At 42.5% G+C, this 144179-nt stretch overlaps 1 protein-coding gene across 1 annotated transcript; it reads left to right on the forward strand.

Moving 5' to 3' along the window:
- The first annotated feature begins 65134 nt into the window (after window positions 1-65134).
- Window positions 65135-118215, forward strand: NDNF (neuron derived neurotrophic factor). Its single transcript, XM_066573806.1, has 4 exons — window positions 65135-65474; window positions 111936-112124; window positions 112493-112617; window positions 114675-118215. The coding sequence occupies exons 2-4, from the start codon at window positions 111937-111939 to the stop codon at window positions 116072-116074; spliced, it is 1713 nt and encodes a 570-aa protein (XP_066429903.1). The 5' UTR covers window positions 65135-65474; window position 111936; the 3' UTR covers window positions 116075-118215.
- Window positions 118216-144179: the final 25964 nt, after the last annotated feature.

A 144179-nucleotide genomic window follows, 5' to 3' on the forward strand; every position in this document is an offset into this window, starting at 1 on the left:
CTTTTGCGGTTTATTAGGTTATAGAGAGATGGGGATTTCTACGATGCTGTCTAGAGATAGCTAAGATTACAAAATTAAATCTGAAATGAATACTTCCTTTCATACAATGTGAGACTCTTCCATTCTGTTTTAAATTATGTAACATTAAAAAAAGCATATAGATATCATCTAAAATAAAAAATGAAATCATCAATTTAAGTAAGCCCTTAAAGGGATCGTTCGTTATTTAATTGTTATGAAAATGGGCTCCCCATATGTCCTGAATCTCGGCTAGCTTAAGACCGGCTGCACACGACCGGGTCAGATTCTGAATGCGGGTGACCGCAGCAGAATCCGACAATGTGCCCAGCTGACATCCAAGCATACCTGCTTTCTTCTTTCACCGGCTGTACTGAGGATAGTCTGCACAGCGAGCCGTCAGATATGCGCAATACAGTTGTTATTATTATTATTATTTTTTTAAAATCCTGGCTTTTCTGAAAGGAAAATATTTTTGCGGAAGGGCCGCAGATCGGACGGCTTCCATTGACTTCAATGGAAGTTGTCCGTGCGAAATCCACACAGAAATAGAGCATGCTGCCATTTTCCCTCTGCGAGCGGAAAATCGCAATTGATTTCCGTTCATGTAGAGGAAAACTCATTTTGCCATAGCGTGCTATGGGCGGTACTTGCTGCGGCGCCTGCTCTGGATTCTGCAATGCAAATCTGCCCGTGTGCAGGCGGCCTTACTATTATGCAAGAACTGCACTGTCCTGACTTCGGTTTTGTATCACAACCACATTCCTGCCTGGTACCACGCTACAGTTCTCCTGACTACTCTGCATCAGCTGCCACAGCATCAAGACTACTCTTACGGTAATGGACTGGGGGTCCTTGCAGTGAAGACCAGATCCAAGTTTGTGGAGTTATAGGGTAAAAAGCAGGGGATCCCAGGTGCTCAGGAGTAGCCACTAACCAAATCAGGCTGTGGCACGGTGGATCCACAGCTGATAGTCTGACATTTATTATGTGGAAACCTCTTACGCAATGGATATTACTGCATGGGGACGGTTTACTGAAGGACCAGGTAAATATTTTTAATTGTCCTTAAAATGTTTTATTTAAGCCATCAAATGAAGAATTTAATCTGGAATTACTGAGCATAAAAGAAGAAAACTCTATACTGAAAAAGCAAAATCACGTTCTCAGGAACAGAGGTGACTGCCATGAAAGTGAAATAAAGCGACTTAACAAGGTAAATGACTTTTTCTTGATAATGACTTGTAATGACAGAATAATGCTGGATCTTTATTATATCATTTTTCTATATGTTCAAATGTATATACAATGAAAATGTATATCTTAGGCTGCTTTTACATCTGCAGTGGGGTTTCCATTTTCCTTCTCTGGTCAGGGAGCAGGAAAGGGGAATCCCCTGGCCGAATTGTTCCGTCTTATGATGGAACTGAACAGTGCCGAACGGACCCCATTGACTATAATGGGGTCTGTTCAGTTTCTGCTCATCTTCCCAACATTTTACCAGAAGAAAAAGCGCTACAACAGAGGTTAACTCAGATGTGAATGCGGTGTAAAGAAACCTAAAATTATCCACAGTGGATATATATATATATATATATATATATATATATATATATATATATATATATATATATTGTAGTAGTGCAGTACACAGAAGGGCCAGTAGAGGGCTGCAGACAGGACTTCTGCTGCTAGGGTTAACACCAAAGGGTGGAGCAGGAACCAGATAAAAGCCAGTTCCTGCCAAAAGCAAGGGGGAGAGGACCAGCGCAGCAGAGCTGAGGTGCTGCAGGCTGGTGGCCTAGCAAAGACCAGAGTCCGACAGGGACGATAACCCTGGACTCACACCCAAGTTGAGAGAGACGTTGGCTGAGAGAGAGACAGATTCATGGAGCTGAAAGGGCTGCTAGCCGAGGGTCTAGTGCAGACCCGGCGTTTGACAGGGAAGATGACCCTAAACTCTACACACAGGTGGGGTGCTTATATGAACTGTGTTTGTGATTGCGGTGATGATGAATAAACTCTGGCGGGTGCCAGATAAAGAAATCCATGTCTCTGAAGTTTCTACATGTGTGGTGCGCCATTTTCATGTGCAACAGTTCAGTGATCTGCTGGCAACTGTACCCCAACTTGCCACTATATATATATATATATATATATATATATATATATATATAATTTTTTTTTTTTAGGAAAGTAGGCTCTCTCTTTTTTCACATAATGATTTTCCATCAAATAATCGTTGAATAGTACGAAAATGTATGATAATTGTTGAGTATAAACATGGCCAGTAATTAACCGATCAACGATAATTCATTTGCTTAGCGTTTGTCATTCATTTTACGCTTTCATGTCATTTGCCAGTCGTTTTGGATAAAGGGCAGTTGTTTTTCGCAGACATTTCCCAACTCCCCTGACAGACGAACAATGGACTGAGCGAACTATAATGAAAAAATGTAACCAATTATCTGCACGTGTAAATGGACATCGTTTGCAAGCAAATGACTCAGTCACTGTTTGCTTGGTCCAACAATTAATTGCTCCATGTAAAAGGACTGTAAGGGCCCTTTCACATTATCTTGTTTGCACGGGTATTTTCGTGCGCAAAACCTGCTCATGAAATATGCAAAGAATAGAAACCATTGATTTCAATGGGTTCATCCTCGTTACTCCTTTTCTTGCTCTATTTTTTTGCACATTTGCACACCAAAGGTCCTATAAAGATCTATGGGAGGTGTGCAAATGTGCACTCAATATTTGCTGTACAATTCTGCAACTCTTTTGGCTAAATAACCTTTAAACTCCCCTGGGGGTCTGTCCCACACCCATATGAAATGGCCCTGCGAGTGCAAAAAGTACAGTAAAAAATGTGAAAGCGCATCGTTCATGGCGCAAATGAGCTTCACTTATGCTAACGTTTTTATGTATACGCTTGTGTGTAGGGAACCTAACTCTCTTTCTCTGCAGGATATCTGCTAGACTTATCAGTCTTGATCTGTCTATGATTTTTCAGTCCTCTAATGGTGCATTTAGACACAAGGATGATCTCTCAAAAGATGGCTTTTGAGCGATCATTTTGCATAAACTACTAATTGGTCCTAATACCTATTAGTACCAATTAGTAGAGTGGGAGCCGCTGGGAGCTGAATATATTCAGAGGACCGCTTTTCGCTGAATAAATTCCCTTTGTTCTGCCGCGGTGATTACAGCTGAGAGAATGTAATCAGCTGTTATCACCGTACCCCGGGCAGAACACAGCATGCGGCCGTCTTATCAGCTGTTCTTCTGAAGGACAGATTTCAAGCCGAACTGAAATTCATCATTCGGCAGAAAAGTGAAAGATGGGCATAGTTACATGCAACAATTATCACTCAAAAGGTGGCTTTTGAGCAAATTTTGAGTGATAATCGTTGTGTCTAAATGGGTCTTAAAACCTTCCAGCCCTGCAGCTTTAATTAAGAGTTTAACTAAAATATTGCATTAACTATTTAGGAATTACAGACACTGCTTACATAATTCCTCCATTTTCAGAGGCCAATGATAAGATTTACATAAAAGCATACATGCACAAATTTAATTTTTAAACACATATAATACAAGTACCTGGGTAAGGCCTCCTGCACACGGGCGGATGAGACGCCGCATGCGGGATTCCAGCAGCAGAGTTCCACTCAGTGCCCAGCCGGTGACCCCTGCGTACCTGTTTGGGGTCTTTCGTAAGCACTACGGATGTGCTGGCTGGCACTCCATCGCGCATGAGCCGCGCTAGGTAATGATGCTAATCCCGCGATACGTACGGCTTCCATTGACTTGTAGCCCACACAGAATTGCAGCACGCTGCAATTTCTTCTCCAAGAGTGGAAAATCGCAATCGATTTCCACTCGTGGAGATGAAATTGTGATTTGCCATAGTATGCTATGCAGCGGTACTCGCTGCAGAATCCACAGGCAGATGCCCACTGCGGACTCCGCAATGCAAATCCACCTGTGTGCAGGCAGCCGAACCAGTAAAGCATCCCTATTAATAAGCATGCATCACTATTAATGCATGCTCAAGGTTGAGTGTGTAGCATCAGGGAGGTCAAAAAATGTCATGGTTCCTATAAACCAGTGTGTAATATGTTCATATCACATCTGACCTTGTGTTGTATAAAATAATTGAGTTACAGAGAGCAAACTATTACCTACATGAAAGCATATCGAAATTGTAAAGAAACTAGAAACGGTATTGTAGTAGGAGGTACCAGCCGAAATGTATTGGTAAACCACAAAGACTTCCTCAGGAAACATAGTATACTCGATTGAAAGAGCAATCTGTACGCAGCCTTTGGATGGCGTACAGTCACAAGCACGGCAGGACTTTACTACTTTCCTCTTGAGCTTATTCTGAATTCAAGAGACAGAAATAAATATAAAACAAAGGAAATCTATATATACATGAATTCCAATGTTAATAAAACTGTTAATTCCGTTTTACAAATGTGTTTTTTAACTAATCCAAATGGAAAGCATTAAACCCTTAAAGGGAATGTATTATCAGAAAATAACCTATTATGTGAATCACATTTTTGTGTTAAACATATTTTTAAGAATTTTTGGTGAAGTTGTTTTTTAAACTTTCAGTCACGATCTGTACTAAAGATCCTAAAATCCTGCATTTTTCACACTGACCTCGGAGCCTAATAATAGGCTAAAACTTCCTGATCTGTAGAGAAAGCTTTGCAGCAGTCGTCTCACTAACATCACAGGGGGACTAAGCTGAAAAGTAATATATACCTACTATTGGTTATAAGCTGTGACTATCTACTCCCCTCCCCGCACAATGACCTCTGCACTGGTCATAGAACATGCCTAGAGCAATCTCCCATACAAGTGAATGGGTCCCTCCTGTGCATTGTGTGAATGGCCCATGAGGCTGCTGTAAAGCAGCTCTCTAAATGCCATAATATAGCTTAGGCAAGATGGCTGCCCCTGTAATCATATGTATATACAACAAATTCGAAAAATTAAATATGTTTCTCTATCTGGTTTTAAGTCTTAAAATAATTTTTGGTGATATAGTTCCCTAAACCCCTTAAGGCCACAGGGTGTTACTTTACACCCTGTCTGTGGGTTACTTAATGCAACAGGACGTACTCAGAAGAGATCCCGCACCATCCCGCAGCGGGAGCCAGCTGTCTCCGATAGCTGGCCTACCGCTGCAACAATAGGGGTGTATCAGGACAGCGACCCGCACTGTTAACCTCTTACATGCCTCTGTGATGTCATCGGACCCCTGCGATGTAATTGGTTGTCAGCATCAGTGTTTCAGATGAGCTTGGTTTCCATAAGGGATATTGTTAGGGATACTCAGGGACAGGGGTGTTTGGTGCTAGGGTTTGCATAAGAGATAGAGGAGGATCTAAGGATAACTAAAGTAAAGGCCAATTTCGACGGGATGAATGTTGGGCAAATGATGCCCGACACTCATCCCCGCACATACTCCCTCTCATGCTGTTGCACAGGAGCTAGTATCGCTGGCTCACAGCGGGGAGGCTGGAAGAGAGTTCTCTTCTCAAGCTACCCCGCCCCTCTCCATTCACTTACTTTAGCGGCCGTTCAGTACTGAACAGCTCCTATTTACACTGAGCAATCAGCTATGTGCTCATCGTCCAGGATGTTATGCAGCATAAATGATGGGCGAAGAGTTGATCGCTCAGTGTAAATAGTGGCCGTTCAGTATTGAACGGCCGCTACGTTAAGTCAGTAAAGAGGGGTGGGGGAGCGCGAGGAGTGAAATCTCCTGCAGCCTCCCCGCCCCCTGTTGGCCTCTCTGTGAGAGAGCCAATGATACTAACTCCCGTGCAGTAGCACGGGAGCGAGGACACACAGGGACGAGTGTCAGGCATCATTTGCCCTACATTTGTCCCGTGTAAATGGGCCTTTAGTGTCATTTATTATCAGCTTATTGTTATCTGTTCACTATCATCTGTCTGCTCCATTATTGACTACATCTGATTATCATTCTGTTCATGTCATCTACTATATTAATGAGTTCTTATTCTTGCATTTTGTTAACTATCAGTGTTGAAAAGTTCTTCCTATTATTCATATTATTGCTCATTAAACTGTCTGGTTGTTACATAATTCTTTCCTTCTCTAGATCCTGGGGGTTTCTGAATAATGAGAGATATCATTAATATTCAAGATAGATGACTGCTATAGGTGAAGATTCTCTCCTCTTGTGTCCAGAATAAATTGAAAATGGGGGTTACCATTTCCTTTACAACTAGGGTATGCACTCGCAAAGTCTGACTGTCAACTTTGATCAGACAGTGGCATATTTGTAGAGACAGGATGTACTGCCAAGGAAAATGCTAACACCGAATTGTCAATTTATTCATATATTTCCAGGAGGAATAGTAGAGTGAAAACACAACACAGAGTTCTAAAGAAAAGGTTTCCAACTTTGCAGTGCACTTACAGCTTAAATACAAAGTCTAACTTACATAAATGCGTTATATTGTATGAGGGATATGGATACTGTGTTTCTAAGGAGAAAGGTTTGAGAAGCAACAAGACATACAGTAATGTTCCCAGAATTATGGTGGAGTAGGATAAAAGAAACCAAAAAGCTTAAAAAAGAACAGAATGACATTGAGGGGCAATTAGATAACAGTACAATTACTATTTATCTATGCTTACTTCATTTGCTAGATAGGAATGCAGCAAAAAAGAAAAACAAAACAGTATCTCAGTGAGCACCTATATAGAACCTCTTGCAGACAGTATAGCAAGATATCTTACTATATATGGTCTGCAAATCATGTCCTATGAGGAACGGTTAAAGGATCTAAGAATATTTAGCTTGCAAAAAAGAAGGCTGAGAGGAGATAAATAGCTGTCTACAAATATCTGAAGGGCTGTCACAGTGCAGAGGGATCAGCCCTATTCTCATTTGTACAAGGAATGACCAGAAGCAATGGGATGAAACTGAAAGGGAAGAGACACAAATGAGATATTAGAAAAAACTTTCTGGCAGTGAGGGTGATCAATGAGTGGAACAGGTTACCACGGGAGGTGGTGACTTCTCCTTCAATGGAAGTCTTCAAACAAAGGCTGGACAAATATCTGTCTGGGATGATTTAGTAAATCCTGCACTGAGCAGGGGGTTGGACCCGATGACGCTGGAGGTCCCTTCCAACCCTACCGTTCTAGGATTCTATGATCTTACATAGAAATTATGGTGGACTTGAAATGTTATTTTCGATTGAGTAATACAATTGACAATGACCAGACTTCATGTCATTAAACTTCCTCATAATCTTCATTGTTATGTATATAATACAGGGTGATTCAAAAAGAATGGTGCGAAGGTGTCAACAGCCAGAATGTCATGAAAAAATGTCTTTAAGCTTTTAATGCACCCTACAGATATTCGATGTGGGTGCTCTCCCGTACTTTGCTTGCCATGTCTCACTTCTCAGCTCTGTTCTTCATTCACACACCTGCTGGGCAGACCTTTACAAGGACCCACTGTCTTTGGGCCCCTAGAGAGCCTGTTATTCTCTTACCCCACTGTCCCCTGACATGGGGTTTAAGCTGCACATGCGGTTGATGCCGCTATCTGAATCTTGCGGATGGCTGTGTTAATGAGAGAGAATAGAAGAAAAAGAAAATTGGCAGAATACTGAGAATTAACTTCTTATACAGCAATAAAGAGGGTCTTCCCTTCAACCCAGTATACAAAGTGCATCCTGAGGATGGAAGTAGAGCTTTGAAAATACTGTACAGAAATATGCTGAGGCCTGGCAAGTTTCAACCAGAACCAGCATATGATTTAGATCAGAGAGGGAAGCTGGTTAGAGATGAAACCGCAGACATAGACGGCAGGGTGGTGCCTGAACCCACAACAGGGACTGGGATGAAAATCTTGAAATTTCTCCAGAGGAAATAAATGGCCCTATTGTAACAGATAGCGGGTAAGGCACCCAGGTTCTTTTAGGATATGATATGGAATAAGGACACATGGGAACAAAAATAAAAAAAATTGCTCAAGGATAGATAGGATGGAACAGTTCACACCAGTGAAATAAACAAATAGTACTAGTAATTGTAACTCCCTACCATCTACTAGTTACTGATACTTCTGTCTAACTCCAAACTCAGCAATAACTTCCCATCAATATTGGGTACTGTTGTATTTACAAGCAGATATGACACATCAAAGTGTTATCATACAAATCACTATCAACTTTTAAACTGTTGAAAAAGTCCAGAACTTTGTAGCCACAAATGACACTGTCCACAAGGTATGCTAGTGACAGTCCTTTAGTACCGTGTTATCCTGATAATAAGCCCTCCCCGAAAATAAGCCCTAGCTACACTACCTTAAAAAAAACTCGCAGGCGGCGTTCGAGTCCCATGCTGGGCTGCAGCAGTCTTCCGTGAAGTCCTTGGCGCTGAGAAGGCAATCTTTTCCTGGTAACATGTGTTGAATACCCCGTCTCCAGCAAGAGATTGCTGTGATTGGCTCAGGACCCTGGTGTTAGCCAATCACAGCTGGCACTTGATGAGCCAATCACAGCCATTCAATGATGTCATTCATTGAATGGCTGTGATTGGCTCATCAAGTGCCAGCTGTGATTGGCTAACACCAGGGCCCTGAGCCAATCACAGCATGAATGAGAGAAAGCCGCGACCAAGTCATGGCTAAATCTCCTGTTTCCTCTCCCATTCAGACACCCATATATATGCTCCAGAATTCCATCAGCTGGGGGTAGAGACTTTAGCATTGCTAAAGTCTCACGCTCTCACTACTTCTTCCTTTGCTGGCTGATCGCAGCAGTAGAAGCTCCAATAAAAGCCTATGGGAGCTGCCAGCAAAGGGTAGGGGAGGGTCTTTAGCAGTGCTTGCCCTGCTAATTTCCCTCCCTCTCCCTCTCCAGCCTATGGGAGCTGCTGGCAAGGGAGGGGGGGGGGGAGGCTTTAGTATTGGAATCCAATTCTTTAGATGGTCACGATTTTCTGCCAGTGTTTTATCGCGGCATAATAGCTGCGATAAAATTATTGGGTGAAAGAGGCCTTAGTCTGGTATAAATTATGGATTTATACCCTCCTGGTTCTTTTTAAAAATAATTTGATAATAAACATTATCTTGTTACTTTGTAATGATTGGCTGGGCTGTGATTCTTGTTTACGTGTTGTATGTCTTTTGTTCCATAGCTGTTTTCTGTTGGTCTAATTATAGGTGTTATATCTCTGAAGATCTAATCCACCTAATGTGGGTGTTCCACCAGAATTCTTTGCAGCCAATGAGTTCATTTGGAATGAATGTAATTTGTAATTTGTAGAGACTATAAATGTAATGTGCAACGGAAAATGTAACGACGGTTAATGCTCTGATATGGGATCCACTATTTATAATGATATATGTTACTTACAAGGAGAGGCTGTGTGTCAAAGGCAACAGTTACAATTAACATTTACTGCATACCAACAAGCTGTAACTTCCCACAGTTTGACATCACTGATCATTGATTTAAAACTTCCTTAAAAAAAAAATTTAACAAAAAAGAACAACCAGTGCCTGGAATGAAGTACACAATTTGATGGCTTAACCACTTGAGCAAGGAGACTCGGTAAGGAGCATGCATGATATCTGGGTGATGCCAATGGAGGTGAAACGAGAAAGAGATAGTGGGGAATGGTGACCACAAAAAGAGACAAAAAAGCTGCTGAGGAAGAACCATTGTCATGTATTTCAAAGTAACCAGATAAGGCAAAGCCTGCAGAGACAGGATATCAATCTTCCTTGACAGATAAAGCCAACCGACCACGAAATTCAAGTTAAACTCTAAAATCTGCCTCATCTTTGGCAGCCACCAAACTGGAAGAAGACTGAGTAAAATATCATCAGCCGGGCCCTGGTATAATCCTGTAGGCCAAATATTACTTCAGACCTTCATATTCCTTACACTATTATCTTACTGTTAATGCTGCAGAAGAATGTCACTCATAAAACAAAAAGAGTAGATTATTCAACCCAGTCCAAAAGACTATACTGGTTTATCGTGAAAATACAATTGGAGACTAATTTCATTACTGGCCTGCAGTTTACTTAGTATTATCAATTAATTGCAGTTAACCTACAAAACGGTCAACTGAATAGCTTATACTGGACCTCTTCAATGAAAAACAAGATTGATAAAAGGACAACAAGTCAGTGCAAAATTATGGGTCTACAGTGCAGAAGTATTCTGTGAATGAGAAAGCTAAACGTTACTAAAGGCCCATTTACACCAGCAGCTGATCGCTAAAAGATCGTTCAAACGACAGTTTGAGTGACATCTTTGAGAGATAATTTTGTATAAACTATTGAGTAGCTATGCAACTACTTAATAGCAATTAAGTGTGCAAATGAAGCCTTAGCTGAATGCAGTTAATAGACCGAGGGCTCTTATCACTGCTCATATCTTTTGTTCTCCAGGCGGAAACAATCCTATCAGCACTTTCAGTGGAGAACTACTGATAAGAGTCAATGAGGATTTTTAGGTTGGACTGAATTTAACGATCAGCTAGCAGTGCCCGAAAAGTCCACAATGGGTGCACACTTACACGCACCAATTATCGCTAAAACTATTGCCGATTAGCGTTTTTTTTTGCGATCATCGGCTGGTGTAAATTGGCCTTAAAGGCCCATTTAGACACAACGATTATCGCTCAAAAGATGTCGCTCAAGTGACTTTTGAACGATGATCGTTGTGTCATTTGCTCTGCCAGCGTAGGATGCAGAAGACAAGTGGAGTGACCCCCGCTTGTCTTCTGCATCCAGCTGTTCCCCGCTCCGATCGCCCGGCTGTTATACAGCCGAGCGCTCAGAGCGGAGGATGCAGAAGACAAGAGGGAATGTCCCACGCTTGCCTTCTGCATCCAGCTGTTTTCTGCATGGAGCACCCGTCTGTTATACAGCCAAGCACTGTGAGCGGAGGATGCAGAAGACAAGCGGGGTGTCCCACAGCCCAGCGCTCCGTGCCGGGTATGGAGAACAGAGCTGGACCACTCTTTTCTTCATACCCAGCTGTCATCAGGGAGTGGGATACAGCTGAAACAATAGTATCAGCTGTATACCACGGTGAATCCCTGATAAGACTCATCGTTGTCTTTCAGGGCGCTGAAACACAATGATAAGCGATGGCTTAACGAAAACTGCACGATGTAAGTACAGTTACACACAACGATTATCACTCAAAAGATGGCCTTTGAGCGAATTTTGAGCGATAATCGCTGTGTCTAAATGGGCCTTTAGTCTCATTGTTAGTAAAGTTTATTAAATAGGTCTCTGGACGCATCTTACTAACTTCTAGTTTTAACAGAAAGAGAAAACATTGCGTTATCTGCTTAAAGGGTTAATGTTGAGTTTTAATATAGGTAGTGATACCTCCTTCAAATCAAATTACTCTATATGTTCCAATTGATCTGTGTTACTGTAACTTTGTTCTGAGAAATAGCCTATAGAATTTATATTGTGATTTGAGTATGTTTGTAAACAAAACTTCACTTTGTAACATTCCACTGCAAAAGTTATCAATGCTTCTTGGCGTTTCCACTGAGAAAAATAATACTTGTCATTAAAATATAAAACTAGAAGTCTTAGTTTCACCATCTCTCTGTCATATTCTTCATTCTGCTAGTACCCAGCTACCATGCTACAAATGCTTTAATTTCCCAACATCAGATCATTTTTTACATTCAACTGATGCTAGCAAAGTTTAAAGGAATATTCCCATCTTGGCTTTTAATAAACACGATGGGAAACCATTGCTATAATTACCAGTCTCCCGGCTGGAGCCTATGGAGATAGAAAAGTGCTTCAGCCCAGAGCTGCTTCCCTAGCTCTCGTTGGAGTGAATAAGAGCCACAGAAACAGTGTAGCACAGCACTTGGCTGAAATACTCGGCTGTTTAGAATACATGGTCGGAAACAGAGGGTCGGATTTTCCCATGTCATCTAAGAACCGAGAATGAAATAACCCTTTATGGAAGAGAGATATGACTCTTCTCACTATGATTGACTTTCTAGAGTAGCTGAAGAAGGGTATCAGGGAACCCCCTAGTGACAGGATGACACAGAAATGGGTCCCAAGAGTGCTAATTTGACTGACAATAGTAGCAGTCACAAATTCAGGAAGCATAATAAGATAAGGTTACCATAAGAAGACTGTATAGAGCTTTATCAGCCTCATCAGTTGTAGATTCAACTAATAGGCTGCAGAAGCATCCTAAAACAACTAATGTAGTTAACGCTATTGGTACTAAAGCAGCTGCCAGTGAATACCACAGTGTTGATCTACAATGAATGTAACGCAGACGGTACGAATTATACATTTGAAACTAGATCTCAAAAGGTCTACAAATTTAAAAACTTCCAAACAAAAACTATGATATTTATATTCAATGCGGAAAACCACACATTTATGTAAAAAAATATCATTGCAGCAAAGAAAGTTCATCCAGTTTTCCTGAAAGATTTAGTAAAGCATGTGATTAGTATACTTGTTCTAGTGCTTCTGATCCAACAAATAGAAATGAGCAAATAACCTATTTTGGGCAAATTTGCCATTCTGAAGCCATAGGTAAGACCGAAATGGGGATCTGTAGTATAGTACTGTACTGACTTATAGGCAGGAAATATAGTACAACGGCAAAGTAGAAAAAAAGTTCTAAAAAAGTCTGCTCATCTCTAACCACTGATTAACAAGCGAAAGGACTGGAGGACTGAACCTTTGAATTATATAATTAGGCCTCGGTCACACAAGTGCTCTTTTTCGTGCACGAATAGGCACTCAAAAAGATCGCCCCTCGCGTGTATAAAAAAATCGCATGAACAGGTGAGTCCCAGCTATTTGAAGTAGCCTGTTCATACAATTGGAGGTGCGTGTTTTCCAGCTCCCTTAGGAGTCTATGGAAAACACGCTCCAAAGATAGGACAGGGCCTATCTTTGTGCGCACCACGGTCCTTAGATGCGAGTTGCACTTGCATGGCCTATCTTTGGCAGGTGCAAATATTTTGCGTGACTAAAAATCATTCATGTGAACACTTTTTCATAGGAAAGCATTGGTTCTTTTAGAAGCACTCTTTTCACGTGCCTATTAGTGCGTGAAAACATGCTCAGGCCCTAACGTGACAACTGCAAAATTTCATAATTGTTTCTAAATATGGATAATGTAGAAAATATACCACTAAATGTTTAAAATATGTTAAACATGAAAACCTTAAACTGATGTGTGGTAAACATATTTACGTATGGTAGTCATTTATGAGAAAGTACATTATTGTATATTCATATCTGTGTTGGAGGCTTGCAGATTCTGTCAGCATTGAAGTCAATGGAGTTCGTAAAATGCTAGAGCTATCTGTCAGATGATGATTATGAATGGAAACCCCAACACATAATTTATGCTTAACCCCTTAGTGATCGCCCATATGCCTTTTTACGTCCTGGCTTTCTGGGCTTTAATCCCCAGGGCCTTAAAAACACGCTTGCCCTGGGGATTAAAGCCCCTGGGTCTGTGGATGTGATAGCATGGAGCTGACAAGTTTCATCTCCCCTCACAGATCATATTCATGAGGGAAGATGAAATTACGTACCTAAGGCCCCAAGATTTATCTGCCCACCTTATCCCGTCTTCTGCACCCATCGATAAAATGGTGGACGCATGCACAAAAGCCGCAAATTGCTGGGGAAATTTAAAATCTCCCTGCTCCTTGGTGCTAAATGTAGCAGAGCGCCTGGAGATTTCACAGGAGGTCGCAATATGCGGTCCCTGGTCATGTGATCGAAGTTATCCAATGGATAATGGTGATCATGTAAAAGTTAAAAAAATAGATGAAGTTTAATCTCACCTCACCAATGCCATCAGCGAGGGAGATGAAACTTCTTACTGGAGGCCTCCACATTTGAACCCCAACTCGATCATCCTCCATGGACCTCCTCCGGCTTCTGCGCATGCACCCACCGGCAAAATGCTGGACACATGCGCAGGAGCCGGGAAGGACCTTGGAAATTTAAAATCTCCTTGCTCCCGGCTACCAAAGGTCGCTGAGACCCTGGAGCAGTCACGGGTGGCCTCGATGAGTGGTCCTTGGTCACATGAAAAAAGGTAGTGATCTACCTTAGGGCAGTCTCACTCGACCGGAGAGAAATTGCAGATTCCGCATTAGTTTGATTCACGGTAATATGCGGATCAATCAAATGCATTGGATTACACAATTCCGCTCACATTAGTGGGTCGGAATTACGTAATCCACTTGCAGAAAACAGAACGCAGCATGTTCTATTTTATGATGGGAAATCTAAACTAAAAAAAGGTGTACTGCGCATGACCGCCTGTGAGGGAGCAGTTATGCACAATACATTACGCAGGGCCACGGCCGGGTTCACAGCTGGGATCCGCTGCGGGATCCATGTTAGCTCGGCATTATTCAGACCGCTACCTGTAATACATAATTTACAAGGAGCCCCGGGAACACTTGCCTTCCTGCAGTTCCAGGAGCAGCTAGTTGAGCGCCTTCTGTGTGAGACCACCGCACCTCAGCAAGATTACGAAGCCTCGCAGAGTGCCACTTTTCACACCCCATACCTGCTGCTGAGGTCAAGAAATTCCCCCCAAAAAAGTGTTGGGTTTGCAGCAAGCATGGGAACAGAAGGGAAGAGAAGGGATTTTATTGCCCATGTGCCCATCCCAACCAGGCCTCCTGTTTTCAGACATACCAAACAGTTTACATTATTACTTTTATCTAAGATTTAGGAAATGCCAAAAAGGAAGGGGAAATTATTTTTAGAGAGTCAGTTTTTTTCTGCATAAATGAGCAATTGGTGCTGGAATTTATTCAGTTGTGCCTGGAAATCAAATGGGCGTTCCCTCCATTAGAGGTCTAGCCATGTTTCCTGTAAGTAGATTGGGGCTACAATGTGTACGTTTCTGAACATAGGACAATCGGGGTAGATCCATTTTGGGGTGAAAGTCTTCATTCATGTGTGTGCTGTACAAAAAAAACCTGTTTTTAAAATGGCATAATTGCCAATAAAATGAAAATCGTAATTTTTTCCTTGCACTTTGCTTAGATTCATTACAAAACTGTGGGGTCAAAATACACAGTACATCCCGGGGTCTGAAACACCTTTCAGTTTGGGCCCTGTTATGCATACAGACATAATATTAGTGCCACAATGGGTATGCTTCTGAACACAGGACAAACAGGGGGATCCATTTTGGGGTTGCAAATCCTCATTTTCATGTGCGCATTGGAAAAAAATCCTGTCTTTAAAATGACATATTTGCAAAAATATAAAATGTCATTTTTTTCTCCTCTAAATTGCATTAATTCTTGAAAAAAAAAACTGTGGGGTCAAAATCCCCCCCCCCCCCCCCCCCCTGAAATTTAGCTCTGTCACTAAGTTGGAAACAGGCTTAGTCACTAAGGCGGGGTTAATTTATTTCCTGTGTTTCTTTCTCAGATCCTTTTACAAGTGTCAACGACATACAGAGTCGATTCCATAGATACAAGATTACATCCATCTTTACAGGCTACAACTTATGAAGATCTGAAGACAAACAATGAAGTTCTTATACAGCAGGTAACGTGAAAGGAAAATGTGAATATTGTGGCATATTTCCACCACTAGGGGGTCTAAGTTTAGACATTTCAGGGAGTCTATGTGGCAGAGAAGTTTTTTGATTCTGGAGCTGGCGAATGAAGTTAAATAGGACTCTTTAAAGAAGGTGTGATCCTCTTAGAAATGGCTCGTAGTCTTGGGCAGGACAGGTAATGCCAGAGGGGTAACATTTAATTCCATTTAATTTCTTTTTCTCTGCTCCAAAAATGATACAAAGAAACGGAAATTCCTAATGGGAGTAAACGCTGATGTGAACGAGCCCTTATCGAGTGTAGTGTCCGAGGAACAGTCCATGACAGAGCGTTCAAAGGACTCCTCAGAAAGAATCCTTGTATCATTTACATGATATTTTAGAGTCAATATACTAAAAAAATGAATGTCAGTTCCTGGAGATATTTAGGAAGTTCAGTGTACAGTAGAAGAGTAATAAGTGTTCTGATTTTTCTACTTAGGTGATATTTCGGATACTTTCACACCTGCGTTAGGGTCAGTTCAGGGTTTCCATCTCTCTGCTCCGTTTTCAGAGGAGAGAAACTCATATAAAGCAGAAAAAACTGATCCGTTTTTTTCACAATTGATTTTAATGGGGTTTCAAAAAAATGGAAGGCAAATGGAAAAGCTTCAGTTTGCTTCCATTCTTTTTTTTTTTTAAGGAAAAGTAATGCTGCAGACTGCACTATTTTCCCATCCCAAAAACCCGAAAACCTAACAGAATGAAAGCAAACAGAAGCCTCTATGTTTGCCTTCTGTTCTTTTGAAACCCCAGTGAAATCAATTGGCAAAAAATTATCCTTTTTTCTATTTTATTTCAGTTTCTCTCCTCCAAAAATGGAACAGAGAGACGGAGACCCTGAACTGACCCTAAGGCTGGTGTAAACCCAACCCTAATACCCATAGAAAGGCCTTACTTGTTTAGATTACTATGCAATGTTTGCTTGCTATTTCTCAGAATTGACAAAACGGAAAGCTCAAAAAGGGAGAAATAAGACCTAGCCATAAATTTGCCATATCTAAATACAGTACATTGCTTTTCCTTGATCATTAGATGGGGCCAGGTTAACATAACAAGACACATCTGGCATGGCTTTATAGTTATGTTGCTAGCATATGTAGGAGACACACGCTTGTAGGTTGCCACCTGTTACAAGTGCATTTAGTACACTAGTATAGTTAATGCTCTCTAACACTTGTGAATTAGCACCATTACAATATGGTACTTGTACTGTCATAGGTAGAGATGAGCGAGCATACTCACTAAGGACAATTACTCGAGCGAGCATTGTCCTTAGCGAGTACGTGCCCGCTCGGAAGGGAGCGGCGGGGGAGAGCGGGGAGGAACGGAGGGGAGATCTCCCTCTCCCCCCCCACCCCCCCCGCTCCCCCCTGCTCAGTGCCGCAACTCAACGCTCACCCGCGCCGGCACCCGAATCTTTTCTTCCGAGCGGGCAGGTACTCGCTAAGGACAATGCTCGCTCAAGTAATGGTCCTTAGCGAGTATGCTCGCTCATCTCTAGTCATAGGGCAACTTCAGCTTGCTGCCTCTTTATACCTCGGAAGGCCTGTCAACAACGATTGCAGTATTTAATTGCTAATAGAAGGATAAATGGATCCTCTTTCCTACAACAGTGAAACATATTAAGACATATAAATAATATTAAGTGAAAGGAAAACAAAAAACATCACGCTTCTACATAGTGGTCACTCATTTTGCCTTTAAACGTAACTAATAGAGATGAGCGAGCGTACTCGGATAAGCACTACTCGCTCGAGTAATTGGCTTTATCCGAGTATCGCTGTGCTCGGGTCTAAAGATTCGGGTGCCGCTGCGGCTGACAGGTGAGTCGCAGCGGGGAGCAGGGGAGAGCGGGCGGGAGAGAGGGAGAGAAAGATCTCCCCTCCGTTCCTCCCCGCTCTCCCCTGCAGCTCCCCGCTCCGTGCCGGCACCCAAATCTTTAGCCCCGAGCACAGCGGTACTCGGATAAAGCCAATTACTCGAGCGAGTAGTGCTTATCCCAGTACGCTCGCTCATCTCTAGTAACTAACAATGGTGTTCTGGAAAATTAGTTTCCAATGGTTCCAGTTCATTAATCGTAAATTATCCATGCTGCGTAATGTAGCGGTGCCTAAATAAGCAAAGTTTTATTACTGCATCTTTAGAACACGCTGTTCGTAACTTTCTTTTCATTTGGATCAGTTGGTTTGCTAGGTCATTGGCGATTGCTATGTAGTCTGTATATTAAAAGCTTAAAGGAAGTGTTAGTGACTATGGATATAACAAGCTGTATGAAAGCGAGCGATAGTCACAGGGGGATATTTACAAATTAGAACGGAACTATGCGCAGGTCTAAAACAGTTACAGACTTTCTGCTTCACTGCTATAGAGAGCCAGACCTAACGTTTGTACAGCCAAAGAGGACATTTCTTTTCTGGCAGGAACATGCAACGGGAACTCTAGATTTAGGAAATTCTGATATAATGACATCATTAACGGTTAGTTTTCATGTTCTGCTCTATCCGATAATTGGGCAACGTAATACTAAAGCTGGAAAATTATGTGCTATTTTACACAAGGTGATTATCTGCAATGTGATAGCTTCAGAAACTTCATAATCTTTGGAAAGCCAGGGGATTTAATAGTAATTTTCATTTATATAATATAACATATTCTGACACCTTGAAATTGTCACTTACAAAATGACCATATACCGTATATATGCTATTAAGTATATAGCTTAAAGGGTTTTTTAGGCTCATTTTTGAATACAGTTTTAGGCCCTCGTGCCTAAAACTATATAGAATCAATATACTCACTGTGGTGCCGGACTACCATTTTGGCGATCTGGTGCCATGGCATCTGACAGGTGATGTCACAGGACAGAAAACCTGGTGATGTCACATGGACGTCTACTGTACAGGATCAGGGCCTGGATTGGGGGGAGCCCGTGTTAGAGGGAGAAATGGCTCAGAAGGTAACCTCAGCTGAGAACATCTCACAGGATTTCTTGGGACCACAGGTGGATGATACCAGAGGCTGTGTCACTGCTTTGGGAGGGCTGCATGGAGAGCCCCATTTCCAGCCATCTTGGCCATGCCTATGGAAGTAATCACAGGTACAGACTGCAAGGCTAGGCCTTCATAATACCAAACGATGATCTCTTCCATACTCCACCTATTTGCAGCAGAAGGTAACTTTAACGCCTGTTTCACACGAGTTACAAAATCGCTTTTATGTGAAGCCATGGTTTCCAATGGGTTATTTCAGGCTACAAAGCATCTCTCATGTGAAAGAACCCATTGAAAACCATGGGCTTCACATACATGCATGCTGTAGCGATGATTGTAGCAAGATTTTGTAGCCCGTGTGAGAGAGGCCCAATTGATTCAGAGTTCGAATCCATCAAATCACAATTCAGATTAGCCAAATCACAGATCGTACACTCACTGTGGGCCACGGTTTGTGTAGGTGGCTTGTGGGAGATTCAGACGGTACACTGAAATGTTTTTCTCTACCCCCTTCACTGTGTTTAGATCTTCTGTTTGTAATTGTGGCCAATGGCAGTAGCAACCAATGTTTTCCATTGCCTTCTTCCCTGTGGTCTCGAGTCGAATGCAACACATCGGCTTATCACACTGCTTTCCCCCCTAATGCACCAAATTAAGATGTCCCCGATCTCTCTCTCTACATCTGCTTCCACCAAGACACCTACATTCACCTGACCTCGCCAGTTCACCAACATCATGAGGTTGTGCTGGGAATCTATTGTAGACAGCTGCCTTAAGATGACCTGGGCTGGGGAAATAAAAGACAGAATCTGATTGATTGTAATGTGGAGCTCCTCTCCTTTTTCTGATCCTTTAGTTGAATATGTTATTTTATTTAATTAATTGCATTTTTGAATTGCCACCAATGAATAAATGCATAATTATGCTAATTCATCTTAAATTGATTCCCTTCAGTTATTTTAGCGTTGGAACAAGCAGCTTCACACACACATGCCCTCGTGCAATGCTGGAAAGATCACTTTTGCCCCTGGATAGGCCATCCTGTATACTTTGCATCTGACCAATATTTTCAAGATCTCTACTTGCAGTGTGTTTTCCTTGCCAGATCTCTTCTTGATATGAGATCAATCTGTGCTTTATGGTTAGTAAACATCTGCAATTATGTTTCCAATACATACCATGTAATCATTCTTAGGTCAAGATATACGAGGAAGACTTCATTAAAGAGAGAGCCGAGAAAGAGAAGATAAGAAAAGAAAAATTGGAACTGCAAAAAATTATCCAGAAACTAAAGCTTCAACTACAGATGAACAACAAGGTGAGGATTTGAAAGGATATTGGGGGAGATTTATTAAGACTGGATTTTCATACACTAGCTGTAGACTGAAGTTCATTGGAGTGAAATGTACCAACATTGTTTTTTAAATAAACATTAAAATTTAGGACAGAAAATGAAATCTATTCCTGATGTGGCCAGGAGTAAATTCGTACTATAAGTGGCAGAATTTTCTGTCTCATAGGCCTCCTGCAGACGAGTGTGGTGTTTTAACGCTCATTTCCTCTCGCGAGCGGATCCATGCTCCTTACTGTACTTTTTTCTTCTATTGCCCGACCCATTTACATAGGTGCGAGACACACCCGTGTCATGTTTGTACAGGCGGGGCAGCCTACTTAGTAGGCTGGCCAACCTACCTAGTCCCAGATGTAATCAATCTTCCCAGTGTAATTTCGCCATTCTTGGAGATGGATAACCAAAAACAAAATGCTGGCATTGCATATTTTGTTTTTGATAGTGTCTACTGTGCAGGATAAATAATGAGACATTTTAGTAAATTGGACTTTTACGAAAGTGGTGATACCAACTTTTTATTTTTTTTATTTTTTTTGGGGGGGGGGGCGTGTGTTCTAACTTTTAATACTTTTTAAGCAAAAATTGATACAATGACACCCAAAATCCATCATACATCTATAGCAAATGTTGTGAAGGAGTCAAAGCCACTATTTATTTTATATATTAGAATATCTAATTCGCAAGAACGTTGGCGGAAGCGAGCCCAGACACTATTTTTGACAGGAACCCTCAGTTGTCTGTGTTTGTCTTTCATAAGACATACATCATATTCATGAAGAATGAGTTGCACAGCTCTTTTCACATGATTGTGCACTATTTTAGAACATACACAAAGAAAAAGACTTGTATAGAAGAAAAATATCTGATATGGAATCAAGCAGTTGTGAAGCAACGTTATAATCGAGACAGGATTTCAGCCTTTTGAATTACACATGAATATATGATAAGAGTCTGACTGCTAGGAACCCCTACCGATTACAAAAATTGGTGTCCGATGTTGCCCGTTTGAAAGGAGTGCTGGCCGATCATGCACACTTCTGCTCCAGTAAAAGTCTATGGGACTGGTGGTCAGCTATTTCCTAAATCTCATGGAGATACAATGGAGCAGCAGAGCATATACTCAGCCACCACTCCATTCCACCAGGGGTCATGGTACCTTCCATACTAGTGATTGGTAGGGGACCCAGCTGTCACACCCCTACTATTTAAACACTTATGACCTATCTTGATGCTAGGTGATAATTTGCCCTTCTTCGAATAACCCTTTCAGCGTATTCTTAAAACTGTACACAGAAGGCCTAGCATCATTCACATTTTGAATAATCAAAGGAGAACAGAATTTTTCTATATACTCTCATCCCTACTTAAAAGAAATATCATACATTTATTTCACTTCCATGACCTGTGTTACAAAACGATCTGCCAACGTTACGCCTAAAGTTTTATTTTTCACATTTGTATGGTGTTTTTTATCATTACGTTTTAATCCATAGTGAATATTCAGATAGAGACAAAAGTTTTTTTCCTCTTTCCTGTGTTGAGGTCTGCAGCCATAGCCCGATTCTCACTGTTCCTTTGTCTTTGTGTGTTAATTAATTGTTCCAATATGTGATTTGCGGATAGCATCTTGTGGTATATATAAAATGTTTATGGCGGGTACAGACAGCCAAAGTACATCTCATGGGAAAACAGAAAACAACCCAATGAGCTACAGCAGCGGTTGTGTTGAGCCAAGAAGGATTGATCTAAATTACTTCTGTACGACAAACAAAAAGTCCTTTACTGTGTTTATATTTTAAGCTTGCTGCTGAGTTTTTGTTTGAAGTATTCATGAAGTCCATATTGTTGTAATAAGGTTTTATTATTCTGTGTAGCCAGATTACCAGTGGTATGTTCCAGGCCGGCTTCCTCCAGATGTGAAGCAGAAAGACACTGGTAAGAAAGCAGCTGTGTGAAATAGACTGTTCAACTTAATGTTGTTTGATAAAGCTGCTTAGGAGTCTTATATACAGAGGTAGGATCTCCAAGAAACTCAGGAAGTTTACATCTCGTATGTTGCAGTATGGTTCATCTTCAATACAATATTTCATTAGGTTGCAGCATTGCAAAAGTAGGTTCCCTTATGGTAAAGATAAATAAGCCATAGACATATGCTCTGTTCACACTATTCTGATGACTTTCATCATTCCAGTGATCAATAGACCCTATTGTCTTATGTTTAAGTCTATAGGAGTTCCACCAAGGTTTCCATTGCTTTAGCAGTAACAATAGTTGCTGAAGGCTGCGCAACTCCTGATGCCAAAAGTGGCAGAAACCCCCAATGGAACCATAAAAACTCTTAATGGTCATGTGAACAGAGGCTTTAAATACACTGTTTTACTAAAATCAAGATGGTTCTTGTAACGGAGACATGATTAACTTATCCTAATTTTTGGATGATGGACACAACATGACATTGAAAATGTGACATTGCTTCTTGTTCTGAAGTTGCAGAGGGAAAGAGTCAAAAAACGCAGAAAAAATTGAAAATTGTATTATTTTTTGGATCTAAACTACTTTTCTCCATATTTATTTAGTGGGAATGCAGCAGGGCTACGCAAAATTCTGTTATCTCTATAAATTCGAGAGTCATGGCAGATTAAAGATGGGAAGGACTGCCCTCATTAATCATCACTTACACTAAAGGCCCATTTAGACACAAGGATTATCGCTTAAAATTCACTTAAAAGCCGTCTTTTGTGCAATAATCGTTGCGTGTATCTGCATCGACATCGTGCAGTTTTTGTTAACAAATCGCTGATTGTCTTTTAGCATGCTGAAAGAGAACAATCAGCCTTATCAGGAATTCACAGCCGGATACGGCTGATACTATTGCTTCAGCTGTATCCTGCTCAGTGAACACAGCTGGGGTATGAAGAACACAGCGGTCCTGTGTAACAGCTGAGCGATCTGAGAAGAGAACAGCTGGATATAGAAGACAAGCGGCCCCGCTAGTCTTCTGCATATCCCACTCAGAGCGCAAGGTGATTGCTCAAAACTATCAATCAAACTGCCATTTCAGCAATCCCCTTGCCCTCTAAATGCACACAACAATGTATGTAGTGTATCAGCCACTTGTCACTCCGGATAAAGTCATTCTTCCACCTCTACATATTAAACTCGGACTCATAAAACAGTTTAAAAAGGAACAGTGATGCATTTACCTATTTGTGTTAGCTATACCCAAAGATCACCACAGAAGAAAACAAGGAGGGAATATTTATTAGTCCCCAGAGAAGACAACTTCAAAAGGATGAGAAATTGGAGAGTCGGTTGAAGGACAGCAAAAGAGAAGCATGGAAAGTAGAGATGAGCGAGCGTACTCGTCCAAGCTTGATGCTCGTTCGAGTATTAGGGTACTCTAGATGCTCGTTACTCGAGACGAGCACCACGCGGTGTTCGAGTCACTTCCATTTTCTTCCCAGAAAAGTTTGCGCCGTTTTCTGGCCAATAGAAACACAGGGAAGTCATTACAACTTCCTCCTGTGAAGTTCCAGCCCTATCCCACCCCCCTGCAGTGAATGGCTGGGGAGATCAGGTGACACCCGAGTATATAAACTGGGGCCGGCCGCGGCTCGCCACAGATGCACGCTGAGAGACATTAGGGAAAGTGCCGTCCTGCTGTAGCTGCTATAGGGAGAGTGTTAGGCTGTTATCTTCGTCTTCAAGAACCCCAACGGTCCTTCTTAGGGCCACATCTGACTGTGTGCAGTACTGTTGAGGCTGCTTTTAGCAGTTTTGCACATATTTTTTTTTTTATATCGGGCGTGCAGACTATAGCGTCCTCAGTCTGCAGTCATTTTACTGAGTATAGGGGCAGTACTGGTGAGGCAGGGACAGTGGTACAGGGAAAGAGATATACTGGCTATATAGGCAGTGGGCTTTTTCAAAAAAATTGGAAAAAAAAATCATTGGGCTGCCTGTGACCGTGTTCAGTTTACTGCGTGTCTGCTGGGGGTAGTAGTCGCTCATTAATACCCAGCTAGGTGTTACTGCAGACTTGCGCATAATTTTTTCTGGCTGCACTGTGTTTTCAATAACCACAGTCATCCTCCAACAGGGAAAGCCATATACAGGCTATATAGGCAGTGGGCTTTTTCAAAAAAATTGGAAAAAAAAATCATTGGGCTGCCTGTGACCGTTTTCAGTTTATTGCGTGTGTGCTGGGGGTAGTAGTCGCTCATTATTACCCAGCTAAGCCTGTGAACGTCTACAGTTTACTGCGTGACTGCTGGGGGTAGTAGTCGCTCATTAATACCCTAGACTGCTACTACTACTGAAATGGAACTAATACTGTGCTCTCCCTATACTGCTGCTTTGGAATTGTTACTGGGGCCTGTCTTGACTGCTACTATTACTGAAATGGGCGGTTGGGCAGCATGTTACCCAGGAGAAGTGTCAGCGGAGTGTCATGCAGGCAGTGATTGTGCTTTGTTGGAGGTAGTGTGGTGCTTAGCTAAGGTATGCCTTGCTAATGAGGGCTTTTCAGAAGTAAAAGTTGTTGGGAGGGGGGGGGGGGACTCTTGCCGCTATTGTGGCTTAATAGTGGGACCTGGGAACTTGAGATGCAGCCCAACATGTAGCCCCTCGCCTGCCCTATCCGTTTCTGTGTCGTTCCCATCACTTTCTTGAATTTCCCAGATTTTCACAAATGAAAACATTAGCGGAGCATAGGTCCCATACAAAAATGCTCGGGTCGCCCATTGACTTCAATGGGGTTCGTTACTCGAAACGAACCCTCGAGCATCGCGGGAAGTTCGACTCGAGTAACGAGCACCAGAGCATTTTGGTGCTCGCTCATCTCTAATGGAAAGCTTTCAAAATTGTAGTAGTGAAGTAGTAGAAGTAGTTTGTGAAGACTAGAGATGAGCGAGTATACTCGCTAAGGCACATTACTTGAGCGAGTAGTGCCTTAGGCCGCCTGCACACGGGCGGAAATCCCGCGGCGGTATTTCCCGCGGGATTTCCGCCACTGAAAGTCTGCATAGGAGTGCATTACAATATGCACTCCTATGCAGACGGCCGCGGTTTGGTCGCGCGAAATCTCGAGCGGCAAACAAACCGCGGCATGTCCTATTTTTGTGCGGGGCTCGCACTCACCCGGCCACCGGCTCCGGTCTGCGCATGCGCTGGCTGCGCGGCAGCCGGCACATGAAAGAGCCGGGGCCGCCAGGCGCAGGTGAGTACGCGCTTGTCACTGCAGGCTCTCGGGTCGGGTCCCGCGGCGAGAATTCTCGCCGCCGGATCCGACCCACTCGTCTGCAGGCGGCCTTAGCCGAGTATCTCCCTGCTCGTCTCTAAAGATTCGGGTGCAGGCAGGGGCGGGGAGCGGCGGGGGAGAGCGGGGAGGAACGAAGGGGAGATCTCTCTCTCCCTCTCTCCCCCCCTGGCACCCAAATCTTTAGAGACGAGCGGGGAGATACTCGGCTAAGGCACTACTCGCTCGAGTAATGTGCCTTAGCGAGTATACTCGCTAATCTCTAGTTAAGACATGTCAGAGCCAAAAGTTTCCATCAGCTTGTGGATGAACTTCTAATGGCATATAAGAAAATCGGTTGCAGATTGTCCCTGAAACTAAATATCCTCTATTCCTATTTAGATGTTCTCCACACTAATTGCAGGGCAGTTAGCAACAAGCATGGGGGGTTCATCAGAATATCGCAGTCATCTAATAGCATTACAAAAGGCAAATGATGTCCCACAAATTGGCAGATTACTGCTGGATGATCAGAAGAGACACTCTAGAAACAGAATACAAGAGACAGACAAAGATGTATCTGAAGCATGTTCCAACAAAAAATCTAATTTAACTCAATATTCACTCGTTTTTCCCTCTAACATTCAAATAAGGAGCAATCTCACATTTTCAAGAATTTAGCAGTGGCCAAATCTGAGGATTGGGCTGCGTTTTCACTTGTGGAATAGCTGCGAAACTTAATCATTATATTTCAATGTTTGAATTTTGCAGTGCGATTCCACAGCATCAATAGACATGCTGCAGATTCAGAATTATCGTAGAAAATATCCGCACCATGCGAAGGAGATTTTATTAAATTCCCTCCACGTGGCTTGTAATGTAAATCCTGCGGAACTTCCGCTGCAGCAGATCTAGCATGTGTGAAGGCAGCATTAGACTCTAGCAGATGGAATAAAACTGGGACACTTGAGTAGTGCTTGACATAAACAATTATGATACTTTCCAGTTCTGTGGTAGGCCTGTTTATGTGAAGAATTCGTGCACACGGTCATTCTCCTGGGTTGTGTAATAGAGAAGCAACATCTTTGTTGTTTAGCTTCTTTAATTTTTTTTCCAGTTAGTCAGCACAATACAACAGAATGAGTCAAAATATAGTCTAAACTACCCTGTACAGTGTACAATACAGTAGAATATTGCATTTGTACTATATTAGAATGTGGATATTATGTGCTAATGTATTAATGTGTCAAGCATTTTGATTGTGTTTTATCCAATAAAGTAGCTATTACAAATGTACTGGTGGTGGAACTGTCTAAAATATGATGTTATGTAATTTACTAATCCATCAATTTTCATTTGGCTCCAATTTCTCTACTGAAAATATGTAACCTCTTGCGTGTTGCAGACCTTAAAAGGGTTCTAAGCTTTTGATGGCCTATATGTAGCATATAACATTCAGCTCATTTGTCAAAAAGACCTCAGTGGTTGGACAAGTCACCCTGCTTAGTAGAGTTTTTAGGGATCCTCGTCTTCTCCATTGCTCCTCTCACAGGGCGTTGGATTTGGTTATGTCCAGAAACCAACCAGCAACTACTGAGCATGCCAGAGAAAATCCAGAAAACAAGCGAAGGGGCAATGCAAAGAAGACAGAGGATTATGTCAGAGCCAAAGGATAATCTGGAATCAGAATCTGGTATGGAACAGAGTCAAAACCAGGAGAACTAAAAGGCACAGTATAGCAAGTAGAACCTAAGTCAAGCAGTCCAGGGTCAGAATCCAAAGCACAGTAAGGGAAATCCAAAGTCAGAACCAATGACAAGCTGGTTTAGAAATTCTTGACGACTATCATCATAAATAGCACCAGAGGACACTGACAGGGATCAAAATGAACTGGCACCGAAGTACTGGAGGAACTGAGCTGTATAGCCAGATTATATGGTAAAGGTCAACAGTAGTAGAAATAGGAGAGCTGAATAGGTCATGAGAAAAGGATGTGCAATCATCCGTGCTGACCAGACTGTTGATTGCTGGTGGAAGTGTAGGTCATGGCATTATCCTCAAGATGGGCCATCAGTAGCAGATCAGCAAGGGTCTATTGCCTGTGACCCCTGACAATCATCTATTTGCCAGGCCACTACACTCAGGCATGGAGCTAATTTCTGATGAAAGTAGACAGTTAAGTTTCCACCATAGTGACCTGGCTTCGTATAGCAGTCCAAGTTCCCATTAATTTCAATGACAGACCAAGTTGGGCCACTGCAGTGGGAATGGAGCTGTGTGCTTCCTGCAGAAATCAGCTCAGTGTCTGAATGCAGCAGCCCAGCAAACAGATAATCGGTTGGGATCTCAAGTGGTAGACCCCTGCCAATCTGCTACTAAACATCTATTCTGAAGATAGGCCATCAATAGCTTATAGCTGCATAACCCTTTCAACATGCAGCCATATCATGGGCAGGTGAAACACAACATTCTTGCAAAATTGCTACATGGAATATCTACTCTGCTTAGCTTGTTGTTGTTACTTTATTCTGACATCTCTATATTTAATAATATTTTTTCTATTGTTATTTTCAGGCCCTTCATTAAAATAACGCCACAAGCCAAACTAGTTCAAGACTGCTTCCTGCACTGCTGTCCTTCCAAGTCATATGCGTGAAGGGAAGTGCTGGGGAGCCTTCTTTATGCTACATTTGTTTTTAAGTCCTTAGTTAACTGTATTGGAAATCAGAAACAGACATAACCAAAGATGTCAAAGTGAATAAACTGCAATACGGCCAATGCCATGATTATCCGATCCCACTTCATGATGCTGCTGACAATAATTAGTGCGGGCAGAAATAGAAATGACATGTGCTATACATCAATTTAGCTGCATGCCCAGGATGTGAAAAAGGCTTTGTCTTCTAAGTGTAAAGTGAAAATGTGCCTATTTCATGTGAGGAGTAGAGAAATTTCATTGCACAAGATGTGGTTTGGAGCCGTTTGGAATATTGTTGTAAGAGAAGGGAATAGCATTCTAAGAAATCTCATGGTAAAATGTTGTTATTCTAATCACTTCCTTTATAGACCAGCCACAAAGATAATAAGGATGCAGAAGTGTGGGGAAATTAAACTCCTAATCACAGTCAAGCAGGCACAGTAAGCAGGATACAAGGTCTATTAACGTTTCCCCTGAGGTCCTATATACAGTACATGCATGTCCATACAGCAAAGACTATGGAGTTTATATAATATGCACAACAAGTCCAGAGTCTTTGCTGCATAGATAGAAGCTTCCCAGATATAACTGCATTAAAACAGAATATCATTTATAAACTTTCATTATTGATAATGCATAATTAATTCAATTGTTCCATAATAGCCAAACAAAGTAATCAAGAGCAGGAGATAAGGCCCATTTACATGAAGCGATCGTTTGAGCGATCATCGTTGTGTCTAAATGTGCGCCCATCGTGCACTGCTAGCTGATCGCTAAATTTAGGCCAAACAAAAAATCGGCGTTCAGCCTTATCAGCAGTTCTCTATGGGTAGTGCTGAAAGCTTTGTTTCCCGTTGGAGAACAAAGGAGCTAAAAGCAGATAGGAGCCTTCGGGCTATTAACTGCATTCAGCTAAGGCTTAATTTTCACAATAATAAGCTATTAGGTAGCTGAGTAATTACTTAAAGGGGTTCTGACACGAATAAGGGTTGTATGTTTTAGCATCCATTCTTCCCTGGTCTGCCTAATGGACACAAGGAACCCACGATTTTTGGCTTGCTTTTGCTTAAAAACCCAATGTTTACCTTTGTTACCAGCATGTGCTGTTGTTGTTGTGCAGCTGGGGGTCATCTCCCAGCAGGCTTTGAGCTTGAACACAGCTTCCTCCTTCCAGGGTTGCCATGGAGAGAACAGACAACCTGCCTGCCCACAGTTACTCATGTGATGCTTGTGGGCGGCAGCTAACAATGTGAAGCTGGGAACAGTCCTATTGCTGTTAGCAGACAGTGTAACTGCAGAAATCTCTATATCTTTGTAATCTCTCTTTCTCTCTGTCTCTCTAATCTCTATCTCTCTCATCTCAATCTCTTTATATATCTGTATCTCTCCCAATCTCTCTAATCCCAATCTCTCTAATCTCAACAGATATATATATCTTTGCAATATCTCTCTTTCTCTCTATGGCCGCCTGCACACGGGCGGAAATCCCGTGGTGGGATTTCCGCCACTGAAAGCCTGCATAGGAGTGCATTACAGTACGCACTCCTATGCAGACGGCCGCGGTTTGGCCACGCGAAATGTCGCGCGACAAACAAACCGCGGCATGCCCTATTTCTGTGCGGGGCTCGCAAAGCCTCGCACAGAAACGTCACTCACCCAGCCGCCGGCTCCAGTGGGCGCATGCACCGGCTGCCTGTCAGCGGTCACATGAAAGAGCCGAGGCCGCCGAGCGCGGGTGAGTACGCGCTCCTCCACGCAGGCGCTCGGGTCGGGTCCCGTGGCGAGAATTCTCGCCGCCGGATCCGACCCGCCCGTCTGCAGGCGGCCTAAATCTCTAATATGTATCTCTCTCATCTCAATATATATGTGTGTATATATATATATATATATATATATATATATATATATATATATATATATATATATATATATATATATATATATCTGTATCTCTCTCTAATCTCAATCCCTATCTCTCCAATCCCAATTGATATATATATATATCTTTGTAATCTCTCCCTCTTTCTCTATCTCTCCTCTCTATCTCTAATTTTCAAAGACGGAGATTGGAGACGGAGATTGGCGATATTCTCCATCTCTAATCTCAATCTCTAACGCGGACCAGAACTATTGTCGATCTGCCTCCCTGTGACTTTACAATGGAGCGGGCATCACTGGTGCGACTTGTCAGGCAGCGGCGTCCAACAGGTCGTCCTGTGAAAAAGCAACATAAGCCCCTAAAAAAATTCTTTAGAAACCCCCTGCAATGCACAAGGAATGCCATATTGATGACAACAGCAACGATAAGGTTGGGTTCACAATGGGCGGATTTACCGCGAAAATTTCGTCCTGAATTTTGCTGCGGCAAATCCGCTTGCGGCCGCTAATCCCGGGATTAGCCAGCCATGCGGGACGGCGAATACGCCGTGGCAAAGCCGCTAGAGGCTTGGATTCGCCGGCTGCAGCATGTGAATTTTTAGTTTTCTTCCGCTGCGGCCGCGCTCTCCTCTATGGGAGCGCTGGCCGCAGCGGAAGAGCGTGCGGCCAGGCTGCTTCAAAACCCGAGGCTAGTGCTGCGGGTTTTGAAGCAGCGGATTCCAGGTGTAAATCTTGCGGTTTTTCGCTGCAGCCAAACCGCGAGATCTCCGCCCTGAATGCGACCAGTGTGAACCCAGCCTAATAATCACTTGTGTGTATCTATGAATATAACTATAATTTGACCTTGTGAAATATTAAATCCGTGGCCCTCTGCTGGGTTTTGAGAACTGTTTTTGGGAAACATAAATTGAGTGCCTGCCGCAGTAAGAAGGGAGACCTCTGACGACAGTCAGGACGGGCCGTCCTCTCCTTCGTGATTGCGCGCAGCCGCAGAGGAAAGGAGCCCTCTGACGTCAGTCAGGACGGGGCGCTGTCCCCTCCGGAATCGCAGGCAAGCGCAGAGGAAAGGAGCCCTCTGACGTCAGTCAGGACGGGCCGCCCTCCCCTCCAGGATCGCAGGCAGGCGCTGAGGAAAGGAGCCCTCTAACGTCAGTCAGGACGGGCCGCCCTCCCCTCCGGGATCGCACGCAGGCGCTGAGGAAAGGAGCCCTCTGATGTCAGTCAGGACGGGCCGCCCTCCCCTCCGGGATCGCGCGCAGCCGCAGAGGAAAGGAGCCCCCTGACGTCAGTCAGGACGGGCCGCTGTCCCCTCCGGAATCGCAGGCAAGCGCAGAGGAAAGGAGCCCTCTGACGTCAGTCAGGACGGGCCGCCCTCCTCTCCGGGATCGCACGCAGGCGCTGAGGAAAGGAGCCCTCTAACGTCAGTCAGGACGGGCCGCCCTCCCCTCCGGGATCGCACGCAGGCGCTGAGGAAAGGAGCCCCCTGACGTCAATCAGGACGGGCCGCCCTCCCCCCCGGGATCGCGCGCATGCGCCGAAGAAAGAAGACCCCTTGACACTGAGCCATACGGACGGGCCGCCCACAGCAAGCACTGCTTGTGACGTGGGGCCCGTCTGCTGACCTAGGAAGTGGCTCATGGACGGAGCAGAGACGGAAGCGGTCATTTTGACCGCTCCAGCTCTGCTTTAAGAAGCTGCAAAAGAAGCTAAAAGGTGAAGGGGATATCACGGATGATCGGCCCTGCCAGGTAAGGTGAGTAAATTTTTTTTCTTGTTCATGTCAGAACCCCTTTAATAGTTTATGCAAAATGATCGCTCAAAGCTGTCACTCAAACTGTCGTTTGAGCGATCTTGTAAACGGGTCATTACTCTTTCCAGCAGCTATGACTAATAGAGGGTCCCTCTCTAATGTCATGTACTGTGATAGGACATTTGGACTAGGGTTGTCCTCATGATTCCACCCATTTTGCTAAGTGCTGTTAATAAATATTTATCAGGCAGCTTCTGTAAACTCATTTATTTGCTGTCTACCAGCCATTGGAGTTTACAACTGAACTCTACATGTCATGCTGCTAAAATGTACTTTGAATATTCGGTGTTGAGAAGCACATCCTATTGCAGTCCTATGCATTCTGCATTGTGGAAGACTATTTCTTCTATAAATAAAAAAAATCATAGGTTTGTATAGATTCTTGACGGATCCTCATCTGTCAAGTTGTTAAAAATAATATTCAGTTATTTTCTAGTTATAACTGTTTTGGCAGAGCTGTGGGACAAACAATGGGACCACCATTAGAGCTCCCATAAGGCTACTCTCACACGGCCCGCTTTTTACCATGATTAACGCCACGCTAACCGTGTTACAATGCTCCCATTGGGTTCAATGGGGCTTTGCAGACGCATGCACGAGTGCGGTATTTCTAATGCACACTGTTTGCTTTATTTTTGCCTGTTTTAGCGCTTTTAACGCACCTCATCACCCATCAGAATGATGGAGTGTGTTAAAAATTGTGTCAAATGCTGTAGTATGCGTTCAAAAATGCAGCATCAAATCATACAGTACATTATACAGTACATTAAATGGTACCGTGTTTCCCTGAAAATAAGACAGTGTCTTATATTCATTTTTGTTCAAAAAGGTTTTACTTTTTTACATGTATAGCTGCCTGGACACTATTTAAATTGACTTTTTAGATTAACTGTTAGCAGGGCTTAATTTTGGAGTAGGGCTTATATTTCAAGCATCCTCAGAAAGCCACAAAAATCATTTTGCATCCTGAAGAATTCTGGAAAATCATGCTATGTCTTATTTCCAGGGTATGTCTTATTTTCAGGGAAATAGGGTACTATTAAAAAATATAACCCTCATATGGCTATGTTGACAGAGAAATAAAAATGTTATGGTTCTTAAAAGGCAAATATGAGAAAAAGAAAACAGAAGCCCCAAAAAATGGCTGGCAGTTAAAGTGTTAAAGCGGTTTTCTTACCAGGATCATTAGAATAGCTGATAAATGATTGGTCGCTGGGAGAATGACTGCTGGGACCCTCAGGAATCAGGGAAGGAGTCCCCCTTAGTGAATGGAGCGCCAGTGCACATCCGTTGCCACCACTTCATTTACATGCGCACCACTACTTGTTCTGTGCTGTCCTCGGGATCCCTGTGGGTCCCTGTGGTCAGACCTCCAACTACCCATCCTTTATGACCTATCCTATGGATAGGTAATACACTAGTCTGATGGGGCAATCCCTTTAAATGGAGCTACAAGCTTATTTTTAAAACTAACACATTTCTTTCTATTAGTCTAGTGCTTTGATTCCTCATTGTTTTCAAAATCCTGGCTTATATATGCCTTCACTCTCAATGATAATACATTGTGTATTATGCAGTGTGTACTCTGCATGTGTAATATGTCATGTACGTGAATAACTTGTAAGAAGACATACATAAAATTTATTTTTTAGCATTTACGTATTTATGCATTTTATGTCTTGTAGATGAGAAGAAATAAGATTAGTTAGTTTTATATGTTATGCTAAGCCAATAAACAGCATTACGGGCAGGGACTCTAATTCCTCCACGTTTGCCAATAGGAATGTCAGAATCCTATGAAAACCCAATAGTGTAGGGAATGCATCATCCTTTATGGAGTTTTGCCAAAGCTTCTTATGAGATCAGTTGGTTCAGAGAAAATCCCACTTGGATGACTGCATATTTCCTGTTTGCAAAACGTATTTGCAAACCACCAAATCATCTGAAAAGTAAAAAAAAACTATTAAATTATTGTTGCATTAAGAAACCCAAGTTATCAGCATATTAACCAATTCACGTCTCCGATCAGCTTCATAATCATAGTGTACTGAGTCTGTGCTGGGAATATAAAGTTCTTTGACTTTCAATTAGCAATTGACATGGCATATCATTGCTGTATTAATAGAGTGCTGTATTAATAGAGTGCCACTGGCCAACTGCACAATGAGATTCCCTAAACTGAGCTAGATTATAACGAAGCACTTTTATAATGCTGTCTGCTACTGTAAGGACTGTGGATGTGGAACCACTGTGTCAACCTACCGGTAGGTGATGATCCGATCCAGCATGGCTAACAGCCAACCCCAGCATGGGAGGTAAGATACTGGATAAACAGCCCCGTATATAGATGGAAACCAGGGAAGGTATCTTGCCCTGAACTGATAAACAGAAGAGGGAGACCCCTGCCTACAAGCAGCGCACTCGTCCCGATAAGGACGACCCCACGGTCTTCTTCTAGTCACTGACTTACCCTGGCGGGTTAGAACACCTATAAGACAAAGATAGAACAACACCGGGGAGTCAAGAAACAAAGGAGGAAGAAGCGGACAAGGATAAACAGAGAAGCGGACAACGGAAACAACAGACTACAGAGTACACGAACAAAGAACACAGAGCACAAGCAGAACGCAAGGTAGCAAGGTAACTGCCGAAGCAGCGGCTAGATATGAAGTGAAGGTAGAAACTCTCATCAAGACTGTAGCAAGGTCTGAAAGGCCGAGGGCAGCTATAAAGAGCAGTGATTGGAAAAGGTGCATCAGCTGAACAGGAGGCCTTAAGCTAACCCTAGGAGTGCTGGAAGAGAGCGAACACAAGCTCAGGGAACAGACAGAATGGGACGACACCCATGTTTGCCAGACACAGAAGCAGAAGACCATGTCTGAACAGTGCACCTAACAGCTACATTTGCATATGAGTTAGTCATGTATTGAAACTACTCTATAATTTCCACCCACTACAGATCAGTATGTCATTAGAATATAACCAGCATTGCGTTAATATTACCGATGACCAGTAATACTGATGGGTCATCTTCTAGGCAGGAAATTGAACTACATAAGACAGCCATTTTGAAAAATGGATGCAATACAGATAAAATACTGATCAATACATATCAAATATGGCCTATATACGGATGCATACATATTTTAGTCACTCTCCATTGACTTCAAAAAGCATTTTACATCTGCAAAAACAGCAAAATACATTACTACTTGTATAGCAGGAACATAGATACTTTTTAAAGGCATTATATATATAATATATATTTTCTCTTTCGGACACAATGAAGAAATGAGTCTGGGTTGACATCCTGTTTTATTGCCCAGACCATCATTTGCAATGGGCTTACAAGCTTCTTCTTATATTACTTACAAAAAGGGCCCTCATGTATAAAGATCGATGTGACACATTTTTGGTGAAAATAATGGCCTATATTCTGTGTGTTTGATTTTTTAAGAACTTGCATCCAAAAAGAATAGCTGCTTGTGTGGCATGCACCACTTTGTGATTCATGTTAGCCAAGTGGATGCGCATACCACCGAAAATACACAAATGACATGCTACTTTAGATCAGACCCTTTTGGGACCTCTATTTTTCTGGATAGGTGGAGATTCCAGAGGTTAGCAGTATAAATCACCCATATAAATAGTGACACAGGGGCTAACTAGAAAATGCTGGGCCCCATAGAAAACTTTTGTAAGGCCATGTAAAAACTACAACCTCTATACAATAGTAAGGGAGTCAGAAGAACTGGCCTGAGAAGGGCCCTCTAAGGCCCCAAGGAGGTGGTGGCCCCAGGACATGTGCTCCTTGTGGTCTCCTTATTATCATGTCTTAAAGGCAGTAATGGTACATGAAGGCCATTGCCTCAAGTTGTAAAGTTGATTTGAAAGCATGATAATTGCTAACACCCTTTAGAATTTCTCTATCTTCTGTTACTCATATTAGATCGGTTAAATTACATATATGTTATAAGATTATAGGACAGTGCTATTTTTTAGAAACAATTCCACTCTTGTTCACAAGAATGGGAATGAGCTGTAACACCATTTGTCAGGCAGGCGGATATGGATCCACCTTGCCTCGCACTGGTTAGACTTTGGGTTGTCTGGGGGGGTAGCACCTGGGATACCCCAGTTTGCACCACATTTTTTGCTCCATGTCATTCCAGCACATCCCCACTCTATTCATTACCTTACCCTATCTTGTTGCCCCATTTAACTGTGCGAACCTGCTGTTATCGATACATTATCTCCCACAGATGGCTCCCTATACCTCTCTGTCAGACTGCTCCCCAATCCCCCATCTCTCACATAAACCGCTCCTCATGGTCCTCCCTACTCATGCCGAAACAACACAGACTTCTCTTCATGTTGCGTCCTTCAGGCCAAAATGGGCCGTGCCATTCGGGGGTTCATATATAATAGATATTTCTCCTGTATTTTGTACTCTACAGCAACTGTAAATATCAAGGAAATTCTCCAGTAAAATATGTTGAGAAATGGTACATATGTTTAATACATACAATGAAACCTCCTTGTATGTAGGAAGCTGTGAATGAGTGATTACAGCTAGGCAAAAAAGAGAAGCTTTCCTTCAGTTAAGATTTGATGTACATGCGAAATATAACTTTCTAAATATCATTCATAAATGGGTTATTGTGAAGGGAAAAGTAATTTACTCAAATATTTGGTAAATGTGTAAATACGTTACTTATTTCTATTTGTAAAGTGTTATTTACAAAAATAGAAGCAAAAAATGAGCATGGGTTGTGGCTTGGGCACCGGATCCAATATGGAGACCACAAATTGCTCCTAGCTACTAGCTTTATACATACTATACTTATGCTATGTAGATGTTATTGGTTGTTGCTATGTAATTTCAGTAGATTGGGTTTAGGGTAAGGGAAGGAATTTCATCAAGTCAAAATTTAATGTATACATACATACCTCCACAAACTAGTGAATGAATTTTAGGCTTGTTTCAGACAAGCATATGGAAACACATATGTAATATGGATCCTTATTATGCACGTGCTCTAGATGGCATTACAACAGTACATCATCAGTATTTTCAGTATTTGCCTCCATATATGACCCTTTAACGCTCCATGATGTACAGTTATGTCAGGGTTTGTATTAGAGGTGGATCCAGCACCATACAATGTGGGTGCTGGTTGTTTCTTGCAGCGGACACCAACCCATAACAGCTGCGATCAGCGCCCTGCTGATCACAGCTGTTAACCCTTTAAATGCAGCTGTCAATTGTGACAGTGTCATTTTAATTCCCCGATGGGCCGTCCCTTGATGAGATCGCAGTGTGATGCTCAGTTGCCATTGCAGCTGGCGACTTTATGAAAGCTCCCGGGGCTGCCATTGCAGATTGCCTATCAAGTCATGCCTGTAGCTTGATATATTGCCTGTTGGATATTGCCATGATGGGAGAGACCTCCATGTTGTCCCCTGATATATTTATACATAGTTATTAGGTCGCCCCTCAGGTGTCTTTTTTTCTGAACTAAATAATCATAATTTTGATAACCTCTCTGGGTATTGTAGTCCGCCCATTCCATTTATTACTTTAGTTGCCCACCTTTGTACCTGCTCAAGCTCTGATATGTCCTTCTTGGGAACTGGTGACCAAAACTGTCCACAATATTTCATGTATGCTCTGACCAGTGACTTGTAAAGAGGAAGAACAATGTTCTCATCATGCGCCCCATGACCTCTTTTGATGCATCCCATGATCCTATTTGCCTTGGCAGCAGCTGCCTGACACTGATTGCTCCAGTTATGCTTACAGTTAACTAAAATCCCCAAGCCCTTTTCCGCGTCAGTGTTCCCCAGTGGTTTGCCATTTAGTATGTAATAGTGACATGTATTTCCCCTGCCCATGTTCATAGCCTTACATTTATCAGCGTTAAATCTTATCTGCAACTTTTCTGCCCAAACCCCCAACTCATCCAGATGCATTTGCAACGGCATTCTGTCCTCTCTTGTGTTAATTACTTTACATAGTTTTGTGTCATCTACAAATATTGCTATTTTACTGCGCAATCCTTCTACCAGGTCATAAATAAATATATAAACTTTTTACAGGTCCAATTGACTACCCTCAAAGTTTTTACTTTTTTGTATTTTTCATTTGATAATTTTGTAATTTTGTAATTTGAAGGATAATTATGTTTTTTTTTTTAAAAACTAACTTAATTTATTATAATTTTTTTTAATGTTACCATTTGGGAACATTGGCCACCACTGACTAGTAAGATCACATAAGATGAACACAAAGAGTCAAACCTATTTGTGATTTTTTTTTTGTAAATAAAAATTAATTTAATAAAATAAAAATGAAAACTGACCTTATAACATAATATAAAAAAATAATATACACAAAATGAATAGAATGATTATGGTTCGAGTCCGTGATACGATGGAAAATAGTGAATATGCATGCTTTTTCTGCTTTCTTCCCGCACTATTTTTACAATGGGAACATCTTTGTTCTATATGCACTAGATAATATAATTCTTTTGGGCTCTGCACTGGGGATAGGTCTTCGGCTCAGGTCGAACTGATTCTTTTTAAGGGTTCATTCTTAACAGTGCCATGGTTGCCTCCTGCTGAAAATCAAGGTGTGTCATCTGACTCCCCAGCTCCTTGCGTAAAAGCCACCCAGCAAATGCAGCTATTTTGTGGGCATTTATGAGAAGATTCCACCAACATTTTTTATTGTGGAATTGAGGCCATTAACTGCTAAGCATTCGACCCAAAAGATGTGTCTGATCAATATCAATTATCTTTTTGAAATACCGCTTGGCAGTTTGCAATGGCAGGTGACTTTCATAATTCGATGCCACTGCAACAACGATTGTCATTCTAACAACAAACAAATACTGAGGCGTATGTCCTGAATAATCTATTTTTTTATTTCTTTCTATGCTGTCTTCACCTCTATCTCTGTGATTGCCGTCCCACCCAGTCCCTAGTTTAAACACTCATACAACCTTCGAGCCATCTTCCCCTCCAGCACAGCTGCATCCTCCCCATTGAGATGCAGCCCATCCCTACGATAGAACCTATAGCTGACAGCAAAGTCAGCCCAGTTCTGCTGGAAACCAAACCCCTCCTTACTACTCTGGAGCCACTTGTTTACTTCCCTTATCTCCCACTGCCTTTCTGGTGTGGCTCATGGTACAGATAGTATTTCAGAAAATACTACTTTGAAGGTCTTTACCCTAAGCTTACATCCTAGTTCCTTGAAATCATTTTTAAGGACCCTCCACCTATCTCTAACTTTGTCATCGGTGGCAATGTGTACCATGACTTCTGGATCTTCACCAGCTCCTCCCAGCAATCTGTCAACCCGATCAGCAATGTATTGAACTTGAGCACCAGGAAGACAAAATATTATTTGACAATTTCGGTCTTTGTGGCAGATTGCCCTGTCTGTCCACCTAATATAATTGAGTCTCCCACTACAGGACCTGTCTAGCCTGCCCAGAGTTCCTATTTCCCTTCTTACTGGAGCAGACATTCTCCTGGCGGTCAGAGGCCATGTCTTGCTGCAGCAGCGCTAACCCTGTAATGGCATCCCCCTCATCTGCCAACTTTGCAAACTTGTTGGGTTGTGCCAGTTCAGGACTAGCCTCCCTGGATCTCTTACCTCTACCCCTCCTCCTGTCACCCAGCTAGTGGAAAATAGATTTAAATTAGCTCTGTATCGAGGTCCACTAAACACAGACCAAATATGGAACTAAAATATGCTCATCTGAAACCAGCCTTAAAGGAGAAGTACAGGATTAGAAAAACATGGCTGCTTCCTTCCAGAAATAATGCCACACCTGTCTATAGATTGTGTCTGGTATTTATCAAAGTGGAAGGGCCTAAGCTACAATACCACACACAATTTGTGGATACTTTTTGGGGATTCCCCATCACACTTGCATGTCTATATGTCTAACATCTGGAGGATCATGGGTGAATCTTTCAAATTTGGCAATTAAAAAAAACCTTTTTAATGTTGGAATGCTCTTGTTTTTATGCTTAAATAATGCAATTGAAGCATCTGGTACCAATAACGAGGCAAATAAAAAGTGAAAAAAAATAAAACAAATAAGTAACGGACCTGAAAAAACATTCTCCAGTGATTTGTCATATACTGCATCACTGTTACGAAACATAATGCTACTAGAGAGGAAATACCAACTGTATCAGCTCCCTGTGGAACAGGCTGGAAAAGCTGACAATTCTTGTAATAACTTCAGAGGTTACGATATCTGTTACTATGGACACCTACATAAACTAGAATCAAACATGTATGAGAAACGGAATCAACCAGATTACTCTTGCATGAAAATGATTAAATTGCAATTCTTTTACACAATCTCACATCACAGATTGCAAAGGGTTTCTCCTTGAAATGACTATTGGAGTAAAACCCATATTGCATACTATGTTTGGAAACTTTCCTGCCATGGATACGTAACTTTCCAGTATGTTCAGCTGCCTTATCTATAACACAATTCCTGTAGCATAGGTGGTGTATTTAAACATAGAAATGCATTGTATTCCCAGTGCACCCACTATTGTAGCCGCAGCTGTAACCTCATATTATGTAGTACTGACTTTAAGCACAGCATATTTACCTAAATAAAGAATATTAAATATATTCCAAAGCAAACCTTGAAAATGTTTGAACTGCTGCTGACGCTCCATTGAAAGCAATGGGATGAAGGCAAGCCCTGCAGGGATTTTCGGGGAAGGGCTTTAAATAGAAATCATCCCTAGCTGTAGAAAAAAAAAGGAACTCACCTAGAAGCACTGTCTGGCTCTTCTCTCAGTCCTCGGTAGTCTTCTCTGTGTTCTGGTTGCCGGGTATTGAAAAATTTCCTCCTCCAGAAAGCGCTGCCTCTGATTGGCTAAGTGCTGTGACCAATCAGGGGCAGCGCTCAGCCATTAGATGACAGCTGAGCGCTGCCTATGATTGGTCCCTGCACTCAGACAATCAGACAATGAGAGAAGAGCCAGACAGCACTCCTAGGTGAGTTACCTTTTTTTTCTTTTTCTACAGCTAGGGATGATTTTTAAATTTTAAAATCTTACATTTAAAGCCCTTCCCCGAAAATCTTTGCAGGGTTTGCCTTCATCCCATTGCTTTTAACGGGGCAGCAGCAACCACCCTATTGAAAATAATGGGAGGATATTGCGATCCTCTGCCACAGCAGTGACAGGGAATTCTTCATCCCCGTGGGGAGTTCCCTAATCACTCAACACTGTGATAGTGCTGCCACAGTGTTCAGTGATGAGGGGACTCCTTGCGGAGAGGAAGAATTCCCCTGCCATAGCTGTCACAGCTGTGGGAGAGGATCGCAATCTTCTCTGTATGTTTTCAATACCGCTGCCACCGGCCCCAATGATCACAAGGTGAAACCCCTGGATGTGACAGCATCCAGGGGTTTCACATCCAAAGATTCCCCTGCTGCAGCTGTCACAGTCGCAGCAGGGAATAGCAATCAGCTCCCATTGCTTTCAATGGGACCGCACTATATGTGCCAATTTTAGGTGCGTTTGCGAATTGCTGTCCTATATTTTGCAGGTGTGAATTTTTTCCGCATGTAAAAAACAGACATGTGACTGCTTTCATTGGAAAATATTGGTTCTAATAGATGTGAATCACAAACGCACCTAACATGCGTGAAAAAAAAATGCTCATCTGACTGAGCCCTAGGGAAGCAAATACTGAAGCAGAAAACTGCATAGGGATGGAAACCAGGACGGAACCATAGGCTTCAACAGGTGTGATGGACAGGTCTTTGTTCTCTGCTTCACATGGTTTCTGCCCCTGTCATTTTTTTTTAGCTGGCTAGAAAAACACCTTTTCTAGTCAGTGATATGACAAAAAGTGTTCCAAATCTGTGTCTAATGGCAAAAATGCAGAGTAGTTGCGCAGTAACGTTTTTTTTTTTTTCTCGGGTTATTCAAATTCCACGCCATAGCGCAGAAGTTGAAAAAAAAAAACTGCGGTAAGATAGGTCCTGCCCTAAAATACCGCTAATGAAAACAAAATCATTGAAATAAATGGTTTTGTTTCGTCCCGTTATGCGGCTGCATAACAGGATAAAATCAGACCCATGTGAAGAAGCCCTAAAAGGGATAATAAAGACAAATGTTACAACAAATGCTATAGGGATGTTTAGAGAGAGAATACCAGTCTTTCTAGTGCTAACCATTTCATTCTGCTCTGTGACAATATTCTTATAAAGAGCCCAATAGCATGTTTTTTATTAATTTAGGCAGTTTGTCTATGTATGGCCATTTGCAATCTACTAAGTTGGTTTCAAATTTGCATTATCTATGGCAGTGGTTCCCAATCATTTCAATATTGGGGTAATCCTGAAAATAACAATTATCCCATGGAACCCCTTACTAATTTAGGCCGAAAATGGCAGAACATTTTCATTGTGGAGTGTCCACAAATTCCGTACAAATCTGTAACAAATCTGCAGTAAAATCCATTTGTTAGGGTTCCTACAGCAGAGCGTAGATACACTGGTGATAGCGTGACGTAATTGTGCTGTGAAGGGAGCACTATTGTGGGCTATCGTGCGCATATATGTGAATTCTACTGTACTCTGCGCTGCTGGGATCGTTCACATTGGTACAGGACACACCTGCATCGTGACTGAACAGGCTGTGCAGCCTAATTAGGTGTTATCCATTTACTTGCGAAATCATGCAGTTCAGCGCATGATTTCATATGGATCAGGTGCGCATTTACGCACTCCCATAGACTCTTAGTCAGGGCATGTTGCAAGCAAAGATGATGATTGAAATCAATTGTTTCTATTCTCTGCGTTTTGCACGCACAAAAACGCCTCCAAAGTCATCCATCTACAGGAGCCCTTATACACGGATATTGTTGCAAATCTTGATGTGGGTTTCACTTTTGGTATTAGTGTAGTATGTCTCCAATGGAAATATGGGTTGGCGGAGCTCAGCTACAGGTAACACCCAGGTCATGCCCAAAAGCTCCCAATTGGCTCCGCGCACAAACCTTTACAGATTCCACGTAGTGGCCCAGTACATCAATTGCTGGCCCCCTCCATAAATGTCATACATGTAATGTCTTGTGTTGGTGTGCTGTGAAAACGTGTCTTGTCATTCACATCAATTTGTCTTGTCACGTGGTATGAGTTAGAATATAAATAGGAGTGTGAGAGAGCAGAAAAAGGTCTTCTGTTCTTCTGGGTTCTTGAGAGAGAGTGCCAGGCACATGGAGGTACCTTCAACTTCCATCTGGTCAATAATGGAGGAGAAAGAGCGGTTCATGACTACCTGTGTAGCAACTTTTGCAGAGTGAGTCCCTTGAGAAGAGAGAAAGAGAGAGAGAGTGTGAGTAAGGGAAGGTGCATACAGCGAGGCCTAGTGCAGAGGTACTCAGTGATAATTTTTCCTAAATAATGCAAAAGCCTGGGGATTGCCTGTAAATGTATCAATTTGTCTTGTCACGTGGTATGACTGAGGCTATAAATAGGAGTGTGTGAGAGTGGGAAAGAGATTTCATTTCTTCTGGGTTCCTGTGAGAGAGTGCCAGCCACATGGGGGTACCTTCAACTCTCATGTGGTGAAGAATGGAGGAGAGAGGTTCCCTGAGAGTGTATGTTCCAGAGATGAGAGAGGACTGATCCCCAATTGAAGAGAGAGAGAGAGAGTGTGAACAAGAAGCAGGTGCCACTTCCAAGGCCTAGTGCAGAGGTAGTCTTTATTCATCTTTTCCTACGCGACCGTCCTGAAGTCTGGGATCACCACGTAGAGGTACACCCATTTGTTTTCCCATTGGGCTGTTCTGAAGTCTGGGAACACCTCGTCGAGGTACTCTCAAGTCTGCTTCTTTATCTGCACTGCACTGCCAATTTTGCGTAAATTGTACCATCATCGTGAACTTGCATTCAGTAGAGTTTTGCCAGGCCCTGACCATTCCCAGGGACCTAAGGTACATTACTTTTGTCTGCGGCTCCATTGTTTACTGAGAGTCATACCAGTGGGTAACAGAACAATGGTGTCACCCGTGGCATCTGCTATCCATGTCCTCCAGTTGATTGGGCATCCCTATCCTAGGGGTGTCTGGAAGAGGCCCAGCGCTGCTCAGCTATACGTATCTCTTTCTGGAAGGGAGCCTGGTAAGTGCCACTGTGACAAATGACCACTCTACCCTCCCAGCACCTCAATGTGTGCCTTGTGTCTGGGCTGCACCATGAGCTCACACCCCCACACAAGTTCCAGAGCTGCAAGCGATTAGCCCCGAGGCTTTAGCTCCATGGCCACCTCCGAGCTCCCAACTGGCTAGCATACGTTTTCTTTGTTTCCGAAACTAGCAGCTTTTTCTTCACTGTAAGTTAATTGTTGCAGACCGGAGCTCGGGTTGGGAGCTCGGAGATTGTTGTTGGCATGGCTGTAGCCTCGGGCGCTGATCACTCGGTAGCTCAGCTCGGAGCTCGGGACACTTGGGAGCTCTTTAAGGTCGGGAGCTTGGAGGTTGTTGGCGTGGCTGTAGCCTCGGGGCTGATCATTTGCTTGACAGCTCAAGCTTGGACCTCGGGAAATCAGTGAAGGATGGGGGAGCTTTTGACAGCTTTTGGGAGTGACCTGGGCGTTACCTGTAGCTGAGCATGGCCAACTCATACTACATTCTACACTAATACCTTCACTCTTTCCATTGCAAAATGTAAAATCTGCAGCATGTCTGCACCAGCATGCTCTGATTCCTGTAAGTTCTCTGAAGTGCAAGTAAAACATCAGTGCTGACAGTGAGACTTAATGGATACATTCCCCAACTCATCTCTGGCAGGTTCCTGTCTAGTGAGCAGCATCATGGGCAGTGCTTCTAGCATACATGCCTAGTGTGCAGCATTTGTGCCAGATGCCATTATCTATTTTTTCTGTATCTAACCAGAAAAAGCACTGGAACTGGGCACAGAGTGCTGCAGTAACCATAAAGAGTTTTTACTGTGCCCCAAGCTGGGGCTTGCTGGTATGGAGTTTGTATATTGTGTTGTGGGGGAATACTGGGAAGACATGAAAAAGTTATTCTAAAGCAAAACATAGATAGTTTAGTCATTCTCCGTTGGGCACAGACTTTAATCTGATATTAAGGTTCTCATACAATTTGGTAAAAAGTTTTGCAAGTCGACCATCTTATCCAAAGCTGGCTAGAATGGGGCTTTATGACATTTTTTCAGCTTTCTTCACCACTAGCCTATAATTAATTATTGTATCAGCAATATTTTTGCTCTGTGCACATATCTGTTAAGGAGTTCCATCAAAAATGCTGGAAAAACTTTGGAAGGCATTCCAGAAATCAAATGGAATCGATTATAGTCAATGGCTTTTGTCAGGTGCCATCATATGACGGCATGCAGGCTTTTTTGCATTGTCATTTATATAATGGAATAAAATAAAGAAAATTTGAAACAGACTTACAAAAAGAGAATGTCCAACTTTTACCATCTTGTTATTTTATCATGGTTGTAATTTTTGTTTTTTTAATACAGAACTCTAAGTCCTTTTCATAAACGTATGATAAAATAATACAATTCTTGCTGCCGGCAGCAACTATTAGGAAGACTCTAGAACACATGTGTCAGACACAAGGACCGCGGGCTGAATCCAGCCTGCTGCCTCATTTTATGTGGCCCGAGGCATGCCAACCTCCACTCACCACTGAAGTGATTACCAGCTGGGGTGCTGCAGCTCCCCGCTGGTAATCACTGTTAGCGCTGATCCCGGTGCAAACTTTGACATCAGTGTGCAGCCAGAATCCTCCTCCTGAGTCCCCTGCTTCTCAGTTCCGCATGAGAGGACTCAGGGAGGAAACGTGCCGGGCGCACACACTGATGTCAGTGTGCACCCGGGCTCAGCTTGAGCAGAGGGGGAGTGAAGCCGACAGAAAGGAGGAGGTAAGTATATGGGTTGGGGGGAACTATTATTACTGAGGGGGGTTTAATATTTCAGTGGAGGGTTTAATATTTCTTCTGGGGGGGTTTAATATTTCTTCTGGGGGGGGGGTGTTAATATTTCTTCGGGGGGCTTAATATTTATCCTGCGAGGGGGGTAAATATTTCTTCTGAGGGGGGGTTAATATTTCTTCTGAGGAGGGAGGTTAATATTTCTTCTGAGAGGGGGTTAATATTATTACTGTGGGGGTCGCTATTACTACTGGGGCCACTATGAGGTACCCTGTTACTACTGGGGCCGCTGTGGGTTTCCCTGTTAACTGGGGCCACTGTTTGGGTCGTAATTACTAATGGAGCCACTGTGGGGGCCACTATTTTTACTGGGGTCACTATCAGAGTCATTGACTACTGCGACCACTATAGGGGTCACTATTAGGGCTCGTTCACACAAGCGTAATCGTATTTCAGTCGCACAAATACGCTGCGTATTTGCGCAAACGATAATCGCTTATGCCTGCATACTTGGGCAGGCAAAAATGAATGCAGATGGGCCCGCTGAAATGGTGCGCAAATGTGCAGTGAATACATAGGTTTCCTGCGCATTCACCACGTATTTGCGCGGCCCATTCACTTCAACGGCCTATTGGGGTGCGTAGTACGCAACAAAATAGGTCATGCTGTGTGAAAATATACATCATGTGAATGAACTCATTGAAATCAATGGCTTCTATTCACTGCATATTAGGTACGCAAATACGCTTGTGTGAACGAGCCCTTACTATACTGTCTTACAATTGGCCCTTTGAAGGTCAACATAAGCCTGATGCGGCCCTTGGTGAAAATGAGTTTGACACTCCTGCTCTAGAAGCTTGCAAAATGCTGTTGGATATTAGTTTAATGTAATAGTATGTAGGAAGCTAATAAATTCCCTTTGTGGTACGTTCACATTTATAGCTGAAAAATCCCCCATGTATTTGTAGTAGAAACTGCGGAAGAAATAAGCATCTGAGCCTTAGTGATATATTAACTAGCTGTATAACTGTACACATAGTGATGAATATATGCTAAAACTAACCCTCTATATTTCATCTATGGCTCCCCGAACAAAAACCTGACACACAACAGACAGAGCGCAGAAACTAAGTTATGAGATGTGCAAATACAAATACTCATGTCGTATTTATCATTGTATGACTGTTCTAATTACAGAATATTCTGCATATGCTATATGTTGTCTTAGCCAGCATGACAAACGAGGGGCTGCAGTTTTGTGTTGCCGGAGACGGAAACATGGTGATGCATGACAACATTGTCATCCACGTCCCAGATTGATGAACTTCCTCTGCTATTGGTATAGAGAGGTCCTGTGTGGTCTGGGGTCTCACTTACAGCAAGGCTCTACAGTCCATACATCATATTATATCAGCTTGAAAACATATAAAGCAAACTATAAATATAGCTTATTTCACGATAGCTCATCCTCCCTTTATTTCTGATACTTTTAAAATGATGTTGTTTGTGCTGTTATCAGTTCTCAATGAATTTCTGGTCAACGCACCATGAATGTGCTGTCATGTGTGTACCAATCCAGAACACTTTCATTGTATATTAGTTTTAAATTAATATTTCAACATAAAATACATTTTTTGAAAAATATTAAAGAAAATCTATTATCAGAAAACGACTTAATGTTTAGTTCACGTTTTTTATGTTAATCAGGTTTTTTCCATTTTCCTTAAATTTTCGAGGTCACTATTTATATTTTAAAAATAATATTGAGCTCTTGCAGTTTTCACTCTGGCCACTAGGTCTTATATCAGCCTGCTTCATAGAAACCCCTTTTCACTAGTCATCTCATTATCATCATAGCCAGGATTGCAATGAAAGTGTCATGTCCCACAAGGCTGACACAGGGAGACGGGATATACACCAAGACAAAGGATGATGAAGGGTCAGGTCCTATCTCTGTTCTTAAAGTGTCTGAACCTGCCTAACAAGTGGAGCATCCACTCTGAAGAGGGCGATCCTATGACAGGAACTTAGGGCTGACTCTAGATGTAGTAATGGAGAAAGGGGCACCAGGGATGGACCAAATGGGATAGAGCCAGTAAATATACAAGAGACACTTGATAAAAGTTACAAAATAGGAGCAAATCACACAATGAGATAAGGGTACAACCTGATGCTGAACAAGAGATGGAAGAATACACTGACATAAAGTAACAACTCCATACCACCACTTAACTTGACCAGGAATACAGGGAAACAGAATTGTATTACCAGTATTCTCTACGTAAACCAAGTTACTGATAGGCTGGCTGGAATATCAGACAGCTCAGTCAGCCAATCAGTCAATAGACAAAAGGGAGATGGTAATTCCTCAGTGTCCAGCACCAAATAACACTGAGCATGCATCGGCAGATGTATCATAAGGGCCAGTGCTGACGCTGTGATGTCCCTATGGACCTGTGCCTGCATCCTGGAGCCAGCTACACACAGAAAGATAGAAAGATAGATAGGCTGACCGCGGAGATCTGTCTATTGGCAACTGCTCCTGGGCGGTGGCTCCCGGGGCGGAGATCCACCACGGGATATCGCAATGTCCGTGGACAGGCAGCCTTAAGGCGATGCTTTATGGGAAAATTATGCAAAGCAGGTCTATCTATGGGATGAAACTGAAAGGGAGGAAACACAGATTAGACATTAAAAAAAACTTTCTGACAATGAGGGTGATCTATGAGTGGAACAGGTTCCACGGGAGGTGGTGAGTTCTCCTTCAATGGAAGTGCTCAAACAAAGGCTGGACAGACATCTGTCTGGGATGATTTAGTGAATCCTGCACTGAGCAGGGAGTTGGACCCGATAACCCTGGAGGTCCCTTCCAACTCTACCATTCTATGATTCTATTCCAGAAATAAAAAAAACTCTCTCTCCAGTGCCAGTGGGTACCCTGTAAGTCAATGTACAACCCCTCAAAGCAGCATGAATCTTGACTGGAGCTACAAATCTTGACTGGACCATGATAATGCTGCATGTCATTACTATGAACAAGGGCAGTATTGAAGGACACTGGAAATTATCAATGACGGGCTAGAATGGAATTTGTAAGGTAAGTATATGACTAGAGATGAGCGAGCATACTCATTCGAGCTTGATGCTCGTTCGAGTATTAGGGTGCTCGAGATGCTTATTACTCAAGACGAGCACCACGCGGTACTCGTCTCGATTAAACAAGCACTGACCATTGAATTCAATGGAGCCGGCAATACAGCCGGCTCCATTGAAAGCAATGGCTGCCGGCGATCTCAGGATGAAGTTTCGGGAAGGGCTTAAAAATATAAGCCCTTCCCTGAAAATCATCCAAAACTGTGTAAAAAAAAATATATATATATATACTCACCTTGTCCCGGCAGACGGAGTTCAGCCGCCGCCGGCCGGCAGTTCTCCTGAACTGCTGTGAGTAAAATTCAGCAGCCGGGGATTTAAAATCCCCGCCTGCTGAATGAGCTGCCTCTGATTGGTCACAGCCTCACCAATCAGAGGCAGCTCTCACTCACCCATTCATGAATTCATGAATGGGTGAGTGCTGCCTCTGATTGGCTCAGCGCAGGGACCAATCAGGGGCAGCTCTCAGCTGTCATTCAGCTGAGAGCTGCCCCTGATTGGTCCCTGCGCTGAGCCAATCAGAGGCAGCACTCACCCATTCATGAATTCATGAATGGGTGAGTGAGAGCTGCCTCTGATTGGTGAGGCTGTGACCAATCAGAGGCAGCTCATTCAGCAGGCGGGGATTTTAAATCCCCGGCTGCTGAATACTACTCACAGCAGTTCAGGAGAACTGCCGGCCGCGGCTGAACTCTGTCTGCCGGAACAAGGTGAGTATATATATTTTTTTTACTTTTTACACATTTCTGGGTGAATTTCAGGGAAGGGCTTATATTTTTAAGCCCTTCCCGAAAATTCATCCCGCGTTCGCTGGCAGCCCATTGCTTTCAATGGAGCCGGCTGTATTGCCGGCTCCATTGAATTCAATGGGCTAACATCGTTCTTCTCTGCCACAGCTGTTACAGCTGTGGCAGAGGAGAACGATCTTTATGCTGACAGTGCGAGGGGGGGGTCTCACTCTTGCCACTATTGTGGCTTAATAGTGAGACCTCGGAGCCCGAAATGCAGCCCTGCATGTTGCTCCTCGCCTGCCCTATCCATTTCTGTGTTGTTTACATGACTTTGGTGATTTGCTAAGATTTTCACAAATGAAAACCTTAGCGGAGCACCAGTCATATACAAAAATGCTCGGGTCGCCCATTGACTTCAATGGGGTTCGTTACTCGAAACGAACGCTCGAGCATCACTGAAAATTCGACTCGAGTAACGAGCACTCGAGCATTTTGGTGCTCGCTCATCTCTATATATGACGCTTTTTGCTATTTTTTCATTTTGAGCGCAAATGCTAAGCTTCTTTAAAAATTGGCCTCACCATATTTTTTCTTGCTTAGCCTGAAGTTTTAAAAAAATCAGCAAATACTAAGGCAAAAATTGGGAATTTAGACTTATTTATATACAAAACTCTTAAAAACGAAGTTTTTTTCTGTGAAAACAATTCAGCAGCATAAATATGCAAAAGATAGTCTTAACTTATGATAAGAACTTTAAAGTTCTCCTGTGGTGTGATGTTAGCATCCCAGTTTTCTATCCCTCTGTCTAAAAAACAAGTGGTTGTAATTCACCATTCTTGCCAGTAGATGCCACTACAGCCTCAAACCTGAAAGTAAGCACTTACAGTATAGGTACATTATATCATATATTACAACGGGTGTTCCCTCTATCAGACTGTGAACAGGAGGAGGAACCAACCGGGAAGAGTAGTGTTATATATCAAGATGAATGTGTTATTTGCATGGTAGGTTTGCTCTTTTATTCTGCTCACAGGTTCAGTCCATGATTGCAGACCATCATCCCTTAAAATAAGAGGAAAGCAAATGGGTTCAAGGAAGACAGAATGGCACCTGGAGAATAATAGGTGAATGCCTCTGAAACAGAGAACTGATAGTGACAACTGAACCCTATGTGTCTTATAGAAGAACTAATAAAATCATCACATGTGGCAAAGAAAGCATAGATGAGGTGCTGGTGTCTGCTGTGCAGGCGCTGTCGGCCTCCGTATGCTGCACATCACTCCGCACCGCCTGCACTCCCGGCTCGGAGGGTGACGTGACCAGGTGTTTGTGGAAGTTCAGCTCTCATCAAAGACATATATGGAGTTTATTCACTTACGGAGTCAGGGGCATGTTTATTAAGCACAGGAGTCGGGCTGAACTCAGTTTTCAACATGGGTGGCATATGTATTCTTTCACCTTAATCCTATCAAATTGGAATATATATATATAGCAAAAAAATGCAAATTAGAACCCAAGAGTTTTGAATAAAGTCATTAGCTTTAGAGATGTGGATAAATAGGTAGATGTTGCTTTTTGGCGTTAAGTTCGGCATGAGGGATATATTGGTTTTCCCAATCTCACCCTATTCCATACAAACCTATTCTCCCCAGAACGTTTGACAGACTGATAAAAACAAACAGACTTCATCAACTTCCAGAAGAGCAACATGGTATGTAAGTCTAAAAAGACACCCATCCGGTTCAGCCTATTATCCTGCAATGTTGATCTAGAGGAAGGCAAAAAAAAAACATGAGGTAGAAGCAAATATTCTGCATTTTAGGGAAAAATATTCTTTCCTCACTCCAAATCTGGCAGTCAAAATCAACACCCCGGATCAACGGTCCTTCTGAAGGAATCAGTGATTGTAACGGAATATTGTAGACCTTTATCACTCATTGGGGGCTCAGTGATAGGAGCAAGGACTAACACTTGTGCTGCCTGCACAGTAGCATATGTATGCATGGCCAAGTACACAACCCCTGCCATGCAGGTTTTGAATGGTGCCCCACCGGGGTAGAGGCTCCCAACATGGAGTACTTTGTAAGGTGGAATGGGGTCTCTCCAGAATGGCAGGCAATAGGGGCTCTGTGGCAGCTGGAGTGTTGGCATCTCTGGTGTCATATACCCGGGACATTGAATATATATGATTTTTACTGAATTACACTATTGCTGTATTTACAATATACACTATTTGTAAAAAAAAAAAATATCAAGCACCTTGAAGGACTTGTTGTTTTGCAGTTACATCTCAGGCAGATATGCAAATGATGAGAGTTGTGGTGTGATTAGATTAATAGTCTTGCCACCTGAGGCCCTAAAAGTGGTTCCACCCTTGGCCTATAGAAAGGCTCTCCGAGGCTACTTTTCCACTATGCAATCCAAGAGATTTCACCCAGTCAACAGAGTTTGAGAGGGGCACATTATTGGGATCCAAGAAGCTGGATGGTCATATTGATGAATTCCCTGCCACCTGGGTCATTCTGACCAGACTGTTAGGAGGTGTTGGGACCAGTGGATGCATAAGTGCATGTACACAAAGGGATTGGGCTCAGGATGCCACCCAAAGACCACCACTAGAGAGGATGGTCTGATTATCCACCAAGCACCAGCAGCTCCAATTCTTTAGTTGTCCGCCATCCAGAGACAGCTAACACCATCATTACACCCCTGTGTCTGTCGGAACCATTCTCAGTCGCTTGGCTGAAGGACATTTGGTCTCATGGCACCCAATACATGTACTACCTTTGATACCCACCTCACCTCAATTTGCAGTGTTGTTGTAAACAATAGGGCAATAGAGCCTCCATGCCTGCCTGTATCACATCTTGTATCCAAGCTAGAGGCAGTACAACAGGGTACTAGAGCCTCCATGCCTGCCCGTGTCACATCTTGTATCCAAGCTAGAGATGGTACAACAGGGTACTAAAGCCTCCATGCCCGCCTGTATCACATCTTGTATCCAAGCTAGAGGCAGTACAGCAGGGTACTAGAGCCTCCATGCACCCTGTATCACATCTTGTATCCAAGCTACAGGCGGCTCAACAGGGTACGAGAGCCTCCATGCCTGCCACCCCCACCCCTGTATCACATCTTGTATCCAAGCAAGAGGAGGTACAACACGGTACTAGAGGCTCCATTCCCACCCGTATCACATCTTGTATCCAAGCTAGAGGTGGTACAACCAGGTACTAGAGCCTCCATGCCCATCTGTATCATTTCTTGTATCCAAGCTAGAGCCTCCCTTCAAGGGGTCAGTTTCTGCAATAAATTATCCTTTTGCTCTGATATTGTAATCACTTACAATCACACCTAAAAGGTTTCATTCAATTCTTACAACTCCTTCCAGTTGATTGATGTTTATGACAATGAGTACATAAAAATATTAGAATGTGGAGATGTGACCCTCATCCTTCTTCATCGTTACCCGCTGTCTGCTTGCAAAGAGCTGCATGCATCCTGCACATAATGACAGGAGTAGTTCTGCTTTTGAGTAGTCCACAGGATGCATACAGTGATGTCATTAGCAAGCGGTCAGCAAGTAATGGTGAGGAAGATATTTAGGAGAGACACTTGGGATACACTAAGGTGACTGAAACACTTAAGGGCGCCTTCACACATAGCGCAATTGCTATGGGCATTCTGCAATAGAAAACCCAAAGAAATTATGCTGTAAATTCGCAACGGCGAAATCTGCACTTAGATTTGGCTGCATTTTTAATTGCAGCAAGATTTAACCCTTGTATTTCAAAGGTTGGACTCTGCAGCAGGAAGCCGAAGCATAAATAGACAAGCTGTGGATTTACAATCAGCAGCTTTTTGCAAAAAAAAGCAGCGGATCTGTTGCCGAAATTCCCCACACTGTGATTTTTGAAATCTCCTCAGCATTCTGCCACATGTGGGAATTTCGCAACGTAATATCTGCAGCAACTACACTGGAAAGCCGTGGGGTCCAAATCCTTACCTAAATAGTTTTTTTTAAAACACTGTGAATTCGTAAAGTAAAATATAAAGAAGAATGTTTAAATCTTTTCCACATGGCTTGTACAGTAAATTCTGCCATGTATGTAGGGGAGCTTATATGCTCAAGGGCTGTATGTTACGGGTGTGTCCTATATTTTTAACCCTTTCCAATCCAATTTGTATCCTGGTTTTCCTAGGGGGTTTACTCTTTCTCTGCCGTTATACAACGGCACTATATGCTGGCTAAAGCCAGTACTGCATGAGGTGACACGTTGGATAGGCTCCGACAGCAGAGAGGCTGGCAATATACAGTAAGAGAACCCTGATGGACATCTTCCAACATTGGAGCTGTACAGCCTTAAATCATAATGTCTTAAGATGTCAGACAGTGGATTGTAAAGGGTTAAAAGGGTGGGATGCGGAACACATATTCCATGTCCTTCAGGTTATTTTTCTGCCCTCTGTATGGCGGCAACTCAAATTTGAGTAATCTGAGGCTGAAGAGTTGTTATGGACTACAGATTTCATTGTGTCTACACCTCGAATCAAAGACGTTTATTCCATAGAAGTGAAGAAACTTCAGAAACAGTTATTGCCACCAGGTGTCAATATTCAAACTATATTGTTGCAGGCTGTAATTTGTAAGTTCTCTCGGGCAGTAAAACATACCACATCTTTTTATGGGGGTATTTAAAATGTGATGAGCTATTCTTCATTCAGATGAGTACTTCATGCTGTGTTCCTGACAAGCCACACATGCACTATTATTGAGCATTAGATGCTAACCTAATGCTCCACACTCATGTTTTATGAACAGCAGAAACATTTACAGTAACTATTGGGACCAAGAATCTAAATCCCTACATTACGGTCCCAGTAGTGCACTGCCAGGAGTTTTTTTTTTTTTTCATGAACATTAAATATGCAGTTTACTCTATACTTGATGCCTTTGCAAACATCTGAAGCAGTGCATGTAAAAGCTATGTGTTAACATAGAGAGACAAGGTCTTGTGAGGACCTGAACGTGACCTTCTACTGGAGAAAATGTTCTGACTTCGCAAAAATACTCTTGATGGTTAACATCCTATTTTCAAAATCCCATTCAGATGCTGAGAGAACGATTAGCACAGGTTTTAGCATTTAAGATTTTCCAGAGATATCAACTTGGGAGACCCCTTCACAGTGTGATACTTGAGAAGTAGATCACAGCAAAATGGGGGTGGCAATTCAACTGGGTGGTTTTTAATAAGGTCTCAAAATATTCAGGTATCGTATATTAATATCACTCCCTAAAAATATTCATACTCCTTAAATATATTTAGACCCTGAATATTAATATCAGACCCCAAAACAGACCCCCTATATATATCAAGACCTCAGACTTGACCCCTTAAATATATTCAGTTTCCAGACCAGTTCCCCTAAATATAGTCACTGTTATGTTTGCCCAAGATGTAAGATGCACCATATCCAGGGCAAACGTAAGGCTGTGTTCACACAGGGAAAGAGAACTTGCATACACAACAACACAAACACTTGCTTAACAACAATAAACTGTATTTTAATGCTACAACAGGTATACCAGATGTACGTGTAAACAATCATCAACAACAGACCAAAACATTTACCAATAATACCAACATGTGTATACAGATGGAATAACTAAAGTATGAGGTATTAGTTCGTACTTTGGTCAAAGTATATAAGCTCACGAGCTCATGACAAGGGTCTTCGTTGTCTCATGAGTTCCTACTCTAACAAGACAACTTAACGCCGACAGGGACAGCCCCTCGCTGGAACCTTGGGGTCTGGTTTGCTAGAGAAACAGAAAATCAGACAAGGGAAATAAACCCTGAACAGGTAACTGTTCACAGCAACAAGCAGGGAATCCCACCCAGAACCTCATGCAAGCAAGAAATACCAAAGCAAAGCATGCATGACTCCAAAAAAAAAACAACGACCAGCGTCCTCTACACAGAGGGGCTGGTATTTATATGCAGCAGACTAATGGTGATTGGCTGGCTGGAGAACTACACACCATCAGCCAGCCGAATCAACCACACCTGCAACAGTGTGCTCCTGGAAACCCACAGAACCACAGGTCCCAGAAGCACAACATGACAGTCAGACCCCAGACCCATCATAATAATTTCAGATCCCAGTCCAGACGCCTAACTTTATTTAGAACCCAGATCAGACAAAACATAATATGCAGTCCCCAGACCAGATTATATACTACCCCTCTGCACTCTTGGCTATTGTTCAGTTCTGGACACTACTGCACTGGGTCCTGACTCCTCCATCATCAGGATATTGTATGCACCTCCATGCACTATGTCCTGATGATGGACAGTATCATGGCTCAGTGCAGTGGTGCCCAGAGCTGAACAAGAGCAAGGAGGGGAAGTATACAGGCTGCTATTTATGAGATTAAGCCAACAGATAATGGCCATTTTTTTGTGCGCCTGTTGCCTATTTTTCTTTCTTTCTAGCAACAGAGTCAAAACCATATATCACAGGGTGACTGGGTCAGGAGGCTGAAAATAGGGTGATTCCCTTGAAAATAAGGGGAATTGAAATGTCGGTATACGCAGAAAGCCCCAATGTTGATGGATTATGGTTATAGCCTTGTACTGTAATTGGCCATATCTGAGGTTGACATTTCCATAAAAGAGAAGTTTCACATAACATTGGTTTGCCTACTTTTTCTATTGTAATACTATTCCTATTCTTGGCAGAGCAATACTCTTTAAAGAGATCTGGTTGTGTATGGAGACTTACTTGCAATGTGAAAAAGCTCTCCTCCAAAAGGATGAAAACTATCTCATACCAGCCATTGAGGCATGTATATGTAGAAAGTTGTTTCCAAATTCTTGCCCTCATCAGTCAGAGCAGGGTACTTGTTGGCTAGGTGAGTTGCCATTGGCGCAGCTTTGGGGGGTTGCTAATTCTCTTTGGAGAATTAAGAAATGTATGGAAAATTAGGTAAAAAAGAAGCCTGGAGTTTAGATAGAACTGGGCAAGTAAAGAACATACTGGTCTATTAGATTAGTGTGATGCATTGCTACACTAAATTAGGGCTTGTTCACCTTAGTTTGGGTGGCTCTGTTCTGAGCCTCTGTTGCTGATTTCCATCAAAATCCTGGACAATATAGCGTCCAGAGCTATTTCGTCTGGAAAACATCTTGGACAGCATAATGACAGCCGGACGGAACCCATTATAGTCAGTAGATTCTGTCCAGCACCATTCGAGTCCTGCATGTGCCAGATCTAGGATTTACCTTTTTGCTGTTGTTTGGCTCCTAGGGCAGAGCCGAACAATGGAACAGAAAGTACTAATATGAAAGAGTCCAAAATTTACAATGCAATATAATATCTGCACATCTATCTTCACCACCTCTGATAGAGTTAGGTTTTATTCACATGAAAAAGAAACTTGTATGAGTTTTGTGTGCATTGCATTGCACAAAACTCACACAAGTTTATCGCATATATGAAATCCATTCTTTTGAATAGATTTATTCATGAGTGATTTTTGGACATTTCCGTTGGCGGAATCGAGGTGCATGCAAGTGCAATACGATTTTTTCTCCATTGAAGTCTATGGGAAATACTTGCAATGCTTTCATGTACGTGAAATACGTGCATGAAGATCGCAATTTCGCATAATTGATGCGATTTTTAATCAAAAACGCATCACATTGCCTTGAAAATCGCACGTTGGCAAGTGTAATATTGGGCTGATTTTTCACTTGTGAGAATGTAGCCTCAAGAGCTAAAGTAAAGCCTTTTCACTGCTATTTCTAGCTCTGACACAGGCTACCTGCTGTTATGTGATGGTGCCTCAGCTCAACCATCACTTTCAGGTTTTTTTGCCATCATTTTGTACATTGTGATGAGTGATTAGTGATAAGTGATTAATGAAATACTGGTTTTGAAAAAATAATCATAACAGCTAATAAAAGGCTTCACAATCATGTGTGTGCGTTCCTCTTCCATGAATCTGGTTCAGGTGCTAGCACTTTTACTTTTGAGTACAGGCCTTAAATCCCATCAATCATACCATCTGCATGGACTTTGAAAAAACTCCTTCCAGAGGTTGTCCTTGGCCAGATTTGAACCCAGAACTCCAGCACTGCAACGTAATAGTGCTAACTGAGCCACCACACTTGTCAGCGCTGCTCCAGAGGAGGAGGGGAATAACAAGAATAAACACAAAGGGAACATACAATCTCATCCAGATGCTGCTCTTGGCCAGTTTGAACCTGCAACTCCAACACTGCAAAGCAGCACAATTAACAACCAAACTACAACACTTGTACTTTCTGCTCCAGAGGAAGAGAAGAAAAGGAAGAATAAACACAAAGCAAACATAAAAGTACCATCCATGTCTAGGTCTTGGACAGGTTTGAATCTTGAACTCCCTTACTGCATACCAAGATTTTCCTGCTCCTACCTGCTTCGTCGTCTTCTGGGTAGGAGCAGAAGGAGAAAAAAAAGAAGGAGCAGGAAGCTCAGTCATGAACAGTGCTGCCTTGCTGTGTTCAAATCTGTCCAAGGGCAACATCTAGATGGCGTTTTTATGTTCCCTTTGTGCATATTCTTCACGTTTTTCTCCTCCTCTACTCCAGAAAGGACAGGTGTGGTGGGTCAATTGTTAACACTGCAGCCTTGCATTACTGGTGTCCCAGGTTCAAATATGTCTTATGGCAACACATGGATGGTGTTTTTTTTGTGTTTATTTTTGTTTTTCTCCTTTAAGTGTGGTGACTCAGTTGTTAGCATTGCTGCTTTGTAGTGGTAGAGTTGTAGGTTTGAATTCAACCAAGGGCAACATCTGGATGGAGCTTTTCAAAGTCTATGCAGATGTTATTCTTGATGGGATTTGAACCCCAGTACTCAAAGTGAAGAGTGTTAAAGGGGTTGTCCCGCGGCGAAATCAAACATTTCTTTTCAACATACCCCCACATTGTGCCCCGTTAAAAACAATCCCTTTGTTATTAAAAAAAAAAATCGCTTACCTGCATCCCCGTTCAGGCAGTTTCTTCTTTTCTTCTTTTAAAGATGGCCACCAGTCCTTTCCCAAGGATGCACCGCGGTTTTCTCCCATGGTGCACCGCGGGTCTTCTCCCATGGTACACCGTGGATGTCTTGCGTTCCACTGCCGATTACAGTCACCTAATTGGCTGATCGGCACCACGTGACGGGGCGGAGTTACGATGACGACGTGCAGACCAGCTCTCCGGCGCGAGCACGCCGGAGCGGCCCCAGTCAACACAGCAGAAGACCGGACAGTGCAAGCGCGTCTAAAGAAGCCAGAAGATGCAGAAATTAGTCTGAGCCATGGAGACGGGGACGCCAGCAACGGAGTGGGTAAGTGTATAACTTCTGTATGGCTCATATTTAATGCACGATGTATATTACAAAGTGCATGTATATGGTCATACAGAAGTGTATAACCCCACCTGATTTCACGGGACAACCCCTTTAACAACTGAGCCAAATTCATAGAAAACACATTCAATCACTTTATTTATTTATAAAACATTTTTTAGTGATTTATGCTAAAACATGAGTCGGGATGGCCAGACTGCAATTTGGCAAAAATTGGTCCAATTTTATCACGTGGACGATTTCAACAAGCAACATTACTTGTGATGTAGTTTGTAGAGCCAGCATGAAAGCTGATTTCAGCCTATTTCAGTACCTGCCATTATCTTGTGGGGATGTGCGCACTCCAGCACAGTGGAGGTATATATGCAACCACAGGGCTCTTACAGATGTGGAGCTTTCTGGCATGAATGTTCCTTGTAAACAGAGTTATCTGCTGACTATGGAGAAAGTTACTATAAGGAACACATTTATGTATGGGTATGATGTAAGGTCCCATGGCGGAAGGATGTTTACAGTAGGAGGAAAGGGTGTTTTCCTGCCCCAAGCAGGTTGTTCTGTGTTGTTGGCCTGGATGAGATCCATCATCAGCTTTGTGTGTGAGGTTTGTAACCAACGGTGGACAAGGCTTCTTAAAGGGACTAAGCACCTTTATATTCACGACTACCTAACACTTCCACACAAACAGCCCGCATCTAGCGTTGCTGATGCCTTGTGCTTTGTAAACGGCTATGCTGTAAATGAGAAATTTATTCCCATGCCGGCAATACCTTTATCCACTGTTATTTGGCTGACAAAGAATATATAACAAAATTCATTTTAAGATCAATTCCTGCCTGCACCACAACCAACTTTAGGCCTAGTCAGCGTACAGAATAAAAAAATAAAAAAATTGCACACTTTGTACAAAATATACGCACAATAATATTTTCCCAATTTTATTGCTGTTAAATGCCTGCTATAATCTGCTGTCTCCTAGGCCACTTTCACACGGACGAGAAAATCGCACAACATTTGTGAGTTGCAAGACGTACAAATCTCGCATGAATATGGACCCCATTCTTTTGAATGAAGTCATATACATGAGCGATTTTATTCCGCATCACAGTGCAGGAAGAAATCGCGGCATGGCCTATTTTGGGTGTTCCCTTGGAATGCCTTGCCCATTGTTTTCAATGGGGCCGGCAAAAACATTGCAAGACGTGTGAGGTGCACGTAACTGTAATGCAAAGTTTCCCATTGAAAACAATGGGAAATGCTTGTGGATCCTCTGGCGCGAAGAGTCGCTATTTTACTGAAGTGATACAAGGCATTTTGGACTCAAAAATACCTCATATCCGTGGAAAATCGGACGCTCGCAAGCGCAATATCAGGCCGCGTTTCACAACCCAATATCGCTGGTTTCACATCTGTGCTCAGGGTTCCGCTTCCTCATTCTGTTTGGGGTGCAGGAAAAGGGAATCCAGCGACCAAATGGTTCCATCTCAGGATAGAATCAAAAAGAGCCGAACGGACCCCGTTGACTTAATGAGGTTTTGGACAGAGGAAAAGCACTTTTTTTTCCGGTATTTTGAGCCAGATCTGCAACAGAACCTCCAGATTCAGAGAGCCATAACTTTTAAATATCTCCATTGACAGAATGCTTTAATGTCATAAGGGCTGGTTTTTTTTAGCTGGATGAGCTGAATTTTCAGTGGCACCACTGGACATACTTATAACTTATTGATTATTTTTTATTTCTTTGAAAAAGGGGTGGTAAAGAAAAAAGTAGCAAACCTTTGCCTTTCACCATGCGGAATAAATAACACGCTGCCTTTATACTAAGGGTTAGTACTATTAAGGCGATATCTACGAGTATGTTTTTTATACTTTACGACTATTGCACAATAAGGCCAGTTTCAGACAAGAATGTAACATGTCCATAATACGGATCCATATTACAGATGTGTTCCAAAAGACATTAAATCCGTATGTCATCAATTCTTACTCCATATTTGCCTGGACTGTAATTGCTCAATAGTAAAGAATACATATACGGAGGCAAACACGGAAAAAATAGAGTGCACTATGTTTTTGAAAATAGGCTGTAAAAATAACAGCCATGTAATTAACCCTATCAAACTGCTAATGACCACTTGTCAAAATAATAATGACCACCTGTCCATCCGTGAGTGAGTTACATGCTCTGACCCCTGATCACATGACAGTGATATCATCAAAGCTCCTCAAACATAATACATGCAGAGCCTGATGGCAGTCGTGTGCTTACAGGACTTGTGATGATGTAGCCATCATGTGAACAGTCACCTGGGCTCTGTGTCCATAAATGAGTGAGTTACATGCTCCGCCCCTGATCACATGGCGGGGACGTCATCACAAGTCCCTTATCACTGTGCAGATTACGGGAGGACTACATCATCGCCTACAAACCCCCGTGGCCTCAGTTGCTATGAAATACTAGCGACCACCTGTCTCTAAGTGAGTGTTTGTGTGAGTTAAATGTGAAGATGCCACTGTCATGGGATAAATCACTGGGACTCTGAGCTGCGCCACTGATCACATGATGGTGATGTCATCACAGGTCCTTCACTTCCTTAAAAGCCAGCAGAGCTGGACAAAAGCTGTGTGCTTACAGCACATGTGATGATGTCATCATCATGTCAACAGTCATCTGTGTGGGAGGAGTCCAGGGTCACATGACCAAGGGGTGATCAGTGTGTGCAGGACTCTGCTGTGCTGCTTGTGATCCCTGTTGTATGGGATGAAGAATGTATGTAGCAGAGCTGTGTGTGTGTTATGGGCATGTAGCAGAGCTGTGTGTGTGTGATGTGTATGTAGCAGAACTGTGTGTGATGTGCATGTAGCAGAGCTGCGTGGGTGTGATGCTCGCATGTAACAGACCTATGTGTGTGACGTTCATGTAGCAGAGCTGTGTGGCGCATTGTGCCACCAGAAACACTGGTGCTAATAATTATTAGTAGATTTATATTAGCTCCGTGTTACAGTTCCCTTAAGATGGACCTTATATGGAGGAAAACTATGCTCATCTGAAAGTGGCTTAATAGTTCAGTTCATGGGGGAAAAAATCCTGTATATTTTGCATTTATGTGCGGTTTAAGTATCATGGTAACTGTATTGTATGAGTTATTACAATTGTGGTGATACCTCATGTATGTGTTTTTTAAACATGTTGGCAAAATGAAGCCCCTTTTCTGGAATTTTTTTTTTTTTTACTATGAACCATTTTTAAAATAAACATTTAATGCAGTTTATTGAATTATTTTTAGTTCATTAAGGGAGTTCACAATGTCATCTGCTTATTGCTGATATAATGCTTTAGTATACTCAGTATACCAAAAGATCATTGCCTGTCAGAAGTGACATGCAGAATATAAAGGCATGGCCTAATACGCCATGGCCCTTTTTAGACCCCCCCCCCCCACTCAAAAAATAGCCATTAACAGCCTATGATCACATTCATAAGTCCCCATGACTGCTTCATGGAGGTCCCTACCTCTGTATCACCACCTAGATGCCACAGTTGCTGTTGACCGTGGCATCTGAGGGGCTAATGCAGCAGGGCGGACCTCCAGGGTTTTCCCTGTCAGTGCTGCTATAAAGTACAAGAACATTCATGGATCTCAGTTGCCCTATCCTGCCCCAGCACAGTAGAACTTCAGCTGCCATTTATAAATGCTCCAATATATAAAGCCACAGTTTTCTGAAAGTGGTTAAGAAAGGAGAAGTGACTTTTTACATTTGAAATATCTGAGCTGACATATTGCATATTCTGTATTTGTTTATTGTTTTAATATAAAGTAAAATTGCTATTCAGAGTAAGGAACTGGATGTGTTAATTTACCCTAAACTGTGTATCTTCATAAGGCCCACTTCACAACTAGGAATGGTGTGAGGGCTTTTAACGATAACTTTATATAACAACAAGATTAGTATGCATTTTAGTCCAAACTAGGTGTGGTTAAAAAAGAGGGAATATTATGAGTATTTATACTATTTCTATATGCATTTTATACTTTTTATTTCTTTAGAATCCATGCCTGACTGTGGTTAAACAAAAAGAAATCAAAAACTGCACCAAATTGCCTTATGTGTCACACCCTCCATATTACTTATTTTCCTGGGATCCTGACTGCCATATCCTCTATATCTGCCCCATACGTTATCTTACTGTTATCTTACTGTCCTCTAACCACCTCAGAACTGTCTCTAGTAGATTCATACCAGTGGACGACAAGCAAACCATATGCTCAGCATATGTACAGATTCTACTATAGCTTCCAAGGCAATACTGCCATAAAATAATACTACTAAATATTTACGTACTGTTACTATATAACCATTCAATACACAATAAATATGGCCATGCAATATCTAAATAATGTGTCCATGTAGTATCCAAATAATAGTATCATGTAAACTCTACTCTATGTAACAACTGGAAACGTATAGTGGAGCAGAATCTTTTCCTAGGTTTTTTCAGGGGGTGCCGTCTTCAAGACACCTTTAGGATACAAGGCCATAGGATATTGTCCAGTTTGCCTCCCCTTAACATTGCCTTGATTTCTAGAGAATAGTATATCTATGGTATGGCCAATGTCAGGACATGCAGTAATTGCATTCTCGACCCGTGTATACTGATCCTCAATAAGTCCACAACATAACGCTACATCGATAACTGAATGCTTTCAGCTCCTCTCATGCCGGACTTATTGCTGCGAATGCAGGTGGCATGTATTATTGCTATTAGCTCATGCCGTAGATACACAAATGTTGAAGGTGTAAGGAGTAGGTAGCAATTTCCATTAGGCTGTAAGTGCTTACATCTGATTTGAATCGCTCTACATTTGCTTCACGTGATTGATCAATGTTAAGGAGCTGGTGTGTAGGGGAGCTGTTTCTCATTATCCAACACATGCAAGTCAAAGCTGGGAGACTTTACAGTACGGCAATATATCTTTGATCTCCCTTTATAATAATATAATCCGATTTGCCTAACTTAAACAATCTATTATGGATGGCTTAAAATTTATGTTTATGATTTGAAATAAAAATGGCAGTAGTTGAACCCCCCCCCCCCCCCCCGCACCACCACCACCAGCGTACCCCCTTCCCCAGAAGAGTCAATAAATTACGCTGTTAAAGCAAACCTGGTAATTTGCGTCTTATTAAAATGAAAATAGCTATATGCAGCGGTTGTAAAATGTCTAGCGAGTGGCGAACAGATGTATATCAAGAGATACTTCACAGGCTCATTCCTAGTGATCCTAGATAAGACGCTGGATCAAACCTATATTTTCAGCTTCTTTTTTTTCTTTTGGCATTTTATACATGCCTGCATATTTTAATAAATGCACAGTGACCACAGATTTGGCTTGGCAGAACGTTTCTGAAACGGTTTGCATTTGGTATGGTGTCTGGAAACTCCACGGCAAAGACTATTTATTCAAAAAACAACTTTGTTTTCCTTTCCCTTTCCCGAGCTTGCAGTGGCTTCTTTTTCAATAAATCCTATGTTCCATCCTAAACTACACAGCTCTGAATTACTTACATTATATTCCTATGCTCATCTGTGCAGCACCCAGTGTAGGTTGAAATTGAAATGACAACTTGAGCTCAATGTATACAGATGCAGAATTAGTCATTTATTGCAGTGCGGGAAATGCATTTTGATAACTTTGCGAGATGCATTCCTTTGCAAAACTCCAAGAATCCTATCTGAATAGGGAACCGATTGACAAACACAGCTGTGCTACGCCTAACGAATTCTGCTTACATATGCAAAATACAAAATGCTGCGATGGCTAGTAAAACATGCAAAACAAACAATATTAAAATAAACAAGATCCGTCCGTGAGAGCGGGATCTGCGATTTGTTTGGCAAGTTGAGAAAGTTATTTTCTAAAGCAAATCTTATGAATCAAAACCATATAAACTGTCATGCATTCTAGTCCTGGTAACCCTTTGCAAGCCTCACAGGCAGCCCCCTCTCCCTTGTTTTTTTTTACTGCTTTCCTCTACTCCATCCTTTTGTCATTCTTTAGTCTGTGGTGCCTGCCTGTGCCCCTGTCTTTGTTTTTATAGTGAAGGTGGGCCGGGCTTCGTACCATTCAGAAAGTGAGCAGGGAGAGGGGGAAGTGATTGGTTCAGGCATCTGTACCCTCCTCTCTTGGTTGGTGGGTTAGGTGCATGGGATTTATTCACAGGGGAGGGAAAGCTCTGCGCTCTGCTATTGACATTCAGCACCAATGCACTACAGTATCAGAGTGAGAGAGAGCAGATACCTAACACACAGAGCAGAGGCACAGCAACTTTTCTGCAGAGCATCTATGCCAAGACCTACTGTACCCTCTTACCAGTGAGGATATTGGATATCAGGGCACGCCAAGAGTCTTTGTATCCATCACTTTACAGCTTTTCCCTTTACGTAAAGTTTTAGTGGGACTAAAAAAAAGTGTACAAACTGCATTGTGTCTGATTTGCTATTTGAAGAATATTTCAGGAGCACTCCGGACAACCCAAGGACATTTACGGTGACGTCAGAAGCATCTAAAAGATAGGTAAGTGGGAATTTCTCTCTCTCTAATATATATATTTATATCAGAGCTGAGTTTGCCATTGAGTTTAACTTCTTATTACATTACAATGTGGTCATTCTGTTTTGACATAGGAGTGTAAATAAACCATATCATAACACAAAACAAAACATTGTATCAATACCAAAGCCATCTAGTTGGAAAAAGTTACATAATAAACCCAGCTCTGCTACATATTATATCGGTGTCTTCTTTATGTTAACACTTTTTGTTCTCCCTGCTTTGACCGCAAATTCTTTTTATATACAAGAACAAGTTACGTTAATTAGTCCTGTCTCCAAATCTCCGTATTCAAGTGGACTGGAATGTGTTAACAGCTGACAAAACTATATTTGTGCAATTTTGCGCATCTTGGGTTTTTTTTTCTTCTTTATGAAAAAATGCAAATAAGTAAGAGGTATTAAAACCAAGAATTTAAGAAGGGATCCTCTACATTGAAATAATCAAGAGTCCCCTCTCCCAAGAAAAGCCCAAGGGCTGGGGATGTGAGTGAAGGAATGACTGTCTGGCGATCAATTGAACGAGTTAATTGGTTTCTCTAAGTTCCAAGACCTTTGAAAAGTTTCTTGCAGAGCAGACCCAGGAAATTACAGCTTTGATATCGCTGCCAGTGCACAATCAGAGCCACTTTATGACATGACTTGTAACTGGAGGAGGTATTTGACTTGTACGGTAAACTTGGCAGAAGAGAAATCTACTTGATATTATTGCATTGTTGTGGCTGACTTTGAATTTTGTGTCTTGTTTGTTTTAATAATTCAGCTTTACACTGAGGCTAAGCCTCGCTGCCTCTTCTAAGCAGATTTGTTTGTTAGGGATGAATCAGCAGGATGCTCAAGGTAGGGCTTGATCAAAAGAGATGGATTAGCAGACAAATAATCTCTTAGTACACATGTCACTGAGCAGGGAACATATGGTTGTCTTGTTTTCATAGTGTATCCCTTTACATATAGCGTTGACCTTATGAGTTGGTATGTTGTAATCCTGGGGCAAATCAATGCAGGGGTCATTTTGGCCATAGCTAAGAGTTATTTTACTGCGTACTGGATAGCAAAATGATAAAAGGGCATTATAAAGATGATAGACTCAGAGGTTACAGGCTGTAATATAATAGCACACTGGGTTTAACAACACCCCTCCCAAATAAAGACATTTTCTAAGAGAAGTCTTTGAGAGAGTATATTATCAGTTTGTTTTAATGATTTTTAAAAAGTAATCAATAGAAGCAAAATCATATTAGTGATCTGTATATTCAGTATATTCATACAACAGTCTTCTGATTTTCAGGACTACAAGGTGCATCCTGCTTGATACAATATTTGGGCTGTTGTTACTTTGTTGGTTTGGGATATAGACCTGTGCCCAGGTTTAATATAAGTAAATATCTTACCTCCTATCTGAATTATAGGTGGGTTGTAGAACATTGAGGGCACCCAGCCTCTCACAATTACAGTGGCGGAAGTTAAAATTGCCCTGACTAAATACATTGTCTACAAGTGTGTCCTCATTGTGTATAAGTGTCTCTGTGTTTGTATACATTTTAATGACATGATTGAAATTGAATTTGAAAAGGTTTCCTTCAAGAAGTTCTCGAATTTCTTCCATTTCTTAATTCCTAACCATTTCATGCAAATCCTAATCTTGTCACTAAGATCTTATATAAGTATACTCTACTTTAGCTTGATTATCACTAATTAATAGGTAAAGTTTAAGAATATCTAAAATCAACAAAACTCTGCAAAATATTCCCACAAATAACTTACATTACTTCTGGCAAAATGTATAATACTTTAGTTTATCGATTTGTGATTGAAAATGATATGTGGCAACAAAATCAAATTGTTATTATAGCAGACGTGTATTTACATTGTTGTACCAGTGACAAATATCACTTCGAAATCGTGCTGTCCTTGCCCGGCATAAAATAGGTCAGACATAGAAATTGAGTTGTGAAGGCTGATGTATCATAACCCCATGCCAGTGTCATGCTGTGCCCTTCTACAACCACTATGGGTCACTCTAGGGAAATATATGGAACGCTTTCCATAATCACATAATCTGGAGCACTGAAGTTTATAAGGGGTAAATAAGTAATGGGATGTGGAGCAGCTCCAAAAATGCTTTAACTATGAATGTACTAATAACCCAAATAAAGTCAACTGCCAGATAAATTAATTGTTTAATTGTTTAAATCAGATTTCTAGAAGCAGTTCATATATAAAGAAGCAGTGTATTTATGTAAACCACATTTCGACTCGCAGCATTTCTATTATCTGTTTTATATGTAGACTAGAAGACTAGCCAAAAAAATGTGGTTTAGCGAAGCTGAATATTGTGCATGGGATAATCCTAACCATTACGTAACTCTTTCTGTTGCAGTAAATGAGTTAATCAGGGACATGTCACCAGCTGTAAAGTGACACATTTTATGTTTTCTGAGGAGTTTGGCTTCTACTTCTTAAAAATAATAACTTAGGCTAAGCAATTTTTATCATGAATAGCTAGAAAGGATTGTGTCTATTAGGGACCTCACACACGGGACGGAATCACGCCGCAGGGTGAAGACAAATCTGGAATTCCACACCTAAACCTGCAGGTCTAACTGTGGATTTTATTGCGGAATTGCAGGCAGGTTTTAAGCCATTTTCATTTCCGCAACAAAATCTGTTGGTAGCCTACGGATTTTGGTGCGGAATTTACCGCGGCTAGTGGTGTGTCGTACGGCCTACTCTGTACCCTATGAAAGGTCCCTAAATATAGCATGTCAAAATCACTACATTTGATAATAGAACATAGCACAGATGCAACCAAAATGGCATAACATAAACTATAATCCATCCAAAATTAAAAACACATAAAAGCAACATTGTAGATGCTTACTGGACAGCAGTAAAATAGTAGAAGAAAAAGGAGAAATACTTCATAATATTATGATGAGTTATTAGATAGATAGATAGATAGATAGATATGATATAGATAGATAGATAGATAGATAGATAGATAGATAGATAGATAGATAGATAGATAGATACACATGTACTGTATATATTGATATATAATAAACTGAGCCACTTAGCTCTGCTACATTCCATAAGGAAGAGTAAGGGACGAGTAGTTGGCATGTGATGCTAATCAGTCATTAACATATGACTTTTAACAGTCCCTGGTATTTCGGTATATAGCATCTAATTTAGGTAGCATTATAACATTATCTATCTTGAAGATGAGAAGAACAGCTTATAAAGGAAAGCTTCTTTACATTTCATTGTTTGCTTAGTGCATTACTGAAACAGCGTCCATTACAGGGACGTAGGGCGTGACGTCACAGGGAGCTAGAAATAGATGTCAATGGGCATTTTCACTGTCTGGCTTAAGTTCATTTAAAAAGCATTCAGAATAAAACTGCACGCAAAAGAGTTCCCTTTAAGCTTCGCCTGCGGCTTGTTTGTCCTGGAGACGCTGCAAGGAATGAAGAAAGATGACATGCCCTTTAGAAATCCTCGTGTGGACCTTAGCACTTTATTGCTATTACTTAATCTGTGAAAATACTTCTTTGTCTATTTTGGGGAGGAATTCTAAGTTCCTTAGTGTGCTTCACGTTAGCCCAAACACAGTTTATATAGTTTACTCTGAAAACCTGTGTCTGTGCCAAGAAATGCCATTAAGATGGTAATGCAGTGGTGAAGGGGGTGAACCGTGTAGTGTCCTGGCAGCAGAGAATTTAGTCAGTATATTTTAGCATGTAGTGGACTCTGCTTTTCATCGTTAGCTCTATATCTGGGAAACTAATGATAAGAAAAAAGTAAAAGCTGCAAGAAAAGAAAGAATCACAGTGAATATGGACCTTATTAGTAAAGTAGCGTACTGCTCTGATAAGCCTAGTTTTCCTAAAACTTTGCCACAGTCTCCGAAATTTGCAATTTCCTCCTTACAAACTCTTATAAGGTTTATTTTAAGAGCGAAGCACATTTCTTGGTTTCACGTCGTTATCCATTCTTTTCTGCCCCTACATTTACATGTACAAGGTGTTAATTCCCACTATACAACATTGTGAATTTCTCTTCACAGCTGTTTTAATTGGCCTCTTCTTATTGTGGCTTTGTGTTATTAATTATGTGTTTTGAATGTATAACTAAAAACCTCAATATGAACAATATCTGGATTGTACTTTGCTGTTTTCCCATCCAGGCAAAATGTATATGTATGTAAATATCAAGTTCTAAATAGGAACATCCCAAAAATTAATTAGCAGGATATCCCTGTGATTGGGACCAAAATGCATATTTGAAAATGCTTCCTTACCTATACTGAGAGATATTCTTTACATCTTTATTCACTGGATCACTGGAAATTGACTAGAATAGGTCTTCCATCAGTAACTGTTAGTAACTTACTGTAACAATTAGAGATGAGAGAGCGTACTTGGTAAGGACAGATACTCGAGCGAGCTGCCCGCTTGCCTGCAAAGATTTGGGTGCCAGTGTGGGTGAGCGCTGTGTTGCGGGAGTGAGCAGGAGGGAGCAGGGGGAAGAGAGAGAGAGATCTCCTGTTCTCCCCCGCTCTCCCCTGCCGCTCCCCGCCCCCCGCTGGCACCTGAATCTTTTAGGGCAAGCAGGCAGGTACTCGGTAAGGACAATACTCACTCGAGTATCTGTCCTTACCGAGTATGCTCGCTCATCTCTAGTAACAATGTAATCATATTATTCAGATATGGTTTCAGATGAAATGTCTTCCCAGGTACTTGACGGCTGTTTCCTTAGTTGCTCTACCATTCCTGCTTTTCTGTATGTTTAGATACAGTATACACGCACTTATATTTGGAGGCTGTGGCATTGCAAGATGACGACTACTGTATCTCTGTACTTAATCTCATTGTAATATAGTAGTCACTTTGCTAGGGCAAGTATAACATCTTTTAAGGTGGCCATAGACATTATACTAAGGTCACCAGCATCCTATGATTTTGGTAAGACCAATTGCCTATCCAACAGTTAATATGTGGTCAGCCAATGCTCATTTGGCAGATTTCTGGGAAACAAAAGGTTCAGGTATGTTGAATTTCAACTTTGCACAATCATTTGTTCATAAGGAAGATAAGCTGCCACTAGGGGTGTCTGGCAGCAGCTTATTCCCCTCTTAATATTGAAAAAACATGCACACTTGGGGCGAACCGAGTGTGCATGTGTATGGGGGAGATTATGAGGAATAAACCCCATTTACATGGCCCAATGATCGCTCAAACGACAGTTTGAGTGACAGCTTTGAGCGATCATTTTGCATAAACTATTAAGTAGCTACTCAGCTACTCAAGTACCAATTAAGTGTGCAAATGAAGCCTTCACTGAAAGCAGTTAATAGGCCAAGGGCTATTATCTTCGCTCAGATCCTTTGTTCTTCATGTAGAAAAAATGCTATGGAAGACTGCTGATAGGGCTGAACAACGATTTTTAGGTTGGACTGAATTTAATGATCAGCTAGCAGCGCACGATGGGTGCACATTTAGATGCAATGATTATCGCTAAAATGATCACATTGTAGCGATTTTTTAGCAATCATCGCTCCATGTAAATGAAGCTGATAGTTATTGAAGGTGTCTGTCCACCTTTAACAATACTGGTAAGTTTGATGATGAAGTCTTCGTGTCTCTCCCTATGAATGACATACTATAGATACAGATTTGACTGCCTTTTTGTCTCTCCCTATAAATAATTGAGGTACAGATAGTAATATGTTCCTCTCTTTATAAATGATTAAAGCACATACAGTACTACACCCTCCCTCCCACTTAATTTAATTGAGCCACAGACAGTACTAGTTCTAGTACTAATTATAGTGTCTCCCTATAAATAAAGTAGGCACAGCTGGTACTACTTTCTTGTCTCTCTATAAATTATACAGATAGTACAGATATAGGTATAGATAGTATTGCCTATCTGTCTCTCCTTATATGATAACCATGCTAAAGTTACCTTTACATGGGACGACTGTTGGGTGTACAAGCGGCTGACTGCTGTCCCAGTAACTATCTCTCCTGTGCTTTCACATAAGAGAGATAGATGCTTAGTGAATGGAGGTGGAGCGCATGGAGCAAGATCTCTTCTGGCTGTTCAGAGTGAACAGGCAGTCATTCAAAGCTTAATTACTTCTGTTAACACTGAGTGAGAAGTCACTCGCTTTGTTTCACTGAGCTGAAACAAAGCGACTGGCGACTACTGAGCGATATTTTGCTCAGCACCCTTTTGATGGCTGTGTGCACACAGTAGAGTTGAGCAAACGTACTCTGCCGAGCTTGATGCTCATTCGAGTATTAGTGTACTCGATGGTGCTCGTTACTCGAACGAGCATCAAGCCGTGTTCGACCCTGCCCCAGTTTTTGGCTCCTCCCTGTTGTGACATGCCTCTTTTGGCCCCTCCCCGCCGCGACGCAGCGCGTGTCAATGGGAAATTTTTGGGCTGGCAGGCAGAGAGAGAGAGAGAGAGAGAGAGAGAACATGAACCAAGAAAAAAAAAAAGCTCGGGACCCGGTGTCCCACATACAAAAATGCTCGAGTCTCCCATTGTAGTCAATGGGGTTCGTTACTTGAGTAGAGCTCTCGAATTTTCCGAAAAGCTCGACTCAAATAATGCGGACCTGAGCATTTGGGTGCTCACTCATCTCTAGTGCCCAGGATTATCGCTGAAAATCACTGTTTCAAGTTATTATTCAGGCCATGATACCCCCCACCACCACCACCCTGTAAAGGCATCTTAAGCTTCTCTCATCTGTCCACATAGAACTAAGCAATTAAAACAGGAACTTCCTATTAGAGAAAAACTGAGAACCAAATAAGACTGCTAGGTTTAGTAACAAGTATTTTATATATTAAGTGCATTTCAATATAAATCGGCCTAGAAAGGAATAGGACTTGTTGGTCTTTAAATGGGCAAAATAATTTCAAATGTTGAAAACTATCCACCTGTGACAAACTTTGGTCTAGTTACAAAAGAGACTTGATTTGCATTTGTATCGGGAAATATTTGTTATCTGCATTGTCCTTTCTTCTATTATTTGTCTTGTTGAATGGGCGGCAGCCTTCCTACAGGATGCACAAGAAATCTATGTTTGCTCTTTATGCTTGCCATGTGCTGCCAGTACTTTGTTTAGTCAGTGATGATGAAAGGCCATGGTGGATCCTGTACACTACAATTTGCTTAGTCGTTAGTTAAAATGATTCAACGTGTAACACCTATGGACATCATGATTCCCAACCACATAAGATGGGTTTTGCAGTTCTACATATAATTATACAAAGAATGGATGAGTCAGGGCCTGGCGTGCATGGTAGACACAAATATGATTCCTCTCTTGAACTAGAATTCAGTTGGAATAGCTAAGAGGTTACAAGGATGTTTTTTGTGCTGGATGTACATGTGTTCCTAGAATACAATTTGCTTGTAAAATATAGTCTTAGTTCAGCCAAAGTTTTATCATTTAAAGACGGTTTATGTAGCTGCCCTCTCCACATGTCAGATATTCATCTATAGGATCGCGGCTGAGTAGACGCTGATATTGTGTTGTGCACCTGGACTAAAGAGTTGACTGAGTGGATAACAACGAAATATGTACAAAACTACATCTTAGGGTGCATTCACTTGGGCGAGTTCTGTCCGGAACTTGTGTATGTTAATAAGTAGAGATGAGTGAGCATAGTCATTTAAGTCGATTTACTCGAGAGAGCATCACCTTTTTGAGTACCTGCTGGCTCGTCCCTGAAGATTCGGGCGGGTGCAGGGGGCGGCCGGTGGAGCGGGGTGGCTGAGGACAGCAGGGTGGAGAGTGAGAGATATCTCTCTCTTTCTCCCTCCCGATTTCCTCCGCAACCCCCTGCTCAACCCCACGGCCCCCCCGAATCTTCAGGGACAAGCCACCAGGTACTCAAAAAAGGCGATGCTCTCTCTCGAGTAAATCGCCTTAACGAGTATGCTTGCGCATCTCTATTAATAAGGCTGAGCTAACTTGAGTCGGTTGGATTCTGCATGCAGAAGACCCGCAGCGGATTCCAGCTATGAGCCCGGCTGGCAAGTAACTGAATTGCCTATGACCACAGAGGTACGCAGGCAGTCATGTGCAGTACAGGTTTTTTTTTTGCCTGTTTGCATTTCCCATGCCGTTGCTTAGTGATGACACGGATACCCGCAGCTCATGTGCAATGTAAATTGTATATGGGCTGCGGGTCACATGCCTCTATTAACATCAATGGAGGTTGTCTGCATGGATTCCACAGTAAAGTAGAGCATGCTGCGATTTTTCTTCCGCTCGCAGAATACACAATTCATAACCGCAATTGGGAAGGAAAATGTATGACTTTCAATGCCCACCTTTCAGTGTGGATTGTTCGCACTGATCCCGATCGTGGATTCCGCAATTCATATCCGATCATGTAAGACCAATTCTCATGAGCAATTTTTCGCTTGCTGCGATGCTGTAAAATTGAAACATCTCTGCATGTGCTATTTTTGGGTGATTCCACATAAGGAATCACCCATTATTTCCTATGGGATCTTTAAATAAATCACAATGCAATTGCATGCAACTGCAATGTGACTTTTGTCATTGAAATCTATAGGAAGCTTTTTTTACATGTGTGAAAAACACGGGAAAATCACAAGTTCATAGATGTGAGGCGATGCATTTTTTAAGCAAAAACGCATTGTGCTGGCATCCAGAATCGCAAGTTTACAAGTAGAGATGAGCGAGCATACTAGGTAAGGCGATATACTCGATAGAGCCTTTTTCCAGTACCTGTTGGCTCGTCCCTGAAAATTTGGGGGCGCCGCGGGAGTGAGCGGGGGGGTTGCAGAGGGGATCGGGAAGGAGAGAGAGGGATCTCCCCATTCCCCCTCGCTGCCCCGCGCCTCCCCCGACCCTTGAAGCCCCCCCAAATCTTCAGGGACGAGCCAGCAGGTACTCGGAAAGGTGCTCTATCTTGAGTATATCGCCTTACCGAGTATGCTCGCTCATCTCTATTTACAACCATTAAAAATACCGGGCAAGACAAATATAACTCCAAACGAGGTTCCGAATAACAATGTAAATAGAGCCAAAGCAAGGGCCTAAATAGAATTCATAGAGCTCCATAGCTAAATGAGATCCCCCCCCCCCCCACACACACACGCAGGCAAATGAGACAACAAGAAAGTTGCAATAATTAAAGGCGTAGCTAATAATGCCATATATCAGTGAACCTACATAGTATTGCAACATAGATACTAGAAAGCCACTAACTTGTTACTCCATACAGAAAGATACAATCGTCTCGCACCTGAGTGGGCCCACTCAACCTTTGGACTTCTCTCCAGCTGCTGCGGCTGCCATGTATATCCTGTCGTTACACAAATGAGTCTAAGGTTTACTAAATGAAGGTTTCCAACCACTAAGTTGATATGAATGTTAACAACTGATATTTAAAATTCTTATAAAGCATTAATAACCGGAGTGGATGAAGTTTTCAAAAGAACATTTGAGTTCCTTTTGCAAGCATTTTCATTTCTCTTGACCTTCGCCTAGCATAGAGGTGAATGGAAAATAACTGAAGGTATAGCATGTGGTTATGGATCATCTACCTAATTTGTGTGTTCTGCATATACAAGACATGTCATCTTCTGTTACATGCACGTGAGGAATGCTAGCATTAGAGACAGTGTTCTGCACTGTTTAGAGCATTATTTTGAGCCGGGATGTAAAGGCGTCGGTTACATAAAATGCTATTCTTAAGCGGATTATTTAGCAAAAGGAATTCATTAGATGAGTGATGCTAAAATTCCTGCATTTTACTCTGAACTATATCACAGCCTACTAGAAATGCTTGCCAGAGGTTGTAATAAAGCTAGAAATTCTAGACATCTATGGTGGTGTTGCCTTTATTGTTCATGGTATAAACTGTATTAAAACATGAGGGTCATTTCTGTCTATTTAGTGGGCTGTAGTGTACAGATCCTAATATACAAACAGATATGATCAAACAGATGATAGAGATGTGATCTTGGAAACAAGACCATATGAGATTATTTATATTATGTTTCCTTACAGTCCCACTGAGGTGTTTGCTCTTCAAAATCAATAGTGATAAAAGAAAACAAACAAAATTATATATATATATATATATATATATATATATATATATATATATATATATATATAATTCTGTTCTCATATTAAAATCAGCCTTTAAGCTATTAAGAGTCTTATATAATGCAAGCAAGTGATTATTATTTTATGTAATTTCATCATTAACCCCATGATGTATGCCCTCCAGCAGTGGGTTTGTATGGAACAGGCCTGGGAGCCAAGTTTGCTCCATACGCGCCTCCTGTCAGCTGTCTTTGACAGTTGACACCTACCCACAACAGTCGTGATCAGCATTTATGCCAATCATGGCTGTTAACTTTTTAGATGCTGCTGTCAGTTTTGATAGCAGCATTTAAATAACCTGATTAGAGTTCGGAGTCCTGAACGTCCCTTCCCCCCATTCCACCTAAACAATGAGATTGCCAGGTGCCATTTGGTTGTCGTAATGTAGATGGAGATAAGAAAAAGAAGGGTGGAGCAAAATCCGTATGGTTGTTCAGTGAAGAAAAATTAATATAGAGATTAGGAGGATTGTGACAGTGGTTGAGGGGACGCCTACCTGATAACGCACCAACTGGGTGGGCGTGAGTGAACAGAAAAATTAAAACAAAGATTGGTGGTGATGGCGCAACACTCTAAGCTATACACTCTATACATTTCTACCTATTAAGATGGGCATGTGGCCTGTCTTTATACAATGCTGGCAGAAATACCATACACTGCAATATTGAAGTATTGCATTATATTATTATATGGTATGAGTGATCAAATGATTGCAAGTTTAAGTCCTCTATGGGGTGTAAAAGAAAAGAAAAATTAATGGAAATAGTTTTTTTAGTAATGTAAAAAATCAAGGATATTAAAAGTTTTAAAAAAATGTAATTAAAATGGATCGTAAATTTGTATTTTTGTACCACGAGTCGTCCCACAAAAAACAAGCCCTCACACAACCCCATCGTTGGAAAGATAAAAAAGTTATGATGGTCTGAACATGGTAATAGAAAATATTTTTTTAATAAAAATATTTTATTTTTTAAAATCAGTGCAGCAAAAATAAATAAAGGTGGCATCATTGTAATCCTACTGACCCCCAGAATAAAGTTATCATGTCATTTTTGACGCAGTATGTATACCATAAAAACAATACCACCAAAGATGGCAAAATTGAGTATTATTTCTATTACACTTTACTTAAAGATTAAAAAAAAAAAAGTTTTAGTACATTATATGGTACATTACATAGCAGTACTGAAAAATACCACGCGTCCCATAAAAAAGCCCTCAGACAGCTGCATCAATGGAAAAAAAGCGAAATATGATTCCTTAAGGGGTTAATGCAATTGGAAATGTAAATTCTGCAATTTGACACGGCCCATAATTGGCAGAACAAGTAATATATGCACTCCAACAAGCAATTAAAAGTGGGTGTAGCCTCTGTCTGTAGCTATTATAAGGCCCGCTATTCAGGTTAACATATGAGAAGGTAACTTTCTAGGTTCGCCTCAGGGCACAGTTATACTGATGTGCAGCTCAGTAAAGCCTTAAGGCCCCTTCACATGTCAAGTCAATGTGGATGCGCAAATGCGTGCGCAATATGCTAGGAGATGCGTGAAACATTGCGTAATTGCATGAACATGCCTTTATGGGCACAGAAAGGGCAATAAAACACGCTGATGCACACGCAAAAAAATTGTTTATTCCACAAATACGCAACGTTCAGGTGCGAGCAAATATGCGTATGCTTGTGTGAAGCGGGCAGAGATGATTATTGTCCAAATTCTCACTGGAAACAGCCAATTTGGGCAATAACGGGCCTGTTTACATGGGGCTGCCAACAGGGCACCGAGCATGAAATTGCTCATTTGTAAAAGTGGCTTGATTTTTAGAAAAGCTAAAAACCAAGTGACTATCGGGCCGTGTAAAGAGGAGCAGCTCAATGTTTGAGTGACTCCTGTTTACTGTCAATGGAGGCAGGGCCGGCCGGAAGGATCTTGGTCCGCCTCACCTCTATTCACTTGAACAACTATCGCTTCTGTGTAAGCGCAGGAGTGAGAGTCGGGTAACAGTCTGTAGGACGCACTTACACGCCCAAAAGTCGTTGCGTGCAGGGGGACCTTTAGGCTTCCTTCACACGAGCGACAAAGTAGCGTGATTTTGTCGCATTGCTACAATGCTACAAATTGCATGTATGTGAAGTCCATGCTTTCCTATGGGTTCCTTCACACATGCGATGTTTTGTAGCATGTAACAGCCCAACATAAAAACCTCGCGGGTCCGGCGATATGCCCGTGACACACAAGGTTTTGTAGCCCATGTTTCTCTATGGAGCCTTTCCTCTCTGCTGCATCGCACAAAAACACAATTTTCGTGTGGTGTGATGCAACTTTGACAGTAGGAAATCCAATAGCCAAATCTCAGCCCCAACTGCAGGGAAAAATAAAAAAAAAACAGATACATCAACTTAGAAGCGCTCTCCGACACCGCCGCAGCTTCTCCCCGGGTCCTGGCACTGCTTCTCTTCTTCTGGCTGGGGATTGAAAAATCCCCTGCCTCCTGGAAGCGCTGGCTGTAATTGGCTGATGCTTAGCCAATCACAGTCAGTGCTCGATGAATGGCTGTGATTGAACCAATCACAGTCATTTATCGAGCACAGGCTGCGATTGGCTAAGCGTCAGCCAATCACAGCCAGCACTTCTAGCAGCCAGAGATTTTTTAATCTCCGGCCAGAAGATGAAGAAGTTAATCAGTGCCAGGACCCGGGGAGAAACTGCTGCGGCGCCCCAGACAGCGCGGGAGAGGTGATGTATACTTTTTTTTTTCTTCAGCTACAGCATATTTTCGGGGTAGGGCTTATATTTCAAGCCCCCCCTCGAAAATCCTTGCATGTGATGCTACAAAGTCGCACAACTTTGTAGCGTCACATGCGACTTTGTAGCATTACAATATCCCAGTATTGCTGCAAGAAAACACAGCGATATCGAATGGTTCGGCAATGCCGTATCACCCGTGTGAAGGAGGCCTTAAGCAGAGATTTAGATGTTATCTCTATTTCAAACAAGGGTTATTGCATTCAGACATGTTTAGAACAGCTGAGCTAGATGTGATCAGGGGTGTAACTATAGGGGATGCAGGGAATGCAGTTGCACCCGGGCCCAGGAGCCTAAGGGGACCCATAAGGCCTCTCTTCTGCATAGAGGGAGCCCAGTACTATGAATAAAGCATTATAGTTTGGGGCCCCGTAACAGAGTTTGCATTGGGGCCCAAGATCTTCAAGTTACGCCTCTGGATGTGATGAGTGATAAATCTATCCATTACATCTTCCCTCTGCCGCACATTCTGGGGCTGGTTTGCTAAACTATAACTGGTGATCTAAAAGTAGCATTTATTTGCTAAATTTAAAAATAATTCATTTCAAATCCTGAAGGTCCATCAGAAAGTGATGCACAAACATTACCCAGCCGCTGCACAGGCCTTTACTTACTACAGATGTGTCCTTCCTTATGTTTCTTATTTTCTCTGCAAATCCTCAGATATGTGGCAGGAGATGAGCAGCTTTGTGTCCGGACATGTCTATCCTATATCCTATATGTTTCTATATGTGGCCGCCCAGTGATTGTGATGTGAACTGCAGTGTGCAAGGGTTTTATTAGCATGTCACAAGAATATACGTCAGGAAGGGTATAGTTTCTCCTTAGGGAGAGTACCTAGAAAGTGTGAAGAGATTTATAAGGCCATGCATGCTCCTCTGGGAAATTTCTGCAAATGGTAGATGGAACAATGCCTGTACAGCACCACCTATTAGAAGACAGCATCCCTGCAAGTGAATGTCAGATCTTTTAGCAAGCCCTGTAGCAGGGACTGGAAATATAAGCCAACGCCAGAGTCTTCTCCAGAAGGAAAAGATAAACCATGTACAGACTGACTGTTTGAGACTGACCAGTGTGCCGCAGGTTGCTGGCTTGGCTAGGTGAAAGGCCTTTAACATATCCAGAAAGGGTATAGTTTCTCCTTAAGGAGAGCACCTAGAAGGTGTGAAGAGACTTATAAGGCCATCCGTGCTCTTCTAGAAAATCTATGCAAATGGTAAGATGGAACAATGCTTCTGCAGCACCATCAATTAGAAGGCAGCAAGTCAATGTCAGACACTAACTTGCAGGAATGCTGCCCCATCTATAGGCCTCCCAGCAGCCAAGCCAGAATCTCTCTTTCTCTCCCCCCCCCCCCCCCTCCGCCCCGAGCCTGCTCAGACAAGAATGCAGTTACTGGAGCCGAGCGTGCTCGCTGATCTTTAAACAATACCCTTTCTGAACCGCCTTCTAACAGGTGGCGCTGTAGAGGCATTGTTCCATCTTCCCATTTGCAAGAATGTAGCCCTGTGGAATAAGTTGGCGCTATACAAATAAATATTATTATTATTTATTATTGAAGTTTTTGCAGAAAGGTAAGAGTGCACATCTATACAGAAGTGTTACATCAAACAATAAACTAAATTTACAGTCCCATAGGGATCTATGGTACGGCAAGTCCAGTTCAGTAGGTCCACGGGGTCTACATTCAGTCATGGATAGATAAACATGAACTTTGAAAGAGACCTTATGCTAGAGAAGCCATAGCTTAGACCCCATAGCTGTCCCTAGTCTACATATAACACTAAACACGATGAATAATGTGAAGTAACCATATAATAAACATAAGCACAGCCGTTTGTTCATATAATGGAGCTTTACCTGCATTTATTTGTAATCAGTGTTGAAGAATATACTGCATATTATCATTTGTGAAACTAATGCTAAACAGAGGAAATAAACAGCTCCGCAGCTCAATGCTTCTGCTTTTCGGTAACCTCTACAGCTGTCGTATTCTGAAGAATTATGTCTTTAATGGAGTACAGCTCATTTCCAGCCTGCTACATAAATGAACTGACATCAAAAGCCTGATTTGATTTGTGGAGTGCCAAATGTGAGGCGAGGATATAGCTGTTCTCCAGAACACTGACTTACAGCCACTTTTGTCTACATCCAGAACATGCCTTCACACGGCTACGAGCAAGTACTAGAGAGCTGTCACTAGAATAACTTCACAAACTTTTAATACATGGTTTATGGGGAAAACAATTGTAATTAAGAGATTGGGAAAGTGAAATAAAAAGTTTATTTAAAATTGCAAGATCCAATTCTAGGACTGCACAGAGTTCTCATATATTGGGATTAGAGATGAGCGAACGTACTCGGATAAGCACTACTCGTCTGAGTAATGTGCCTTATCCGAGTACCGCTGTGCTCGTCCTGAAAGATTCGGGGCGCTCCGCTGCTGACAGGTGAGTCGCAGCGGGGAGCAGGGGAGAGTGGGCTGGAGAGAAGGAGAGAGAGATCTCCCCTCCGTTCCTCCCCGCTCTCCCCTGCAGCTCCCCGCTCCGCAGCGCGTCCCGAATCTTTCAGCACGAGTACAGCGGTACTCGGATAAGGCACATTACTCGGACGAGTAGTGCTTATCCGAGTACGTTCGCTCATCTCTAATTGGGATACATTGGTTCGCAGGTAAGAATTTCATACAACACTCAACAAGACGAAGAAAAAAACAAAGCTGTATGCAAGTTAGTCCGGCTGCACATGGGCGGATTTGCAAAACGGATGTCCGCCTCCAGATTCCGCAGTAAATAGCGCCCATAGCATGCTGTGTAAACATGCTTTTTCTTCTACACGACTGTAAATCAATTACAATTTTCCGCTCGTGGAGGAAAAATCACGGCATCCTCTATTTCTGTGTAGATTCCGCATGGATGGCTTGCATTAAAGTCAATGGAAGTCGCCTGACCCGCGCCCCCCTTCCATAATGACATTGCATAGTGACGATGTGGGAAAAGCCAGGATTAAAAAAAAAACAAAAAAAAACTGTACTGCGCATGTTCGTAGACTCGCTGTGCGGACCATCCACAGTACAGGAAGTAGTAGGAAGTTATTAAATATATCGAACCTAAAGAGAAAAACTTAAGAGCATTGTGTGTATACCCAGCTTATCAATCTATAATCAAACGATGATGTCAGCCATCTGAAAATCACACTCAATATAACACAGTGGAAAACTGACAATATAGAAAATACCTCATAGGTATCTAAAAACCGACCAATGGTCTTGAAGTTGGCGAACAATTCAGGATATATCCCTCTAAAGTAAAGTAGATGACACATCGCCACCACGAATGTTTGTGGTGATCAACTCCAAACCCCCACCTGTAAACCTGTTGTCTTCCCTACATGTTTGTGTAAAAAATGTGATGCCAAAGCTTTGTCCCGTGTGAGATCCCATTTGGCCAATGAAATATGATAAATGCCATGAAACTCCGACAGATATTGCGCTCACCAATATACAATTTCCCTCATGGATGCGAGGTGTTTTTGTGTTACGTAGCAATCCTCCACCTCAGAAAAGAATATTTTTCATTGATTTCAATGAGTAAGCATCTCATCGCACTCGCATACACCTCGCATGCCATGCCGGCCCCATTAGAGGCAAGGGGTGATGCGATGCTTTTTGAATGAACGCCCAAAGATAGGACATGCCACAATTTCTTTTTCCGGCACTGCGATGCGATACGGGTAAAAATTGTTCATGCATATGACTCCATTCAAAAGAGTTGAGTTCTGATTGTGCGTCTCGCAACACACAAATTTCTTATGATTTTCTCAGCCGAGTGAAAACAGCCTTAGAGCTCTTTCACACGGGTGTATTTTTCATTAGTAGTTTGTCAGCTAAAACCAGGAGCGGGTCCAAAATACGGAAGAAATGCAAATCTGTATATTCTACTTTCTCTCTGTACGTTCTGCTCCTGGTTTTGGCTCACAAACTACTGCTGAAAAATACGCCCATGTGAAAGAGCCCCTAGGTCGTTTATTTTTTTGTTATCAGGAATTATTTCTTGAGTTCCTAAGTTTTAAGGTGGATGGAGCACATAGATATAATTTGTGTTGCCTCCTGTGGCGGTGTTACACCTATGGAAGTCACAGTAGAACACAGTATCAGCGTTTGTGATGTGCCAGTACTTCCTACAACATCACCTAGTCAGCATACTATTACCATAAACTGTTCACACTGATAACAATATCTCAATGGTAAATATTATTTTGTATAATAAAGTTTATATAACTAACAGGAAATGATCTGAGCTCTCGCACATCCTGTTTGCTCTGCTTGGAATTTCTGTGTTAGAAGCAGCTGCAGCAAATATGAGCAGCAAAACCAATGGAAGTGCCTCTATAATGCAATATATATATATATATATATATATATATATATATATATATATATATATATATATATATATATCCTTTAGTTTGAACAGGTGAAAGGACCTGACAGCAGGCTTTTGGCAGAAATTTCTGACTGCTCATGACAGCGTTTCTTACGCACTCTGTCATGCGCAGTCGTCCTTTAATTTTTTTAATGCACGTATTACAAGCAATATATATATGCAAGTGTGAATGGAGAAATTAAAATAAATATACTTTTAATGACTCTAATCACCATGTATTATGCGCACGTTTATTGCGCGCGTAATAGGCCGGTCTCACATAACCTAGTTTAAATTGCGGAATCTGCGACCTGCACGGACAATCCGTGGTATTCTGCGATCTTTCATAAAAATAGAACATTTGCATGTCCGCTTACAGGGGTGGCCAGCGATTGCGATTTCCTCTCGCAGAAATCAAATCGCAACATGTTCTATTTTAGTGTGGATTTCACACGGACGGCTTCCATTGAAGTCAATAAAAATTGTCCGACCCGCGGCCCTTCCATACTTGACATTGAGGATAGATCATGGGTACCTGCGTCATTGCCTAGCAACAGCATGGGAAACCCAGTGATTTAAAAAAAGAAACTGTACTGCGCATGTCCGCGGAAGCTCACTGCAGCCATCCACAATACAGATATTGAAAGGTATGCGCGGCCGCTGGCTGAGGACAGGCTTGGATTCCAGTGGGCTACCGCATGCAGAATCAGACCCGTCCATGTGAAACCGGTCTTAGTTTTATTGCTAGGATCATGTAAGTAGTATAATAATAGCACTGTTGGGTAGGTTCCCTTTAGGTTATGCAGGCAGTATAGAGGCTGTGAGTGGGGGAGCTAATGAATTATATTGCAGAGTAAACTAGGGGTTCTGTCACAGGTAGTGGTCGCTGTGTAAGGAGGGAACATAAGCTGTTAAACCCCTTCAGATGTGCCTGCCTGCGCATGGGTAGGCTTCTATATGTTCAAGGACCTTCAGAGACAGAGGTCACATGTATCATGATTTTGTGGCTGTAGAGTAAAAAGGACCCCATGCAGGTGTGCTGGGGCTGTGAATGGAGATTAAGCCCTGACCCAAGTGATGTCATGGCGGACCCATAAGCTATTAGAGTGTGTGTGTTGCAGATCAGAAGGAGCCCAGCAGCAGCAGATTGAAAGTGATGCAGAAGATGTGGGAAAATGCAGCTGGGAGGTCATGTAACAGGGATCGGTGACATAGCAGCAGCTGCCTGAGAGGGGCAGCACAGCAGGCTGCATTTGCATCCTTGGGGGTGGCCAAGGGGTTGAATGACCAAACATAAGAGGGCCCTGATGATCAAGGGGGTCAAAGCTAAAGGAGCAATACCAGACAAAGGTGGACAGGTCAGGCCACTGGGACAAAGGACCCTGCAGCACATGGGAGGAGAGAGAGTCTTCCTCCCCACAGTTCGTGACATCACGGTGGTAAAGATGGAGAAGCCCATACTCAGTGAAGCGGATGTCAGCAGTTGTGTAAATAAACTTGTCCCCCCGGGACGCTGTTACGTGAAATCTCTGACTAGGGGAGGGAATGAGGACTTACCGTGACTATGAAAGTGTTAGTGTAGTGAGATAATGGCACCATGTTGGATATTTATGAAGACTGTAATGGTGCAGAAAGGCACATGGTAGAGAGCAGCATTGTATAGTTGAGAGACATATGGGATGCGACATATGTAAAGCCACAAGTTTATTAATGAGAGAGACCTAAGTGGTTCAGACATCAATGACGTGGTGCTTCCTGTGTGTTATGGACGCAGCTCCTACAGAGCCGAAGGGGTCTGGGCTACAGATGATGATGTTTGGGCTAACGGGCATGTTACATTTAAATAGACAGACGCAGGCATGAAAAGGGAGCACAAGGAAACGTGTACTTTGCTGCTGCCGAGGAGGAGGTAGAGAGGTGACGTATGCATTGGTGGGTTACGCCAGTAAATGTGAATTACGCTTTATTATGGTATGTATAAAAGATGTTGCGAATGGACAAGGCACTCGGTGATGTCACTATACACTGGTTAATGATTTATGGTAGATGGATTTGGCTCACAGGAACCATGTTAAACTGTTCATTTTACTGGGGAGTTTTTGATTTCCTCTGCAGTTACCATTACAGGCAACGTTTAGTGTTTACCATTTCAAAATGAATCATTATCCATGTAACATGTGGTTGCAACAGGTCTGCAAGGGCGAGAACTGTTGAGCCCCATTCAGATGACAGCATTCTGCTCCAGTATTCAATCCCCGTATGGTTCAGGTAGCCGGCTCAAGGTTGACTCAGCCTTCTATCCTTCCAAGGTCGGTAAAACGAATACCCAGCTTGCTGGGGGGTAAAAGATGACTGGGGAAGGCAATGGCAAACCCCCCCGCAAAACAGTCTGCGAAGAAATCGTCATGATGTGACGTCACCCAAGGAGTCAGCCATGATTCTCTGCTTGCACCAGGGGACTTCACCTTTTACCTTATTTGTAAGCCAAAAGCCATAATGAAACTTACACTGAGAAAAAGTATAAGGAAAACATTTGTATCTCTTCTGTATTTTGGACCCACTCCTGGTTTTGGTCTACAAATACTGATGCAAAATACTGACCAAAATGGAACACAAATGATGAGTTCTCCTTCAATGGAAGTGTTCAACCAGAGGCTGGACAAATATCTGTCTGGGAGGATTTAGTGATCCTGCATTGAACAGGGGGTTGGACCTGATGACCCTGGAGGTCCCTTTCAACTCTACCATTCTATGAAATACTGCTGTGTGAATGGTGCCTTACATTGTAACAGTGGGATCTTATACTAGCAATAGTGTGCCAATCTGATTGCTTCTAAAGGCCCTTTTACACACAACGATTATCGCTCAAAATTTGCTCAAAAGCCATCTTTTAAGCGTTAATCATTGCATGTAAATGTGCCCATCTTTCACTTTTCTGCCAGACGATGATTTTCAGTTTAGCATGAAATCCATCCTTTGGCAGAAGAGATGATAAGAAGGACTGCATGCTGTGTTCGGCTGTGAGGAGCCCTGATTACATTGTCTCAGCTGTCAGCCCCATGGCAGAACAAAGGGAATTTATTCAGAGAACAGCGGGTGGTCTGTTTCCTGATTACAGCTCCTAGGGGCTCACAGGCTACCAATTGGTACTAATAGGCATTAGTACCAAGTAGTAATTTATGCAAAGTGATCGCTCAAAAGCCATCTTTTGAGCAAACATCTGTGTATGTGAATGGGCCCTTACTCTCTTTTAAATGCTTTAAGAAATTCACAATGAAAATATCTTTAGCAAATTAGCAAATCAACTATGTTATATATGTACTATTTTTAAGGTTACATAATGTACATTGTACAATATATTGATAAAATTTGCATGCTGATACTGTATGAATTTTTTTCTACATATATATAGCTCTTCCAGAGAATGAACAATCAGTAATAATAATCTGCTTCTGCCCCGTTCATTTATAAATTTGTGGTTGGTGTTCTATCATGCTGAGTATATTTAATATCAACGTGTACAGATGTAGTGAAGTTTAACTTCAGGCTATATTTGCACAGGTGACTGTGATATTGGTCTGAGAAACTCAGACCGATATCGCACTCTTAGGGCTTCTTCCAATGACCGTATGTGGAATTGCGCAGCGAAAGAGGTTGATTTGCGCATGTATTGGCACATAGTACTCTACTTTTTGTACATGCAGAGCCTTTTTACATGCGCATGCATAACACCCTGCCCTGATTTAAAAGGCTATTCAGCCTAATGAGGTCCAAATGTTTTCTGTTTTTCATGGAATTGTGCAGTGTATTGTGCTTTTCGTGCATATTTTCGCACCTCTGCGCACCTCCCGTAGACTTCCGTGGGGTCTTTGCTGAGCAATACGCAGAAAAACAAACCCATTGACATCAATGGGTTCTATTGTCCGCTTATTGCACGCATATATTTTATGTGTAATATACCCTCACTGTGATAACTTTCTAAGTGTGCATTTACATGTCAGATGATCACTCAAAATTTGCTGAAACGGCAGTTTGAGTGACAGTTTTGAGCGTTCACTTTGCATAAGCTCTTAAGTAGCTAATTAGCTGCTTAAGAGTTTATTAGTGTGTAAATGAAGGCTCCCGCTTATACAGAAGACAGCAGGAGTGCTGACTTCTGTATACAGCTGCTTTGTTTTTGGAGCGCTTAGCTGGTATACAGCTGAGCGCTCCAAGCGGGGTATGCAGAAGACAGCTGGAGCCCTGTTGTCTGTTTACAGCTCCTTTGTTCTCAGAGCTTTCAGCTGGTATCCCACTGGGAAGTCCCAGCGGGATACCAGCTGAAAGAATCCTATCAGTGCCACCCGCTGAGAAAATCAGCATGCAGCACTGATAAGGCTCATTGCTCATTTCTAGCATGGCAGTGCATTTAGACATTTAGATGGCTTTTGAGCGAATCTTGAGCGATAATCGTTGTGTCCAAATGGGCCTTAAGACAATTTACCTTATCTTAAGCCCCTGAAAAGCTATTGTTAACTTACCTTAACAAAACAAAAGTAATTGAAAAAGCTACTGAAAGGCTAAACAAACTGCAGCACAGAAAGTTATCTTGAGGCCTTAGTCAGACGGGCGTTTTTTCGCGCGATTTGCGGATCGCATGACGGATGCGCATCTGCAAATCGCGTGACCGGTGCCCGAAAATCGCCCGAAAATCTGCTCCTAGCCGCGTTTCATTAGAAACGGGCCGGAGCTGTCCAGCGCATTGCATTCAATGGAGCCGGCAATACAGCCCGCTCCATTGAAAGCAATGCGCTGCGGGCGAGTGTGGGATGAATTGTCGGGAAGGGCTTAAATATATAAGCCCTTCCCTGCAATTCATCCAGAAAAGTGTTAAAATAAAGAATATATATATACTTACCTGCTCTCGGCAGCCGGAGTTCCGCGCGGCTGGCCTGCAGTGGGTGTGAAGGGGGTGTGAGTCAGACCTGCCCCCTGATTGGCTCAGCGCTGCAGTACGGCCGCACGGAACTCCGGCTGCCGGGAGCAGGTGAGTATGTATATATTTTTTATTTTAACACTTTTCTGGATGAATTGCAGGGAAGGGCTTATATATTTAAGCCCTTCCCGACAATTCATCCTGCGCTCGCCGGCAGCCCATTGCTTTCAATGGAGGCGGCTGTATTGCCGGCTCCATTGAATTCAATGGGCAAACATCGTTCTTCTCTGCCACAGCTGTTACAGCTGTGGCAGAGAAGAATGATTTGTCTTCTATATGTTCTCAATGGGGTCGGCGCTGCTGCCGCCGGCCCCATTGAGCGCATATAGAGAAGAGAACAGGAATCGCAGATCGCAGATAGGTGCGATCTGCGATTTCTGTTCTATAATTTATCGGACGAGCGCATAAAAAGCGCTCATATGTCCGATACCATTGCAAAGCAATGGTTTTATAAAATCACCGGACGCATGCGCATGTGCAAATCGCGGCAAAAAACGCCCGTCTGAGTAAGGCCTAAAAGAGTTATTCCAAAATTACTTTTAGATTTTGGGATAACCCCTTTAACCCCTTAGTGACCAGCCTATTTTGTGCCCTAAAGAGCAAGTGATTTTCATTGTTGTATTGCAAGAGCCATAACTTGTTGATATAGCCGTATGAGGACTTGTTTTTTGGGGGCAAGTTGTATATTTTAATGGCACCAATCTGGGGTACACATAATGTGCTGTATGAAGTTTATTATATTTGGGGGGGGGGGGGGGGGAGGGTGAAGGAAAAAATGTTCTGAAATTCTACCATTGTTTTGAGGTGTTGTTTTTACATCGTTCAACATTTTTTGGAAGATGAACAAAAGAAAATTAGTAATTCTGGCGTTACTTTTAAAATTATTTTTACAGCGTTTATCATGCCAGATAAATAGCAAGATATTTTCATTGTCTGGGTCATTGCAAGTCAGGAATACTTATTATGTGTTGCTTTTTAATTTTTAAAAAATATTTTATCCATTTAAAATGTGGTTATGTGGAAAAAATAATGTGCATTTTGTAATCGGACTATTTTTTTCTTAATTGAACTTTTCTTGACATAATCTTAGTCTCTGAAAGATGCGACCATTCGATCACTAGGAAAGTACACTGCATTACTTACGAGTTAATTCTACTAAGCCTATGACATTAGCCTATTAGACTCTGCAGAGGCGGAGTCCAATAGGCTGAGTTACATGGCAGACACAGAGGCCTTTGTCAAGCTTCCGGCTGCTATGGAAAACCATTGGTACCTTATAATTGCATTACGGGGTGCCCATGGGTAACAGAAAGAGCCCCTTCTCTGTCATCTGCTTACATGCTGCTTTTATTAATGATTGTGGCATGCAAGGGGTTTAACTGCCATGATCTGAGGTCTCTTTTCTCCTGGTAGTTAGAGCAGGATCATGGCTGTCAGTTTTCAGTCAAACCACTGCTTTAAAAAAAAATGCATGTGCAAGTTTAAAGCCCATTAGTGAGGTCAGTATTGGCTGTCACTAAGGGGTTAACATGTTAGGAGACAAATATTACTACATTGGTATGACTTTTAAACTTTACATAACTTCATAAAGTTATATGTTCAAAGTTATCCAACAAGTTTTATCCTCTGCCACGTCCGACTGTAAATGTGAGAATGTATTAAACTCAACGCTGGTGAACATCTGTCAGCCAGCGCACTTCAAGACAAGCCAGTGTGAAACATGTTAACAGATTACTTATCTTCCAGGCTCAAACATTCGAGTTATTTCCATTGGCTTTCATATCCATTCCTTTGTGAGATGAAAGGTTGTTGCTTCTTTGTCAAGAAAATAGTTTTATACAATCTGCCACTTCTGAAAATATCCTACTGTAGTCCAAGTGGGGGCAAAACAACAGCGCAGAGCGCGGTTCGCGGAAATCAAAGCTCTGCGACCTGTCATATCTCCATAGCCTTCAAGGCTGCTGTGTGAGCGATTACTCAGAACAAAATATTTATAGTATTAGCAGAATAAGTTGACGCCTAGATGTAGCAGAGTTGAATGCATCAATGAGAGAGATCTGAGTTTGTTATTTGATACCGGTTTGCATCATGTATGAGGCTTTTTTGCACACAAATCAGTGGATTTTACTGTACTTTTTGCCCATGCAGAGCATGTTTATTTGCAAACAGCAAACAAATGCATCCCAATTTAAGTGGCTATTTAGCCTAATGAGTTCAAGATTCTTTTTTCACGTAATTGCGCAGCATATTGTGCCTCTATGCACCTCCCATAGACTTCTATGGGGAGCTTTGGTGAGCACTAAAGCCAGACTCACATGAACTGGTCGGGCTTCGCATGCAGCGGTTTCCATTTGTGAACCTGGCCAATAACCCTGCGTACGGAACTAACCTGCATTTCGATTGACCAAGGAGCCTCCTAGCGATGATGTGGATACCCGCAGCCCATACACAATGTTAATTGCGTATGGGCTGCGAGTTGGACGCGCCCATTAACTTTAACAAAGGCTGACCGCATGGATTCCGTGGTAAAATAGAGCATGCTGAGATTTATCTTCCCCTCGCAAAACACGCAAATCATATCTGCGAGTGTGAAGACAAAATTGATAATATATGGCTTTCAATGCCCGCGTTTTACTTAGAATCATTCATGCGGATGGCGAGCATGGATTACGGAATTCAAATCCGGTCATATGAGTCCGGCCTAAAATAGAGCAGGTCCTATTTTTTTTGTATGCATGAGAACTGGACGTGCAAAAAAAGAAAGTGCGAACAAACCCATTGACTTCAATGGGTTCTATTCTCTGCATATTGTGCACACAATTATCAATTCTACCCGTGTGAAGGAGCCCTAACCATGTATCGGTATTATTTATTTCTTGTCATGTCACATCTGTCCAAAACTATACTCTACTGTAATCCGGTAGTAAATCTGATACTATTGTTACAGCGGTGTACAGGTTAGGGTTGCAGAGGATGCAATCATAACTGAGTCTCCTTTCCTGGGGAGCTCCATAGCTATCGGAGAATAGCTGCACCACAAGGGGCAGTCCGTTCTCCATGATACTTGATACTAATTGCAGAAAAATCTAATCACTCTAGATGGAGCTATAATTCTATAGAAATGAATGCTTCATGTTTATAGCATGTAGAGCTCCCTTGCTGCGTGACATCATCACATTCTTCCTTATTTTAGCCAATATTGGAGTTATAGAGTTACACTGATGTCAATACTGCATTACATGTCTGGCCTACGAATGTTAAACACTCTCACTATTGGCTTGCAGGGGTGGCAGCAAAAACAGCTATTAAATACAACTTTAAAAAAAGTCGTATAAATCTGGGGGATTAGAATATAACGCTTCTGACAAACTCTCCTTTTAAGTACCACCCACACTCTTACTTGTGCCAATGTAGAATGAACGCAGTGTCCTTAAAATTCCGCCTGCTAACTTGCAATCATGGGCTCGCTGCTCCCTGTAATTAAGCGTTGAATTTTATTTGTTCCAGATGCATTGTTTCAGCTTTACCAGATGAATTGGAGGCCATAAATTACAATCACGTCTCTTTAACTTGACGACAATGTAGCACTGTGGTGAATGTTTTATCCAGATCAAGGCAGGAAGGGTAATTTTGTTAAGTTTAATTTCATTAGATTTTATTATTGTTACAATGGCTTTGGCGTATGTCAAGATGCTGATTTTTTTTTTTTGGTGTGTGCACATGGCTGGGTATATAGCATTGAATTCTGCATCCTGTCGACTCTTGTAGCAGTGCAGGGATCCCATAAAAGAGATTACAGTACTTTGGGTTTCATTTATTAGGTAAGTTGATCCTTATATTAGACCATGCTTTCCTATGACTCAAATTCTTCCCAGCAGTTGCGAAAACTCTATATAGTGGGGATTTATGAATGTAAAGGATAACTACATGCAAGGAAAAAGGAAAGTAGAGATTATCATCATAATAAATAATAGTAGAACTTTCTAATAGTCTGCATATGTAGTGGCAGAGGTGAACTGACAATCTACATATTAAGACCTTACCTGGGGGAGTGTGGTCAATGTGCTTACAGTTCTTTGGCCAGTTCTAGCATATGCTTACATTTTAGAGCCAGGGCCTACAATACAAATGCTGTTTATCAAGTGTATTATGGCTATAGTATGCCTTGTAACCGTCCAATTCCAGATTTCAGATACTGTCTTAATGTATTGGGCATCATTACTGTGTGGGAGGCACTAAGGGGGCACTGTTACTTTATGGGGGCACTAAGGAGGCATCATCATTAGAGATGAGCGAGCGTACTCGGTTCGGGTGTTTTTGCAGTCGAGCACCGCTTTTTCTGAGTAACTGACTACTCGGACGAAAAGATTCGATGGGTGCCGGGGGGCGGCGTGGTGGAGCAGGGCATAGCAGTGGGGAACAGGGGGGAGCTCTCCCCCACTCCCCTCTGCAACCCCCGGCGCCCCCCGAATCTTTTCGTCCGAGTAGTCAGTTGCTCGGAAAAAGCGGTGCTCGAGTGCAAAAACACCCGAACCGAGTATGCTCGCTCATCTCTAATCATCATCATTTTGTTAGAATACTATTACTGTGTGTCACTCAAAAAGGTTACTATGAAAGTGTATTGGGCACAAAAGGGCACTGTTACTGCGTGGGGGCCATAAGGCAACACTATTATTATGTGTTACACAAAGAGGGCACTATAACTGTGTTGGGGCACAAAGAGGATGGTTTGGAAGTAGGGCATGTATGGATATGATGGGGTTAGAAAAGTAGATGTCTTGAGTGACCATCTGGCACTATAAATGACACAATGATGATCGCTCAAAAGTCGCTTGAGCGACGTTTTTTGAGCGACTACCATTGTGTCTAAATGTGCCTTTATGGTACATTAATGATTAATAAAATTGTCATAACATCTACTTTTCAATTGTCTTTATCCTATAGACACAACGATCATTACTGGTCATATTGCCTGAAATGCAAATATAGTTATGGCCATCTTTACACTGTTAGTCCTGTGTAATTGTGGTGGTCATATATTGTTTGGTTTATATGTTATCACCCTTAGGCCCAATGCCCACGGACAGATTATTGCTGCGGAATTCGCCCGCTGCAAATTCCACAGCAATGTCTGTGCATAGCATGCCATGTTAAAAGATTCTTCCACACCCACGAGCGGAAATCAACTGTGACTTTCCGCTCATGGGCAAGAATCGCAGCATGCTCTATTTTGTGTGGAAGGGAAGCCATTTGTTCCGCGGCGACTCACCGCGGAACCACATCATCAACGGTGCGTCATGCCCTGCACTGCGCATGCTGGGACAGGTGAGTATAGGTTCTCCGGGGATCAATGCCGGCGCACTGGGTCTGATTCCGCTGCGAGATTTCGCAATCAAAATCCGACCCGGTTGTGGGCATCAGGCCTTAGGCCTCTTATCCACTAGCATTTTTTTCATCGGCGTGTTGTACATTAAAAAAAACGCAGATAGAATACGGACTGATATTATCCAATGAGACAGCAGACACTGCCGAGTTCTTTTGCGTAGACACAGACTGTGTGAAAAAACTCATCACATGACCTATTCTTGTCCATATCAGGGCTGAGAATTAGGATATGCAAATGCATGTGAATACTGTACGTGGGCCATCCAGATATCAGACAGGTGTCTGTGTGGTTTTGGATGTTAGCTATGCCCAAACATCTCGGGCGTAACTTGCACACACAGCAAGTGTGTTGGTAGCCTTAATGATCCCTCCTAATTATAACTTTAAGGCTGGGTTCACACAGGGCGGATTTGCAGTGGAATTTCCCTGTGGAATTTCGCTGCGGCGAATCCACCTGCGCCCGCTAATCCTGGACCTAGCCAGCCATGTGGACAAGATTTGTCAAAAATCTCGTCCACACAGGGCGGACAATCCATTGCGGCAAAGCTGGCATTAGCAGCATGTCATTTCTCTTTATTTCCATTGCGGCCTTGCTCCTCTCTATTGGAGAGCCGGCCGCAATAAAAAAGCATGCAGCAAAGCCGCTCCAAAACCAGCGGCTATGGGCCGCGGGTTTTGAAGCTGTACTCATCCCACAGAAATCTCATGGTTTTTCGCTGCGGCAAAACCACAAGATTTGGGAACCCAGCATAAGGGGTTACTTCGTTTAAAAAAAAAACATTTCTAGAGCACCATACCAGGACACTCTGAAATGTAAGTTCTTTATTCATTACCACAAGCAGAGCTGCTTAAAAAAGTTTGTTTCTCTTTGGAAGACTCAGCATGTTCATACATTACATGGATAACCAAGACATTTCATTGGGCACCCTGTAATGCTCCATTTTGTCCAGAAGTACTGCTTTAAACATAGTTGACTGTTGGGGGACCAAATAGCCAGACAACCTATGATCGTTGTGTGTTACCAAAAACAAAAATAGATTGCCTAAAGCGGACAATCTCTTTAAGTGTTTGATCAAAAGTGTTTAAAATTTTGCGTGATTCAAATATCTTAAGGGGGCTGTGCCATGATTACAAGTTAAAACTGTTGAGACCCCCACCGATCTCAAGAATGGGGGTCCGGAGTCCCCTGTCCTCCTCAGTGCAGGGTTACCGAACACTGCACAGTGAGGAGGAGACTGAATGGGGCGCTGGTTACAGAAGAGCGTTGATGGGTCATTCACTTTCAATGGAAGTGTGGAGATACCTGAGCAATGAGCACTTGGGTATTTATTTAAGTTCCATTGAAATATACAGAACATTGACCATGTATATTCGGCCAGCACTGCATTCATTCTGATGTCACTATGAAGAAGAAGTGACTCCTGCAGTGACATGCAGAGGGGGACACAGGACCCCATTCTTGAGATCCGCAGAGGTCTCAGAGGTGAGAACCCTACCGATCAGCAATTAAAAATGGGATAACTTGTATTCTTGGTACAACTCCTTTAAATATGCTGATTTCCAAAAGATGGTGGTAGGAAAAGAGCAAAGCTGTCTGTAGCATTTTGCTTGCCCTGCAGAGATTATTTGCAGAGTCAGCCTATCAGTATTCATTTTGTGTCTTGCAAATGAAACCCATTTAAAATCTTATTTTTTCTTGTCTTTAATCCGGATCAAAAAAACTTAGAGGAAAATCCTAATGTATAATGACCAGACAGGCGCTGAATGTTTTTTCTTCATTCTGCTAATTAGACCTCCCGTATAAAAGAGGATTATGGAATTCTGTCATATAGACTCAGCAATGGAAATATAAGGACATCTGACATTGCAGAGGGTGCTGAAATCTGTGCAAAGAACATCAGACCCTGTAATGAAGTTTTAAAGCTCATATAGGAAATATCACGAGTCATTTAAAGATGACAAGGGAGGGAAAGCTTTACCAAAGTTATGCAGTTCTGCTTCACTACTTGAGATGTCTTTGATTATTTAAAAGGAACATAATAAGAGTTAGTGGATTAACACTGCTATGCTTTATCAGTCTCTTGAAATATTCCCACAGTACAAATGACCTTCTTCCATGTTTTACAGTTCAGAGCCAAAGTAGTGACGTAAAACAATGTAGAATGTATTTGTCTTTTCCTATATACTTATGTGTATATAGCAAGCGGGAGTTTGTGAATCAGCCTGGGTTCAAGGTGACTACTAATTCTGACTCCCTTGCGCTCAACTACAAGTGAAAAGGGGAAATAGGGGACAAAGGATGATGGTGGTGATAGTTCGTGATGCCATTCTGCAAGCGTACTGAAGTGATGGGTAGTTGCACTCCCACCCAGACAAAGTTTTTGTGTTGTTGAAGTTTGTAGTTCTTTCCCCTGGAGCGTGGTGCAGTATGTGGTATAGTGCAGGTGGTGAAAAGGAGCTCCAGGAGTTGGGGTAAAGCAGGGGCGAACCTAAAGGCTAAGGGGCCCGGGTGCAAAAGTTCAGCTGGACCCCCTCCTCCATCTGTACCCGTACCTATGCCTAAACCGTGCTAATTTACAAACATGATCTAGCCCCTTGGCGTAAGCCTTCACATCAGGACTCCTTTCCTTGACTACGTAAAAACCTGTTGGTAATGTCTTAAGGCTGCTTTCACGCGGCCGCAAAAATTGCGCGAGATTTGTGCGTTGCAAAACGTACAAATTGCACATGAATATGAACTCCATTGTTTTGAATGCGATCATACACAGGAGCGATTTTTGGGGTTTTTCTCTGCATCACACGAAAATATGATGATGTGATGCGAGCTGGTTTTACCACAACAACCCCTCACATCCGCGGGGACGGCACAGCACACGTTGGCGAGTGTGATATGGAGCATAGTTTCACGACCCAATATCAGACTCACTTGTGTGAAATTAGCCTAAGGCCGGCTGCACACGGCTGGATCTGCATTCCGGAATATGGAGCGGGCATCTGCCTACAGATTCCGCAGCATGTACCGCCCATAGCTTGGTGTGGAAAAGCGTTTTTTCCTCTACACGAGCAGAAAGCAATTGCGGTTTTCCGCTCACGGAGGAAAAATCATGGCATGCTCTATTTTAGTGCAGATTCTGCCCGGACGGCCTCCATTGAACTCAATGCAAGCCGTGCGACCCGCTGCCCTGACATTGCGGAAAAGTCGCAGGCACCCGCGTCATCTCCTAGCGACGGCGCTGGAAAGTCAGTGATTAAAAGAAAAAAAAATTGTACTGTATACCAGCTGCACATATATATTTATATCCAGGAAATACACAGGTTACACCAGCATGGGACATATCACTATATACAGGACGTATATCCCCCTGTATATAGTGGTATGTCCCATGATGGTGTAACCTGTGTATCTCCTGTATATATATATATATATATATATATATATATAGGAGAGGTATAACTTATACCAGCTGCACATATATAATTATATACAGGAGATACACAGGTTACACCAGCATGCTCCATATCACTATATACAGGAGATGTATAACTTATACCAGCTGTACATATATAATTATATACAGGAGATACCCAGGTTACACCAGCATGCTCCATATCACTATATACAGGATGTATATCGCACTGTATGTAGTGGTATGTCCCATGATGGTGTAACCTGTGTATCTCCTGTATATAATTATATATATACAGCTGGTATAACTTATACCAGCCATACATATATAATTACAATTCCTTCTCTACTCACCTCTGCAGCAGTCTCTGGGCAGCCTGTAATTGAAAGTCCCCCGTCTTTTGATCACATGACCAGGCTGATCAGCCACAGGTCCTCTCCCAGGTCCTGTGCATCCAGCGCTCTGGAGGTGAGTAGAGCCGCACTAGCCCCTCCCCCTGGTAATCGCTGGTCGGCAGAGACTGATAGACTGCAGCTGTGACCATTCACAGCTGCAGCCTATCAGTGGGAGGGCCGCGCCGTGGGAGTCTGCAGCCTGTAATTGGCTGCTGACTCCAGTTGTAACAGCCCTCCCCTCTGCTCTTGCCGACCTGCGGCGCTGCCTCCCATCTCTCTCCTCTCCCCTCCCTCCTCCCCTCTCAGCCATCATGCGGCCGATAGCGCCGGTCCCCTGGGCCCCCTCAGCTCAAGTTCCGGGTCGCGGTTGCGACCCCTGCTCCCCCCCACCGTACACCAGTGGGGTAAAGGATGACACAGGTAAAATTCACTTTTATTTGAAGATTCAGGAAAATACAACAACATCCAATAAAGTTTCAATTTGCATCATCAGCAATCCGGAGTTTGGTGATTGGAGATACGGATCTACATCTTGCGTCGCATATGGCATCTTCTCTCGGACGTTGGGAATGGCTCTGTCTCAAACTGGCCTGTTTTCAGCTTTCCTTTAGATCTTCTTTTCTTTTTTGTAGTTTTCTTTCTTTTTCTTTCCTTATTCTAATCTTCTTTCTTCTTAACTACACCTTTCCTTCTCACTGCACTAAACTCTCCAACTGTGTACTTGCTTCTGCTCTCTCTTCTTCTTCTCAATAACAACTCTAGACTGACTTTCCTAGAACTTGGATGGAGTTATATATAGGTTTTAGGTCCTCCCCTGAGCGTAGAGCTCAGGGACTAGACAGGGCCTAGTCTACCCACTAATTGGGAGTTATTGGTCCTCCAATCACCAAATCCGTGTTAATAAAGAAGTTATGACCACTTTTGCATTGCTCTCGGTATGTACCCTCATATATATATATATATATATATATATATATATATATATATATATATATTATATATATATATATATATATATATATATATATATATATGTAGACATGTTGGCGATTCCATTCCAAACCAAACTCATGTCTCCACTGTCATTGTACTTGACACATATTCTCAAATTTCCAATACCACCTCAAATGGTCCTTTATTGCTCCAAAGTCAAGCGTGTCTCTAACATTTTATTTGACTCTTCTGACAACCACATGGTGCCTTTAGCAAATGTGTGACTACTGATATCTATAGAGGCAAAATAATATTACATATTTCTGCCGTCGGATTTTTAAAAAATGGCTCAGATAACCAGTATTAACGTCTGTATCATACATCTATTTGGGCCACCCTGTATATATATGATAGTGACTTCCCCAACTAATGGCTCAGAAGTCACAGCGCTTCCAGGCCCCAGTATATGGTTCCCCAGCTGTCGTCGCAGTGCTGAATCGGCATTTGACGCTAGACAGTTATAAATGAATATTAGTGAAGCTAGAATAGTTTTCCTTTCCTTCTGCAGGTTTCCATAAATCCTCATTCTTTTCTTTCCATTCTTGATAAGCGGACAGACTCTTCCTGGTGTGACGCAAGACCTGTTCGGTTTTCTCTAAGCTTGTATTTCTCAATCTTTTTCAAGCCGATAGCCCCTACTAGTGAGAGTCGAAGGGGTTGGCTGCTTTATGTATAATTTGAACAAATATGTGGGAAACACAATTACAGTCAACATACTAAAATACTCTTTTTTGAAGTGCAGTGCCAATCCATAAAAGGGCCAAAGATGGAGGGGCATATGACAAGACACATCAATCAGCTCATATATACACACTACGCATAGGAAGCTAGTTTGTGTACAGTGTGTCTTAATGGAGGAGGATAGAAAATGTCTGCAGCTCTCAACAAATACTTCTGAGTTGGGCAAAAGGTTGGATGCCCCAGCCATTTCTCCCAGAAATTCACTGGAAGACAATCCACAATCCAAACATGCAGTATGTGACGGCATCCTACGAGTATCCAAACAAATGTGTTCACTAATTCCTCCATTACAAAAGACAGCAGTATTTCAACCTGCTGCCAAGTGGTCACCTGCTCTATCGCTACTACATGGTGGTAGAAAAAGCTGCTATTTCATACATTTCCCCACACACAGTATACACATGGGTAGAGAAATATGGTTCCCAAAGTGGAGACTAAGGTCCCCTTCACATGGGCGAATTTGAGCGTGTATTTGCGCATGCAAAATTTGCGCGTGGATAATGCAGAGAATAGAGGCCATTGATTTAATTGGGTTCATGCTCTATTTTGTGTGTATTTGCACACCACAGGGCCCCATAGAAGTCCTATGGAGCAGTGCACAAATGCGAACACAATACTCAAGGGGATGCAAGAGATAGAGCACAAAACTGGGGGAAAAGAACACATCTGAGCCTCATATGGCGTAGAGTGTTAGGGCAGCAGAAATCGTCAAATGCTGATTCAGCAGTGCAATGACAGCTGGGGAACCATATACTGGGACCTGAAGCCCTGTGACTTTTGAGCAATTAGTTGGGGAAGTCATGATCATATATATGCAGGGTGGCCCAAATGACCTGAAGGTTGTAAGTTCAATGCCCACGTGGTTCAGATAGCCAGCTCAACCTTGTTCAAAGTGCAAATACATTGTGCTGAAGCGTGCACAATTACGCATACGCTCATGTGAGGAGCCATAAAACAGCAGATTAGTGACTACTTGAATTGTGGTGTAACAATTCTGAAGCATCTCTGTATTGTAATTCTGCATTGTGCCTTCCTTTGTTCCTCCTCCGGAATATTTATAATACATTGATATCTGGATAATACCAGTTGGGGGGTGTCCTTACACATTCCGATACAGTCAGCACTGATTGGACAATGTCAGTGTGTATAGACACGCCTCCAACTGACAACATCCAGATATCAGGAGGAATAACAGAGGAATATTTAGGAGAAATAACAGAGGAATGGCACAATGCAGAATTATAAGACAAGCTGCTCCAAAATCAATATTTCATGAAAAGTAGAAGTATTAATTCAAACAGACATGTAAGGACAGCTGACAGCTCCTCTTAAAGAGAACACACACAAAGCACACTTTTAAAAGTTTTATTAACAATGACCAATCAATTTCATGATTATTTTATAGTTTCTTTGGGGTTGCTCAGTTTGGCCTATAACTTCTGTCATGATTATTTTATAGTTTCTTTGGGGTTACTCAGTTTGGCATCTGACTTCTGCTACGCACTAGTGCAGCGACCGAGACATTAAGCCCACACTTAGGAGCTGGTGGGGTAGAGATGGCACTTGTCACGGTGGCTTTACCAGACTCCTCCTTGGAGGGATGCACGGTAGCTCGGCCAAGCCACCGCTAGGCCTCTTCCAGGCAATGCTGGGTCAACAGTTACCTGTATAGGTTTATAGTGGACTGTAGAATCTGTCACTCGTGACGTCACCATTCCTTTCACAACGTTGATTACCCGGCGGTAGAAATAAGAAAGTCTACGCACAGTTAAACTTGAGAACTTTAATCACTGGGAACAGGCAGTGACTGGCAAACTTTACTTCTTACTTGGCAGAGTACAGCTTTACTAACTTGTGCAAGAAAAGACAGTTTTGAGCTAATGGTCAGGAAGGAAGGACACAGGATGATATCAGGCCAACAGTCTTGTTATCTGTAATGCTCCGCTCCTGGACACACACTAAGGCTGCAGAATAACACCAGAGGGGGACACAACACTCTGCAGACACTCACCTGAACTCAGTAGATTAACAACTGCACGGCGGACTCCTTTCTTCTCTCACCTTCACTCTTCAAAGGTGGTACATAAAATGCTAGGCCTCAGGATATCTTTCCTCTGCTTCCATCACTTTACCACATTAGGGTTGAAGGTACCCCCATGTGTCCGGCACTCTCCCTCCTTTCTCAACCGTTGAATTAATAAAAGACCTCTCCTAAGGCCTCCTTCCCACGAACGGATTTCCGCCGCGTAATTCGCGGCGAAAATCCGCTGCGTTGCCCGCAGCTATTAGGTTCTATTGAACCTAATAGCACAATGCTCACGATGCGTAATTCCACCGCGGAATTACGCACCGCGATTTCTCCCGTCCTCACCCGCAGCATGCTCTATTTTCTGCGGGTGAGGACGGGCTGTACGCACTGACGGCTTCCATTGCAGTCAATGGAAGCCGTCCGTTCACGCTATCTCCCGCTGTAACCAGCGGGAGATAGCGTGAAAAAACGCTTTCCCGCCCACCGCCGCGCGTCATATGACGCCATATGACGCGGCCGGCCGCGTCACGTGACACGCTCGGTGACGCGGCGGCGGTGGGCGGTGACGGGCGGTGACAGGCGGTGACGCGGCGGCGGTGGGCGGGGAAGCGATTTCACGCTATCTCCCGCAGGTAAGTATAGGGGCTCTGGGGGGGCGCCGTGACGGGCTTCACAGCGTAATATTACGCGGCGGAGCCCGTCACGCTCGTGGGAAGGAGGCCTTACTCTCAGTCACTCATATTTATATTCATACGACACCTCGTGACTAGACAAACTTGTTACATTTTCCAGACATGTCCCAGCCACTTTCAGACATTAACCTCTTGCATGCTGCAGCTGTGCAATACACATAACAGCAGACAAGACACTTTGCACAGTACATCCACATTAAATACATGACATGTATGACCATTATGGAGGGTCCACATATATATATTTTAGGCCACTACACTAGGCAGGGCAGTCATTCATTTATTCACTTTACCACATACCCCTGAGGCTATGTGGTGTGCCTGTGGGCATATGCGTATTGCAGGTTGAGCAACATAGCCCTAAGCCAATCAGATGTTTACCTCTTAAGCACCAATAATCTGCAGCTGGGGAACCACAGGCTTCTGTAAGTTGAAAAAGATGCCACTTTCCCTACATAAGACATTCAGTATTAAAGTGTCTTATATTCACTGCTAAAAACAATGATAGATATAACATCTACTTGATTTTGTTCATAACTTTGCTAAAGTGTCACATGACTAAGTACCCACTGATATCCTTGAATGTAGCTTGAGCTAAAAAAAAAGTTGGGGAGCTCCAAATTGTAGTATAATCTAAAAATTACCAGCAAAATGATGCAATGATGATTCAGTGTTTAAATTGGAATATGGATTAAAGGAGAGTTATAATCCCAAATAAGTTGCAATTTGGTTTCTTAAACCCTAAAACCTACCTGGTTTATCTCTTAATAATAAGCACAGTGTTAAGTACTTAAAGGAGTTATCCTACAACTTCAAATTGCTTCACAGCCACTTTGTACTTCCTGGTTGCTACGGACCAGGTCATGTGACTTTCTTTAGCCAGTGATTGGCTGCAGTAGTCACATGTCCTGGCCAGCAGAAACCAGGAAGTACAGAGTGGCTGTGAAGCAATTTTAGGTAGTTGGGAAAACCTCCTTTAACAAAATTATACCAGCACTTCTTTGTATTCCCAGCTATCATCTCAAGCCTCTTGAAATGTCTTCTCTTTCTTAAAATAATCTTATGGTTGACAGATGTCCAGAGTTGGACTTGGGCAGGAGAGGACATGTGCCCCCCGGGCTGATCGTCCAGTAGAGCTATAGGGCATGAAAGCTTTAATCATTATTGTTCTCAGTCCTGATCTTCAGCAGAGGTGATTGATTGAAAGTTTCAGCCAATCGCCTGCATTTACTGCCTACAATGCACACACAGAGTGGCTGGGTCTTCCAGCTAATCGCCTGGGCTGCATATCAGAACTGACTGCACATTTGAATGATTTTTTTGGCTGCCTTGTATAACTACAGTAGTTGAGGCACTACAGGTCCCCTTTCCCAGAGCATCAGTAGTGTGCTATACAGCCTGTACTCTGGCAATGTCCTCCGTCTACAGCTGCAAGGAATGCAAATAAATCTCAAGTGCTGATTGGTCCCAAGTTTTCCTCCTTCTGCCTGCCGTAAGTCACTGCACTTATACAGGATCCCCTCTTCTCTGCACTTGCATCTCCCTCTCCTAAAGGTGCTTTTACATGGAAAGACTATTATTCAAAAACAATCACTGGATCGTTCGAATTTGAATGAATCTTTCAGTGTAAACATGGCCAATGATCATGCTGACTGACTTAACCCTTTCAAAGCAGTAGGCTAGTGTGTGGAAACTTTTAGTCTTGTCCTGTGGAAACTGTTAGTCCTGTTCTGTCTCCGCTTGACTTCTGCATCCAGCTGTTTTCTGCACGGAGCGCCCGACTGTTATACAGCCAAGTGCACCGTGCAGGGTATGGAGAACAGAGCTGGACCGCTCTGTTCTTCATACCCAGCTTGTGATCAGGAAGCGGGATACAGTTGAAACAATAGTATCAGCTGTATTCCGCTGTGAATTCCTGATAAGGCTTATCTTTGTCTTTCAGCATGCTGAAAGACAACGATGAGCGACGGCTTAACAAAACTGCATGATGTCAGTGCAGTTACACACAACGATTATCACTCAAAAGACGGCTTTTGAGCGAAGTTTGAACGATAATCGTTGTGTCTAAATTGGCCTTAAGGACTTTCTTTATCTGTATTGATTTTGTGAATATCTTTCTTCTATTTTACCTTTTTTTTAGGAGCAGGGAAGAGTTTGACGTATCGGAGTCATCAGAACCAATTACAAATTTTCCATAAGGGCTTGGTCTCAGCATACAATATTTTCAAAATACAATAGTAGTCACCCAACCAATTAATATTGTATGTTGAGGCACCACTAGTATGTTAGCAGCACTTCAAAGAGGAAAGAGCTCTACTCGACTCTCTACTGCAATGTGGGGTGACTTCTGTGTTACACAGGTACTGCAATGACATCATCATGCCACATGTGTCGTCATACAGAAGCCTGGCCAGGCCTTCTCTGTGCTTGCAGCTGGATGATAGAATGTGAGAGGTGGCAACCGTTTCTACCAGTTTTTTATTCATGGGGCACAGTGTGGGTGCCATGTTCTAATCAGAGAGCATGGCATGTGCATATGTTGATTAAGGGGCCAGTGTATTTATGTTATGTGCTTGGTTCTGGTGCAGCTTTTATGTTATGAGTTCAGATCTGGTGCTGCATTTATATTATAATCCTAGTTCTGGCACATTATTTCTTACAATTCTGGTTTTTGGTCTGTATTTATCTTACAATCCTGGTCCTGTATCTATGTATTGAGCATGGTTCTAGTGCCATATTTATGTTATGAGTTTCTGCCACTGTATTTATATTATGACAAGAGGTTAACAGGTTAAGGATGCTCCGCTACTTATGGGCCACTGCTGTGTGCTTGCCTCCCAGACAACAATCTGCTAGTCAAACCCCTGTAGATGCCATAGTCATTATGCAAGAACTTGCATAGTAGCTAAGAAGAAATGCTACTCACCTGACTGGCTTTAGTGTGCATTCTGTTTGTGGAAGCCTTGGTTAAAGAGAGTTTCCTCACCCTTTTTTTTTTATTATTGACCTAAACTTAGACAGACAGATTATCAATAGATGATCGTGGGGGCCCACCAATCAGGATCACTGCCAATCAGCTGATTCCCAATGCTGCTGTCACTACAGACAGCGCAGGAAGCACAAAGCGCTGACCATAGCACAGTGACCTGGCATGGTATTGCAGGCGCAGTAACCATTGAATTCAAAACTTTTTGTTATGTTTCTAACACAGCTGATACATTTGTCATCTACGACAGACTGGCCAAATCGAAGAGGGACAAACCATTTTTAAAGGAGATACACATTTTAAAGCTAAAGCCCCCTTTATAATGTTCATATATTGTTACGATTCACTTGTTTCTGAGCGATCATAATGACAATGGACCCAGTGTGGAGGGAGAAGAAGGTCATCAATAAAACTATTACATTTACAGTAGGCATTGCTGCGTATACAGTATACCTCAGAACAGTGGGGGTGCTTTATCATCAGGGAAATTTTTGACATCACTTACAGTATGCGGCAGCTTTTTTTCTCTTCTCCAGTTCAAAGAAAGGACAAATTTATCAAATGTGACAGCTTTCTAAAAAGTTTAATTTCATAAGGGCTAATGCCCACAGACAGATTTCTGCTGCGTTTCTCGCGGCGGAATTCCGCAGTGTTATCCTGCAGCTATTAGGTTCTATTGAATGTTCACGCTACGGAATTCTACCGCGGAATTTTGCAGCATGAAAGAAAGTGTGGCATGCTCTAATTGCCCTGGGAAAATGCACCGCCGGCTTCCGTCACATGATATTTCAGCTGTGAGCACAGCGGAAGTATCACGTGATTACGCATCACTGCCCACCGCTGGCCACGTCATCGCCCACTGCCGGCGCATCATGCGCTGTACTGCACATGCACGCTGGCTCGCCAGACGGCACTCATGCGACGGATCCGAAGAGGTGAGTGTGGGGTCTTTGGGGGGCGCCGTGTCGGACTTCGCTGCGATATTCCGCTGGCGGAGTCCGACACAGCCGTGGACATGAGGCCTTAAAGTCTCTAAAAGCCCCACTCCACTCAAACTCCACCCCTTTTTCTAGACACTCTTGAAAACTGGAGTGAGAGGTGTAACATCTGTTCTTTTTGGCTCAAATCAATAGTGCAGTGAAGTTTTCTCAACTGATTTGCAACAAAAAAGGCACGACGTATGCCAGAATTTTGGCACAGCACCAGCAATAATTGTGCCTGAGTGTCTTCTAAGGGTATATTCAATTCCACTTCTCATGCTTGTCATGCTTTTTAGTCCATAGAAAATGCATCTAATGCTGCCTTGTGAAGTAGCATTAGGCCTATGATGCTCCTCTAGGGAAGAATTGGTCATTGACCATAATCACCTTTTTTGCAACAAAAAGCTAAACACAACCTCACACAGCTCTCTTCAGCATTTATAAAGGTATGGATTTATGTTCTTTCTATCTACAGTACCTATCCTGCAAATATGACCTGAGGTACTGATGTAGTAAACTTTATCTTGACGTTTAATGTATTATAATAACTTAAAGGGACAATATCACTATTTGTTTTATTAAAACCAGATAGAAAAACATTTTCCATTTTTTGAATCAATTTTTATTTTCTGTTGTCTGTACATGACTATGGGGGCTGCCATCTTGCCTGAGCTATATTTAACAGCATTTAAAGCATTTGATAATCTCAAGTGTCCTTTAATACTGCCCTTGCTCATAGTAATGACATACAGCATTGCCATGGCAGTCAATAACTAGACTCAGCTGTGAACCATTAGGAGTTGTAGCTCCAGTCAAGATTCATGGTTCTTTGAGGGGTTGCACATTGACTTGAAAGGTAACCACTGGCACTGGAGAGAGAGGTTTTTATCTTTCTGGAATAAAATCCTAGAATGGTAGAGTTGGAAGGACCTCCAGGGTCATCGGGTCCAACCCCCTGCTCAATGCAGGATCACTAAATCATCGCAGACAGATGTCTGTCCAGCCTCTGTTTGAAGACTTCAATTGAAGGAGAACTCACCACCTCCCGTGGCAACCTGTTCCACTCGTTGATCACCCTCACTGTCAGAAAGTTTTGTAATCGGTGTCTCCTCCTTTTCAGTTTCATCGCATTGCTTCTAGTCTTTCCTTGTACAAATGAGAATAGGGCGGATCCCTCTGCACTGTGACAACCCTTCAGATATTTGTAAGAAGCTAATAAATCTCCTCTCCGCCTTCTTTGCAAGCTAAACATTCCCAGATCCTTTAACTGTTCCTCATAGGACATGATTTGCAGACCGCTCACCATCCTGGCAACTCTTCTCTAAACTTGCTCTAGTTTGTCTGTCTTTTTAAAGTTAAGATGCACAATTTAGAAGATATGCTTTACAGCAGCTTCATTGGCCGTTCACACAATGCACAGGAGCTGATCCATTGACTTGTATAGGAGACTGTTGTAGGCATGTTCTGTGATCTGTGCAGAAAGGCTTGTAAATAGTCACATCACCAATTGCCTTTCAGTGTAATCCTGCCTGTGATGTTAGGAAGTACAACTCAGGAAGTATCAGCCTATTCAATGTTTAAAAATTTTCATGAAGTCTTTGTAAATGCAGTCAAATGAGGTTATTTACATTTCTATGACCATACAAGAATAGACTATTACCATATTGCTAAATCATTAGCTCTAGTATTTAAAATTGGAGATGTGGGACAATGAAATTAATAAAATACACAATTCATGGTTACAAGGTGAAATTTGCAAAAAGCTTCCACACATTTATTGGGAATTTTTATGACAAACTATTATTACATTTATTGCGATTTCAAGTTTAGCGTTTTCTTTTCACCTGTCATTTGTATTGTATCTCTGGAGTGTCTCTCTTGATTGTCCAGCAGTAGACTCCTAACATGGCTGGGCTCAATTTCCCTTCATACCTTTTCTCAATGGCAGTAACATCCTGATGGAATCTCTCACTATGTTCATCACTGGCGGCTCCACAGTTTTCTGGGAAGAAGTCGCGGTGGGCATGGAGAAAGTGAATCTTCAGAGACATGTGTACCCCAATCTGGTGGTAGCACATGAGCATCTCATCCACCAGCTAATTGTAATTGGACCCACACTTGTTTCCCTAAAAATCCTGAACAAACACTCTTAAAATTATTCCACGCTGCCTCGTCTGTCTGAAGAACGACATGGAACAAATTTTCCTTGAAAAGCTCCTTAATCTATGGGCCAGCAACTTGAAACCTTCACTTTCTTGTTGAAGGCTTTTTACAAGGTTTTTCATTAGTCTTAGTTTGATGTGTACCAAAGGGAGTAAAATCTTCTTAGAATCAACTAATGGTTCATTTTGTAAATTTATTGTAGCAGGCCAGTCTCTTTTAATGTAATGAAGCTCACTAGCCCTACTGTCCCATTCACAAATGAAGCAACAATACTTGCTGAATCCCAACCGCAATCCCAACAGAAGAGCAATAACTTGACATTAAATTTAATTAAAGATGAGCAGGCATACTCGCTAAGGGCAATTACTCGATCGAGCATTGCCCTTAGCGAGTACCTGCCCGCTCGGAAGAAAGATTCGGCTGCCGGCCACGATCGGGGAAAGGCGGGGGAGAGCAGGGAGGAACGGAGGGGAGATCTCTCTCTCTCCCTCTCTCCCCCCCGCTCCCCCCTGCTGACTGCCGCAACTCACCTCTCACCCGCGCCGGCAGTCGAACCTTTTCTTCTGAACGGGGAGATACTAGCTAAGGACAATGCTCGATCGAGTAATTGTCCTTAGACAGTATGCTCGCTCATCTCTACATTTAATGCATTACAATTCTCCACAATTGACTCTTGTAAAATAAAAACTACAACTAATTATCAATGTTATCTGACATTTTTGTTTTTAGCAGCATCAAATCAATAGAAATTAGCTACTTTTTAAATTTAGGCTCTGTGGTCAGTGTGAAAAATGTAGGATTTTAGGCATATTTTTTAAAATATAGATTGTGATTGAAAGTTTAAAAAAATTCCCACAAATTCTTAAAAAATATGTTTAACCCAAAAATGTGATTTATATAATAGATCATTTTCTGTTGTGGCATTCCCTTTAACTACAATGTACTACAGTATTGAAAATTGAGTTATTACGAAGTGGCAGTCATTTTAATGATTGCCACAGCTTTATCTATAATGTTGTACTGTACTGTATACAAGTATTCGTAGACCAGAACTTGGGTTAAAGTTTACACTTTTCAATAAGAAAATTAAAAAAAACATAGCAGTTTAGTAACCATGTAGAATATAACAAGACCTCTATATAAAATATTTTTACTAATATTTTGCTTTCTATATCTTGCACTAATTTCAAATGACTTACATTAGTTATTTAGAGCTTTACTCTGCTACAAAATGTTGAATCACTACCTGATAAATCAAACTGGCAAACATCTGTACTGTGAGCACCATGACCGTGAGACATAAGTTTCAAAATTAATTATAATGGAGGAATACTACATTTTAAGGAGGTAATAAGTTTTAAGTAAACGGGAATTACAATTCTCATAAAAATGACATAGATAAAAAGCAAAGTGAAAATGATGTAGAGATTGTGTCTTCATCATATCATATTTGGAGTCTTTAAAGTGGATTATTCATCCAAAGAATTTAAGGAGTGAGGCTTTGGTCTGAGTAATTCTATAATCAAGGATGTGTCTATTTAATAAGAGGGATTTATACCGTAAAAAAATACTTTCTACTTCTTACATTTATAGTAGTAATAGGATATTATTCCGGGATGCTCTTTGGAAGGGCCAGTAGACAACCCTCTTGTATGTCTGGGCATCGTGTTATTGTGTCTACAAAGCTCTGGAAAAGCTACAGTGAAATGTCATGTCTGCTTTGGCCCACAAACATTATACAACCCCACAGACACTGGCTGTACAGTAAATTATGTGTATTTGTAGCTATCATCTAACCCACAAGCTTAAAGAGAACCTGCTGCAAGGTTCATGCTGTCTGAGCCACGGGTAGCATGAACTCTTAACAGACCTGTGCAGTGCAAAAGGGAAGTCCTGTATGTTTTATTCTAAAATGTTGCAGATTTTCATTAAAAAAAACATACCATGAAAATAAACTTGGAACAAGACTCGAAGACACAAAGCGGGGACAGGCAGGCTTCTTCCAGACTGCCTAGAAAGACAGTTCTCTCTTTATACACAAACAAGGAGTTACCTGTCAGTCAGGGTAACCCAGACAGAGAGAGGTTAATCTGTCCCCACCCCCCATGACTCTGAGCCCCACTCTGAGCAGATTTTCAAAATCTTTTTCTTTCTGTAATGCTGCAGCATACATACATGGCTACACTGTCCATGCCTGTCCTGGTTTTATGCTGCCTGTGGTTCGAACAGCATAGACTCGGTGACAGGTTCAATATAACTTGCATTCTGACCGCCCCATAACATAGTCAGAAATGGGTATCCTAATCTGGTTGACTTTCTGCACTAAGGAGAATCCATATAGGTAAATCAGTGGATCAGTCACCACCATGTTTTTGGGGTTTTTTTCCTCTCAAAAAGTAATAATGCTCCCATGCTTTAAAATTAGGTGAAAACAACATCTGATAAACAACAGCACATGACAAATTACACCATGTCATTGTTTATCAAATAAAGACTAGAGCCATATGCAGAAGCAGTATGTGAAAAATTACACTGCATGAATCAATAGTTTGTAGAACAACCGTTAGTAGCAATAACTTGAAGTAATTGTTTTGTGTATGATTGTTGCATGATTTTCAGTCTCTCACATCATTCTTGAGTTTAACAATATTACATGTTATAGTCATTGATTACTTCAGAAGGGTCATTAATGCAGGGAGTTATTTGAATTGCCAGATTGGAATCGGGAAGGAATTTGTTTCCCCTAGAATTAGGAAAAGTGGCTTCTACCTACTTCGGTTTTTTGCCTTCCTCTGGATCAGTATTGTCGGGGGAAATCAAAGGCTGAACTACATGGACATATGTCTTCTTTCAGCCTTACACACTATGTTATAGATAGATAGATATGAGATAGATAGATAAATAAAAAGAAAGATATGAGATAGATAGATAGATAATAGGTAGAAAGATAGATATGAGATAGATAGATAGATAGATAATAGGTAGAAAGATAGATATGAGATAGATAGATAAATAAAAAGAAAGATATGAGATAGATAGATAGATAGATAGATAGATAGATAGATAGATAAATATTAGGTAGAAAGATAGATATAAGATAGATATTACATAGATAGATGATAGGTAGATAGATATGAGATAGATATGAGATACATAGATATTAGATAGAGAGATAGGTAGATAGCTACTGTGTTTCCACGAAAATAAGACAGTGTCTTATATTAATTTTTGTTCAAAAAGGTTTAACTTTTTTACATGTATAGCTGCCTGGACACTATTTAAATTGACTTTTTTTAATTAACTGTTAGCAGGGCTTAATTTTGGGGTAAGGCTTATATTTCAAGCATCCTCAAAAAGTCTGAAAAATCATTTTTCATCCTCAAAAATTCTGGAAAATATGGTATGTCTTATTTTCAGGGAAACAGGGTATTAGATAGATTGATAGGTAGATATGAGATAGATAGATAGATACATAGAGAGATAGATATTACATAGATAGATAGATAGATAATATGACAGACAGATAGATAGATATTAGATAGATAGATAGATATGATGACCAAATAGTAAAGTTTGCTTCTACCTTTTATATATGCCTTTCATAGATAGATAGATATGAGAGAGAGATAGCTATTAGATAGATAGATAGATAGATAGATAGATAGATAGATAGATAGATAGATAGATAGATAGATAGATAATGGTTTACTGGAAAACTGAAAAACATGCACTGATGTATTGGCATAAATTTCATTCAGTGGTATTTTAATTAAGCAAAAATAATGCCAGATGTAGATGCACCCATGTAATAACATTGTGAGAGTTGATATAGCTCAAAGGTATAAGAAGCTGCTGGTACTCAACTTTAGTCAAGTGATTCTTGAGTTACATCCAGGTTGCGCATGGCCAGCTTCCTCCTTTGTCATTCAATGTTGTACTTGTCAGTGCTTGAAGTGTCTATAATATGGAGTAGGAGTTGAGTCAAGTGGTACTAGTGAGAGAGTACTATGTTCTTTGTATTTTAATGGTAGTTTTAGAATCCAATGTGAAGACAAGCCATTAACAGTGCAACCACAGAAGTTGATAAAACATGGTTGTGGCTTTTCCTTCTTTTTTATCAAGTCTATGTGGTTTTGCATTAATAATATTATATTGAACAACCATTTGTAAATTTCTGTATACAAAGCAGCAATTGCATCTAAATTAATTGAAAGTATAAGTCAATTATCTATAAAAAATGCAAAAATATGAAAGATCCTGATTTCATTCTGTTATTTCTTTAGGATGTTGCTGTCTCAATGGTATTTCATGTTGGTCCTCTTGCCAATTTGTTTGAAAGGCCAAAAATTGCCAACAAGAGATGAGGAACTGTTCCAGATGCAAATCAAAGATAAAGGCCTGTTCCATGATTCGTCTGTAATTCCTGATGGAGCTGAGATCAGTGGTTATCTATTTAGAGATAACCCTAAAAGGTGCCTCTTTTTGGCTTATCTATCTCTCTTTCCTGTTTCGTTTAGTATGTCACTAACACCATAGTGTTTATTCTTGATAGACTACTAATGTTTTCCCAGCTGCAGGGAAACTAGCATAAATACTGAAGTTTAACAAGGAAGTAAGAGTCCTACAAATGGAACCACCCAAGTTTTAGAAGTCCCTTGTTTTGACAAGTGGTTGGGTAACCCCTTTACGAAAGTTGATTCTGATTATTGTATAATATCAGTCATTATATAGTATATTTTGTTGAGGAAACACTAAGAAACAGAAGAATTCTTAATCTTAATCTATTTTATATACAGTAGATTTATCAAAAATGTCAAAATGTTCTATATTTTCATTCTAGGTATTTTTTTGTGGTAGAAGAAGACAACACTCCTCTATCAGTCATTGTCACACCATGTGATGCACCTCTAGAGTGGAAGCTTACTCTACAGGAACTACCTGAGGAGGCTAGTGGGGAAGGATCAGGTAATAACGTGTAACGTAATTGATTTAATTACCTTTGATTATTGTCTATGTCTACAGTGCTAAGCATGAATTATGAACAAATTTAATAGGCATAAAAAAATGCCGTGGAGCGCTATGCCGTTAATATGCCCATATAATTTACGTAGCGTGTTGCTCATTCATATTCACAAATGAATTACACTAAAAGCACAGTGTAAACAATCAAGCAATTGCATGTTCAAGTATGATAGTGGGACTAAAAGTTCAATAATGTTTTTAAAATTATATTAAAAAAACAAAATATTAAAAATGTACTTACTTATTTTCCCATTTGTCATGTAATAAATCTAAACAACAACAAAAAAAACATTATTGATATTGCCACCCAAAGGAAATGGAATAAAAAGTGATCAAAAAGTTTTATATACCCCAAAATAGTACAAATAAAAACTACAGCTCGTCCACCAAAAATAAATAACCCTCACACATCTCCATAAAATAAAAAACATGTTTTTAATTTTAGAATGCAAAGTAGTTTTTAAAAGTTTTATTGCATCAGTATATATTTATATAGTGGCATTAAATATTGTATAGGGCCTCATGTGGCGCAGAGTGTTAAGGCAGTAGAAATGCAGTCTTAAACTCTCGCTCATGACCTGAATGTTGCGGGGTCAATCCCCACGTGGTTTAGGTAGCCTTCTATCCTTCTGAGGTAGGTAAGATGACTAGCGAAGGCAATGGCACACCACCCCTCCAAAAACAGACTGCCAAGAAAAAGTCACAATGTGATGTCACCTGAGGAGTCAATCATGACTTGGTGCTTGCACCAGGGGACTTTACCTTTACCCATTAAATATTGAAGTTAGCACAACAACAAAAAAACACTTACTGTATATACTCGAGTATTAGCTGACCCGAGTATAAGCCCAGACAATAAGTTCCAAACTTATTGATTCAAGTATAAGCCTAGCTATACTCGAGTATATACTAGGTAAAAAGAATCCCTCCATACTCACCTCCCAGCCGACGTCTGTGCGACAAGCTGCTTGAATTCTCCCCGCTGTCATCCCTGCCGTCCTCTCTGATCGGCTCTGTTAGTGCTGTGTAAGTAAGTGCTGTGATTGGATTGAGCGCCAGCCAATCACAGCTGGCGCTCGATCCAATCAAAGCGCTTACTTACCCAGCACCGACAGCAGGGGATTTGAAAGCCGAGCAGGGAGATGACAGCGGGGAGAATTCTAAAGCATCTTGATTGGCTGTAAATGAGCGAGCACCGGCTGTGATTGGCTGACACTCGATCCAATCACAGCTCTTACTTACACAGCGCTGACGGAGGGGATGACAGAGCCGAGCAAAGAGGGCGGCGGGGGATTACGGTGGAGAGAATTCACGCAGCCTGCCGCACCGGCGCTGGAGATACAGACGCCGGCTGGGAGGTGAGTATGGAGGGGGTTTTTTTTAAGCCTTCCCTGACTCGAGTATAAGCTGAGGGGGGCTTTTTCAGCACAAAAAAATGTGCTGAAAAACTAGGCTTATACTCGAGTATATACAGTATATGGCTATGTCACAAGAAAAAGTTATGGCTCTTAGAAACTGAGCATGAAGAAAGCTAAACAAAATTTAAACTGGTTGGGCCCCCATTTGTTTGTTTCTCTTTTTTGTGGCTAAAACTCGAAGCAAAAGCATTTTTCATAGAGAACATGACGTCATATTAATTGTATATGAATTATAATATGCTCTTGTTGTCAATATATTATCAGAATGAAATACGTGACACCAAAAACAAACTAAGAAAAGTACAGCATTTCTAACTATATACTTCAGTCCCGTAAACAAGACAAACACCTTAAGTTTGGTTTTGTACGCAATGTGGGTTTGTTGATATTTTTGTGCATTCAACTCTTTTTCCTCCTGGCATAGTTTGATTTTTCGTTTTTGCCACTGCTGATTCACTGTTTCAAGCAGATGTTAAGTTCAGAAGTTCTGATAATTAAGCAAGGTCAGGTATTCAATTTGCAGACTTGCATTTCTTTGTAATAATGTGTACTCATATCTATTTCCTATGTCTGACTTTGCAGGTGAGCCTGAACCACTGGAGCAGCAAAAGCAGCAGATTATGAATGAAGAAGGCACTGAGTTGTTCTCTTATAAAGGGAATGACGTGGAATACTTTGTATCTACAAATTCGCCATCTGGTTTGTATCAGCTGGAATTAATTTCAACAGAAAAGGACACACATTTTAAAGTGTATGCCACAACAACACCAGAATCCGATCAGCCATATCCAGAATTACCTTATGATCCAAGAGTGGACGTAACATCACTTGGAAGGACCACAGTCACCCTAGCATGGAAACCAACACCTACATCCTCCATATTAAAACAACCAATCCAGTATTGTGTCGTTATAAACAAGGAGCACAACTTCAAAAGTATTTGTGCAGTTGAAGCCAAAATCAATGTTGATGATGCTTTTATGATGGCCCCTAAACCTGTTTTAGACTTCAGCCCCTTTGACTTTGCTCATTTTGGGTTTTCATCAGAGAATGATGCTAGTAAAGATAAACATTTTATGTCCAAAACCTTATCCACAAAATTGGTTCGTCAGATGACTTCAAAACCAAAAGATGATCTTGTAAAGGTTTGCATTGGGAACAAAAATATATTTACAGTATCTGATCTGAAACCTGACACCCAGTACTACTTTGATGTGTTTGCGGTTAACTCCGCTACAAATATGAGTACTGCGTATGTTGGGACATTTGCTCGAACCAAGGAAGAAGCCAAGCAAAAAACTGTGGAACTGAAGGATGGCAAAGTTACTGATGTGTTCATCAAGAGGAAGGGTGCTAAATTCTTAAGGTTTGCTCCAGTTTCATCCCACCAAAAAGCCACCTTTTCAGTTCACTCATGCTTGGATACTATCCAAATCCAGGTCAGAAGAGATGGAAAACTACTTTTGTCACAAAGTGTAGAAGGTGTACGTCAATTTCAACTAAGAGGAAAACCTAAAGCTAAGTATCTGATCAGGCTTAAAGGTAGCAAAAAAGGTGCCTCTATGTTAAAGATATTGGCTACTTCAAAGTTCAACAAACAACCCTTTCCTTCTCTTCCTGAAGATACAAGAATCAAAGCTTTTGACAAATTACGTACATGTTCCTCCGTCACAATAGCCTGGTTGGGAACACAAGAAAGAAATAAGTATTGTGTATATAAAAAAGAGGTGGATGATGACTACAGTGAAGAGCAAAAGAAGCGGGAACAAAACCAGTGTATGGGCCCTGACACCCGAAAAAAATCTGAGAAAGTCATCTGTAAATACTTCTACAGTCAGAACCTACACAAAGCAGTCACCACAGAAACAATAAAAGGCCTCGAGGCTGGGAAGTCTTACATGTTGGATGTCTATGTCATGGGTCATGGAGGCCATTCAGTCAAATATCAAAGCAAAGTTGTAAAGACAAGAAAGTTCTGTTAGAATCTCTGTGAACTTGTACGTGAAATATATCCTACGATGGCCATACTGACTAACTACTTGTGCAGTAGAGAGTTTGTGACCTGTCAAGTACACAATGCCTGAAGTGGTGTTGAATGGTATCAACTTGTATACTTCTGTTTACATATTGAAGTGGTTGCTTGTAAGTGGTTTTCCTGCTGCTTCTCTGGAACTTTGGAGAGACAAATATCATGTCTGAGGCACAATATCAGACTCTCGGTAGATGAAGTAATAATAGTAGACTATGGAGAAAGACAATTTCAGTTGCATCACACAGTGCATGAACTGCTTCTAAATTATTTTACTAAATCCATGGCCAAGGCAAGTCCTCTGGCTTTATTCATACTCGCATAAATCCAATCTAGAGATGATAGACTATCTGTAAATTATTTTATAATGTCTTGTCTGAAATGTTTATGTTCTATAACTGTAAAATTATGCCCTGATAACTACAGATTAATCTTAAGTATTAACTGGAGCTTTCCTCTTCTTGTTACATTCTTGACTATTGTACATTCCTACTAGACAGGTTTATTTTTTAAATATGTATTGTATATATAAAGTTGTCAAACGTATATTCATGTACATAAAAAAATTAAAAGTACGAGATTATATATTTCATTTGTTTATCCAGTGTCTGACATACTAAATCAAGATGGAGACTAAACTTTGTATGTAAACTTTCTGTTCACTTGTTATTTTGTTGTATGCCAGTCTATGTGCAAAAGTTATAAATCTATAATATAGTTATATTAAACAGATATATACAGTATAAATGTAAAGAAATCACATAGCAGGAAGAAAGTAGACTAGAGTACAAGGCAGACATTTAGATTGTGGTTGACCTACAAAAAACATATTCGAGCCACCCAGTATAAAAGGTAGCATAAAAAGCAATAAAACACATAGTAATTGACAACACTTTCTAATCTAATTTGTAAAATTAAGTGGTTCAACCTTTTCAAGGTGGTGTAGTGATGACAAAATGTTAATAATGAGAATAATTGTATATCTTTCTATAGGCAGAGCAGAAACTGGTTGAATATTGGTGTTACATTGTATCCCTCAACAGCAGTATTTAGTAGTATGTAAGGAGAAGGCATCCACAATATACAATTATTCTGCTCCAGAAAAAGAAGCAGATGAGTGATGATAGATAAAATATAAATGGTTTCAACATGAAAAAAATAAATTGATCAAATCACCGGCATAGTTGGCTTTCTTTCTCAGGTGGCAATGATTCAGTATGTAGATAGCCCTCTACATACCCTGATCAAAGCAGTGTGGCTTGCTGGCATGTGCCTCCAGCTTCCCCCCCCCCCCCCAACTACTTTCCTGGTGATAACGTGATAAACAAACTTGGAATAAATAAGGCAATGGTGAACCAAAATAGCTGATTGCCCATTAATATGTTTGATTTTTACCAAGGATGCATACTTAGACTCTGGAGGTTAGGAGATAAGCTATAAAAGAAGTAATAAAGACAGTAAATCCAATTTTTGAATTCTGTTCCCTCAATCAACATCGGATATCAGGGATGGCCTGGAAGCCACCATTGTCATTACATTGTCAGTGGAATTCATTAACGAGTATCTAAAGCTGACCATACACATTATATAGCTTTTGGTCAAGTGCTTGTAAGCTATGTCTCCTGATCCATCCATACATATAGATGACCAGTTTGGCCGAGCGTGCATGGGGTATCAATGGGAAAAATGGAGTAAAAAGCTTCCAGATAGCTCAAGAAAAAAAGAATCAATCATGTTGAAATTCAACATCCCGATCCTTCTCTCCCCAACATCTGTCATCCGGGGAGAGTCTGAAAGCCGCTACATCAGATAGTCAGCTGGTCCTGCAAAATGGGCAGGTATGGTTGACATTAATCTAATATGTATGGCCAGCTTAAGGTACATGATGAGCTTTACTGTATCTGTTAGCCAGTGTATAATCAGATGTGTGTTTTACGATCTTGACGTATTTCTGTACACATGTCATTATCTTTGTATTCATTTCTTATTTTTTATGGTTGTTTTTTTCTTTTTGTATTTGCTAGTTGTGTAAAAATGTGTGATTACAGGTTCTCTTATTTCAAAGATGTAAAATAAATAATACATTTATTTATAGTGTTTAACATTTTATTCATATGTTGGTTAATAATCAACATTACAGGAGCTTAGAAGCCACTTAGCCTCGATGCAAAAGGTAAATTTGGGTCCTGCACATGACCGCCAATGACATTACATGCCAGCTCTATTGCCGCCACTACTGTTGACATGCTTGATAGAATCCATAATACATATATATTATATAATATATTAATTTCAATTATTATATTTAGTAGTCGTTGCACCAACTATTTATAATCCTTTTTATGCGACTGGAGAGACAATGGGTATCCAAGTGTAAAGGCCTAATTAGACACAACGATTATCGCTCAAAATTTGCTCAAAAGCCATATTTTGAGTGATAATCGTTGGGTGTAAATGTGCCCATCTTTCACTTTTCTGCCGAACGATGATTTTCAGTTTTGCATAAAATCCATTCTTCTTCACAAGAGCTGACAAGATGACCACACGCTATATTCTTAATATCTTTTATTCTTTCTATTAATTAAAAAAATCTTTATTTTACTTATTTCTACTTTCTTTTTCAGTCCTTATAGGGGACTTGAACTTGTGGCTGTTTGAATGCTTATACAGTATAATGTAATACTGTAGTACTGCATTATTCTGTATTTTGACCAGCATCCTATTAAGACATGCTAAGCACATCTTAATAAGCAAACATGCATGGCAGCCTTGGGGACCTTCAGAAGGCCCATGCAACCATGATACCCATTGCGCAGGGGGCCATTAGAGATAATTTTGATTGGGATATTTAAATGCTGCTATCAGTATTGACAGTGGCATTTAGATAGTTAACAGCCATAATCTGAGTTATCGCCAATCGCGGCTATTGGAGGCAGGCGTCAACTGTCAACATACTCCCGAGGCACTCCATACAATGACACCGGCATGTGCAGTGCATGTACAGCACACATCTGCAAGGGGTTAAAACTCCTCTTTGGTAGGCTTGTTAGTATGTACAGTGGCATGGATTTGGGGAGCTTAAAATGGTAGCTTTGGAGGGTAAGAAGGCAGTCAGTGGGAGCCATGTAAAGTCCTGTTTAACTTAGAGCATCTGTCAGATATGCTAACTAAGTTGAACAGTTATTTTCCCCTGCCCAGATCCTTTTAATTAAAATGCTTTTAAGATTCTTACAGGTCAAACTCATTTTGCATTAATCATTTAAATTAATTAATTAATAATTTGTATTAAAGTTGCCAACATTTATTCTATGCTTCTTACTCTCAACCATACATGCAATATAATCATTCTCTGCCATAGGTACAGTACTAGCACAATACCCCTACAGTGGTTCATCTACACCCATAGAACATTTCAGAATGTACATCTGTGTGGTGCTCGCTTTGAACTTTGTGTGGGTGGGAATAAAACAAAAATGCCAGCAGGAATTAGAAAGAGGGGAAAAGAGAGGTCAAACGTTATCATCATACTCCGTAATGAAAGGCTGATAAAAGGATAGGGCATGTTCCTTCTTACCGGACTCTTATTCTGTTAAGCCTATATTGTACAACATTTATTACTTTAGGTGGTATTAAGATCTCCGTGCTACAGCATGTCATGTTATTTGTATCACGATACAATAAGGAAATATTCCTGTGGACTTTCTTTCTGCAAGCCAACAATTTTGTTTAAAACTGATTGCATAGGAATGAAGAATACCGTTTATCTGCAGCACTGGATACTTCAGTATAGAATATCAGAAAGCTTCGGGGGCCATTTCTGGGTTAAACTGATTAAGAATTGATTAAACAATTAGCTCTAGACCAGAAGACGACAACCCAAAAAAAGAACAGTTTGGGGAAGCTCAGAAGTACAGTATATCAGTTCTACACAGAGAACCAATACTAATGATTTATTTTATATATCCTTTACCTTTACTTTTATCTATTGCTACTTAGATAAATTTACTAGCTCGGAAACACTTAGTGAGAAATACAGAAAACTAATATTTTCTTCCTATAATAAGTTATGGACATAAATAGTGGGATTTATCATATTGGAATTGAATCTTTGCTTTTCTAGAAGCATTGTGGATACAATGATATAAGATTTTGTAAATGTTTTTTTTTTAACATGTTCGTGTAACAATAAAACCGCAAAAATAAGTAACACATCACCGATTACCGTAGTGTAAATGTCAAGTCACAGTAGGAAAGAACTAATATATCACAGACCAGCAATGAAAGTTTGTAAGTTAGTGTTGTAGCGCAGAGCATCAATCCAAAGGTTCCATATTGTACCATATGTTTATTTATAGGGAGGAAGACCTACATTCATCAGATTTACCCAACAAGAAATAGAAGGCATCTTGTCAGGTGTCCATTTGAGGAGAATGGATTTTCCAGCATTAGACATTAGTAACCTATGTAGGATTCTGCCATATTAGGGCTCGGTCAGACAAGCGTTTCTTTTTTTTGCGCCTATTTGCGCAAAAAAAATGCTTTCCTCGGATGTGCAAAATGCGTGTGACCGAAGCTCCTTGTTTTTTTTTAATGTGTGCCCAAAATAGTGTGTTCAGGCCTTCAACGGACAAAGTTTCAGATGCCCGTTCACTGGAGCAGCTGTGCTTGTAGAAGTGGAGCTGCTCCACGAAGGTCCCCTCATCACTGAACACTGTGATAGCGCTGTGACAGTGTTCAGAGATGATGGGACTCCCTGCGGGCATAAAAGAATCCCCTGCCACAGCTGTGGCAGAGAACCCAGATGCTATGTCACTGCTTTCAAAGGGGCCAGTGCTGTTGCCGCCCCATTAAAAGCAATGCAATGAAGCTAACCCCTGCAGCAATGATTTTCGGGGGTTGTTTGAAATAAATTCCCTACCCCAAAAACCATCCCTAGCTGGTAAAGAAAAAAATTAGCTCACCTAAAAGCGCTGTCCGGCTCTTCTGCCTGTCCCCGTCAGTCTTTATCTGTATTCTGGTGGCCGGGGATTAAAAAATCCCCGATTCTAGAGAGCGCTGACTCTGATTGGTTGAGCACGGTGACAAATCAGAGGCAGCGCTCAGCTGTCATTCAATGAATGTGCAAAAAAAAAAATCGCTCGTCTGACAATGGCCTTAAGTGAGAATAAGATGAGAACCCATTCCCAGTTGACTTAAAGTACACTCCTGGGAACCCCAACTTACTATTCAAGAAACAATATATATATATATATATCAATCCAATAGTGTTTGATCTGACACTCCCAAGTCATATGTACTTTATTTGTACCTTTGTACTCTATTTTTTTTGTTTTTTAATCAATGAGTTTTTTGAAATGTGAGACTTTTTGTAATTGGTTTTCATTAAAAATGTCTAAATATTTGATTTCTATGCTTGTACTGTTTTCCAAGGCACTGCAGACTGGAGGACTGAAATCTTAGGGTACTTTTAAATGGGTTGACTATCTATCCTATGCTTTCACACAGGAGTGATAATTTTTCAGTGAATGGAGCTGGAGTGCACTGGAGATCTCTTCCGACCACCCACTTCTATTAGGCCGCCTGCAGACGAGCGGAAATCCCGCCGCGGGATTTCCCGCGGGATTTCCGCCGCTGAAAGTCTGCATAGGAGTGCATTACAATACGCACTCCTATGCAGACGGCCACGGTTTGGCCGCGCGAATTCTCGCGCGGCAAACAAACCGCGGCATGTTCTAATTTTCTGCGGGGCACGCACTCACCTGGCCACCGGCTCCGGTCTGCGCATGCGCCGGCTGCGCGGCAGCCGGCACATCAAAGAGCCGGGGCCGCCAGGCGCGGGTGAGTACGCGCTCGTCCCTGCAGGCTCTGGGGTCGGATCGCGCGGCGAGATTTCTCGCTGCCGGATCCGACCCGCTCGTCTGCAGGCGGCCTTAATTGTGAACAGGGAGTCATTCAAAGTTGAATGATAGTCTGTTTACTCTGAGTGAGAAATCGCTCACTAGTTGCATCATTTCAATGAAGTGAGGTGAGCGGCTACTGAGCGACTTCTACTTGTCCCATGTAAATCTGGGACCTTGCCAGGTCCCAGATTTACATGGCACAACTATTAGTCAAAATCACTTCTTTGACGTTTTTTTTGGCAAATAGTCAGCCCATGCCCCTGTCTGTCAGAGTAAGGGTGCCTTCACACTTACGATCACAATGTCGCTGTGTTTTTTTTTAATGTAAATGGCAATGGAACTTTCTATTTCTAAAAGTCGCATAGCAAAAAAATCGCAAAGCACAAACTTGCGATTTTTGTGCTATATGTTTTTAACATTAGAAAGTCCTATTGACATTTGCGTTAAAAAAAATGCAGCGATATCATGATAGCAAGTGTGGAGGCACCCTAAGCTGACTGGTTTAACCCTTTGCAATCCAATTTTGGATTCAGGGTTTCCTAGGGGGCTTTCTCTTTCTGCCATTATACAATGGATTAATCTGCTTGCTAGAGCCAGTACTGCAGTATGTGACATGCCGGAGAGGCCCCCGACAACAAAACGGACGGCAATATATAGTAAGAATACCCTGCTGGACATATTCCGACATCGGAGCTGCACAGGTTTCAATCAGAATGTAGGAAGACGTCAGACAGTGGATTGAAAAGGGTTAATCTCAGCTCCTCCCCAACCTGCTCCACTGTTTTGAATGTGCATTCACTGCCTTTCCACTGAGCTATTATAGAGGGCTCTATGAGTTTGCTGAGGGATGGTGGAGGAGATCAGGAGGTCAGAGAGCAAATAAATCTACTATTACAGAGGGCTGTAATTAACTCCAGGTGAATTTTCTTCATTTATGAGCAGTGAGGAAGAACGGGACCAGCAGCCACTCAAAGAGAGGATGACAAAAATATATATATATATAGCTATGTAGTATTGAGTAGGTGTGGTTATGTTACACAGCCTCTGAAAGAGGCTGGGAACACCCTTGAGCCTGAAACTTGAATGTAGGAGAGCCTACAAACCAACTATGAGGTTTTCTAAATGCATGAGAAAGAAAACTCGAAGCAAAAAAGACAGATAAGTGCATTATTCGTTTTCTGCAGGGAATTATTAAAATATGCATATTAAAATTTCATGTACAAACATTTCCATAACCTTTAAATACATAACCTTGTTTAGTGCCATACACTGAATGCAATATATCTAACTTGAATCTCTAAACATACTGGCTCATAACATAACATATTACAGCATTTTTGGCCTGTTTTAGATCAGTGTCAAGCCTAATAATTTGGAGTTTAATAATCCACATTTTAGCCAGCTGCACACATTCATGTATTTGAGGCGTATCTGATTTTTACTAGTCTGAAGCACAGATGTATCCGCAGTAAAAGGCTAGGCAAAATGCTTCCTTCAAGGGTTCCTTTAAAAAGCTTGGTAGAAACTTGACCCTATTTAGGATGCAATTTCTGACTTTTCATTATGCAATTTTAACATTTTCTTGGAAGAGTCTGCCATTAGTATTAATGCATGCTCACTAGGCATTCTAAAGTGTGTACAGAAGTAGATATCTTGCGTCAGTATTGTTTCTTTTATGGAACAAAACTACAAATTCATCAGGTTTAGCAAACATTGAAATGCCCTATACTACAATATGAAATCACTAATCTGTTCTACTACCAATTAGTGCTGACACGTGGAATCAATTCCTAATACTATGCAACCTTTGCTATTGGGAATGTCTGTCCTGTTATTATACTCAGTGGCGTAGTTGTAGGGATCGCAGGGGTTGCAACCGGTGATCAGTCATAGGGGGTCTGCAGGTTCCCCCTTGTCACAATAACTTTTACTGCAGCACCGGGAGCGCACTGCTGCCAGCAATGTGGGGTAATCAGCTTCCCCTATGCACAGACAGAGTGCCTCTCCAGCCCCCTCCCCTTCCCACTGACCCCACAAATTCCATCCAGCAGAAGCCAGTGCAGATGCAATTGGCTGCCTGTTGGGCTATGCAACTTCCTGCACAGCATAGCCTGACTTTACCCCTATCTCTGATGCTTAAAGCATGAGCAGAGGAAGGAAGGAGTCTGACTATGCTGTGCAGGAAGTTGCATAGCCTGATAGGCAGGAGCTGTATCATGACTAACTTAGTAAAGAAGGGCCAGTGGCTTCAGCTGGACTGAAAGTGTGAGGGTTGGGGGTTCGGGGATGTCCCCCAGAATGGAGTTGTAGGAGAGACACTGGAAATAGTAGGAGCAGAAGAAGCCAGAGTCAAGAGAGTTCTACTCACAGCCTGCTCTGGGGAGGCAGTGTCAAGCTCCTGCAGCAAGGATGGAAGTGCCACTGCATACTGTATGTTCTCCTTAGCGTGTACTGTATATACGTGACCATGTCTTTATGTGTGTGTATGTATATCCCTGTGTATTCTGTATAGGCCTGAGTGTATGAGTAATATATAGAGATGAGCGAGCACCAAAATGCTCGGGTGCTCGTTACTCGAGACGAAATTTTCGCGATGCTCGAGGGTTCGTTTCGAGTAACGAACCCCATTGACGTCAATGGGCGACCCGAGCATTTTTGCATATCGCCGATGCTCGCTAAGGTTTCCATTTGTAAAAATCTGGGCAATTCAAGAAAGTGATGGGAACGACACAGCAACGGATAGGGCAGGCGAGGGGCTACATGTTGGGCTGCATCTCAAGTTCCCAGGTCCCACTATTAAGCCACAATAGCGGCAAGAGTGGGCCCCCCCCCCAACAATTTTTACTTCTGAAAAGCCTTCTGCAATGGGAATTCCGTGTGCACCCACAGCATGGGTGGCTCCCTGGAACCCACCGGCTGTACATAAATGTATCCCATTGCAGTGCCCTGGACAGCAGAGCTAACGTCAGATTAAATGCAGGTGGGCTTCGGCCCACACTGCATGCCCCAACCTGACCCGGGTTTTTAATTCATAGACACAGGCAGGTACAACTTCTTATTGTGAAGTCCCTGTGGACCGACAGCATGGGTGGGTGCCAGGAAGCCACCGGCGGTATATAAATATATCCCATTGCATTGCCCATCACAGCTGAGGTAATGTCATGTTTGACAAAGATCCTGTGTGTGTAGGATCGAAACGTTGCAGCTATGTTTTTACCATTGAGGAATAAAGTGCTGTTTTATTCATAATTAACCCCTGGAGTGCTGATTCAACATATCTTGTAAGGATATCCAGTGACATACTGTCTTCCCCCGCCTCTGTTTCCGAACGCAAAGCATCTGCCTTTATGCTTTGCAGGGAACTTCTCAAGAGGCATAGCAGAGGAATGGTGACGCTAATGATTGTAGCATCGCCGCTCACCATCTGGGTAGACTCCTCAAAGTTTCCAAGGACCTGGCAGATGTCTGACAACCAGGCCCACTCTTCTGTAAAGAATTGAGGAGGCTGACTCCCACTGCGCCGCCCATGTTGGAGTTGGTATTCCACTATAGCTCTATGCTGCTCATAGAGCCTGGCCAACATGTGGAGCGTAGAGTTCCACCGTGTGGGCACGTCGCACAGCAGTCGGTGCACTGGCAGATGAAACCGATGTTGCAGGGTGCGCAGGGTGGCAGCGTCCGTGTGGGACTTGCGGAAATGTGCGCAGAGCCGGCGCACCTTTCCAAGCAGGTCTGACAAGCGTGGGTAGCTCTTCAGAAAGCGCTGAACCACCAAATTAAAGACGTGGGCCAGGCATGGCAAGTGCGTGAGGCTGCCGAGCTGCAGAGCCGCCACCAGGTTACGGCCGTTGTCACACACGACCATGCCCGGTTGGAGGCTCAGCGGTGCAAGCCAGCGGTCGGTCTGCTGTGTCAGACCCTGCAGCAGTTCGTGGGCCGTGTGCCTCTTCTCTCCTAAGCTGAGTAGTTTCAGCACGGCCTGCTGACGCTTGCCCACCGCTGTGCTGCCACACCGCGTGACACCGACTGCTGGCGACATGCTGCTGCTAACACATCTTGATTGCGAGACAGAGGAGGAGGAGGAGGAGGAGGAGGGTGCTTTAGTGGAGGAAGCATACACCGCCGAACATACCACCACCGAGCTGGGGCCCGCAATTCTGGGGGTGGGTAGGACGTGAGCGGTCCCAGGCTCTGACTCTGTCCCAGCCTCCACTAAATTCACCCAATGTGCCGTCAGGGAGATATAGTGGCCCTGCCCGCCTGTGCTTGTCCACGTGTCCGTTGTTAAGTGGACCTTGGCAGTAACAGCGTTGGTGAGGGCGCGTACAATGTTGCGGGAGACGTGGTCATGCAGGGCTGGGACGGCACATCGGGAAAAGTAGTGGCGACTGGGAACTGAGTAGCGCGGGGCCGCCGCCGCCATCATACCTTTGAAAGCCTCCGTTTCCACAACCCTATACGGCAGCATCTCAAGGCTGATAAATTTGGCTATGTGCACGTTTAACGCTTGAGCGTGCGGGTGCGTGGGGGCGTACTTGCGCTTGCGCTCCAACACTTGCGCTAGTGACGGCTGGACGGTGCGCTGAGAGACATTGGTGGATGGGGCCGAGGACAGCGGAGGTGAGGGTGTGGGTGCAGGCCAGGAGATGGTAGTGCCTGTGTCCTGAGAGGGGGGTTGGATCTCAGTGGCAGGTTGGGGTACAGGGGGAGAGGCAGCTGTGCAAACCGGAGACGGTGAACGGCCTTCGTCCCACCTTGTGGGGTGCTTGGCCATCATATGTCTGCGCATGCTGGTGGTGGTGGCTCCCCGGCTGATCTTGGCGCGACAAAGGTTGCACACCACTGTTCGTCGGTCATCTGCAATCTCAGTGAAAAACTGCCAGACCTTTGAGCACCTCGGTCTCTGCAGGGTGGCATGGCGCGAGGGGGCGCTTTGGGAAACAGTTGGTGGATTATTCGGTCTGGCCCTGCCTCTACCCCTGGCCACCGCACTGCCTCTTCCAACTTGCCCTGCTGCTGCACTTGCCTCCCCCTCTGAAGACCTGTCCTCAGTAGACGTAGCAAACCAGGTGGGGTCAGTCACCTCATCGTCCTGCTGCTCTTCCTCCGAATCCTCTGTGCGCTCCTCCATCGGACTTACTCCAATTACTACTACCTGAGTGATAGACAACTGTGTCTCATCGTCATCGTCCTCCTCACCCACTGAAAGGTCTTGAGACAGTTGCCGGAAGTCCCCAGCCTCATCCCCCGGACCCCGGGAACTTTCCAAAGGTTGGGCATCGGTCACGACAAACTCTTCCAGTGGGAGAGGATTCGGAACCATTGCTGCCCATTCTGGGCAGGGGCCCGAGAACAGTTCCTGGGAGTCTGCCTGCTCCTCAGAATGTGTCATTGTAATGGAGTGAGGAGGCTGGGAGGAAGGAGGAGCAGCAGCCAGAGGATTCAGAGTTGCAGCAGTGGACGGCGCAGAATTTTGGGTGGTCGACAGATTGCTGGATGCACTTTCTGCCATCCACGACAGGACCTGCTCACACTGCTCATTTTCTAATAAAAGTCTACCGCGTGGACCCATTAATTGTGAGATGAATGTGGGGACACCAGAAACGCGCCTCTCTCCTAATCCCGCAGCAGTCGGCTGCGATACACCTGGATCAGGAGCTCGGCCTGTGCCCACACCCTGACTTGGGCCTCCGCATCCTCGCCCGCATCCACGTCCTCTAGGCCTACCCCTACCCCTCAGCATGCTGTATTACCAGTAGTGCAGAAACAGAACGCTGTAATTAAATGTGCCGCTTATTGGCCTGTGGTTGGAGGCTGACTTCGCTTACAGAACGCACAGCAGAGCAGGAAAGAATTTTGCGCAAGCCTGCTGTAACACTTAGCTGGCTGCGTATGAATTAGGACAACTACCCCCAGCAGAGACGCAGTACAGTCAGGACGGTCACAGGCAGCCCAAATAGATTTGTTTTCCCAAATTTTTTTGGAAAAGCCCACTGCCTATAAAGACTGGATATGTCTTTCACTGTCCCTGCCTCACCACCACTACTGGCCGTGGACTATGTAAAATTACTGCAGACTGTTTCACACTGGACAGGATGACAGCGGTGATGTAAGAGGCAACGCAGAGGCAGGAAAGAATTTTGCGCAAGCCTGCTGTAACACTTAGCTGGCTGCGTATGAATTAGGACAACTACCCCCAGCAGACGCAGTACAGTCAGGACGGTCACAGGCAGCCCTAATAGATTTTTTTTCCCAAATTTTTTTGGAAAAGCCCACTGCCTATATAGACTGGATATGTCTTTCACTGTCCCTGCCTCACCACCACTACTGGCCGTGGACTATGTAAAATTACTGCAGGACGCAATGCTCTGGACGCAATGCTCTGCACGGCCGATATACAAAAAAAAAATAAAATTGTGCAACACTGCTCCCAGCAGCCTCAACAGTACTGCACATGGTCAGATGTGGCCCTAAGAAGGACCGTTGGGGTTCTTGAAGCCTAAAATACTCCTAACGCTCTCCCTGTAGCAGCTCCGGCATCAGCAGCACTTTCCCTGATCTCTGTCAGAATGCATCTGTGGCGAGCCGCGGGAGGGGCCGATTTATATACTCGGGTGACACCTGATCTCGCCAGCCACTCACTGCAGGGGGGTGGTATAGGGCTTGAACGTCGCAGGGGGAAGTTGTAATGCCTTCCCTGTCTTTCTGTTGGCCAGAAAAGCGCGCTAACGTCTCAGAGATGAAAGTGAAAGTAACTCGAACATCGTGTGGTGCTTGCCTCTAGTAACGAGCATCTCGAACACGCTAATACTCGAACGAGTATCAAGCTCGGACAAGTATGTTCGCTCATCTCTAGTAATATATAATCTCTCTGTGGATGTGCTTGTATGTTTATGCATCTGTCCATGTGAACATATGTACTTCATTATGTGTGTTTACATGCGTCTCCATGGTATATGTGCTGTATAAATATCAATATAACACAGTATGTATCTTACAGTAATTTTTTTTAGGAAAATGCCATGGTTTTTAGATGATTTTATTACACTTACAACCTATAGATGGCGTGGGATCAGAAGTTGATGCTGTGCCATCCACAGCAGGAGCATTTTATTGGTAAAACCTAAACTAAATATATCATCTTGTTATTTTCGTAATCATAGAAACCCACAAAAAATGTATCATGTCATTTATGCTTCATGAGAATGCTATATCACCAACAAAAAACGGCCAGTATATGGTTATAACTTACATGGCACCAAATAAAATCCACAGAAAGGGCAAAAACGCATATAGTGTAAAAAACAAAATTCTCAAGGCCCCCTGTCCATGGACGTGTATTCGCCGGTGTTAAACCTCCGGCGGATCATGCCGGCCGACACTTTCCATAGCATTGCTATGGAAAGCGTCAGCCCCTGTCCATGCTGCGAATTGCCTCGATTCTCCATGGCCAGCCTATCTATCAGATAGGGCTGACCGGTGGAGATTCGGCGGCGGCTCTTGCTCTCGGGTGGCGGCTCCTGCGGCAATCTGCTGCCGAACTGTGCAACGCCCGTGGACAGGGGGCCTTATTCGATAAGACAGAGTTTAAACTACATGCAAATATTTGGAATAAAGAGTGCAATGTCCATAATGTAGGTATGTCTGATGGATTTTATTTGGTGCTATTCATGAGAATGCTGTAAAACTGATGTGTTTTTTCTCCCAATAAAATTAATAAATGTTATTCAATATATTATATTTACCCCAAAAATGGTACTAATAAAATTTACAGCTTGCCACGCAAAAAAAACCCCAAAAAACAAGCTCTCATACGGCCACGTGGGTCTAAAGTAAAAAAGTTATGGCTTTTGAAAAGTGGAGATGAAAAACTCCCCCCCAACTGTTTTGTCCTTTGGTCTAAAATAAGGCCAGATGCACATGAGCCTTTTTTTGTGCGTCCAGCATCGCATATTTGTGAGTGCAAATACAGTTTTTTCTGTACTTTGTGTGCGCGCAAATATGCAGCGATACAGTCAGCCATTCAAATAGCCAATTATTTTCATGACTTCAAAATGTTCTCTTTCCCTGCGCAAATACACAGGAAAATAGAACATTCTGCGTATTTTTTTACGTGATGGAATTGTGCAAATTTTTTATACCCAAATATGTTTGTGTGAATCCAACCTAAGGGATCAAAGGAAAAAAAATGCATCTAGTATTGCTGTGCAGCAAAAATAAATTGCACCAAAATTCACATAATTCCTGCATCATAACCACATATTGGTGTGGATTTTAGTGTGGATCCGCAACTGATTTCTGCCTTAAAATAAAAGCGGTGAAGTCGGCTATGGATCTGCACAAAAATATGCAGTGGTGCAGATTTAGACACAGATTTTCCACTGGGGAGAATCCATACTACTATAATAGTAATAATTACCAGCTATGTGTGAACCTACCCTAAAAAACACTACATAAAAACAACGTAAAAATTCTGCCCAGGGTGACATCTACCCTAAGCCCAGCCCTGCTTTGGGAGCAGTAGGGCTGTAGACCATGAGGAGCACAGAGTGGGTTTAATACTTCCTGGCAGTACAGAGGGGGCTCTATGTTACTTTTTGTGAGTACTATTACTTTTTGGGGCATCAGATTGTGCACGATTACTATGGGAGGGTAGTGAGAGGATCAGACATGTTAGGGAGAGTGTGCAAAGACGAATTGTGACTCAAATAAGCCTTTATGGTGGACCTTGATAGAGAAGAGAAGAAAATAACAACAATCAGCGGAGACGCTACCTGTGATCACTGGAGATATCAGCAATACAATTGTTATCACTGTGTAGAGCTGGTATTGGACAATTATATGGTGCCTGCATTATTTAGCTCTATACTAGAGCTGAGCCACTGTGTAATATATACTACCGTATTTTTCACTCTGCAGCAGATGATAAGACGCAGCCCGTTAAATAGGGAAAAAATATTTTGAACTAACCCAGGGACAGTGCAGGGAATAGTACTGGGCGATGAAGCAGAAGGAGCAGCCAAGGTCTGAAATACCGGAGCTCCCTGTCACAGCGACGTTTTTGTATAGCAAAAGGAAGGGAAGAATCAGATTGGTGGAGGCGAGGGAGCAGCAGCAGTTCCCGCCAACTCTCACCACCAATCAGCAGTAGGTATGGGCGCCAGTGCAAAGGAGAGAGAACTGCTCTCCTATCTGATCACAAGTTTCTTCACCTGATTGCTCGCACAATCGTGCGTTCAACTCGCAATCACGTCACCAAACGGCTCATTCGCTCTAAAAGACGTAGTGACTCCCCTCCCCATACACTTTGGGGGGAAGAAAAGTGCATCCTATAGAGCGAAAAATATGGTAATCACTTTTTTCAACCAAAGACACAGCCCAGTGTAGTGTACAGTATAGTATAGTCAATGTTGTGCCAGGGACCAATACCACAATCCTGGGTCCAAGCATGTAATCTAAAAATTTGTGGCACTCCCAGAGTATTAGCGAAACTATTTTTATTTACCCAGTGTGACATTTCAGTCACCTAAAGAAGCCCCAGTAAATGGGCTGAAATGTCACACTGGGGGAATAAGGAATATTTTTTCTAATACCCTGAGAGTGCTGTAAGTCTTTAAATGATCTTAGATCATATAAATAATCCAATATAAAACGTGTATAATTTTCTTTGTGGAGAACTTCAGGCATCCATTAAGAGTGGGACGGGGACACAAGCTGAACTTTTTGCACCCAGGTCCATGGCCCTTTAGCTACTCCCCTGATTATGCTGGATTATATCACGGAGGGTTGCACAGTACACCTGTTTAGAATATGTGTTTTGAAATTTCTGAGAGTCCTTTTACATATTTATATTGTCTTATTCCTGAATTTTATAAACATGGAATTGGTTACTCCTGCTTTCCATAACCTAATCTGTCAAGACCATCATGAAGGATTTCAATTGACAGAAGCCCAGATGGTTTCATCAAGACTAAGGTCACACACAAAGGGCATGTAAGTCTTTGTGATCATGTTCTTGGAAGAACATATTTGTAGAGGATTGCACATTTGTACATCGTTTTTACTGAAAGAAAATATCTAGAATTCACATGTGTACAACTTTCCCAGGCATCTCCTAACCTAATGTTTACCAGATACACATTTTATGCAAAAGACATATGATAAAATGGTAAAACAATAACTGAACTCATTATGTGTCCATACACGGCTTTATACAAGCCCTGTTACACCATGCACTATGGACTTCTTCGGTGTTCTATTTCTGTATGCCTCTAATTTCATTACATAATTGTAGCATTTCCCCTTTAAATATTATATTATTCACCTATTATGCTCTAGAAGTAACTTGATACCCTACAATACTACAGTGTCTACGGATGGTTAGTATAAAGCTGCAGGGGCTTTGTGTTCTAACATAGACGTCTTATGTGCATGGTCCTGTCATGTACATGAGACCTAACACATATACTAAATTGATCCCCATTGTTAAAAAAATTGCAGTAGTATTGACAAAAAGGCATACAAAAATGTCAATAGGGTAGTTTCGCACACAGCTTTTTGTGGCAATATTTGATGCAGTTTTTTGAACTAAAGCCAAAAATGGATCTAGCAGGTAAGAGAGGCATAAGTCCTTAGTTTTTAACCCTTTCCAATGCACTGTCTGACGTCTAAAGACATTATGATTTAAGGCTGTACAGCTCTGTTGGAAGACGTCCGTCGGGGTTCTCTTACTGTATATTGTCAGCCTCTCTGCTGTTGGAGCCTATCCAACGTGTCCCCTCATGCAGTACTGGCTTTAGCCAGCAGATAGCGCCGTTGTATAACAGCAGAAAAAGAGTAAGCCCCTAGGAAAACCAGGATACAGATTGGAAAGAGGTAATCCTTTTCTAACTTTGTCGCAAAAAATGCATTAAAAAACTCAACAAAAACCTGTGGGAAACCACCCATATGGTGACCGTTTCATACACAGTGGATGTGGGCTGTGTTTAACCTGATAAAGATCAAGCACCATAAGTACACATAAATACTGAAATGCTGCTGTGTACTCAAAGGAGGCCTAATGCAAATCAGTAACTGAATCTCCTGCAGATGACGGTGGATGATTTCCTTGATGATCTACCTCTAATGGCCACTTTGAGTCCCCTTTTGCATAGATCATACTAGTAGAACTTTTGTTTCCTTACTTGAGTCATAGCAGCGGTCTCACCGCAGTTAGAGAGACATATGCTGCTTCTCACATGCTACTCTTCAACGTTTCAATTGGGTTTTACTCTCTATCTCTTACAGAAGACACAACGAAAAATGGAAATCCATGTTCCAGGGCCCCCAGGAGCCCATGTGCCATACCATCGTGTAGTGCATCCATGTCTTCCTATTGAAGTACACTATTGTTCTTCAATATAGAACACCTATATTGACATATAGTGTTGGATCAGTCTTGATTACACCCAGTATACATAGTAAGTATAGCAGTAATGTAGTTCTGAATTCATATATTTAATATTTATATATTTCTTGGTGCAACACGCACTTATATATATTTATTTCAGATCTGATGTGCTATGTAATCTCTTTTTTACCTATTTTTGCAGGGGGCCTAGTAGTGGCCTAGGCTGAGTACACTACTCTGTCTGGCAAAAATGCTAGAAAGAAATGAGAACCTGGTGAAATGGAGAAAAAAGTTGTCTCCGTTCAACTAAAAATAAAGTCTAGGGTTTCAGCCAGGGTTCCATCTGAATGTCATTTTGGATACTCATTACTCATACATACGTAACCCTGGGACAGAACGGTTAGGTGCACACTGAAACACAGCATGAACCCAGCCTAAGACAGCTGGCATACTCCTTTACCAGGACACCCAGAATCCTGGATGATCGTGGTGTCACAGAGGTGATATTTTGTTCATGTAAATTTTTAGTTCTCGTCTGAAAAATTAAAAATTCTGTGTGTAAAACCAAAGGGATTCTTCTGAATTATGAACCATATGTTTGAAATATTGTTGGGGGAAATAAGGAAGATGGAAAAATACCTCTGCAGCGTCATCTATTGGATGGCAGCATTCCTCAAATCAAATTGACTTTATAATAAGTCTTAACAATCATTGGGAATAGAATTCCATGCACATACAGCTGTTTCGGGGTGATTGCCCCTCATCAGTGTGCAGCAGGCTTCTGGCTTTGCTTCTGAGAGGCCAATGACGTGGAGGGGTGTTGTGTCTCCTTAAGAAGAGCACCCAAAAAGTGTGTGGAGCTAGTATGGCCTTATTCTTATAAACCTAGCATAGCCTTATAAGTCTTCTTATTCACCTTTTAGGTGTCCTCACACCACTTTTGGGTGCTCTCTAAAGATAGCTCAAATGTACTTAGATACCCTCCTAGTTGACATCTTAGTGTTATACAGGGCTTTTATGACTCTTAGACCGTGTTATACACTGGTTTTAGGGGTATTGGTGAAGTTCCAGTTTGGATCAAACTAATTCGAACCAAACAGACATTTTTGCTAAAATTCGACAAACAGGCCAAACCAAACTTTTCAAACGTTTGCTCAGCATTAGTGGCAACTATAACATTTAGGAAGTTTTACATACAATTTGCAAAAGTGGCATCTAATCTAAAATGCAGGCTGTCACACCCAGTCAAAGATTGATCTTCACAATAAATACACTAAATGGACCCCTAAAGGGTCAGACAGTAGGATCAGAGTATTAGTATAAAATAATGAGAATTTATTTCATGGGGGGCTCCAAATGGAAAGAACACCCACTTCCTAAATCCAGGCATTCCAAACTGCAATCTCAAAGTCATGTCTAAGGGGAAGTTTGGCTTGGTGTTTCTGCCTTTGCCAAATTCAGACATGCATAACCACCCAACTGGAAGTTCTAGTCCGCTGAAAGTGCTGGTGCAGGCCACAACCCTGAAGCACACAAATCTGTGTTTCAAATACAATAACCTATCAGGGGTTTTCCTATAATCCCCTGAAAGGGGGAACAAGGTACCCAGTCTACTGGGGTTGGAGGTTGCCAAAATATTCTGAAGAGTCAAGAAAAGTGGTAGCCAAGAAAGGGTTCCCATGTAGTATCTCCCAATACTTGGTGCTAATGGTTTTGAGTTGAGAATGATGGGAACGTAACAGGTTTTGAAAAGCATCCTACAGTTATGGTTCCTAATTGTTCCAGACCTCAGACTCTCTGGTTTCCTCTCTGCCTCGACCCATACAAAAGCAGATTCGATCACCCCCTCAGGATACCCTTTCTCCTTAAGGCAATTTTTTAAATATTTCAGACTAGTGTAAGAAAACTTGTTCCTCCTAATCCTCCTGAACTGTCAATATGGAACATTAACCTTCCATTTTTTCACATGGCAACTAGAGGAATCCAAATAACAATTGGAAAGGTACTTGGAGAGGGTGATCGAGACTACTTTTGTATGGGTTGAGGCAGAGGAGAGCCAAGTGAACCTGCAAAGGTCTGAAACAATTAGGGACCATAATTTCAGGATAGTGTTCATGGCTCACTTAAATTCCCAACATTTTCAACTCAAGACCATTATCACCAAGTATTGAGAGATATAATATGGGGACCTTTTCTTGGCTACCGAACTTCATAAACACCCTCAAGTAGTTTTCCAAAAGAACAAGACTCTCAAGAATATTTTGGCCCCTCCCACCTCTATAGACTGAGTACCTTGCCCTCTTTTCAAGGGATTATAGAAAAATCCCTGATAGGTTCCATTAGGTGTGAAACAGAAGGTTGCAAATGCTATTCAAACATTTGCCATAACAGGAAAGAGATCCTTCTGGAACTCAAAAATATCTCCATTCCTATAAGGCACTTCTTGAACTTTGTCATATATTTATTGGAATGTCCATGTGGCTTGAAATATGTTGGTTGAACCATAAACACCCTTAAAACAATGTCCAACAAACACTGCTTCAATATCCTGAAGGGGTTTACACAATAGAGTGTATCCTGACATTTCCTAAATCACCACAATAGGGAACCTCGAGAAAATCCCTCCAGGTGAATTCTCAAGATTAAGATCGAAGGAAACATTCTGGACCTTTCAATTAAATACATTGACTTCTATTGGCCTAAACAAGGTGCAAGAAAAAAAATCTAATTTCAGGGGGAACATTACAGGGGTGGGGGTGGATGAACTGCATATGATTATTCTGAGATACTCTAAGCTGTCCAACATGTGAACATATTCCCTATCTAGCCGCTTAGTGTCATTGCGGCTTTAGTACACCATTTTTATATCCCTCGTATATCTCTTGTATGTTCCTGGTATATTCCCCTTTAAGGGCTCAGTCAGACGGGCGTTTTTGTTGCGCATGTTTTTTTGCGTTTGTGATTCACATCTATTAGAACCAATGCTTTTCCATGGTAGTGGTCACATGTTCGATTTTTACATGTGCAAAGACATTGCATGCTTAAGAAATAGGACAACGAATCGCCAAACGCAACAAAAATTTGCACATAAATTATTGTCACAGTGTTCAGTGACAAGGAAACTCCCCATGGGGATGAAGAATCCCCCTGCCACATTCATGACAAAGGGGACTCCCCATGGGGATGAAGAATTCCCCTGTCACAGCTGTCACAGCTGTGGCACAGGAGCACAATGTTCTCCCATTGCTTTCAATGGGGCCGGCGCTTCTGCAGCTTCGGCACTTCTTTTTGAAAGCAATGGGATGACGACAAACCCTGCAGTGATTTTCGGAGAAGGGCTTTAAATATAAACCCTTCTCTGAAAATCATCTCTAGCATGTGTAAAAAGATTAAAAAATATATATTTACTCACCTCTCCACCGCTGCCGGGGCTCAGGTGCTTCTAGCCTCTTGGTCCCCCTGAACTGCTCTGAAGTTCTTTCAGCAGATGGGGATTTAAAATCCCTGCCTGCTGAAAGGGCTGTGTCTGATTGGCATAGAATTATTAGCATAGAGGTTCATAAGTCAACGCTATACATTTGCATATACATAAATGCTGTGTGTATAGTGTGAACAGAAACTAATATAGCACAATGAGAAGTATCAATCGTCAAACTCAGCTGTACTCCATCCATATAACCTCTCAGATGTCCCCATTATACTGTGCTTTACTGGTCCAAAGTTAATACAGTGAAGATAGAAACAAGTGAAAAAATAGCTCAGAATACTTCATGCTGTTAAAGGTTGAGCTCATCCCCTGCTCAATACAGCGTAATATGATAAATTGAGTTAAGTAGCCACATCCAGACAAAGTAATAAAATATACGGAATATGAGCTCCCAAGGTATCTAAGATACCGTAAAGCTGCTTTCTTGTTATTATTAGAACAGTTAAGTGATTTAAGTTGTAAATTAGTTTTTTGTTGACAGAACCATTCTATAGCATATCCATTAATGACCTATTCACAATATGGAGTCGCATGCCAACAGAGTCAGCAGGAAAATATATTTATCTAACAATACTGACGTTTGTTTTATCTCTCATTCATTCTGGGGCCTGCTGCTCAATACGAGATAGGCATCTGCTCTTTCATCCATTATATGTAAAAGTATCCAACCAGGTACAATTAAATTATTGCATTCTTCATGTTGCTTTTTGAAATTGAATTGGACTCTTATCTGGAATGAAATCTTATTTGATTTAAGACTTTTAAAAGTGCTGTAAAATCTATCTATCTATCTATCTATCTATCTATCTATCTATCTATCTCATATCTATCTATCTATCTATCTATCTATCTATCTATCTATCTATCTATCTATCTATCTATCTATCATCTTTCTCATATCTATCTATCTATCTATCTATCTATCTCATATCTATCTATCTATCTATCTATCTCATATCTATCTATCTATCTATCTATCTATCTATCTATCTATCTATCTATCTATCTATCTCATATCTATCTATCTCATATCTATCTATCTCATATCTATCTATCTCCTATCTACCTATCTATCTATCTCATATCTATCTATCTATCTATCTATCTATCTATCTATCTATCTATCTATCTATCTATCTATCTATCTATCTATCTATCTATCTCATATCTATCTATCTCCTATCTATCTATCTATCTATCTATCTATCTATCTATCTATCTATCTATCTATCTATCTATCTATCTATCTATCTATCTATCTATCATATTTTGCATTCTTGTCAGCTGGTGATTTATCTCATTACATGGTGAAAGATATGAAAAGCATTTTAAAGGAACACTTTAGGCAAAAATGATGAAATGTGCTATGCCTAATGCAAGGCCTTCATGGTAGTGCATGCCCCATAGGCCCTGCATTAAGAATAATATTGTGGCCCAAATTTATTGAAACATGCCTTTTATATTCTTATTAGAGATGAGCGAGCACCAAAATGCTCGGGTGCTCGTTACTCGAGTCGAACTTTTCGCGATGCTCGAGGGTTCGTTTCGAGTAACGAACCCCATTGAAGTCAATGGGTGACCCGAGCATTTTTGTATATCGCCGATGCTCGCTAAGGTTTTCATTTGTGAAAATCTGGGAAATTCAAGAAAGTGATGGGAACAACACAGAAACGGATAGGGCAGGCGAGGGGCTACATGTTGGGCTGCATCCCAAGTTCCCAGGTCCCACTATTAAGCCACAATAGCGGCAAGAGTGCCCCCCCCTCCCAACCATTTTTACTTCTGAAAAACCCTCATTAGCAAGGCATACCTTAGCTAAGCACCACACTACCTCCAACAAAGCACAATCACTGCCTGCATGACACTCCGCTGCCACTTCTCCTGGGTTACATGCTGCCCAACCCCCCCCCCCCCCCCCCGCGCGCACGACCCAGTGTCCACAGCGCACACCAAAGTGTCCCTGTGCAGCCTTCAGCTGCCCTCATGCCACACGCTGGCCTCATAGCCACACCACCCTCATGTCTATTTATAAGTGCGTCTGCCATGAGGAGGAACCGCAGGCACACACTGCAGAGGGTTGGCAGGGCCAGGCAGCAACCCTCTTTAAAAGGGGCGGGCCGATAGCCCACAATGCTGTACAGAAGCAATGAGAAATCCAATCCTGTGCCACCTCCATCAGGAGCTGCACACGTGGGCATAGCAATGGGGAACCCATGTGCCACACACTATTCATTCTGTCAAGGTGTCGCATAGCTCAATCCACACTGCAAGGGAAAAGCCGTCTGCGCTCTGCCCCCTACCCAAGTCAGTCAGTGTCTTTGTGCCAGACAGGTCAAACACCGCGATGGGAGCTAAATTTGCACCAACAGCATAGGTGGGTCCTAGGAAACCCAAGACATGAACCAAAAATTGATCTGACCGGCCAAACATGGCAGACTTGCACCGCGGTCATAACATAGGCCTCGGCCCCCAGCTTCAGCAATCCTAGGCAGGAAGCGGACTTTCACTGCAGCCAGGACATAGGCCTCTGCACAAACCCTCAGCAATCGCGGGCCTACAGCGGACTCCAATGCGAGCGTACCTGTGCACGTCTCATTAGCGCTGTATTGCTCCTGTAGTTTGTCCCAATGCAGTGCCCCGGATAGTAGAGCTAACGTCAGATTAAATACAGGTGGGCTTCGGCCCACACTGCATGCCCCAGTCAGACCAGGGTTTTTTATAAATAGTCACAGGCAGGTACAACTCCGCAATGGGAATTCCGTGTGCACCCACAGCATGGGTGGCTCCCTGGAACCCACCGGCGGTACATAAACAAATCCCATTGCAGTGCCCATCACAGCTGAGGTAACGTCAGGTTTAATGCAGGTGGGCTTCGGCCCACACTGCATGCCCCAGTCAGACTGGGGTTCTTTATAAGTAGACACATGCAGTTACAACTCCGTGTGGACCGACAGCATAGGTGGGTCCCAGGAAGCCACCGGCGGTACATAAATATATCCCATTGCAGAGCCCTGGACAGCAAAGCTAACGTCAGATTAAATGCAGGTGGGCTTCGGCCCACACTGCATGCCCCAGTCAGACTGGGTTTTTTTATAAGTAGACACAGGCAGGTACAACTCCCTATTGTGAAGTCCGTGTGGACCGACAGCATGGGTGGCTCCCTGGAACCCACCGGCGGTACATAAATATATCCCATTGCAGTGCCCAGCACAGCTGAGGTAACGTCAGGTTTAATGCAGGTGGGCTTCGGCCCACACTGCATGCCCCAGTCAGACTTTCTTTATAAGTAGACACATGCAGTTACAACTCCGTGTGGACCGACAGCATAGGTGGGTCCCAGGAAGCCACCGGCCGTACATAAATATATCCCATTGCAGTGCCCTGGACAGCAAAGCTAACGTCAGATTAAATGCAGGTGGGCTTCGGCCCACACTGCATGCCCCAGTCAGACTGGGGTTTTTTATAAGTAGACACAGGCAGGTACAATTCCCTATTGTGAAGTCCGTGTGGACCGACAGCATGGGTGGGTCCCAGGAAGCCACGGCGGTACATAAATATATCCCATTGCATTGCCCAGCACAGCTGAGGTAACGTCCGATTAAATGCAGGTGGTCTTCGGCCCACACTGCATGCCCCAGTCTGACCGGGGTTTTTAATACATAGACACTGGCAAGTACAAATCCCTAATGTGAAGTTCCTGTGGACCCACAGCATGGGTGGCTCCCTGAAACCCATCGGCGGTACATAAATGTATCCCATTGCAGTGCCCTGCTCAGCAGAGCTAACGTCACATACAATACAGGTGTGCTTCGGCCCACAGTGCATGCCCCAGTCAGAGTGGTAATATGTACCTTAACAGTAACCGCGTTGGTGGGAATGTAGTGGCGACTGCGGACCTAGTAGCGTGGTTTTATTTAGTTGGTTTTCGGAATGTGGCCAGGATTAAGTGGGCCGTGGCGGGGGGATGGTGGGGGGGCTCTCTTGTTGTGTCGGTAAAGGTGAAATTCTTGGACTGCCACCAGACGGACCAATGCAAAGGTTTTAGGCAACAATGTTTTCATTGTTGGAGGAGGAGGGGGATGTTTTTGAGGCACTACGTGTCCTCTCCACGTGTCCGTGGTTATATGCACCTTAACAGTAACCGCGTTGGTGGGAAATGGCCTCGCCACCATCATGTCTTTGGGAAGCCTCCGTTTCCACACCCCAGTGACATATCACTAGCAGCATTATAGGCGGAGCACAGTATTATTTCCATTTCAGTAGTAGTAGCAGTCCAGACAGGCCCCAGTAACAATTCCGAAGCAGCAGTATAGGAGGAGCACAGTCTTAGTTCCATTTCAGTAATAGTAGCACTGAAGACAGGCCCCAGTAACAATTCCGAAGCAGCAGTACAGGGGGAGCACAGTATTAGTTCCATTTCAGTAGTAGTAGCAGTCAAGACAGGCCCCAGTAACAATTCCAAAGCAGCAGTATAGGGGGAGCACAGTATTAGTTCCATTTCAGAAGTAGTAGCAGTCAAGACAGGCCACAGTAACATTCCCGTTGCAGCAGTTTAGGGAGATAACAGTCTCTTTAACATTTCAGTAGTTGCAGTATAGACAAGGCCCCAGTTACATTTATGTAGCAAAAGTGTAGGCCAACCCCAGACACCTTGCTGTAGCATGAGTGCAGGCGAAGCGCATAAAAATTACTAGGATTAAACTGTAGGTGAGGGCCCAAAAAAATTGGTGTACCAACAGTACTAATGTACCTCAGAAAAATTGTCCATGCCCAACCAAGAGGGCAGGTGAAACCCATTAATCGCTTTGGTTAATGTGGCTTAATTTGTAACTAGGCCTGGAGGCAGCCCAGTTAAAATAAAAATTGGTTCAGGTGCAAGTTTCAACGCTTTAATGAGAATTGAAACGTATAAACATTGTTTACAAAAGTAATATGACTGAGCCTTGTGGGCCTAAGAAAAATTACCCGTTCGGCGTGATTACGTGAGGTTTCAGGAGGAGGAGCAGGAGGATGAATATTATACACAGATTGATGAAGCTAAAAGGTCCCCGATTTTGATGGTGATAGAGAACGATGCTTCCATCAGCGGTTGCAACCTACGTATTGTTTAGGTACCGCTGCTGTCCGCTGGTGGAGAAGAGAAGTCTGGGGAAATCCAGGCTTTGTTCATCTTGATGAGTGTAAGCCTGTCGGCACTGTCAGTTGACAGGCCGGTACGCTTATCCGTGATGATTTCCCCAGCCGCACTAAACACCCTCTCTGACAAGACGCTAGCCGCAGGACAAGCAAGCACCTCCAGGGCATACAGCGCGAGTTCAGGCCACGTGTCCAGCTTCGACACCCAGTAGTTGTAGGGAGCAGAGGCGCCACGGAGGACGGTCGTGCGATCGGCTACGTACTCCCTCACCATCCTTTTACAGAGCTCCCGCTGACTCAGCCTTGACTGGGGAGCGGTGACACAGTCTTGCTGGGGAGCCATAAAGCTGTCAAAGGCCTTGGAGAGTGTTCCCCTGCCTGCGCTGTACATGCTGCCTTACCTCCGCGCCTCCCCTGCTACCTGGCCCTCGGAACTGCGCCTTCTGCCACTAGCGCTGTCGGATGGGAATTTTACCATCAGTTTGTCCGTCAGGGTCCTGTGGTATAGCATCACTCTCAAACCCCTTTCCTCTTCGGGTATGAGAGTGGAAAGGTTCTCCTTATACCGTGGGTCGAGCAGTGTGTACGCCCAGTAATCCGTAGTTGCCAGAATGCGTGTAACGCGAGGGTCACGAGAAAGGCATCCTAACATGAAGTCAGCCATGTGTGCCAGGGTACCTGTACGCAACACATGGCTGTCCTCACTAGGAAGATCACTTTCAGGATCCTCCTCCTCCTCCTCCGGCCATACACGCTGAAAGGATGACAGGCAAGCAGCATGGGTACCCTCAGCAGTGGGCCAAGCTGTCTCTTCCCCCTCCTCCTCATGCTCCTCCCCCTCCTCCCCCTTCTCCTCAACGCGCTGAGATATAGACATGAGGGTGCTCTGACTATCCAGCGACATACTGTCTTCCCTCGCCTCCGTTTCCGAGCACAAAGCGTCTGCCTTTATGCTGTGCAGTGAACTTCTCAACAGGCATAGCAGAGGAATGGTGACGCTAATGATTGCAGCATCCCCGCTCACCATCTGGGTAGACTCCTCAAAGTTTCCAAGGACCTGGCAGATGTCTGCCAACCAGGCCCCCTCTTCTGTAAAGAATTGAGGAGGCTGACTCCCACTATGCCGCCCATGTTGGAGTTGGTATTCCACTATAGCTCTATGCTGCTCATAGAGCCTGGCCAACATGTGGAGCGTAGAGTTCCACCGTGTGGGCACGTCGCACAGCAGTCGGTGCATTGGCAGATTAAACCGATGTTGTAGGGTCCGCAGGGTGGCAGCGTCCGTGTTGGACTTGCGGAAATGTGCGCTGAGCCAGCGCACCTTTCCGAGCAGGTCTGACAAGCGTGGGTAGCTTTTCAGAAAGCGCTGAACCACCAAATTAAAGACGTGGGCCAGGCATGGCACGTGCGTGAGGCTGCCGAGCTGCAGAGCCGCCACCAGGTTACGGCCGTTGTCACACACGACCATGCCCGGTTGGAGGCTCAGCGGCGAAAGCCAGCGGTCGGTCTGCTCTGCCAGACCCTGCAGCAGTTCGTGGGCCGTGTGCCTCTTCTCTCCTAAGCTGAGTAGTTTCAGCATGGCCTGCTGACGCTTGCCCACCGCTGTGCTGCCGTGCCGCGCGACACCGACTGCTGGCGACGTGCTGCTGCTAACACATCTTGATTGCGAGACAGAGGTTGCGTAGAGCAGCAGCCAGAGGATTCAGAGTTGCAGCAGTGGACGGCGTAGAATTCTGGGTGGTCGATAGATTGCTGGATGCACTTTCTGCCATCCACGACAGGACCTGCTCACACTGCTCATTTTCTAATAAAAGTCTACCGCGTGGACCCATTAATTGTGAGATGAATCTTGGGACACCAGAAACTTGCCTCTCTCCTAATCCGGCAGCAGTCGGCTGCGATACACCTGGATCAGGAGCTCAGCCTGTGCCCACACCCTGACTTGGGCCTCCGCGTCCTCGCCCCCGTCCACGTCCTCTAGGCCTACCCCTACCCCTCAGCATGGTGTATTACGAGATTGGCAGAAACAGAACGCTGTAATTAAATGTGCCGCTTATTGCCCTGTGGTTGGAGGCTGACTTCGCGTACATAACGCACTGCAGAGGCAGGAAACAATTATGCGCAAGGCTGGGTATTAATTCACCAA

This window comes from Eleutherodactylus coqui, chromosome 7, assembly GCF_035609145.1.
Source record: "Eleutherodactylus coqui strain aEleCoq1 chromosome 7, aEleCoq1.hap1, whole genome shotgun sequence".
Taxonomy (NCBI): Eukaryota; Metazoa; Chordata; class Amphibia; order Anura; family Eleutherodactylidae; genus Eleutherodactylus; species Eleutherodactylus coqui.

What these genes read in the sequence shown, in the direction of transcription:
- NDNF (XM_066573806.1), top strand. Translation starts at nt 111,937, where the DNA reads ATGTTGCTGTCTCAATGGTATTTCATGTTGGTCCTCTTGCCAATTTGT. An exon ending in TTTAGAGATAACCCTAAAAG is followed by an intron (nt 112,125 to 112,492) that starts GTGCCTCTTTTT and finishes TTTTCATTCTAG; the next exon opens with GTATTTTTTTGTGGTAGAAG. An exon ending in GGCTAGTGGGGAAGGATCAG is followed by an intron (nt 112,618 to 114,674) that starts GTAATAACGTGT and finishes CTGACTTTGCAG; the next exon opens with GTGAGCCTGAACCACTGGAG.